This window comes from Falco peregrinus, chromosome 5 (assembly GCF_023634155.1).
Source record: "Falco peregrinus isolate bFalPer1 chromosome 5, bFalPer1.pri, whole genome shotgun sequence".
Classification (NCBI taxonomy): domain Eukaryota; kingdom Metazoa; phylum Chordata; class Aves; order Falconiformes; family Falconidae; genus Falco; species Falco peregrinus.
In genome coordinates this window covers 89743837-89884651 of record NC_073725.1, presented here as the reverse complement: position 1 = coordinate 89884651, position 140815 = coordinate 89743837, and the positions used below count along the sequence as shown (strand labels likewise).

Below are 140815 nucleotides of genomic sequence, written 5' to 3'. Positions count from 1 at the left end.
GGCAGCCCCGGGCCCTTGCTCAGCCCCTGCACAGCTCAGGCTGTTGGGGCTCAGTGGCTTCCCAGGAGGGAAAGGACAGAGGTGCCCATCCCTGTGGGAAAGGGCATCGCTCGTCTTGGGAGACAGGGACTTCAGCCTGTGCTCCTCTCTTTACAAAGCTCTTACCCTCTCCCACCCTCCCTGAGTGCTGGCAGGTGCTGCTGGAATTGTGTATTTTAAATATATTTCTTTATTTAAGAAATAATGATCCAAGATCAGCAGATAATCTCTGTCCCATCCCTGCCCACTGCAGTGCTGCCATGTGATATTACTGTATTTAGTCACAGCACTGTTATGAGAGCAATACAGTCATTAAGCTCTAATTTCTAAAACAAAGATAAAATTACGTGATTAAGATCTAATTTAAGTCTAACTACCAGCACCATGAATCACTTCAGCACACAGTTTAATGGATGTCTTTTGAAGCCATCATGCATTTTGTTTCCTTCTGTGGCCAGTGATTTCCCTGCAGGGACTGGGTTTGCTCAGGCTGATGTTTGCTTTTGCTGTTTCTGCTTCAGCTGGGGACCACTAAAAATGTTTACATGTGAGAGAGGAGCTCAAAAATCCATTTCTAACCAGACAGAAAATTTCACTTGACAAGCATGTTCAGATGTGTGTCTCTGTAGAAATAAGTGGAGCAGGGAGGGCTCCTCACGCCAGCCCCAGCCCCCAGCCCCAGTCTGGGAGCATCATTTCAGCAATGCCATGTGCTTTGGTGCAATTAGCACGAACCGCGGCACGCTGGATGGCTCTGTGCCGAGGTGCCTTGTGGCCAGAGCTGTGCTAAGTGCCATTAAAATGCTCCTTGTTAGGAAAAAAAAGCAAACAAGAAACCCTCCCTCACAGCTCTCGGACTGTTGACTCTAAGGGACAGCGCTATAATAATTTTGATGGAGAGCATTGTAATTTTCCTCTTTCCCAGCAAAACATCACCTGTTGATGTCCCAGCGCTGCCTCTGCCAGATCAACACAAGCATTTTAATGCCATCACTCTTGTGGCTGCAGCCTGCCAAGGCAAAGATGCTGCCAAGAGCTGCCTCCCCTGGAACAAGCACCGCGGTGGCAAGCCGGCAGCCCTGCACCTGCTGGACTTGCCACACCATCACCGCCCCAGCTCGGCTGCAGCGTGCTGTCAGGCCATGCGCGGGCACGGGCTCTGCCAGCGGCACGGTGCCATTCCCCCTCTGCATCGGGCACACCAGCCTGGCCCCGATGAGCCCATCCTGGGATCCCTGCCTGCTCCCGCTGCCCTGGCAGGGCCAGATGGCATGTTCCCCATGGGCTCTGCACACCTGCGCACTCTGCTTCCATCCCAAAATGCAGCACCTACAAAATACTCCTTGTTTTTTAGAGCCATCCCTGCATTTAGGGAGCTCAGCAGGGCAGACAGCAGAGCTGTGTGGCTCCTGGCAGAGGCAGCAGTGCAGCTTGTCCCCGAGCAATGGCAGGAGCTGAAAGCCCCTCCATCTCTCACCAATTTCCCTGCCAAGACCTGAAGACCTGCCTGCACCGTGGCAAGTGGGTCTGACCCCACATGTGGGCAGCCCCCATCCATCCTGGGGGTGCCAGGCTCCCAGCCCAGCCCACAGGCAGGCGGCAATCCTGCTGTGAGCCAAGGCAGCTACAGCAGATTCCTCTGCACTGCATTGACCCTGGAGGATTAGGAGCAAGAAAATCTTATTTTGACATGAATCCAAGGAAGCCCAGTGGGGAAGGCCCCGCAGAAGTGCACGTCTGCATTATTAATGCAATAGCCACCCCAGCTGCTCACCCCAGCTCAGCCACGAAGCAGCCAGAGGGATCATCCTGCCTGCAGCCCCGCAGCCCCACAGGAGCAGCTGCAGGCACGACAGCGTGGCTCCAGGGCAGTTCTGTCTCTCTGACCAGCCAAGCACGGCAAAAACTGTCCCCAGAGGCCCCTGCAGTGACCATCACCATCCGGGGCAAGACGCACTGCCACTGCCGGCCAAGGCGGCCGCTGCCACCCTGCCCGTGGTGCTCCTGGCACTGCAGAGGTGAGCAGCACAGCCCTGCCACACCAACCACTCAGCGGGTTAATGGCACGCACAGGAAAGTTTAAGATGAAGACAACCCCGGTATTTGCCTTGGGGAGCTCACACGTGTGAGGTGGATAGAAAAGGGTGTTGCAGGGAAATGAGACAAAGAAAACTTCTAGCCCTCTTCAGGTTTGTTTTGTTGCCTTTTCGTAGCAGAAGAATGCCTTGTTTTCCCTGCAATGACACGTTAAGTGAACGTGTGTCCTCCTGGGGATAGATTCAGCTGCAACAGGTATCTAACAAACTGCTAAATGGGAAAGAAGATTTCCATCGTGAATCACATACTGTGAAATGAGGTAGTTCTCAAAATTGCACCCCCAGATAATTGTTAGTGGATACAAACAAGGAGCAGTAAGTCAGGGTAATGTTCCCCAGCTGACTTGGGCAGCCAGAGAAGATAAATGAATTGAAATTCAGGACTGCTCCTGGTTTACACCATCAGAGAGATTAACTTTCTTAAAATGCTAGTTTCAACACAGTGGAGTGCAAAACTGGGTCATCTTTTAAGAACTGGACAAATGCACCCGTTTGGCTTTGTGAAATACAAAACGGAGGCAAGACAAGCCAGGGAGGGCAGGCAGGCACACGGTGCCCACCGAGCTGCCGCGGGGAGCTCGGTGCTGGCAGCTCCGGCCGGAGCCAAGCAGCCACAATGGGCCTCCAGGCTGGCTCTGCCTCCTCTTGGCCCTGGGGCCGTCATGGGGTGCTCGGTGCCCCCACGACTGGTGTCTGGCAGGGAGCTTTGCCGGCATCGAGCCCAGGCACTCACACGCATTTCCAGCCACCACAGTTGTGGTGCGGATGGTTACCATCACCCGGAGCAGAGCAGCTCATGCTGCGATGATGATTATTTATAATGAGGAAACTCCAAGGAGCAAGCGGGATTAGTCTGTTCCCCAGTCAGCTGGCACAGTGTGCCTGTGCTTTCAGGAGCAATTAGCAGCGCTGGGTGCTCGCTTGAAGCAGTTTCAAAGGGGCCTAATTTTTGGAGAGCACTCTCCAGAGAAATGGATTCAGGACATGCAAGCAGAGCCTTGGGAACTGGAGGCGATGGGGCAGAGTCCGTGTGGGTGTGAGGACCACACCACTGCGATTCCCAGGTGCTAGCAGGGTGCCAGAGATGCTGTGCAGAATGACATTGCCTCCTATTGCCAATAAAGCTGATCCAAAACAGTGTGAGACACCTTTCCCAGCCTCCTGCCACCTCCCCCTGGCCAGCTCTGTCCCTGTCTGTTGTCACTCAGCTTTGCCAGAGAACCAGAGCCCCCACACAGTGACTCATTCACTGGAATTAGTGAAACCAGCAGTCAGAGCAATATGAACTGCAAGCGGTGAAATAAGGGGGGACAGATTGCCAATGCTCAGGATGCACATTACTGAGCCTATGATTAAGACATTTCATGCCTCCAAATAACAGCAGTGTGTGCACCACCGGCCACCTCTCGGCAGCAGAAGCACTGCCAGCTGCCCTGGGTTGGCCAGGCTGCCCCTGAAGCAGCGATCACCCTGCGCTGTAAAGAGATGAACTGCAGAAGTGATGGAAGACATGGGGCTGCATTTTACTGGCTGCACAGCGCACCTGCACTTCAGGCTCTGCAGAATGAGCCCATAGCATGGCCCTGGGCAGGAGATGTCATTGTCTTTTGGTGGAAATCTCACTTTTCCAGTGGTTGCCCTGGCTAAACCATCTGCAAAGAGAGCCGAAGCATCAGCCCTGTGCCAGCGGTCACACCGGGCTCAGATGAGTCCCATTGCTTCTCCTCCTGTAGATGGTGTGAGAGCCGGGGCAGGTCCTGCCATCTGCATGCTCCTCTCCAGCTGTGCCTGGATGCTGCTCGTGGGCACAAACAAACAGCTAATGCACATCACCTGCACCCAGCCCCACCAGCCCCCAGAGCAGTCCCTGTCCGAGAGGGAAATTAGATTGGATGAGAAGATTTGTTCATGACAGATCTGTGCTGGCTGTTCCTCGTCTCCTTGTTTACTCCTAGGTGCTCACAAGTGGTTTCCTTATTTGTCAGCTTGGCTGCAGTTCCTGGAAGCACCATACGACTGCCAGCAGAGCAGTCGGTCCCTGACACTGCAGCTCTGCCCTCACTGCTTGTTAGCAGCAGGCTCCCCTCGCCCCCCTCACCTGGAAGCAAGGGCACAGACATGGCCCTTAATGAGCTTCTGGCTGCTCCAGCTACTCGCTTAAATTAATTTGGAACAGCCTGCTTGAAAACATGTGGTTTAGCTGCATAGGTCAGGCCAGACTGGCCTTTTCCAGTCTCCTCAGGCTCTTACCTCATTGCAGGGCTGATGTGTGAGTGCGTGTGAGTGGTGCTGCACTGCGTGTGACAAGCATCGGTGGTGTTGGCTCCTCTGGCTGCAGGCAACTGGTTTTAGGTGGTTACAGAAAGCATGAGGGGGTTTACACCTGGCTAAGCCAGGAGGAGGCAGACCAGCACGGGATTGAAGAGGGGAAAGGAAGGGAAGAGCATCTGTCACTGGAGGCACAGGGCAGAGGATGCTGTGGGACAGCAGCAGGACTGTGCCGGCACGGGCACCCAGCACTCCCAGCACCCAACCCTGCCAGCTCTGGCAGGACATGGCTCACCTCCATGCCAGGACAGGGGCTGCGGGGGAAAAACTTCAAAAGGGGAAGAAAATGTTGTTTCCAGTTAATATTCCCATGTGGATCTTGTTCTCCTCATTATTCTGGTCATTACTGAAGCAACAGCCGCTCGTCACTTGTGGTTCAGCAGCTGAGGGAAGGGCTGAGTGCAAGAGGCTAATTCATTTTCTTTTAGTGCTTCTCATCCGTGGCAGCCCCTGGCTGCTCTCACCACTGGTAACCAACTGGAGGCATTTCAGATACTTCTAATGTATGACAGCAACTGGGAAACAGAAATTACCCTCTCTGAAATAATTCCAGAGACAGATTTCTGTTGGCACTTTGCAATAGATACACAGAAGAGATGGGGGCTGCATGGACTAGTTTGCCTTTCCTGAGCAATTTGTTAGCCCCACCATCTGGTTAAGACCTTGTTTCTTTCCCCCAGATAAATGTACCTCATCAGTAGGAATGGCATCTGCAGACACGTGGAAAAGCAGAGGAGATGGCGAGGGGCTCTCCCACCCTGCCATTCAGCGCGGCACACCAGCCCACTGGGGTCTTCTGCTGTGTGGGGCTTTGTCAAAGCCAGGCTCCAGCCTCGCCGCTGTTCCCGCTGCGCCGGGGGAGTGTGGCAGCCCCACGCAGCCCTGCAGAAAGGACTGACGGCTCCCTGCCCACCCTGGCCTGCCCCCACCTCGGACCTGCCTCCGGCTGCTGGGCAGGGTCCTGCCCCAGAGCCCCAGCCCTGCAACAGGGCAGCGGCTGAATGGGGCGGTGGGGCTCAGTCCCCTCCTGCCCTGGCTCGGCTGCCCAGCCAGATCCTGGGCTCCATCAGTGAGAAGCCACCAATATCATGTCACGTGCTGGGCCCCTGCCGAGATCCAGAGCAGGAGACAAATGGTCTGCTTAGGATGCACTGCCTCCACTCCGCCTGCTCAGCCCAAATGAAATTAAAATATTGACAGAAACAATTTCCAAGGGGAAATTGGAAAAGTCAGCAGCAGTGCTGAAGCCGTGCGGCTCCTGCAGGGCACCCAGCCGCCACCAGCCTGGCTGGCCATCATCTTCCTGGGGAGCGTGGGTCAGGCAGCACCCTCCAGCTGCTGCAGCCGAGGTGCCCAGGCACTGGGTGGCGAGTCGCCCTGTCCATGACATGCCACCCATGCCTCAGGAGTGTGTCACCCCAGACAGAGCAGCCCCAGCACTCCGTGCTGCTTTGTTGCACCTTATTTAAGTCAGCCCATGGAAACAGGAGCTGGGCTGTTACTCACAGCACTCCTGAGCACCACTCCAGGCTCCCTGTGCCGTCCTGCGTGAGCCCTGGAGATCTGCAGCACTGTTGGCCTGGATGGGGTCAGCTGCACCGCTGGGGGAATGCACAGAGCACCCCAAACACAGCACTCTGAGCACAGCCTTCCTCTCCTGCCAGTGGTGCAGGTCCTGATAGTGGAGCCGCAGCAGCAGCACCGTGCCCGTGGCAGCCTGCCAGCTGCGATGCAGGACAGGAGCTGCCAGGAGTACACAGGCTGGCACCTCCAGCGAAGTCCCCGCTGCTCGGTGAGCTGCCCCATAAGGCTGCTCGGCACTCCATGGCAGCTCTTGGGGGCCCTGGGTGGGCTCCAACCTGCCTGCATGCAGATCTGAAACAACAGACCTGCAGGAGATCAAGCCGGCTGCAATAAAATTTTCATTAATGGTGTGTTTGAAAGCTGTTGTACGATTTTAGAGAAGAAAGGCAATCAGTCATGGCTTACTAATGCACCCTAATGGGGTTCTTTGCACGCAAAGGACTCGTGGGCTCCATAACATTTACTGAGGGCTCAGCAACTCCAGTGGAGCATGCATGGGGCAGCACAGCCACGGCACAGCACGGCACAGCCACAGCCACGGCATGGCACGGCCCTGCCGTCTCAGCCCTCCCAGCAAGCACGTCTGTGCCGGCCAGCCCTGGCCCCTTGGGACACAGGGAGGGAGACAGGAGGGACACAGGAGGGACAGCTGTCAGCAGTGCATGTGTGTGTGTCCCTGCTGCTCTCCTGCCCTCGGCTGCTTCCTCCCCCCCAGCGCTCTAGCCCAGGCTGTGATTTGTACCTGTCCATGGGCATGACTAGCGTGGCTGTGCCATCGCTGGATTTAAAGAAAACAAAAGCGGTATTCAAAGAGCAGCAACAAAGGACTTTAGCAGGCTCCATGTTCTCACAAGCGGGGAGCCAGCAGGTCCCTAGAACACCTTCAGCGCTTACCATGGGGGTAACCATGCCTCTGCCCCTGTGCAGCTGCGGCAGCCAGCAGGGCGAACAGCCATGGGCATGGAGCTGAGCAGTCCTCCAGCACCCAGCACAGCGGGCGGCAGGCTGCATGTCCCCAGACTGCCTGAGAACTGCCAGGGGAGGAACCAAGTCCAGAGAGCAGATGCCGGGACTGGGGCAGGAGCCGGCTGCCCCCCAGCCATGGTGCCTCCCGGGCCAAGACCAGCAGCACCAGCAGCTGCTCAGAGCTCAGCAGCACCAGCGGCTTCCATGGGGAGAGGAGCTGATGTGACAGCACGGCAGCTGCGGGCACAAGGTTCTGCCCAGGGCTCTGGGTGCTGGAGACAAGAGCATCCTGGCAGAGCGCAGCTTCCAGCCAGGTGCTAAGTCAGCTGGGGACCCCTCCCTGCACCCTGAAACAGCACTGGAGTGGTGAGGAGGGATGAGATGAGCTGCATAAATCTGTCTGCTGCTAGAGTTCTGATAAAAGGTAATATGGTGGTTAATTAAATCCATCCATAATCAGATGGATTTGCGTCTTAGTCTGGGCACAGTTTCTGCTGTGTTTGCTACCCTCAGGATCATCTTCACATAATGGTTTGGGAAAATAAAGCAAACGACATTTTTCTGCAAACGTGCATTTTCCCCGGAGAGCTGGTGCGTCATTCATGGAGGGCAGCACACACACTCCCATGCAAGCCAGCCAATTTACTGCCCCAGAGCTGCATGAATGTTAGAATCACAGAATCATTTCAGTTGGAAAAGACCTTCAAGATCAAGTCAAACCCTTAACCCAGCACTGCCAAGGCCACCACTAACCATGTCCCTAAGCGCCACACCTGTGTGTTGTTTGAACACCTCAGGGACAGTGACTCCAGCACCCCCTGGGCAGCCTGTTCCAGGGCTGCACAACCCTTGCGGGGAAGGAAGGTTTGGGAATATCCCATCTCAACCTCCCCTGGCACAACTTGAGGCTGTTTCCTCTTGTCCTGTCACCTGTGATCTGGGAGAAGAGACCGACCCCCCCTCGCTGCAACCCCCGCTCAGGCAGCTGTAGGGAGTGATCAGGCCCCCTTGAGCCCCCTTTCTCCAGGCTGAACACCCCAGCTCCCCCCGCCGCTCCTCACAGGGCTGGTGCCCCAGCCCCTTCCCCAGCCCCGTGCCCGTCCCTGGGGTGCTCCAGCCCCGCGGTGTCTGTCTGGGAGCGGGGGGCCCAGCACCGAACCCGGGGTCCCCGCTGCGGCCGCACCAGTGCCCAGCACAGGGGGACGGGCACTGCCCTGGGCCTGCTGGCCACACGGTTTGGGACACGAGCCAGGGTGCTGTCGGCCACCTGGGCACACTGCCGGCCCATGCCCAGCCGGCCGTCAGCCAGCCCCCCCAGGCAGCTCCCCAGCCGTGCTGCCCCCAGCCTGTCGCGCTGCGTGGGGCTGGTGTGACCCGTGTGCAGGACCCGGCAGCGAGCCCTGGTGACCCTCACCCAGCTGCCCTCAGCCCAGCCTGCCCAGAGCCCTCTGCAGAGCCTTCCTGCCCTCTGGCAGATCAACGCTCCCCCTCCGACTTGGTGTCACCTGCAAACGTACTGAGGGTGCGCTCAGTCCCCTTGTCCAGATCGTCGGTAAAGACATTACCCAGGGCCGGCCCCAGCACGGAGCCCTGGGGACACCCCCTGTGCCCGGCGCCAGCGGGACGTGACTCCGTTCCCCACCGCGCTCTGGGCTCGGCTGCCCAGCCAGCCTTTACCCCAGTGTAGAGGACGCCCGTCCCAGCCACGAGCAGCCGGCTTCTCCAGGAGAGTGTTGTGGGAGATGGTGTCAAAGACTACTAAAATCTAGGTAGGCAACATCCACAGCCTTTCCCTCATCCACTATGCTGGTCACCTTGTCATAGAAGGAGATCAGGTTCATCAGGCAGGACCTGCCTTTCATGAACCCGCGCTGGCTGGGCCAGAGATTACTCACATCTCTCCTCTGTTCACACTGCTACAGCACCGAGCAGCACCGTGCACCTGCACTCCTGCCACCCCGACCAGGACCAGGTCCCCAGGAAGACACCGTCAGCACCGCCCAGCCGCAAAACGGTGGCAACAGCAATATTGCCTCCTGGTTCTTCAGCCTCGTTTTCTAATCCACTTCCCACCACCTTTTTAACCCGGCACCGAGTGAAACACTGTCTGGAGCCAGGTATTTCTGTGCAACCACCAAACCCATAATCTCATCAGAGAATGAAATCAGGTTGATTTGACAAGACCTACTTCTTTTCAACCACACTGACAGACGTGAATTTATATTCCCAAGCTCTAATTCTCCCATTAATTGAATCTTGCATTAGTTTTTCCACCCATTTGCCCAGGATTAATGTCAGGCTAATTGGACGTAGCTGTCCAAGCCATCTCACTCACTCACTCATTTTGCTGTCTCCTGATACAATGCACTCTCCTCCCACCCGACACCATTTTCCAGCTCCTCAGGGTCAAGAGAGAAGCTCCAAGGTGAGCTGCTTCTGACTACCGTTTAAATCCATTTCTCTCCAATACATCCTTGTGCAGGTCTCTGGGCCAGGCTGCTGCAGGACCCTGCGGTAGCACCTGGCACTGGCACCGGCCCTGCACTGGCTGCACACCCAGCACCCACCCCTGCTGCTCATCCATCCCAGCCCCGCACAGCTCCAGGCGCAGGCTGCACATTTCCCTTCATTTTCACCATTTACTGCACAGGTTTCAGCTTCTGCAGGCTTGATTTTCCCTTTTCTCTCTGCAACCGTAAGATGATTCTTGTCTTTTATCAGTGATGGAAATCTCCTGGGTTTGTTTGAGATTGAAGAGGGAGGTCACTCTGCTGCCTGACTAACGCCAGCCTGTGGCCCTGTCTCCGACAAGAAGCAGAAGGGCAGCTGAGGCCAGAGCCTGGTGGAGGTCGTGGAGCTGCAGGATCTGCTCAGGCAGTGCCAGTGGTGCCAGTAACTCTTCAGGGTTCAGGATGGCTCCAAGAAGCTGCCCACAGGCAGGCTGGGGAGCTCAACATCCATGCGACATCTCCCCAGCATGCAGCAGAGCAGGAGGTGATGCTACCAGAGCCTGAAGCTGCTGGCTAGCACCCACAGCCACGGCTGATCAAGCATCCTCTGCAGAAATCCACGGCAGGGATGCCCTGTGCCAGGCGCCAGGCACAGCTGCTCTAGATGGAGCCACCTGCACAGGAAGGCCATGAGGGTGACAGCATCCCACACGGTGTGACTGGCAGGCATGGCACAGCCCAGCCTGCTGCCCTGGCACAGCGCAGCCCCAGAGGTCTGGCGCTTTGCTTGTGCCTTTCTTCCCCCTTAAAATCTTTCCCTTGAACATTTAATAGGCAATTTCCATAGTGCAGATTCATTTTTAAAGACAGTTTTAATGAAGGTGCTCCACTGCGCGTGTATCTTCGTGTGTCATCCGCCCAGGCTCACACCTTATAAATTACAACTACTTGTGGAAAAGCTAATTAAAGGTAATCATGAAAACCTCATTAGTCCTCATTTACATAAGATACACAGAGAAATTTCCTAACCTTTAATCCTGGCCGTCACAATCCATTTAGATATCTCCTGCACGCTTAATTCAAAGGCAGAAGCACAAATCCATCCCCTCTGCGCACGCTGTGCCCGGACCTCTGCTCTTGGCCACCGCGAGCCTGGGTGGAGATTGGCCCATCTGCTTCAAATGCACCTGAAATAGGTCTGAGCCAGCACATGCCGACACGCATGGCAGGGCGAGCACGTCCTGCATCACAGGTGAGCACGAGCACATCCTGCGTCCTGGGGAGAGCACATCTGCATCGCGATGTCAGCACGTCCTGCCTGCCCCAAGCGAATCCTTCCTGCCCTGCGCTGGAGGAGAGCAAGTTCCACACTGCCCAGGAACCAGCCCTGCCCTGGCCCCCCCTTGCCCCAAGAAATGCCCCTCACCCCATGCTCATGCTGGCACTGCTCGCTGACACTGGGTGCCAGCACCGCAGCCCCTACCGGCCCCACCTGGCACGGGGCTCTGCCCCCGACCCGACAGCAAGCGGCACTCACCGCACCACGGCAGCAGCAGCAATGCCAGAGAGAAGAAAGAAAAAAAATAACCCTGGGAAAACAAAGTTCTACTTCTCTGCACGGCTCTGCAATCTTCAGCACCAGCCTCCCCATCACCTTCATAACGTGCATTTGTGGCAGTGCTGGGGCTTGGCACAGCAGCCAGTGAAGGTGACGGTCACACTGCAAAGGTCCACATGATCCACCATGTGCCACTACAGCTTCCACCCCCCTCCCCAGCAGAGCCCCGGCCTCCCGCGCTCCCGGTACAGAAACACAGCTCAATTAGGACCTGTCGGGCCATAAAAATATTGGAGCATTAAATGTATTAGGTAAAACTCCTTCTGCTATTAAAGCAGATCACGTCCTGGAAATCTAAGCAGTAAGCTGTGCAATTTCACCCTGCGATAGGACTGGATTAAGTTCTTCCCACAAAAGCCTCTTATTGTACGAAAAAGACCATTAGCAACCTATGAAATCAATAGGAAGCACAGCCCTGGTGCTGTAAAACACCAGAATTAGCCACAGTGCTGGCAACAGCACCAATTAGGCTGGGGCCGCTTTCACAGACTCCCGAGGGAAAGAGCCTTGCTGCAGTCGGAGTTGTTGCAGTCCCGCTGCTGGCGGCCGGCCGGCAGGACCAAGCCTGGGGGGCTCTCCCCGGCGGGGGCACGGCAGCCAGCCGCACGGCCTCTCCACAGGAGCAGGGCAGGCAGGCAGTCGGAGGTGCCGGACACGTGGCCGGGTGGCGGGACGAGAGGTGGGAGCGAGCGTCCTTCTCCCGACAGTCTGCAGGGCAGTTCCACTTTTTCTGCGGCAAATCAGGCTGGAAGCTTTTACCCTCAGCGCCTCAGACTCCCACCTGCAAACTGCCACCCACACCCCCCAGCCCTCTGTTCCAGGAGCCACGCTGCTTTCCCCAGGAGCCCCAGGGCCACTGCAGAAGGACCTGCCGGCATTAGCCAGTGGCAAGTTGCAGCTGCACCCATGCCACCAGGCTACCGCTGGCCCTGCTGAGCGCTGATATAAGCACAGGAGCCACGTTACGTCCCTGCTGTTTTCTATTACCTTCCAAAGACTCTGGGTTTATTTTTCAGTGGCTCAGTCTTGGGCAGGTTTGGGTGAAATGCATCAAAGCAACACAGAATGTTGCAGACCTCATGAAAAAATATTTGCAAAATGGGATTTTCCTCAGTTTCTGCAAAGTAGGCTCATTTGCCAGCATGTCCAAAGTCAGCAAGCATGGAAACTGGTGTGGTGGAGACAGACATTATTCTGGTGAGCAGGTCCCGTCTTCCCTCTCATCCCCACAGCTCTGCAAATCCCTCACCTCCTAATCGTGAGCCCATGTGCCTGGGGAAGGCACCCAGGGGCTGGCTGTGACCATCCTTCAGCCGTGGTCACGGCAGTGCGGCCGGGCAGAGCCACACTGCAAGTGGCTGTGGCCCGGGGTGGGTGCTGGGATCCAGGGGGTGAGAGGGTGCCCCAAGAGGGGACTTTGCCCCAGCTGGACCCTGTAGCACCAGGGTGGCGGGAGGATCCCGGCTGGGATTGGGGCTGGCAGGGTCTCACAGCAGGGAGGGGAGTGGGACCAGGAGTGTCACCTCAGCTCAGAGCTGTCCCCAGCCACAAGCATCAGGGGGATGCACTGGCCCCCAGTCGAGCTGTGCATCCTCCAGGGCTGCCCAAGGACTCTCACGTCTCCTGGCAAACATGGCCCCACCAGCGCTGATAGGCACAGCAGCAGCATCTAGCAGGAGAGCAGGGGCGCGCTTGGGGACGTGTGCCCCTCAGCTGCAGACACCCCAGCCACCCCCAGGCAGCTGGTGGAGGGAGGACCCGACTGCCAGTGCCAGTCCCAGTGCTCCTGCCACGAACCACAGCCAAATGCATGAACAGCGGTGGAGACGACTGGACCGTCACATCGGATTAGTTCCTCTCCTCCTCCGACTGACATCTAAGATTATTTGTCATTAGGATTAAAAGACAAAGTAAGAGAAGAAACAGAATTGAAAATGGGCTTTTGGTAATTAAGAGCACTGCTTTCACTGATGTCATGGGACCAGCCACTGCTCGGGCTCGTCCCCACCAGTGCCCATGCACGGCTCCCTCTGTGTGACAGGGGCTGGCAGGAGGAGGAGATCCCTTGCTGATTGCGCTCAGAGCCTCCAGCTCTGGTGACAAGTATTTAAATATTAAACGATCCTTTAAAGTGAATGAGAGGCTCGAAGCTGAATCATCTCAGAAAATAATATGCTGCAAAGGAGGGAACAAGAGGACAATCACGCAAGCGGCTCTTCATGGGGGACACGTCTCGGAGCAGCCGGTGCAGCGACTCCGGCTCTTGAGAATGCACAAACCCACCGGGCTCTGCCGGCGTGTTTGCACAGCAGTAATTTAATAGAAACCAATCATGCAAAACAGACACAGTATGAGTTTGGGGATTCATTTCCATATATTACACTGTTCTTTATTGTATTCCCAGCCCCAGTCTGAACGTCAGTGGCAGTTGAAGAAAGCACCAGGCTGGAGAAAGAGCCAGTGCCTGAGCCAGCCCCGGCCCCAGCAAGCAGTGAGACACTCCTGCCCTCCGGCCTGGGGGGCCGCAATTCCCCAGAAGGTTCCGCGTGGGGCAGGCTGGGGGAGCGGGGCTGGGGGAGCGGGGCCGGGGGGAAGGGGCTGAGGTAAGGGGCAGGCAGTGCCTGGCCCCAGCTGGCTGCAGCTCCCCCAGCCCTCGCTCCCCAGCTGAGCCAGCATCTCCCACCACCCGGTGCCAGTGCTCATGGTGTCCTGCCGGGCAGAGCCATCCCTGGGGTCCCTGCCAGCATGAGCGAAGGCTCCAACAGCAGCCCCCGAACCCCTCCTGCCAGCTCGGGAGATGGATTTCAAGCTGAGGCCAACTGAAGGCTGAGAAACCCTCCTGTGACTCACCACTGGCACAGCCGCCCTGCGTGCCAGTGCCGCCTTCCAGCAGGGACATAACATCACACCGGCTTCACAACACCCTCTTGGCATTCACTCCCTCTTGCTCCCCACAGCTCATGGCCTTGCCTGGTGCTCTCTTCTTGCAGCATCCCTTGGGGCAACAGCCATTGCCCCCAGGGCCAGTATTTTGGGGTGAAGGCTAATGGAAAGGCTCTTCAGCCAGTACTGTGCTGGAAGCCCTTGGCACCGGGCAGCCTGGCAGGGACCAGGGTGGCCAGGAAAAGCTGGTTCTCACTAGCCCACAGGCACAGCAGCACGGGCCAGCCTGTGCCAGCGCAGCACGACACTGAGTTGTGCAGACCATCCTGTTGGTTTGCTCCAGGCACCCATCACCATGGTGCCAGGCCTAGGCAGCAGCACCTTGTCAACCTCCACCCCACAGTGCCTGCACTGCGCATGCCGGTGCAGAGCAGCAGGGCTAGGAGCTGCCCGAGCATCGTGCACCCCAAAAGCTCCTGTTGCTCGGGAAATGCCACTGCCCCACAGAGCAACCTTGCAGCTGCAGCAGGGAGAGGTCTCCCCGTGTGCGGGCAGCAGGCAGGACCTCACGCAACTCCTCCTCCCTGCCGCACCTCTGCTCAGCAGCCCTTTGCCACCCCGAGTAATTGCCGCTCGCGTCCCTAACGGGGCAGTCAAAGGGCCCGGTCGAAAGCTGTGATCTGACATAAAAAGCAGCCTGGGGAGTTTGATGTAATATTTATACAGTGCCTCATCTCAGCGTTTGATGTGGCGGCGCAGCAGACTGGCTCCTGCTGTGCAGGTAGGGGACAACCCACCCCCTGTCCCCATCCCCAAATCCCTGGGGAGCTGGTGCCCAGCCCAGCCCGGGCGCTGCAGTCCCCAGAGCACTGTTGGGTCCTGCCTGCACCCCTGCCCCTGCCCACACAGGGTCTGAAAACCAGACCGAGTGGCAGCTCACACTCCACGGCTCCCCTGGGAGTGCCGGCACTTTATGGAAACATGATCCAAAAATACTGTCACTTCAGGGAAATGGGGAATGTATCTGGAAGAAACTTTATAGGAGGAATTTCTAACAAGTTTAACATTTACCCAGTTTTGTATCTTCTTTAGCCCTTTGGGGAGAGCTTAATTTCCTATGAAATTCAGGTTGCAGGTGAGTTTGGCTGCTCAGCCAGCCAGGAGAGTGGCTCAAATAAGTGATCTCCCTCCAACTGACCAGGAGCACCAGCCCGCAGGAACACGTGAGCACTGGAGCCCTGACAGCCTGATAAATGTCACATTAATTTCAATTATAATATTTAAAACCTTGCAGAGTACACAAGGATCCATCCAACACCAGCACAGAAAGGAAAAAAAATTCCTAGCTGCTCCGGACAGGCCATCTTTGCTTTGCTGACAGTTCCCCAAATTTAATTATCCTTCCTTCACCAACTATTTATCGCCATTTCCCAGGAGATAAGGTTCTCTGGAGGATGTTTTTATTCCCAGGTGTTGTTTGGGCTGTTTCAGTGGTTCTAATTTAATTGCAATTTTCTGTCATCTGAATGCAGGATGGGGAGCTGCACGGGCAGCCAGGACCACAGGTACCCAGGCAGGTGGGAAACTGCTCCTCTGGAGCGGCCAGGGCTGGATTTCAGCCCAGGCTCCTGCTCCCTGCTGGGGATGTACCTGGGGGGCAGCAGCCACAGCGACACCCCCAGACACCCCCCAAGCCTCACAGTGAAAATATCTCCTGGGACACAGGCTGGGGGCTCCAGGCACTGCCCCTGCCAGCGGTCATCCAGCATCTGTCTGCCCTCAGAGGTGAGGGGAAGGGATGGGCCCCTGCCAGGCCTGTCTCAGCTGTACCTGTGATCCCTGTCGCTCACGCTCAGAGCCGGGATGCCAACCCCTGCGGCCGCTCTCCCCCCGGGCTGATGGAGGTCCCTGCTCCAGCCCGGGGTTGGTGCTCTGCTTTGCATCTCTGACATGGGAAATGTAGCGTGATGCGCAACATTACGATTGAGCTGACAGTCAGCAGATCCTGCAGCTCCAGCGTGGCTGTTCATGGGGGTTACAAGCCCACCAAGCAGACCTCCAGCAGCACAGCAGCGAGCAGCTTCAGGTACAACCGCACGTGACCATGCAGGATGTGGGCATCCCCAAAGCTGTCGCTGCTCTGCGGTGACACACCGCATGCCCCAAAGCTGGATGCACCAGGGACAGCGGGCACCTGATGCCGGTGCCCAGCCCCTTGGGCCAGCACTGATGCAGGCTCAGTGCCCCTGCCAGTGGCCAGGCTGCTGCTCACCCACCTGCCTGCAGCGGCTGCTCCTTTGCTCAGCGCCACCCTGCACCCATCTCCTGCCGTGGCACCAGCGGTGCCCGGCGTCCTGACATGCTGGCTGTGGTGAGGCTGCCAGGGCAGCAGCCTTGGAAGGGAATTTCTAACGACCCCTGCCAAGGGCAATTCGCAGACCCACAACAAACAGATGCAAATGCACAAGTGAGAAGGAAAAGTCCCTTGGATTCCCTTTAAAACATTCAGTAACAGCAAGTGAGAGCAATATATTATTTAAAGGCTCTTCCAAGGAAAGAAAATAATTTCAGCTTAGTTAGCTTTTTAGGACAGCCTAAGTAGAGAGCAGGGACAGCAGAGCTGCCAGCGGCAGTGCAGGCGGTGGGGCAGGGAGATGCACGGAGCCTGTGGCTGACAGGCAGGCTGGCACAAGGCACTGTGGGACTGCCAGGTTCCTGAACCCTGAGATGCTTTTGCTGAAGTCCCAGCCCCACTGAACGCAGTGTGGGGCAGCCCCCAGGCTGCCAGGTCTGGCCCAGCATGGGCACTGGTGGCTCTGGCCAGAGCAATCAGGGGACAAGGCACCCGGCTCCTTGCAAGGGTGCCAAGCGGTGTGAGAAACCAGCGGTGAGGGACGAGAGCAGGGCACAATGGGCACTGTGGTGCAGGGACACTCTGATGAATTAGGTGTCACTGGGTTTAATCCAGAGTCATTAGCCATGCTGAACACTCGCATATCATTTGTTAAACTAATGGATTGCTGGAGGTCATTCGGTAGTAAGAAAGGGAGAGAAGGGTTATTAGTTTTTATCAGACATTAATCGGCCAAAATCGATTACTTATTTGGCATTTGCAGTGTATTAGGGGTGTTTCCCCCTGCAGAAGCACCCTGGCAGGCAGGGCAGAAGGGGTGGCTGCAGCTCCATGGCAGGTACCACAGCATCGCCTGGGCACAGGCCGGCAACCTGAGCTGCAGCACGGCTCCATCCTGGGATGGACACTTGGGCAGATGCCACCATGAGTGGTTCCCATCCACACACTCCCCACCAGCTTGTCCCAAGCTGCAGGACTGGGGATCAATGAGGGGCACCCTGTACCCATACAGCCACCCCACGTGCCTGGGTGCTCCATGCCCACAATGGCGCCTGCACCCAGTGCTGCGTCTTGCCCCAGCCCAGGGCAGTGCTGCAGGCAGCAGCTCCAGCAGCTCCCCCACCTCCACCAGCGACACTCAATGTGGCAAGGAGCAGCAAAAATGATCTGGGAACCACTCAGGTGATACCACATTTATCTAACAAGCTTCCAAATGAAAACCAGCATTTGGACTTACTGCATTCTGGCTCAAAATTTGATTACATTTTTCTACAGCTGTAAATCTGCCTTCCTTTCTGCAACATTATTATTAAAGCCAGTATTGAATTGGTGGTGTGATACGTAAAATTTCAATCCTGGCTTTGACATTCCAGGAAGTTAAAAACCAATTACAATGTGCTTTGCCTCGGGACGGAATGAATCATTGAACACAGCCACTTCACCAAGAGAAATTAAAGGTTGAAGCAGCAACATGGGGAAGGTATTAAGCTAAAAATCAAAGGTCAATTAAAGTAAAACTGAGTATTTTATTTTTAATATTTTGCTTACATTTTCATTCCTTTCTGATGAACAAGGAGGCAAAATAAACCTGCACTTTTATTTATTTGCCAGGTAGTAAATCTGGGCTGAAGTTGGTTTCAGGAGGCCAAGAGGAAATGTTCAGGTGATAAAACTCCCAACCCAATAACCAGCATTAATCTCACCATAACAAAGCCAGCAGAGCAATGGGCCAGCATGCACACCCTCCCTGCACAAACAGCAGCTGCCACGTGGCAGCAAGGGTCCCACCTCACTGCTGCTGCTGTGACCACTGAGCCACCGTGGTCGCCCAAGCCATGAAGGGAGCAACGCACATAGGAGGTGCCCAGCACCTGGCGAACACATGCCCCGGTCACCGTCATCCCAAGCCCGTGAGGTCCTGCTTGGCCCCAGAGCTCAGCTGTGCCATGTCAGGACAGGCAGCACCAACTCCACAATGCATGGAAGGTCAAATTCAGCGCCGAGGTGTGCAAAGAGCTGTGTGTCCCACAGCCAGCATCTTTCGGACTGCAGAGCCCACCAGGATGTGCCAGGAGGGGACCACAGCAGGGCTTGGCAAAACCAGGTGGCGCGGCAACTTCTGCTGCTTTGGCTTTGCAGGGGGAGTGGGGGGCACCGCATGCACCCATAGCGGATGCCCCGCACTGTGTGTCCCCTACAGAAGGGAACAGCCAGGGCAAAAGGCAGAGTGTCACATCTCGTGTCACACCAAGCAGCATCACACCGCAACGACGTCACGCTGCATACTGGTAGTTCTGCTCTTGGCTCCAAGGGGCACCCACCTGGCCTTAAGCCCTGAAGCCCCTGCCCGCTCTCTTCCAAATAGGGGGCAGCAGCTCTCCATCCTCACACACCTCATACCAGTGAAACTACTCCCCCGCCCCCCAGAAAAGAGCAGAGCAAGGCCTTTTCCAGCAGCAGATCCGCCAGCTGCTGCCACCACTGTGTCCCAAGGCTGGCACCAGCCCCAGCTGCAGCTTTGCCAGTCCAGGGCAGACCCACCACAGGTACCCAGGCCGGTGGGTAACCAGCCGCGCTGCGCATCCCTGAGCGATGGAGCCAGCACTGCTGAGGGACCAGAGCTGCCATGGGCACCTCCTGGCAGCAATGAGACACACATGTGCACACACGCACACAGACACACACACACAATCCCCCCCCCCCCCCCCCCCCCCTCCAGCACAGTGTGCAGAGAGCACAAAGCGGGCAGCCCCTCTGCAGCCCCCCACAGGCAGGGACAGACCCCTGCAGGGCTACCACCCACCACGGCACCGACCCACCGGGCAGCACCCACGGCTCGGCCTCGCTGCACATGCATGTGCATGGCAGACCCTTCTGCCTGCCGCGGCAGCGCGCACTGTGACGAGCCCTGCTGTACGAATTGCTTCACACATAAATAAAGCAGATGTCTCCCGCGCTCCTTGGAGCGGAGAGCCCCGGAGAGATGATATCACAGCCCATAAACTCATCCAGCAGCGGGAGTGAATCGGCACCACCCTCCGCTCTTAACCAGGCACAAAATGAGCTCCGGTTCGATGGGCTGAAGTCTCCAAAGGCAGCGCAGGGGCAGGATAGATGCCAGCACAGCACAGGACCCCACAGTGGCAGATATTTACCGATGTCATTAGAGCAGCGAGCAGGGAGGCCGGTTATCTCCTGAGCTGTGGCAGAAGCTGTTGACCCCTCCTGTAAAACAAAAGATAAGTTGTACTTTCCGCTTTCTGCAGCAGTATGTCATTTGCAGATGCCTTTTACGCGTGGACTTTAATAGATAATCCATACCCTTGAAGCGGAGTATATCATCTGCTCGTTACCGATGATAAATCATTTGCAAAATATTAAAATGCTTAGAGACTGTCATATGGGCTTCATGAATTGCTTTGCAACACACACACTTCTGCCTATTAAAGGAGAAAACGTATTCATTGTGGACCCAGGCAGAGCTATCAAACTCCGCTTTATTTACAGTCTGGAGTACAAAGCTATCAGAGAGGCGCAGCGGTGGAGGGAGAACCACCTCCTGGCCCCGCCATTACCACCTTTCTAGATATTCTGACCCCAGCTACGGAAACTCATTAAGGTCGTTAGGAAACGCACCAGTTCTCCAGGGAGTTGGCTTCTTTTAGATTAAAAAAGGGAGCGAGAGCACACGTGAGTGCTAACTGCGTGGTTTATTCACATCTATACGAGTGTGCTAACCGCAGGGAAGGAGTAATCTAATATATTCTCAGACAATTTAAACTCATTTCAATAAAAAAAGAATTAGAAGAAAATGGCAGGGAGAGCAAATGTTACAGTATTGGTAACACCCCAAAGAACAAACCGACAGCACTGTGTGCCACAGAGACGGCACTTTCAGCCCCAGACGCGGGCTGGGAGTAATGGGATGTCCAGGGAGTGACACGGCCCCGGAGCAAGCGCTGCCAGTGCCAGGTGCCACCGTGCCGCCTGCTCCCAGGAAAGCACAGCCACAACAGCTCCCAGGGACCCTGCGCACCCAGGGACCCCAGCATGGCAACAACCCACAGGTCTATGAATCCACAACCAGCCTCAACCTGCAAATCTACCAGTGTTCATCAACAGAGAGCGGCCAAGGGGCCGGGAGAGCTGGAGCAAGGACAAGTGAAAGGGCTTGGAGGCTTCCCAGCATCAAAGCCCTCTGCTCACCACAGCACCCTCTGTCCCCTGCCATCCCTGCCTGCCCACTGGCCACCAGCTCCTTGTCATCCACAGCAACAGGACCAAGCTCCAGGCAGGGGCACACAGCCAGCAGCACACTAGGGACCCAGGTCCTGCGACATTTGGGGCCAGGACACCCCAGCCAGGCCGTCAGCCACCAAGGGAAGAGGCACAGGAGATGCGCAGGTTATACCCTCACCAACTCCAGCTGGCTTGGTAAATAACTACTTCATTCTAAATATTCCATAAGCCCAGGAACTGCAGTGCATTAAAAAATGATAAGGTCCTTGCTTCCCGAGCAGCCACTCCCCTGCGCCGGGGCCTGGAAGAGGTGTTTAAAATCAGATGTCAGCTAGGGCCGACAGAGGAATTTGTTGTGGTGCTGATTAATAGTTTGAGAAATATTCAATACCTTCAGGAAGGATCAATTTATCACAGTTTGGCTCAGACCGAGTGGAAACATACAGCCATGCACACCGCATTCGTTTATTAAGAAATTCAGGTCATTATGTCAGACATGCAGTTTCTTATTATTTTTTCACTGGATGAAACTAATGTGGAAAAAGGGCCATGCCGGTACCTTGATAAATTGCTCCAGCAGCCAATGATGTGCTTGTTTCCCCCATTTAAATGTCTCCAGAAAAGAGGCGGCAGGACGAGGAGGGATACAGCAAGCACTCCCAGATGGGTGGGAGCCTTGGAAAGGCACAGAGCGAGCGAGCAAACCCCTGGAGCTGCAAAATCATTTGTTCTGTGGCCGGTCTCTGCTCCCCAAGTTTGTGTTCCCGTACCACAGGGCAGACTCTGGGGAGCTGCTTGTCCCCCTGCTGCAGCTGGGCGTGGGTTGGTGGCAGTGCCAGCAGCCCTGGGGGCTTGCAGGAACTGAGCCCCCCACCTGGGCAGCCAGTGTCCCCAGGGGAGGTGGCACAGGGGGGACAAGCCCCACAGGGTGCTCGAGCTCCTGCACAGCCAGGGCAATGAAGCTCCGCCAGCTCCAAGGTGCCAGCCAGCCCTCCTTTGGGAAGGGCCTTGCACCAGGGCGTTACAGCCTTTGCAAACCAACATAGAGGTTTTGCAGGTGCAAAAACTGAGCTGCCAACCCCGCAGCCACGGCCACACAGCAAGCTTCCAAAGACCAAAGGCCAGCATGACAAGGAGCATATCTCATCAGCACAATGCTGCACTCAGGTGTTAATGAGAGACACCATCAGACAACCCAGTTATCCTTGTGCCCTTCTCTGCATATGACAAAAACCTGCACAGAAGTTTCCCCCGGCAGATGGAAAGAGCGATGTCACCAGTGACCCAACCCTGCAGCCCTCCAGCTGCCCCAGTTAACCATCAAATAAGAGCGGTGAGTGTCCACCAGACAGGTGAGGTTTCAGGAGCACTCTCAGGGCTTCCTATTGGCCTCAGAGCTTTCAATTAGGTACATATGTATTTATGAAATATTATGACAATTGAAAGCCTGTTAAGTGTTACAGTAAAAATCCCTATGTACAAAACGACTGGGGCATCAGCATGGCCTTAACTGCTAAATCCATTTGGTAATCAGGTTAGGCTGCCAGCGAGAGGCTGGTGTCAGCGGTTTTTATTAAAAGCTGGGTTTTGCTATAAGAGGTACTAGTTTTATGTTACCATAAATTGTCAACAGTTGGTCAGATCCCCACAGAGAAAGGATCGATACCCAGCAGAGGGAAAAAAGTGCTGAGAAAGGAAAAGCGATACTCTAATTAGAACAAAATTTAAGAGTCCAGGGGTATGGATGACAGTGCCTAATATGTTATAATTTATTGACAGCCTCCAAAGATTGGGTTTTGTTCTGGTTCTCAGAGGCAGCCAGGTGTTAATAAATATCCCAACAGACAGCAGCTGCCTGCAGGCAGTGAGCAGGCAGCTCCTCGCTCATCGATCCTCCGCACCCTCAGTGATCAGCACAGGCAGCAGCCGTCCTCGCATGACGGAGCTGCTGCCGGGTCAGGCTCTCCAGCCAAACCCAGTGGTTTTCTTGGCTCCCCTGGTTTGCACATTGGCTGCGGGGGTCTGCTGGTGCACCCCCCCCACTGGTAGCGGGCAAGCTGCAGCCCTGCAGGATGGGTGCCTTGCTGGCTCCAAGGCCAGGCTCCCGGGGCACGGGGACAAGGTGGAAAGCTGGGGTCCCCCCCGCGGCCAGTGCTCCCCAGGGTGTCAGAAATCTGCACCTCGTTTCACAGTAATCTAATCCTGGCTTAGCACAGTGGTAATCCCAGCTGAGGACCCGAACATCTGCGAGCCCCAGCTCTGTGCCCAGACGCAGCCTCCCCTGCTGACCCAGATTTAATAACCACTTGAGTCCTAACCTGCCCTCGCTTCATTTCACAGCACACAACGCACCTGCCATCGGACCCTCATAAACAAGGAGGCAATAAAATTTAATCACTCAAAGATCAAAGTTCTCAAGTGTTTTTCAATTGTCCTCTTGCCACCCTCCCAGCTAGGTTAAGGGAACTGCAGCGGGCTCTCTATTAAATAAAGTGGCCATAAAAGCCTGGCTGGATTGGAGAAATATTGGCAAATATAATAAACAAAAATATATTAACTCTAATTCCGTGAAGCCTTTGGCTATATTAATATCTCTTTAATGTAATCGCCTATAAATAAGTGATGACCCTATGATTCAATATGACATCTGTCATTCCCATTTCCATACAAGACATGAGGTAATTACTCTCTGGTATGCAATAAAAGGATGGGTCTCGTATGCCATGACCACCCGGTGCAGCCACCAGCTCCTCCACCCAGTGCCTGTGGGTGGCCCTGGGGCCGCAGTTCCAGCTCACCATTCCCAGCGGGATGGATGGAAAAGTGGCCAAAGCTGTGCATGCAGCTGCCTGGCATGGGCTGGCAGTGCCTGTGTCCCCACATGACCCAGCGACATGCTGGGCAAGGGGTAAAGCGTGGCTTTTGGTAAACAAGCCAACTTCAATATTTCCATAATTGCAGCTAGACGATGGGAGATCAGCAACAGCTGGTGATGCATCTGTGACTTGGGGACTGAGGGGGGATTCATGGGTGACCCTCACCTGCCCCAGGCAGTAAGCACTGGAGCAGGGGGCCCATGGCACGCACTGACCACCAGCACATCACTGCAAAGCTCACTGCTGCCTGAGCCACTGCCCCGCGCTGACGGCCCCCTGCCCGCCTCGCTGTGCCCTCCGGCTGCTGGGTGGGTGAGATGAAGCCCAGAGCCTGCGCCAAAACCAGACTCGGGCTTGGTGGGCACACCCAGGGGACAGCAGGCAGGCGGGGAGCAGTGTACATCCCATGTCCTGGGCTGGGAAACACACCAGCCAAGGAGAAGAGGCGACTCCCAGGCTGCAGCCAGGTCTAAGAGCCCCCCAGGAACCCCTGTGCCCCCAGAGGGGGGTGGGAGCAGTGACCCCCAGCGCCCTCCCTGCAGGCACAGGGCAGAGGCACTGCTTGGCCCCCCAGCCCTCTCTAGAAGCGGTCGGTGGGACCCCAACACCCCAGGGATGTGCAGCCAGGGACCTCCCGGGTCTGCAGCTCCTGGAGCTGGGCCGTGGTTCTAGCACTGGCTGCTGGAAGACCACAGCAATCACAGGTGCCAGCGCTGTAATTTAAGAAAGCCCAGTGCAATCAGAAGAAAGGCAGAACAGTCCCTTACAGGCATATTTTTCACTTTAGCTGGAGCTCTGCTACCAGGGGAGCGCAGCAGCTTGCAGCAAATGCAATGAAAGGTGAATACCCAGCCATCCCGCCCCGCAGAGCCGAGCGTTGCTCTAGCAGTATAGCAGAGGTGACAACCAAACAGCAGCAGCCAGCCACAACTCCACAGTACGAGTCCACGAGAGTCACGTCTCTGCAACCGCACGTGAGAGCCCCGCAGCCAAGGCTGGGAGCCCAGATGGCACAGTGCGCGTCAAACTGCCTTGCCCTAGCCATGCTCCCAGCCCACAGGACCTGCCTGGCCAGACCAAAGCAGCCCCAGCAGCAACACCAAGCCTCCAAGCCCACTTCTCCAGCGGGAGCACTGCTGTTATGTATTTGGGCAGGTATGTGATGCTGCATCTCAAAGAGTTGGAAGACAGAATTATGCACAGAGGACGACGGAGAAGGAGAGAAGAGAGGGGGATAAAACCTTAAGAATAAAAAAGTTGCATTGAAAGTTAAGTTTGTGAAACATGAGCATCAGCCCCTAACTACACCGATCTGACGGCTCACTCAAGCAGGAAGATCAGAGTCCAAGGTGGAAATGCCCCCAGGCAGCTCCAACCACAATTCCATTTCTCCCCCCTGTTCTTCAACCAAGATGACACACTGGACTGCTAAAGCGTTTCACACCCTATCCGCCCTCCAGACTGGAGCCCAGGCAGCCCAGCAGCCATGGGGATGGTTGCCCAGCCATGCCTGGCACAGCTGCAGCAGCCCACCCAGCTGAGGGTGTCACCCACAGATGACTCAGCCACCCATGCAGACCAAAAGGTCCTCCCTTCCGCAGCTGGAGTAATGGCCTGTCCTCCTCCCACCTCGCTCCATCCGTCGCTCCATCCCTCCTGCCAGGCTGAGAGGAGGCGGCAGCAGGAGCAGTCCATCTGCATTCCTGCCCAGTGGCCCATGCTCTCCTCCATGGCTGGAGAGCCACCGCTGCACACTCTGCTAAATGAAACACAGTATTTAATTAGGACAGAGCTAGAGGAGCACACAGTTAAACACTCTGCTACTATCACTCTTGCACAGTTTAAGCCTCAGTTCAATAAAGAGCCATTAAAAGAGGCTAATATTGAACCATACCTCAAGCAGCAGAGCCACACGCTGCATCACTACAGCAGCCAGGGGACTAGGAGTGGGCTGGAGCACAGCCAGCACCGGCACCGCACGAGAGGGGACGTGGGGATGCTCCCCCCAGTGAGGGGAGCGCAGCCTCGGTGGCCCCAGAACACGTGGCCAACACAGATGGGAAGCCATGGTCAGACACCCACAGACAGAAAAGACCCAGGCAGCCACAGCCTTCAAGCAGAGGCTTGAGCTTTCCGCAGGGGCAGGAATAGGGAAGCCAAGCCCAGACACGAGGCATAGCCGGGTGGACAGGGGAGACCCCACCTCTGCCTGGCCCCAAACCCCAGAGGAACCAGATCACACCCCCCTGACCATGAGGCTCATGGACTAAACTCACCAACACAAAGGCTCTGCCCATGTCCTGCACCCCTCTTGGGTTGTACTGGCAGCAGGGAGCCCGGCTGAGCACCAGCAGGACCCAGGCTCTTGGTCTGTGGAGAGAGAAGCATCAGGGACAACACGGAGGGCAAGGCAGGAGCCTGTCTCCCCCTCCCCCAGCACACAGGGTGGGGTGGGGTGGGGGTGTTTGCCCAAGGAGAGCAGAGAGGAGCCCTGTTCAGGATGCAGAGTTACCAAGCCCTTGCCCCCCTCCCGTGCCTGTGTGGAGGGGTCAGAGTGGCAGGACCCTGTCCCCAGGGTACACTTCCCTTCTGCAGGGGCGTGTGTCCCATGCCAGGCGGCACACAGCAGCAGCAGCCAGCATGCACGCCAGGACCTGCAGCTTTGATGCTGCTCAACTCCAAGAGGCTGATACAAACCCAAATGAAGAAAAAAAAGGGGGTCCCTGAGCAAGCCCCACGGGGTATGTGGCACCCGGGAGCGCACAGCCCGGTGCCCAGCAGTGGGAGCAGGCAGGGCAGCATGTCCTGCGAGCAGGGGAGGGAACACGGCGAGGCTGGAGCAGCGGGGTGTGCTGCCGCTGCTGTGGACCTGGAAAAACGCTCACTCAGGCAGGATGCCTAGTAATAAATTTATTGTATTTTATTACATATTCCCCTTTTTGCACTTAAATCCAATTCCTCATATTCAAACTCTTCTTTCTGAAAGAAAATGATTTTTAACATAAAAATATAAATTCTGCATATTAAAAGTGCATACACCTTGAATAATAAAACATACAAATAAATAATAAAAGGCATTGACACAGTCTCATGCACTTGTTCTCAAATAATTTAAAATTTATGGTACAATGTTCAATCCCAAGTAAAGACAGCCTGCTTTCCAGATTACTGTACAGTTCAAAAACATTAAAATACAGAAGAGAATATCAAAGGTGTGGGCAAGCCCCACGTCCCAGTATCAGTGTACAGTGATGTGACATGCAGTTTTTAGAACTGTAGATATTCCAGTGTAAAATCTGACATTGTGTCCAGAAGAGAAACTGCATTTGCAACAGGACTTAAAATTCAATTTTAACCAATGGTGAGGCACAGTTGGTGAGCAAATCTGTACAAATTAATACTTGGAAGGCCACAAGAAAATAATCTAGCCACTTGTAGCCTGTATTCCCTTGTGTCACCCTACCCAAGGCAATGTAGCACCTAAAAATTGTTTCTTATTGCACTGCACAAATGCCATACAAACCTAACACTACCTTTCTTGCAGCGCGTTTGTGCTGCAGGGCCTAGAGTGAAACAGAATTTGTGTTTATACTTAGTTTTAATCTGTGTCTTTTAAAAAACACTATTTGCAGATAAATTGAGTGCTATCGCCTTTAAAAAAATAGAAGACTCCCTAAACCTTTAGACCTAATATAGATAACATACAAGTCTTCAGGTACTTTTATTTTACAAAATAAAGCTCCTAATAGGAAATGCTTTACGGTGCTTTTGTTAAGAAAACCATATAGTACTTTCATCTCACCACAGATTAAAACTAAATTTCAGTTCCCTCCGCAGACAACATTAGATACCGCCAAATTATTTTGGATTAGTAGGCAAATGACAGAGATACCAAAAGAAAAAAAAGATAATGGCAATAAAATTATTTGGAATGTCATTTCCAAACCCTCTCCGTGCCAGCTAACTGAGGGGGACAGGCATAAAGCCCACAGCAGGAGCAGGGCCAGGAACCTGCCTGACACCCAGCCGCTGCTCAGAGCGGTGCCCTGCGAAGAGGAGGGTGCTGTGAGGCAGTGTCCCGCAGGGGCACAGCCAGGCAGCCCAGGAGGAACCCCAGGACCTACACTTCTTGCCACCCAAAAGTGCGGCTCACGAGACCTTGCCCCCATCAGCTGCCCGCTCTGCCCCACGGGCTACGACCCCAGCTGGCCCCGCGCTGGGCACACAGCCACCCCGGCGGGATCTGCAGTCGAACAGGAGCATAGCTCAAACACCACCACTGTTTTGGGGTGCAAATCAGAAGTACAGCCACCACCATGGGCAGCTGAGGCCCAGCACAGCTCTTCCTGGGAAGGCAGGCAGAAGCCCCATTATCAGTATGGGCAGCACACTGACAACTGGAAACCGCTCCCTTAGCACGGAAATTCAACAAAAACTCCTTTTTTTTTTTTTTTTTTTTTTGAGTGCTTGTACAGCTACAGGTGACTGCCTCTTCTCACAACGTAGAACATGTCATTAAAGTTACATGGAAAATGGCAGGCTAAGTACAAAACACTGATCAGGTTTTCCCTGTCAAAAAAAAAGAAAAAACAATACAATACAGAAAACCAGTTTGTTCTCATTTCAACATTTCAGATCCCTTTGACATTATGCTACACTCCAGCCTTGTCAGTAATGCAGAATTCTGCAAAGAAAAGAATCAAAGATGTGCAAACAAAGCAGGAACCCAGGGACATGCTCCTATGTGCTGACACGCAGCTGCACCAAGAAACAGAAGTACAGACTCAAAGCAGTGCTCCGGAGTCTACCTAGCAGCTTCTGATACGGAAAGCACGGTCTATGGTTTGTATTAGATGCTTGCATAGTTAGTAAGTGCATGCATTTGGGTACAGCAAGAGAACTGCCATGCAAAACTGCCTTTATTACTGAGGAAAAAAAGAGTTGATCATACTCAAGTTTCAGCTTTGGAAAGCAAACAACCCTGCAGCTAAGACTGATGAGGGCACTTACAGTAGAATAAGTGTACTGTAATTAAGCTGCTAGTTTTCTATCCTAAGCATCTTTTTTTTTTTATTATTTAGCCATATTTGATAAGTTTGAAAGGGTTAACAATTTATACACCCAAAGTGAGACACTTACAAGTTACAGAGAACTGCAGGCACCAAATTGTCTATCAAATGTGATTAATACAAATAAAAGGTGCCTCTTTAATACACGTCGTTGAAAATGTGCTTATAATTTGTATACTACTAAACACTATCCAAAAGACACAGCCCAAAAAGTGTAGAAAAAAAAATTCTTTAGGTGACTCCAGCAGGAATCTAGCACTGGAATGAAGGCGCTGCTTTCCTGCACCCAGAGGGCTGATTCCAGGAACAGAAGCAAGTGTCAGACTGGGGATGGGGTGTGAAATATGAGTTACACGTGGCCGATGCAGGTGAGTTCAACTCAAAGTTGATTTGAAACATCGTAAAACCCTTCTCCTGCTTTCCCCTGGGGCTCGCTTTGCTGTTTGGGAACAGGGACCGTGCTGGACCTTCCCCTTTCCAGGCATTTCTCACCAGCGTGAGGCTGCCCTGTACACCTCTGCTTCCAGGGGATCAGCAGTGGGGTCCCAGACCCCAGCGCCCCCAAGCCAGGACAGCTCACCCCATAGGCAGCCACACCACAGGCACACACGCCATGGCTGTGTGCGACTGAGCAAAGCAGACCTGGACAGAAGCCACTCTTGTCCCAGTCCCATGCCCATCCACAAGACCTCCAGGCCCCACATGCCACCACCCAGGGGCAGGCGGAGATCCCTGGCCAGTGGTGACCTTTGGAAGATGGCAGAACCCACCTCCTCCACAGGCACAAGTGCTTCTGAAGCCAAATATGAATTTTAAGGAAAGAGGTGACCACATATAACCGGCTGCTTCAGAACAGCCTCAAAGCCTTCACTGCCCTAAGGATCAATGCACAAACCCAAGGTGGCACTGGCATCTAGGACTTGGAAGACCCCTCTCTGGAGTGTTCCCTAGTACTGTGCCACATCCTTACATCTGGACAACACGATACACACAGACAGGAATTCTTATGCATGAAAGGGCTAAGAAATAAGTCTGCTTTAAAGCAAGGAGAGAAGACTGATGCTGCTTTTCCCCAGGTCACTTTAAGTAGGGCCTGCAATAACCTATGTTCAGTTTTAGAAAGATTTACTTTACATCAATGATGGAGCCAGGACTTTAACAGCAATGAGGCTTGGTTTTATACTCACAACGAACATTGTTGTTTCCTGGACCCACACCCTTCAACCCTCTCCTGCAAAACAAAGTTCACGTACTACTGGAAATTTGTGACAAGAAAAAGCAGAGATGCAGAGGGGCAGCAAACGGCTGCCTTCCAAACTACACAGTTACAGAATCAACACTGCCACAGAAGAGGGACTGCACTTTCCAGGTCCTACACAGACATACTTTCCACATTTTGCATGGTGCGTGCCCTATATACAACACAAACTACAGCGCACTCTTGTAAGTCAAAACAATTTGCTTGAGGACACCCTAAGTCAAGCCCTCCTGAGCCAGAAAACACACCACATGCTGGCAGCCCACCAAAGAGGGCCAACATCTCATCTGCTCCAACGCAAACATACTATCAGTATGGCCTCTTCTGTCCACCCCGTGCTCACTTGCAGAGTAAGAAGCCTGTCCACCAGAGCTGCTGTTTTCAGAGGGACAGGTACAAAATTCCACCAGGAATTATGGGGAATACACAGAAAAAGAGCTACATTGCATATCATGGGATTGCAGAGGTTCAACTGCTTTTAACATCAGCTGCTGGAACACCAGGACCTCCCATTCCCATTTTGTCCAAATGGGAGCTCTAATGACCATTCTCATGCCCCAAACGCAAACATATTGAACAGGCGATCAGCTAAAACACCAGTTTGGACAGCGCTTCAGATTTCCTTCAGTCCAGGCATGCAATAGAAGAGCAAAACTACTTCAAAAACCATACACCAGCTTCCAGTTTAAACTTCTTCAGTGAACGATGGCATGAAAAGAAAATGTCATTTGATAAAAATAACCTTTCACAAATGTCCCATGGTAAAATGCACAGAAAACTAGGTTCTGTCTATTAAAAGATACCAAACCAAGTTAGCACTAGCTACCAGAATTACATTCTTGCTAGAAGAGTTGTTACAAGAGAAGAGCCAACACAGTGCAAGACCTTAATACAGATAAAACCTTAAACAAATACTTCAACATCAGCATTTCAGGGAGTAATTTAAGTACTACAATGTGAAGCAAGTCTTATCTGCTCTGCTGGATATAACACAAAAATAATCCAAGAATAATCCAAGTCATACACTTAAGAAGCAAGTAATGCAATCTTTGCTTCTTGTTGCTGCAATAAATGAGACTGAAACAATACCCGGGAGAAGAAATACATCAAGGTGGTGGTCATGTTCAGGTTTAAAAACATAGTCCAGGGCACAGAGTCCAGCATATTGTTAAAACATGCAGGCTACTGGCATTGCTGCTGGGTTGCGTGAAGGCAAGTACTGCAGAACATCACTGGGACAGAGCGAGGGTTATACTGCAGGTGGGCTCACTGTCACACTGACCAGAGCTCTGTGGTACCCCCAGCTCAGCTCCACACACGCTGCCTTTTCTCCACGGTATCAGCTACCACCAGAACACTTCTCTCCAAAGCTTGCTGCAGATGTGTGGCGAGCAGAGTATAAAAAGTGATCACGGAGCCTAATGTGCCTGGCAGACCTGGAGGCAAGGTTTCTGGCAGGGTCACCAGCACATCAGCTCAAGACAGGAGGTGGAACAGACTAGCTCAGAGTCACTACTTCTCTGGGGGCTGTTTGTTACGTTGACAGAAAAGATGTACAAACATGTCTGTCCACAAGCTAAGCCTGGAGAAGCTTTGCCACACAAGACTGTATGACAGGCAAAGACCTCAATTCAGAAGACAAGCGTACCCAGCACACTGCCCAGCTGCTGCCCGTTGTGACCTACAACAGATCGCTGCTGTACATAAAGGATATGCAGCACATTAATAAAACCTCATGAAATTTAAAAAAAAATTACACCACATGTGTATAAAAGGACTTCAGGAATCCAACTTTTAAGAGGAATCTTAAAGAACTTGAGGAATCTCCCCTGTAAGAAGAGCATGTAAACAAAGACATCACTAGATGTAGTGTTTTAACCCTGATAGAGACTGTCATCCAAACAAGAATGGGGATCATTTCGCCAAGAGACATGTGGTAGCCAGAGCCGCCAGGGAAGGTGACAAGCATGCCAAAGGGAGGAACGCAGCAGTGCTCTGGAGAATGTGAAAACTCTGCAGTATTTTGGTACAGCCCCTCCAACCCACACGAAGAGGCTTGTTCAAAGCATGCTCAGAGAAGGCAGAGAAGACATGACAACACTTGGCTTATCTAAGCATTACTCCTATAAATAACAGATGCTATATTCACACCACTACGATTAAGCATCTGAGCACATTAGGAAATGCTTCTTCTCAGGAGTGTGAGCAGGGGTCCGAACAGCATCACTGCCATTCAGGTGCATGAAGACAGCTCTCCTACGGCACTGCAACCATCTCCTGCCTAGCACTTTCACAGGTACAAGCTGGCAACCAGCTGATGCTTAGGGATTTCTTCTGTTGTTTAGTGTAGTGTTTCAGAAGGGAGAAAGTAATTAAAGAGGATAGGGTAGAGGTCGCCTTAGGTATGGACAGAGTAAAACTCTTTGTAGACATAGCAACAAAATACATAGGTTACATTTCATGGGGAAAAAATAAAGCAAACTTTCTGCTGCTGGAATGCAAAAATGAAATCTTTTACACAGACACACATACACATGGACACACAGGTACTTTTCTGTCCATCCACTAATGCTAGTCCCTCCTATACTGGCTGAGTATATACCTGAGAAACAACATTAGTGTTGAAATATTGCCCTTTAGAAAGCTTGAAAAATGGAGGGGCGCAGGGAGAGGGAGTTGAGAGAAAGCATAAAGAAGCGGCAGTCTCTCCTTTCCAGTTTCCTTCGCATCCTCCACAGCTCAGAACAAGGCCATACACCAACATGGACACAGCCTGCTCGGAACAAGACCAAAGGAATATCAGTTCACAGCTCTACAAAGCACACTAGTGTCAGTACAACTGGGTTTCAGACTTCAAACCCTGAATCTGAAGAAAGTTGTTGCATTTTCTATAAAGAGACTCCTGTACAAGTGCTATGGGACTGCTGCATTCACGTTCAACAACGACTCCAGCTAGACTACTTGCATCAGTGCTGGCTGCCTGTGGCTATTTGGTTTGATGGCAGAATCAAAAGGCGCTTTAACAACTTGCAGTTAACTTCTCCTCAAAACATACATTAGGCACATGAACAAAAAAAACAAGAGCTCAGAATAAATTAGCTTCTCAGCAGAAGAAAAGACACCTGGATTGCAGCATTTCACTGAGGTTCCAGAGAAGGCCGTACAGACACCTGCATGCTGGAAGGTAATTTTTTCAGCGGCTTGTCAGCAGATTGCTTGCCACTGGAAGGAGGAGACTGGACTCCGGGATCTAGCTGGGAAGACTTGGACTTGCGACTGGATAGCAGAGAATGTTTGTTGGGTGTGGCATCTTTTGGGACAAGTTTTTCTTTTGCAGTAACATTGGCATTGGTTTGAGAGGCTGGTGGGACAACGCTTTTCTCCAATTTGTCTTCCAGCACATTTTTACTGCCTGACTTGGAACTGCCACTCCCTGTCTTCTTTGAGAGCATTGTTGTCTTTCCCAAGTCTGCTGACCTTCGGGTCTCCTTCTGCCTTAAGGCAGACTTAAAGAAAGACAATCCTTTCTCTTCAGACTTGCTGTCCCTCTTCAAACCAGAACGCACACCAACATTTGGAGACCGCAGGTTGGCCATGGAGGAACTCCGCACATGCTTGCTGTCTACTGCCCTGCTGTCACTCCTAGAGTGGCTTATCCGCGGGGAGCTCGTTCTCGAACTGCTGGTAACACTTGTTTTATCTGAACCCAGACTTATCTTTGAGCCCTCCCTGCTGAGGCTTCGGTCTGAAGTCCGGCTCTTCCCAGCAGAAGAGCCCTTAGTCAATGAGCCTGACGGGGTTTTCTTGACAGCTGTGGAGGACGGAGAACCACCTGACTTTTGCTTCTGTTGAGCTGATGGGACAGCCACCTCAAGAGGCTTCGTGCTGTGATCCCTCCTAGCCTGAGTGGGAGCAGGAGATCCATGTCGCCCACTGGCCCTAGAGGAGTCTGTCTTACTTCTAGATCGGGAAACTTTCTGGGAACTCTTTTGTGGAGGAGAAGAGTGAGAGACTTTGGCCTCTTGGGTAGATAAGACTGTCCTTCCCTTCCTCAAACTTTTTTCTGGCTCAGAAACTCCCTTGGAGCTGTGAACCTTCTTAGGGGTGCCATCTGCCTTCTCTGCAGCCAGCCCTGTCCCAGCAGGGGCTTTCACCTCTTTGACTGGAGAGCTGTCCACAGAATCACTCTGATCAACAAAGGCGATTTGATTGTTGTTATCAAAAGGGTCCAAAGCAGGGTGATTCCTGTCTAGCTGCACAGAGCTTTTACCATACCCATCTGAAAGATCTGAGCTAGATGTCCTTACAGACTCTTCCCTGAATGCCCCTTCCATGACAGCCAAAGGAGCTCTGCGAGCCGTCCTGTGCTCTCGCCGACTGCCATCACAGGGCTCCAAGTAGCTACTAGAGAGATTCCTCAGGCTGCCAAAGCAAGAAGTGGAAACTTTATCATCAGCAGCCTCCCCGATCTTCTCCAGGGTGGAAGCAGATGTATGTACAGGGGAATCTCCAGAGAAGCGTGATGGAGAGTTGGAGCGCAACTGCAGTTTTGCAGAGAGTGACCATGAGGGCCTGACACCATTTTCACTCACTGCCAGTGGGCTGGTAACAGAAGATCTAGATGACAAGCTCTGACGCTGCACACTTCTTACAAATGGCCGAGTTGAAAATCCTCCTACAGAGAAAGAAAGCAACATCCTCAGGGTGAAAGCCAAGCCAAGCCTGCAGCTGGTTTATCCCATCCATCCACAGAAGCCATTTCCCTCAGTCAGACAGCCCACCTACACCACACTGTAGGCCTACACCTCTTCATGCCTGCTGCAGACACAGCTTCTTGCGTGAAAGCTGAGTAAGAGATTCAACAAATGCTATTTGCTAGTGTTCCCCCAGAAGTAACTTGCTGAAGCCTGTAACTGAAAAATCTAGATTTTCTTCTCATCCCTGAGCAGCAGGAGACCAAACAGGTTCTGCACCTTGGAAGTCCTTGAAACGAGCAGTGAGTTCACCACCTATGATTGTGCTCCCAGAAATACATTGTTCTGTATTAACATACCATCCTGTAAAAGGCAAAGTAGGATTTCCTACCTGTTTAGATAAATGTATTTGTGTTAAAAAACACAAAGTACAATAAGCATTTTAGACATGCTAGGTCTGACGGTTATCACAATGCTGCTGCAGGGACATCTATACCCGCTTCAAAATGCTCAGTGACCTGCAAAGCTCCACATTTTCAGAAGTTATAAGGCACTAGGTGAAGGAGCCAGGCAAAGCTAGGAACTGACCGGTTATGGGCACTCACTTCTCTCCTCCCTGGAAGCAGTCTACAGCACAGCAGCAGACAATTAGCACCTATGCTAAGCTGCAGCAGTATGTCAGCCTCCCTGCAAAGGTGCTGCAGTGAAACCCAGAAAAAACGTAAGTACAAGAGTTCTTGAGAGGTTTCATTGACTGTATTTCCTTGCTTTAAAAGGCTCTTGCCCTGCTCTTCTCCATCCTTCCACACCAGAGAAAAGGTCACCTGTGCCAGAACCCATCTGCTCCTACCGACACAGCGCCTGCCTCCTCCAACTGCTAGAGTAACTGCCCCTTGTCACTACATATTTTACAGCTGGTTTAGTAGGGATCTTGTAACCAAAAGACTAATGGACCAGTATCCCACACACACTACAGTGTTGATACACACCATCATCTTCACTCCTTTCCCCAGTCAGCTCTACCGATTCCGAGAGCGAAGCTAGAGACGTGCGCCGTGATGATGCTGCCGAGGCAATGCTGGGCTGCTTGCTACCAGGAAGACGGCTAACCCAGTGCTCGCAGAGCGAGGAGCTTGTGGAGCCTGCAAGAATCAAACACAGACATCAGGCCAGTGGCATGCAGCTGTGGAACATGTGAAACCTTGGAAGGCCACTGAGAGTCAGGCACGTACTGCACTGCACTGGCTTCAATAGACACTTAAGAGCCCGGAGCCAGCATCCAGATACTGCCGAGACAGTAAGCCTTTACTCTTACAAAATAGTTTTGGTCATAAGTGGAAGACAGAACTACACTTGTCCCAGTATGCTGGGAATCAACAGTATCAGCACAAGAGCACGCAGGCAGAGGGCAGCCCTTGAGCTGCTGCAAAAGCACAGTGCAAGTCCTTTCCTTTAATTCTTCCCTTTCCCAAGGCAAGGCATCAAGCCTGCATCTGCCTCCAGCTTACTCTGGGTTCAACCGACACATTCAGCTGCTGGCTGCCTATCCATCAGCACTGCTCCAGGGAATGAGCTAGTCACACTTTTATGTCACAGCTTTGACGAGGGCTGCTCTGAGCAGAATTACTCATGGGGGTGGAGGGGGGTTCCCCCATTGCCACAGCCTCTTTGCCACAACTAGCCTTAAACAGAAGAAGTGGGAGCTTCCCATGGCCTCTGATACACAGCAGCAGACTCAGACAGGCCTCACCAAGCTCTGGGACAAAAAGTGGGGGCTTAAGCAGAGCTGGGCAGAAAATTCCTCAGGACAAACTATCCATGAGAGAGAAAACCACAACCACCCCTTGACAATTCCAGCAGGGCTTACCTGCAACAGAGCTGTTAGCAGACCATGACGGGATTGCTGTGCGTCTCTGGTAGAAAAGAATATAAGCTGTCTGCTTGCAGACTTCGTTTTCAGAAAGTTGCTGAACATCACTGTCATCAAAGCAGTACCACTGGCCATCAACCGAGTTTTTACAATATGCTGAGAGAAAATATATTGCTGTTAGACTTTCCTAACTCCTGCTGCTCTCGGATTTGCTGTATGATAACTTAAACATGACCTTATCTGCTATGATGGACTTGGAGGATGATGAAAGGAACAGATATATTCACACAACACATTGTTTTCCAGTCTGACTGGCAAGATGGGGGCCTGAGGCCACCAAAATACAATGAACGGCTCGCATCTCAGGATTTTCTTTGTCCAACATTACTGCTAAGAACAGAACACAGAATGGGTGGCTCCATTCACCTCACATTCTGTTCCTTGTGGCAGTCTGCCTCCATTGGTGAATCTCCTCCTGACTGAGCCCACCCAAGACAACACAGTCCAGAAATGCACATCAGAGGGCAAAACCAGACACACACGTTTTTCTGGCTGCTGTGTGAAGTCATACAAGCAGATTCCAAGAACCACAAAGCAACTCCGTATCTGGCTGCTCTGGAAGCTGCTGGAACAATCAAAGAGGAGTTCATAAATTGACTCTGCACAGAGGCAATGTGCAAATGCTTCCTACATGTACCAGCCTCTTGCAACTACAGAAGTTCTGTGTTGAGTGGCCAGGAGCATTTCTGAAACATGAAAGGCCAGTTACATTACTCTGAAGGGGAAAAAAATAGCAGAGAAAGAAATGTACAGTAAGACATCTGGGGTCAACAGGCATTGTTCCATTCCTCAAAGTCACAAAAGCTACCCCTCCAGTATTACACAGCTAGCTCCTGTTAGTTGGGTTAGGTCCTTTTGTCAAGAAAGATGAGGTTACAGACACTCAATAGAAAAATATCCCTGTTTTCTTTCTGAAAGGATCCAAAATACGTAAATATTGCAGGCTACTTGCCTGTATAGTGTCCCCCTTGCATGGTGCCATGATGATTGCAAACCGCATACAGGTCATAGATATAGTCCTCGGGATCCCTTCCAAGACCGTAAGGCCTCCTCCAGGGTGACCAGTGAGATGGCAGACTCCAGCTGCTCTGACTGCGTTTAACAACATGAGGAGTCATGTCCAAGCCACTCAGGGGGAATTTAACCATGTTTTGAAGTTTCATCCTTCGGTCTCCTTCCTGTGTAAACCAAGAACAGCATAAGCTGCAGTGGCAGCAAGACCACCATGCCTGGGGAAAACGAAAACCCACAGAAGAATGCACAGGACAGAACAGCTGCTTTGGAAGAAGTGGTCTAGTCAGGTCACTCCCTGGCTGAGAAGCAGTCCTCCAGAAACACTGCAGACATCCTTACCTGTCTAAACCTTTTGAGATGTATGATGAGAACATCAGGTAAGGTCCAGAGGCTTAGTGTGATGCTACCCTGCTGCAGCTGCTTGCAGTGCGGGCATCGCCATGCATCATCTGGGGCAAGCTACAAGGAAAAGGCATGAGTGGTATTAGTTTTCCTGTTCCAAGGCAGCTTTGACTACACCACTGTTCCTCTGCTGGCCCAGGCCCTGCATTCCATCTGTCTCCAGCATTTATCAAGCTCATTGAAAATGCAAGGTTCGCACTGACACTTTTCAAAATAGTGACAAGCATGTAGACACGTGCACCTCATGCAGGAGGCACTTCTCACTGCAAGACAGAATTCAGCTAGTGCTGTTTGTGCAGAGAAGCTATTCTGACCTTATAAATTCCAATCCCTTTGAAGTGGGAGAGAAGAAAAAACAGGCAAGAAGTAGGCAGGCTTGGCAGCCTGAATAAAAGTACTCTCACAAGAAAACCAGCAACAAAGAAAGAATCAGAACAGGAAGACGACAGACGTACTTTGAATTTCATCTCTGACACCTTACTGTCCTCTGAAAACCCTCTCCCTCCCTATGTCCCAATGGCACAGACTTACAAACTGCAAAGGTTTTCATTGCCCACCAAGGACAACATGTCTTTTCAAAGACACAAACACAACATGCTTCCCTCCAAAGCCCAGTGCTCAGAAATCTCAGAAGTTAGAGAGCTTTAAGCTGTCAAGCAATTTCGAACAATTTTTCCCTCACCTCTGAAAGAAGCTACAAGAGAGATTCCAAAATTATTAAAGCTCAAAGGTCCACAGTCCAACTCTAGGACTATCCCATTTTACAGCAGATTAGAGACCTCTGGCAAAGAAATGCAGATTGCTTGCAAGTTCCAGGCAAGGGCCAGATCAGACCCATCTCTAGTCTGCCTTGTGGCACACTATTGTTCCTGTCACTTCGACCTCCTCACACCATGAGCAGATCTAGAGGAAGAGAGCAGCCACGCTTCTGGAGAACTGAGCTCAGCAGTCTCTGCACTGCTGCTTGGGGGGGCCCACTCAGTGGGTCTTGAGCCCACCCCACCCCTGCTCAGCCTTGGAAACATAGACCTGCTCCAAGATACATCAGTAAATTCCCATGAAGAAGCCACATTGTTCTAACCCTTTATAATGGATGCCAGAAAAAAAGACATCACTATTTCACAGGGAGGAAACTGCAGAATAGAGGAGTGCGCTCTCATATCGACAGCTGGGGGGCAAAAAAACCAAAAGCAGTACCTCTCAAAACTTTCTCCTCACTGCAGAGAAACTCTGTTAGCAGGACTGGTAACTAGCATTGTGTTACAAATTTATTGTCCTGTAACAACACATCAGTGTTTGCAGAAAACAGCTACACTGCTGGGTATGGGAGTTCATGCAGCACATGGACCAGCCAGACCTTCCAGTTCCTGGCTGCTGTATAGTCTTATCCCCACCTGTTCCTCTTTGGTGTACAGTTGGAAACACTGAGATAAAGTGCAAGTCTGAGGTTGATGATGAAGCTCTCTCTGCTGGCGAACGCTTTCAGAGTCTGGAATATACTCCTCTTCTGTATTCACAAACAAGCTGCATCAGGGAGACAACACATTTACCAGCACATCCACCCGCTCCCCATGCTGCCGAGGGGCTTTTCTGAACATACAATCAACAGGTCTTTCCTGGATTTGTCCCATTACATGTGAGCAAGAGCTGACTGGCAAGAGATCCTTGACAGGGCAGCACAGCTAACAGAGGTGTAAACAGCTTCAGTGGGCACCCACTCCAGTTTACCTCAGGCAGAAAAAGCTACTCACTGCCCACAAACTTTCTCACACAAATATGATTTGTGGAGGAAGGAGCCACAGGCAAGATACCTGCTCCATAATGCAAAACCCAGGATAGAGAGAAAAGGATTCCCGACACTGAGCAAGTCTAGGGTACCCAGCCCCAGCCTGCCCCTGCGCACAGAGGCCAGGGCAGGGCACAGGGTGGGGTTTCTGATGGGTCTCACATTTGCCAAAGGGTGCACAATTCACACACGCAAGCCACAAGCATCACTCCTGATGGTGAACACACTCGAAGGCTTTCCACTTTATACTTACTAATCTTTAGTTTCTTTGTCCCATTCTACCACTAACTTCACATGAGCAGTTCCCCCCTGTCCACATGACTTCAATGCCCTAGAGAGAGGAGCAGACAGAAGTTAGACCATCTTTCTATCTGAAGCCTACGTTGTCTTTTACATGGATACAGCTTCTCTCCACTAGCCCTTCATCCTTCCTCTGTTCCCACACAGCTCAAGCGTGCAAAGGAGTAAAAGGAATTCATACAGCAAAGAGCATGGCAATATTGGCAAACTGCATTTATTAAGTACATTAGTTCTGTAATTAAACCTACACTTATTTACAGAACAGACATCTACAAAGATTTCTAAAGAATAACAGTCACGCAAAAAAGAGGGGGAGGAGTAATGAAGTAATACTTTCATTCTGTTCTCCATTTCCAAGAAGGACATACTCCAGATGGCATGACACACAACTGAGCAATCCTCACACAGCTTCTTGAGGACAGTCGTTTCCCTGCTCCTTAGGCCCGTAAAGTCCATTCCACACACCCACACCAAGACTGTCCCTTTCTGTATGGCTACACACAGAGGTCCCAGCTGACAAACTTCTCTCTACTCCTGGGAAGGATGACCAGCTCACCTTTCCACTGTTGGATGGCAGAGGGGTCGCTCCTCCTGAGGTAGCAAGTACGTTATGCCCACAACACTGACCACTCGCAAACTGAAGGGGCAAACCTGTGACAGAGAGTAGAAGCCATGTCAACAATTCAAACCAACTTACCTGTGTGCAAACCTGCTCTCAGTACCAGTCAAAACATACTTTATCATAGAATGTGTGTTTTACATGAGAAAGCAAATGCACAAGGTCTCAAATATGCCTACAAGCAGCAGCTAAGAGAGGTGTGAGGTACAGCAACTGAGGCTTTGTACCCAACAAGTCTTCTATGGTGACACCCCTCTTCACCCCTCTGCTCTCAGAGGGAGATCTCATCAGAAACACACAGTCACTAAGCAAATGTTTCATCTTTGCTTTTAGGTAAACACCACCAAACCGTGGATTTCCAGTGCAGCACTAACCTCTCAAGTATTTACTGGAAGCAAGGAAATGAAGCATGCGATTTCTACACCTGACCAGTCTAATCTTAATTGTACCTTTCAGCAAGTAGACAAAAGCACCAAGGACGTAGAATACCAGACTTGGACATTATTGCACAAAGAAATATTGGGAAGCCATCAGTTCAGTATGTGCAGCATGTTTATCACTCCAAGTAACTGGCTTCCCCTTTAGCTCACATCCCACAAAGCTGGAAGTCTCAGAACAGACAAACCATTTGCCTCACCTGCATGCAAGCTGCAGGCCGCAGGAAATACTGCATCTTCTCCAGAATTTCCTTCTGCAGAATATCCCAAGCAATTGTTTTTTCCAAATGCAACACAAAGGGCAAGCCAAACCTACAGGAAGGAGAAGCATTGGAAAGAGCAATTAAAAGATTACTCTGTTCATAAATATGATCCTGACTCTGACAGTGTCACCCTCCTCACATGGCACCTATGGAGCTTGGCATGCTTTGGATGAAACTCCCCAGAAACAAGGCATTTAGTCTCCAGAGGAGAGATGCTTCAAGGAAATGTTGTTACTGCTGCCCATGCGGAGGGTTCTTGTTAAGGGGCTGCATCCCTGGTCTGTCCTTAAGCAGCTTGCTTCAGGCTCCAAAGCTTTGTGACCTCTGGTATAACTTTTTGTGAAACAAACTTCAGCAGCTGCGACAGGTCTCAGTGTGGCTGGTACAAATGCCTTTGCCACTTCCCACCCTCCCTGTTTGCACTCCAAGTAAAAATTTCCACATGTCACAGGATCTGGTCAGGCATGCTTGCTGCTCTCTGAAACCAGAGAGCTCCATAGAGCTGGTATGTCCTTCCAACTGGTCTGCATCCACCACTTTCTAGTAACACTTAACTAGTTGAAGTTCACTGAAATTAGGAATATTTTGCTGCATTCATTAATGTTTCTTGATCAATGTGTTCTTTAGCACCTAATACAAGCTAGGAATGCAAGCTGTTGCTCCTTCACTTCGTGTTTTCACTACACTGAGTAAAACCCAGGTCAATTAAGGAAGCAGCCAGAAAAGTAACTCTGACTGTGAAGTAGCCAGTCACCTTTTGCTCTGCTGTCCAGTGCACGCTCTGTTACACACCAGCAAGACAATCTTGTCATTCGTTGCTGGTTTAGTAGAGGACTGTTCCAGTTTTTCAGACTTCACGGTTCCTTGAGAGTAAGATATTGTTCGGGAGTGCTCAGTGCCACATTTCAAGTTATTCAGGTTATTGTTCACATGTATTCCTGAAAAATTAGGAGAAAGGAAACATTTTGTTATGTCATTTGCTTTGAGTGCCCTGATGCCCCCTCAAGAAACCCTCCTTCGGCTGCAGAGGAGCAGGTCACTATGGAATCAGGACCATTTTTATGACTCATATGAAGGCTTCAAAGAGCAATTACTTTTCATAGTGACTATTTCTTTACAGAAAGAAATTATATGCAAGTGCTCACCTAACTGATTTTTCACAGCAATTTGTACAAGCACTCACAGCTTTGTATGCCTGCCAGAAAAGCTAAAGTGACAGAAACCCAACTTGTTACTTCCAATAATAAAATTTGCGTTTGATGATGCTCCATCTACCCAGGATGCAATTATTCCCTTTCACTGAGAAGGAGACGCAGAGAAGCTGAGGGTTCTGAGCTTTGAAAGAGAAAGTGTTTGTTCATTCCTGAGACTGTTTATTCATCACTGGCAATCTGATTTTAAATAACACAATTTTGTTGCTTCACCAGTCCCCAGCAGGTCTTTAAATTAAGCCCGACAACAGATTTCACATTAAGCTAGCCTGGCCTGCAGAATCAGCCCTGAGAAGAGGAAGAAAGGAATGTACATCACTTCTTTATAACCTGCTGGCTGACAACACCATTAAGTCTGCTAAAACGTGTCTGGACAAAGTCAGAGTTGAAATCAATACACCAGAACATCAACTACTTGTGGGACTTTTACTCTCAAGTATACCCTTTCCCAAAACAAGCCTCCCTCACCTAGTCTCCTGAGGTGGGCATTAAGCAGAGTTATCGACTTACCTCTCTGACTGAGGATACCCTCAGGCCTAAATATCTCTGGGGTCTCAAAGGCAAAAATGCAATCGCTTTCATGAATGGTGTCCAGGTCATCAGTATCACAGAAGGAACGATGAAAACCATCATAGTACATCTCCGTCAGCACGATCTAGAGTCAGCAGAAGCAACCCAGAATCCATTAAACCACCTGTGCTTCGTCCAGCTGAGCTGCCCTGCCTCTCAACAGGGGTTTTCCTGCTAAGGGTTTAGCATTCCTCAAAACATCCTGGAATTGGCCAGGAGCAAGGAAGAGGGAAAAGGACTGCCATAAAAGAGAAGCTGGGGTAAAGGCAGCACATGGAGAGGTTTTGGTGGGATCTGACAGCTTTCCTGAAGCTCTTCCTACAGAGGAACTCCCCATAGGCGCCAAGTTTCCTTGCTGCCAGCATGCACAAATCACTGTGTGATCAGGCAGAAGGTCTGCACACGCCACTGATAAGCTATCCCAACATCCCTAGGTTTCAAAAAGCCAATGCACAGGGAAAACATGATCTTTTTGGTTCCCCCATTCAGTCATGGGCAGCAAATTTCAATTCCTACATATTCAGCATAGAACAAAAGCCTCCGTGCTCCCTCCGGCTGAAGGGAGGGCACACGGGTGATGAGACAAGCCCCATTACCTGCTCTGTGGGTATCTTCGTTTCTGAGGAGACAGCTTCCCGCAGCCTGGCCACCGTTCCAGAGATGGGCACTGCCACTCCGATGCGCATGCAGTGAGAGCACTTGCCCTGGTACACCACGGTGACGTAGAGCGGCCTGCAGACAGCACAGGAGGCACTGCTGGGGCTGGCCTCAGCACTTCTGGGCAGCACCTCACCCAGGGCCAGCCCAGCCTGGGTGCATCCAGCCTGCCCATAAGCTACAGGGCCCTCCAGGCAGTCTGGATCCACCTCACACTGGAGTTATGCTCGGCCGCAGCCAGACAGGTATGTTTGATTTCCAAAGACTCCTTTCCTACTACATTGACTGGTGATACTTACTTCTGCAAGCAGAATGTTGTCTCAAAAAAGCCCCACAAAGTTAAAAATGAAACTGTTTATGACAAAGCAATCATAATTTTCCAACAAGGATCTAGTAATGCAGCTTAGGACAGTGCAAGGCAACACCTTAACACACTCAGAGAGCTGCTGCTGGGAACAGCTGCTCCACATTGCCTCTCACCACTCAGCCCTGCCTCCAACAGCAGCCAGCAGCACTATCTTGGGACGAGTGGGGCAGCTAGCCAACCAGGGACATCTTCCCGGGAAAGCCCACTCAGTCTCCATTCTGTCATGGAGCAGGGACTTCTGCACCAAATGTGACAGTTACAACTACTATGGCCTTTCATTACTTTGTTCCATTCCCTCTTGAACCCATACAAGTTTTCTGCCTCCAAAATATCAGGTGAAGGAGTTGCTTACGCATACAATGGGTAGTTTTGCTGTGCATCTTTATCTTCGCTCTCAACTTTTTATCTGGATTTTTTTTTTTCCTCCCTGGAGCTTTTTTCTTTATTGGCAACAGCTGTCTTTCAATAAAGCAAAACATTTTGCAGGAAAGCTTTTAACTTCACTTTTTGAAATTGGAGTAATCAGTGAGACTGTTCTAAAGAAAGTAAAAAAAAAAAAGAAAGTGTTTCATCCTTTTCCCCTTTTCAATTTAATGCTATAAATTAAGTCAAAAGCAAAATATTTTGGTTACCTGAATCAAAGATATTTTTTCCAAAAAAAATTAATTCTATAGGAAGTTAAAGGTGGGGGTGGAGGGCCATTCTGAATCAAGTAAAAGGCTCAATCTACCTGCAAAGGAAAAAATTAAATCCCCATATGGTCCTATCTATCTTTTTTAAAGACTTACCAGAGAAATTTTGCTGACATCTCTCTTCCTTCTGTAGCAAATTAAATAACACTATATGCATGGGAAACAGCGAACATTTAGTTCAAGACAGCTACATACCGTGTATGGGGCAAAGGAATCGGCAGAGAGATGCAGAGAAAAGGGTCAAAGGTGTTACTCTGCTTCTGGCAATGAGGGCACGTCAGAGAGGACCTAGTACAAATATCAATAATAGGGCAGCGTTATACCTCATTTCATCAGGAACGGATACATCAAATCACAAACAACAGCCTCTGCATGTCAATCTGACTGCCCCTTTCCACTCTTCTTTCTCCATACAAAGCAGCTCTGCACAGAGGCTGTATAGACATAGCTGCTGCAAATGGTGGGCTCCTAATTTCTAGATCCTTTTAAAGTAATTAGTCTCAAAGTTCATTACAGGGCATACCAGGAAAAGATTTCACTCCAGTCACTGAATATGACTTTTAATAAACATCACTACAAAATTAATAATTCACCAAAAGTAGCTCCAACATGAAAGGCCTGGAAGGGTATTGTCTTTGAAGAAAAGTGACAGGAACGAGATGGCAACAGTCAGCACTGCAGGTGCACAGATCTCTTACTCGGAAGAGGAAAAACTCCAGACAATACTTCTCTCACATTTAGAATTAACCTGCGACCTTACACTGGCTTCACATTTTATACCAGGCTTAAGGTTTCTCCTTTGCAAAGGAAGCTTTGGCAAATACTGTGGAGAAAGCCCAGCAATTAAAATTCTTATAGCAGCACAGATACAAGCCATCGAGGAACACTGGAAACTAGGTTGTCTTCTTGTGTTAGTTCTGAAATTAGAAAGCTCACTTCCTGAGAAGCATGGGAAAACTCATGGGAAAACCCTGAAGGGGCAGTGAAAGATTCAGCTCAGAATTCCCAAGCACCAGATAACAGGAACTCTGCATGATGCCTGGGATCTGTAACTCCCCAGCAGCCTCCAGGCACCTCCAGATCTTGCCACAGGCTCTTGCCTCTCAGCAGCCAGGGTAAAGCCTTGCAGAACTGCGCTGTCCTTAGCATTTACTCCACTGAGCACTGGCTTGCTTTCAGGATGCATCAGGGCAGATGAAGAAGTGGTACATACTGTAGATTTTCACAGACTATACCAAAGCTGAAGTAGTGCAATTCTTTTACTCCTCTGGAGCAAGATCTTAGTTCAGATTTCATTTAGCAGGAATTCAGAAACAGCTGTTAACACAATGACACCAGTCTCAACTGTACTGGGAGCTAGTGTTAGGGCAGAATTATAAGGGAGTCACCAATGCATGCAATAATGCCTCAGAATTTATGAAATATCATACCTGTACTGGGCTTGAAAGAGTTCCTGCACAAAAGTACTACTGATTGGAAAGGCTGGTCCCTCGAGCAGCACATCATCTTCCAACGGTGGCTAAAAGAGAAGAATAAACCCTAGAAGCACACCCAGGCGTGCAGATGCACCATACCAAATAGCTCCAGTACCCCTAGTCAAATCTGGGCCCTCCTTGCCCAAAACCACCAGAAAAACGTCACAAGATCTTTAAATAACAAGTGTGCTCTGCTCACACCTGTGGTTATGCAGGAATGTGAAGTAGCTGGGGCAGTCCAAAGAAAGGCATGGATCTCACACCAGACGATATGCCTGGCAGCCCTTCCCCTATAATGCCTCCCAGCTCTTGCAGAGTGGTTTGTGACCATTCACAAGTGATTGTACTGGGGAGCAGTCCTGGTTTCAGCTGGGATCAAGTTAATTTTCTTCCTAGTAGCTGGTACAGTGTTGTGGGTTGCATTTAGTATGAGAATAATGTTGACAACACACTGATGTTTTAGTTGTTGCTGGGTAGTGCTTACCCTAAGCCAAGGACTTTTCTGTTTCCCATGCTCTGCCAGTGACGAGGTGCACAAGAAGCCGGGAGGGAGCATAGCCAGGACAGCCGACCTGAACTAGCCAAAGGGATACTCCATACCATAGAACATCATACTGAGCATAGAAACTGGGGGGAGTTGGCCAGGGGCCACCGATCATTGCTCAGAGAGTGGCTGGGCATCACTCAGCAGGCAGTAAGCAACTGTATTGTGCATCACTTGTTCTTCTTGGGTTTTATTCCTCTCTCTTTGTTGTCTCCCTTTTCATTATTATTATTATTATTATTATTATTTCAGTTATTAAACTGTTTTTATATCAACCCACAGGTTTTACCTTCTTTCTGATTCTCCTCCCCATCCTACCAGGGCAGGGGGTGAGCGAGCAGCTGCGTGGTGCTTAGTTGCCAGCTGGGGTTACACCACAACAGGAACACTTGCCACAGATTAGTGAAATGGCTAGTTACATTCACAGGGCCAGAAATAAGCAGCATTTTAATCCAAGCTTTCTTTCAATCTGAATTACTGGGAGTTGAGAAGCCAACAGGGAGAACCTATTTAAAATGAAAGACTGTATGCAAAGCTACAGCTACTCTCCCATGTTGGCTCGCAGCAAAATCCTTTACCTTGAGTTGAGGCATGCCACTGTAATTCACTGCATTGTTCAGATCTTCGTGGACTCTGTCTAGAAGCCAAAGCAGGAATTCCTGTGCATCGTGCTGGGCATTCCCACGGTACTGCATAGCGTTCTTGGACACAATGTTCTGTGGAGAGACAGAGATGGTGTATAGCAAAAGCAAAAGAACAAGCTCTTCCTAAAAAGGGGCAGTGGCATGGGCAGAGACCAGGCTGCACCTGAAGGGCAAGAGCCATGCGGGAAAGCTGCAGCAGACCAGCTGCCCCAAGGAGCACCAAGAGGGCCCAGGCAGGCTGCACACGCGCACAGTGCCAGAGCTCCTCCATTCCTCTAATCAGACTTTACAACAGATTTGAGAAATGAGGTTGGGCTGCTCGCTTTATCCCTCTAGAAAATGGGGTCACCAGAAGAGGTGGGGGTGGTGATGAAAAAGACAGGAAAGGACTGATAAACATATACTCTCTATCCGCTACAATCTGTCCACCTGCCTCAAGGCAGCAAAATAAGGGAAAACAGAAATAATCTGCTCTCATTACATATGTGCAAGCCCTTCTGACAACAGATTTACTGTCCTCACCTGCACAGGCACCAGCACCCTCCTGTGTAAAATATGTAAGCACAGTTCTAAACAAATGAGTGGTCCACACTGAACACTCACCTCTGCACCACACAGCTGGGAGCCCAGCACACCCCTGCTCAGTGCTCAATGTAACATGAGCAGCTTGGGATGCTGCTGTGAGCCAATTTATTGGGGATAAAAATCTGAAGTAGTCTGTAGGGACTCAAAGATTAAAGGGGACCAAACAGCCTTCCCCACTCCTAGTTCCCATTAAGCAAAACAAGATCCATTGGCAGGAAAAAGTAACAAAACATGGTCCGAAAAATGATCTTAAGCCTCTTCAGGTATCAGCCTGATACTGAGAACCCTCCCTCAGCAGAAAGCCTAGTGAATTATTAGTGTTGCACCATATGAAATTTAATACTAACCCATGAAAATACAGTGAACTTACTTGCAGATCTGGTGTGATACCTAAACACCCAACACGCACCCAGCAGGTATCAGGACAAGATGGCAATGATCTAGAGAAACCTAGTTTAGCTGTGCTAGAAACCCACCACCCAAGACACACCCTTGTCATTTACCAGCTGACACTGCGTGGCTCAACCACAGATGGTCTCATAACCAGAGCTCTCCTTCGCATCGCTAAACATCCTTCAGCTGAATACCGTGGCACAGGGTCCCACTCCCACCAACTTTATTACAATTCCTGGCATTATACTTCTCCCATTAGATTTACGAGACACTAGTTTCTTGATCAGACCACAACGCATTATTTTTAAGAAAGCTTCATGCTGACCCATCTTAAGGCGCTCACAAGGCAGCTCCTCGCTGTTAGATAGCAGCAGGGCCCAGCAGCAGGTCTCGAGCTGCTCTGCAGACCCAGGCCCTGCCTCAAGCTGGGGTGTTGGGGCTGGTCACCCTTCCAGCCCCATGACACCATGACTGGAGTTTGTGGTCCCAGCTAACAGTCAGCCATTGCTTACAGGATTTAGTGGCTCACCTAGAATTAGGAAAAATTAATGTTCCAAAATATCCAAAAAATCTGTAGCAAGGAGAGAAGGCTGGTATTCACAGAACTTGTGTTCAGCTGAACGCACCCAGACAATAGTGGAGGGAAGAATTTAAGATGTGAATGTGGAGACTTCCTTTGCAAATGTTACCTTTATTCAAAAAATTACACTGAAAATTAAATTTAGCCCTTAAATTACTGTCAGGTTCCAAACTGAAAATCAGTCGCTGAAGTGTGAAGCAGAGATTTTAGTCCAGTCTTAAGTGGTTATCTCGCTACACCTTTTCCTCTACAATTGCTGTCCATGCCTTCACAGTAACACACTTGCCTTCTAACAGCCACGTTCATCCTTCCCATCCCCCTCCTGCACTCAGCTCAGCACACCAAGGTGACAATGTCTAGTACCACCATGGAGGGAGGAGGGCTCCAAAGGCAGTGCAGGTTGCAGCAAGACCAAGCTCATTCTCAGCAGCAAGTTGACCAAAGAGGGCCAAGAGAAAGAGAAGTGCTGAAACACACACCCCCCACCCCCAGCAGTCTACGGTCCTATCTGCACTAGGATGAAAAGGTATGATATCATCAGGCCAGCATTAATGCTTTTCAGCTAGCATGTTAAGAGGCAGCTGCCTTATCTGGTCTAGTGTTTTCGTCAAGTTAGCCAACAGGGTTACTACTAAGTCCTAATGTAGACAGAGTTGAAGATAAAAGGGTCTTTAGTATTACTAGGAGGAAGCGGATCTGGTATTTCAACTAAAAAAGGGGGCGGGTGGGGGTGTGCGTGTCTGTATGGAAACAGACATAAGTACTTCAGGACTTCCAGGAATCCACGTTAGTATTTCTTATCGCCTCTCTCCGAGTGTCACCAGCACATCACTCCCGCCTAGACCCTCACTGACTTCTATTGACATGCATTCCTGGTGATATGTCATCCTACAGCAAGCTGCACAAGCCCACAATGCCCCACTGCAGAGCGATCCCCAGGGATTCAGAGCAACCACATGCCTTGGGCTGTATATGTGTCATTCCTCATCTCAGAATCATCTCCATGATAACTGTTCTGGTTTCCTCAACACTCTTGCAGCCTGAGTGGACCAAGGATAAAGAGCTGCCTGTGGAAACAGATCACAAGATGTTGGAAGTGATTCAGGAAGCACTACAAAATATCAGATGCAATTCCCTCACAAGAGGCTCCGCTACAAAAACACTCCAGCAATAGCAGCGTGTTCCCAACGTTACTCATGCTTCCTGCCATCGCTGCTACAAGTGGGTTTGTTATTCCTTAAACCTCTGCATCTGCTGCTCTGTGAAATGTTATGTGCCTTCCTCCCGACACACTCTGAGATGCTGGGGCAGCAAAGCAATACGAGACAGGCAAGGTGTAAAGGAGGAGCAACACATGGTGCAGAACAATTAGTAAAGAAGCACAATTACATCCAAATGAGAGATAAAGGTACAGAGTCAAACAATTCAACAATTTGAGAAAAATACCAGGAACTCCTCCTAAAGGGCAGCCCCCACTCAACTAGATGGCTCGGCAATCAAATACAGCCCCACATGCTTCCCTGTCTCCAAAGGCAGCCCTCTGGCTCTGGCTGAGGGCAGTGTGGTGTACGAACAGGTGGCAGGGTCCCTGCAAGCCCTGTGCCACAGACGGGGGACTGCAACCTCTCAGCAAGGCAGACCAGCAGTTCCTGAAGAGCTCCAATAACAATTGATGAGCAAAAGGACAAAGAGAGCAGGTATCTCATCATGAAGTACAGTCCACCCTGAACCTCTTTATTTATTTCCTGAGACTGGCGTTCCAGCTTGTCAGGGGCAGAGCTACCACCCAGGGGACGTGGGGCTGCTGCCCTGGCTGTGGAGCATGTGCCAGGCTCCCCACAGCCCACAGGGCTAAGGTAGCTCAACTTGGTCTGTAACACGGCAGCCCAGGTGACATCTACGCAGCACAGGCAGCAACCTCAGTTTAGACCAGGCCACAACTGCAACACCCCTTCCCCAAGATACCTGCTCATGCTGCAGAAAGATTACTTTACACAAAGACAGGTACAAGTCAAAACAACCTCAAACTTTCTCTCCTCTTTCGCTTATCAAAAGAAAACAACACCTCATTTTGCTGATCCTGCTTACGCTGAACCCACTGCAGTAATGCAACAGCCATCACAACTGGCTGCAGATACAGAGTTAAACAGCAATGGGTTTAAAAAACACATTAAACCCACCACATTTACCAACCCCCCATAGCCTTTAATCCCCTGCCCCTAATCTGGCTCTGTTGTAAGAATAGGTGGCACATCTGAACAGACTTCATCCATCACCAGAAGGTATTAAGAATGAGTCAGGAACAATTCTGGTGCAGCTGTTTCAGATGTGAGACACCCGAGTACAGACCCTGAAGCTCCCTCCCAACAACATTCCATGATTGTACAGCCATGCACCTCAAGCCCCTTTCCTCATCTCAGCCCCTAAGAGTCTGGCACAAAAAGGAATGAATCTTCCCTTTCCCCAGATGTGCGAGCACCAGCACTCAGGCACCCTGAATGGAAGTGGCACCATCAGAAGAGATAAGAGGGGAGAAATCATAATTTCATATTGATTGCATACACTTATCTAACCCCCTAATGCAGGCACCCTATAACCAAACAGGTCCCTGTCCATCTATAAAGCAGATTTACAGCAAAGACGCATTATCATTTTTATCAGCCCACTGAAAGTTTAATAATCATTCATCTACTGCTCTAAATAGATGCAATAAATAAATCCAAACATAGCTGAACTACTGGCATCTCCTTTGGTGCTGTTATTGTTCCAGATGACAAAGACAACTAGAGGAAAAATGTCAGTCTATTTTCCAGTGTGCCTTTTGTAGGAAGCAGCTGTGGAAAGGTTTTTGTACATGAGCGGAGGAAGCCAGCTCATTAGAGACCTGACACAATGCCACATGTGAGCAGGAAAGAAAGGCTATTCTTTATCTTTCATTGAACATCATCAGGTTACGCTCAGATTATTTTTTATTTTCTTTTATAAACCCACAGATGTAATTCTGTGTTTGGGCAACTTCTACAGCAGACATCTCATGAAGAGCATTCATCTACATTACTCCCTCTGCTCACACACAAAACCAGCAATTTCTGCTCTCTGAAGCGACATGTTCTTTCCTGGGAAAAGCAGTACTTGGGGAAACAGCACAGTTCAGACCTTCTGTTCTTCCCTAGGCCAGGGACCAAGCCAAGGCCAGCAGCGACCCTTCGCCCAGCTGAAAGTGCCAGTAGGGACCATTACGCTCTTTCCTGGCCAGGGCCCTGCCACCAGCTGTTGCCAACAGACCCCCACAGCTTCCAGCACTCAGGACATGCCTGCTCAGCTGCTGCAGCCTGTGAACAACAACAAAACAAAACAAAAAAAAAAAGGCACGAAAACCAGGGAGACTCAGTGCAACAAGCCTCTCCCCCTGCCACAGAGGCTTACAGTGATGGCAGCTGCCTTGCAGCAACAAAGCGCTGGCACAGCAGGGGGCCCGGCAACCCACCCACTGCCAGGAGCAGGGATCTGGTGGCAGAAAGCATCCGCAGCATTTCAGCATTTCCCTGGGTGCGTGGGGCCCTGCATCGCTACAGAGACACAGCTGGGCTCACAGGCCCCCGAGCTCAGTACCAGCCCTGGGGCTCACTTTTCTGCCTCCTGCCCAGCACCAAGGACAAGGTGCTGGTCCAGCCCAGGACAGAAGAGATGTCCACTGGCTGAGCTTTACCACAGCTCACTAAACAGAGGAAAAATGGAGTTTTGAAGACAGCAGGTCTGCCAAAGCAGCCAGGGCAGGATAAAACAGCCTGTGGGGTATCCCCAAGATGCTGGGGGCTCTGAAGGCAGCACCCCACAGGAGAGCACGGCAGCTCTGTGGGCAGCCAGCCATCCTCAAGGCTGGTGCAGAACAGCCCCCTGCACGGCCAGGCCCTTGCCAGCCGCAGAGGGGGAAATAAGCATAGCCACTTATTATTACACTTCCAAAAAGTAAAAACAAAAGGAGCACAGCAGAGCGCAGCATGCCAGGACCAGAGGGGATTCTCCACCACATTTAACAAGCCCAAACAAGAAGCATAACCCCACCAACCCCTGCCTCACACCTGTCTCATGCTAGCAGCTACTCCCACCCTTCCAGGCTGAAGCCTTAATTAATACTGATTAACCACCTTTCTTCAACACATAAAGAGAAAGCGAAATTTGTCAAGACAACACCTTGCAGGGGTGCTGTGCGCACATGCAGTACTCCCTCCTCTGCTCTGGCAGAGCTGCCAGCAGCTCCCCAAGACAGCAGAGCACAGAGGGAGCAGGCAGAGGGCTCACAGCCAGCGCCCCTCAGCCACCTCTCCCATGTGGGAAAGGGACCAGGACACAGAGATGGGTTGTTGAGTGCTGCATTCCCAAATAGGCACACGCCTTCCCAGGCTCTTCACAGGAACACAGTCACACTGGCTGGAAGGCACCACTGGGAGTTGGTGCTGACTGCTGGGAGAATTCATCCTTATAAATAGCAGAAATCCGATTTTGTTCTACAAAAAGACCTTATTTTCTTGCTATGCTAGCAGACTGATCAGTGGGATTCAAAAGAGCAAGGGATTAAAGAGCAGGGGAATATCATAAGTATGAAGCAGTTCAGTAAAGGAGAGTCAAGAAAAGCTGTTGTAAGGGACAGACTCGAGGGCTGGGCTCGGGAGCCTCAGGAGCTCGCGCTCCAGCTGCACACCCATACCTCTCCTGCTCTCTCCCGGTTTTGCCTCAGGACCCAAGTCAGAGCATGGGCCCCTGAGACAGGGATCTGATCACTACTGCTCAGACGAGCCTCCCTGTGCACTTCAAGGATGCTGCAAAACGAACATTAATTCCACTGACTCAATGACATGCAAAAGAGTTCATTAAAACAGTGCTCTGCAGCAGTCATGCGTTCAAATGGAAGCACAAAATGTGTTTACTCTCAATCAAGTGTGGCCATTTATAAATGCTGGTGTGTAAAGTGGGGCACAGAGCAACGCTCAGATCCAATTAAGCTGCCTAAGAACAAGCATTCCCTCACCCCTTCCATGCATTGCCAGACATGACACGGTTTTCATACTTTCACCATTTGTAATTCTGTGGGAGCAGTGCAGAAATAAGGACCTTGGAGCTCAGAAGACAGAGAACATGTTTTAGCAACAATGCACAATTGCGCTTCCAGCCCCACAGAGGGTCCATCCAGCCATCAGTCCCCAGAGCTGCCTCGCAGCGGGGCAGAGCTGCTCTGCCTTGGGGTCTCTTCCCCTGCCTCCCCCTCGCCCTTCCCTCTGCTCACCTCCTGGACTTCTGGAGGTAAGCAGCCACACCACTTCTGCTTCCCCCCACCAGCAGAATCCCCTCAGCAAACCAGCATCTGACCTCCAGACTGCAGCTCGGCACTCTGCTCCCCCGGCCTTCTGGTGTACTGACTCAGATGCAAGTTTTAAGTATAACCCAGAAATCCGCAGAAAAGCCTTTGGATTTGTCATGTAGATCAGACTACTATGTTAAGGCAACCAGGATCTTGCTGCAGCAAACCCTTTACTGTGGGGTTGGGGGGGGCAGGGTGGCCGTGGTGACACAGTAAAGAAATTGTAAGGAAACATACGCAAAGAAAAAAGCAAAAGTAAAAAAAAACAAAACACACACACACAATAATGTACTTGCATCTTATTGATCATTAACACTAAAAAAAAAACTAATGTGGAAAGACTGCCAAAGACCTTTGTGATCTCAGTGAAGATAGAAGCATGCTCCAGTGTCATAATAATGATGTAGAAATCTGTAACTTGTTTTTTGTTTCAAGTAAAGTGTGTCAGTTCCAAATCCCAGAGCAGCTCTAGGACAAGTCTCCCCATTGCAATGCCAAACCTGGGAACACCTGGACTGAACTGGAACACGCACTTCAAGATCCCATGCTACTCAGCCCCACTCAAAGCCCTTTTAGATGAACACAGGAACCGAAACACCATGAACCAAGAGACCAGGGACCAGGAGGGAAGAGTGAAGGGTCCTTCATGTCCCATTCTGCCGTATCTTTGCATAAAGAGAGGATGGCCTGCTACCCACAGAAATAGTCCAGGAATAAGCAGTTGACACTGTCCAGAATAAAAAAAAAAAAGTGATAGCTGTGCTAGGCAGAGAGCAATATAATTAAATATGATCCAGGGGATCCCACTTCATATATAACTGGTCCCATTAGCAAAGGACAAGGGCTCTAGCAAGTGCAAGAGCTCATGGCTAACAGCTCCAGGTACAGGACTGAAGGCTTCCAATGTCTGAACTGCACCAAGCAGTCCCTTGCTGACAACGACTGTCATTTCATCTGCAACAGAAGGTAAAGGTACTGAGCGTGTCAACACTTTGCAGTTCCTTCATAATTCAGAGAAGTTATTTATTAATTCACAAAGAAGTGACCAACACAGTTGACAGACTGCTTGCCCCAGGTGTGGTATTTACACCAAGTGCATTTCCAAAACACAAGTATCTTGAAACTGTAAGAGTTACACACAGCTAGGATGAAATCTTATACTAAGCACAGGTTTAAAAATAAATAAACAAAAATGGAAGCAGCACTATTAAGCTTGCACAATAATCCCTGCTCTACTAACAGGGATTCTTTCTGGGTTCAGATCTAATTCTTGATAAGCCAACTCAAACAAGTTATCTTGATTTTGCCGTACACACTGCAGGTCATACAAATAAGGCAGTCTTCATCTTGTAGGACAAAAAAATGCAATCAGCACAGTTCTAGCATACAAAGGGTCTTGTTAAACATCAACATGTTTCAGTGTGCAACTGGCTTAGCTACCAAGAAAGCCTCAAAACAGAAAACAGCCTCATCATCCACAGGAGGCCAGAACTCCAAGGAAGGCAAAGGTAGAGGATTTGGGTAAGTACATACAATTTTTCAAGCCCAGTTAGTTTAAACAAAAATTCTTCTCACTTAAGACCCTCATCACCACCTCTGAGCGTTGCAGACAGATCCCCCATTACAAAAGGCGCTCTGTCCTCACTATCTGACACTTCCAGGAACTTTGCAGGCAGAATGGGACAGCTCCCTGGAAAAAAACAAGCCCGAAGCACAGCTACTGCCTATACAATAGATGTTTGTCACCATTGTCACACCATCACAAAGGGGAAAGAGGAAGCACAAGCTGCAATATTGGCCCTCATTATGAAAGCAGCAGCTTTGTTTAGGCAGGAACATAAAAACCACTGAGCAATCGGAAGAAAAAGATCGGTAAAACAAACTGCAGATGAGCACAGGACCAACAGGAAAGCCATCCAAAGCAGAGATAAAAAACAAACATCCAACACCTCTGCCACGGTGCTCCCGTACCTTCTCCCTGGGAAGGGCTGCCCGGGCTCTCTCCTGCTCCCAGCCCCAGAGCTGCTACGCAAGGAACCAAATCCCTCTGCTTCCATGTCCCAGCCATTCCTTTCCTGACCTTTTCCTATTGCTACAGCCTTCTGCACCTCCTGCTCCCCAGCCGCCTCCTGCTGCTCCTCCAGCCCCTGCGAAGATGTGCCTCCCCACTGCCATCACCTCCTGCCAGCTCAGCCGCAGCAAGCAAAGCATGCGTCCCTGGGCAGCAAGCACCTCCATGACAGGAACAGCAGAAGATACACACAGCTTTACCTACAACTCCCACCGCATTCCAGTCACAGACAGCAAGCACTCCCGAAGTCTTCCTTGGTGCCCTATCCCCAGCAGATCCTTGTCCCAAGGATAAGCCATCACAAACAGTTTGGAGAACACTCCATACAGATCCACGCTGCAGACTGGGAAGAAAAAAAATCCTTAAAAATTTTTTTTCTCGTGGCAGAAAGAAGTGCCAGGTTTAAAATGCAGAAACTGGCAGAGTTCCTTGTGCTTCAAGCAGATCTGACCAGAGATGATGTGCTAGCCACTGCCTGGGTGAACACCTCACCTCCCCTCACCATGCACTGGCTGTCTTGCAAGGCTCTCTCTCAGCCCTGCAAAAGACAAACCATTTTATACAAACTGCTTGTTTTAATTGCATTTGCCTTGTTTTTAACAGCAAGACTATATGATTCATGAACTGTGAGATGGGTTATTTCTTGAAGACTAACCTAAAAAGAGAGAAAATTCTATCAAGAAAAAACAACTAAGGGTAAATGCATCTTGAAACTCGCTCCCTCAAAGGCCTCTGTCCACAAGGACTCAGAGAGACAATCTCCTAGAAAAGAATTTCCTCTGCCCCAAGAAAAAAAGCCTACAAATATAAGAACGAACAAGAAGATAAGTATTATACTTTATCCCAAAACATGCTTAGTGCCTGCAGATAAGTATTTAGGAATTGGGAATTGCCTTTGCCCAGCTATATTCAGTGCCAGAAGAGGGGAAAAAAGCAAAAAAACCAGCACACATGGATTTCTAAGCATGCTGGTTAAACAGCTTTTTGACTACCAAATAAATATTACTGTCAATAGCTGTTACTGTTGGAGTAAAAGCGCAAAATGACTCTCCTGAAAACACTTTTCACCATTAAAAACAATTACAGCCATTCAGATCTAGAACGTTACACCCTCTATCCAAAACAAGCCTGAGGGGTTGCTTTTCTTGTTTTGGGGAGAAGCAGTAGTTTCCAGAGTGAAAACGCCAACTTTCACTTTTCTCAAATCTACGCCTGTTGTTTACATCTTTAAATTAACTGTGCTGCAAATCTGCTGCTGAAAAAAATTTAATTAAGAACACTGAATTTAATAACAGGTTCAGGCTACTTAACTGTCTTTAGAGGCGTTAATTTACCATTCTAAGTAATTGACCCCTGTAAGGAAGCAGCCGAGGACTTGATGTAATGGCAAAGTCCTTCCAAGTAAGATGTAGGCTGTTGGCATTGTTTAGCACTGAACAGGAGCTACTGGGACAAGATCCCCCACAGCAAGATGCTTTATAAAACCCTCCAGGGGACCTAGCGGGCAGAAGATTGATGGGCTCCAGCTACATCAGCAACAAGTAGAGGAGCGTTCACTTACCATTAATGATGCCTGCAAATAAGCAAAGAAAGTTCCGCTATAAAAAAAAAAAACAACAACCCTTGCAATATGGCCTTAATTTAATCTACAGACCCATTTCTCTTCCTCCTGTCACTCTTATCTGAACACCTCTACCACAGGCCTGCATCAACAACATATCTTGGCCAGAAAGTGGTCTGCTTTCCCCTTTGATTTTATCAGTTACACTGGCAAAAGATAATTCTGCTTTCCAACCTTTTATTCCTGCTATTACTCAGGAGAAATCCACAATTTTTTCTCCTGCCAGAACAACTCTAGTGCAGCAATGGACTATGATAAAGGTGAGGGCCCTGCAGTGCCACCAGGACTGGGTGCACCAAAACAGCATCCGAAGCACTCCTCCATCAATAAACACTCCTGAAAACACCTGCTGCACATGGTCCCTACCCAACACCTGTGTGGCCACCTGTGCCAGGCACCCTCAAGAGAGGACAGGCACCCTCACTCCAAAGGCAAACAGCTAGGCTCCCCAGGGAACACCCCTACACGGCTGTGGGTAAGGGTGGACGCAACCACCTGGAAACACAGGAGAAGCAAAGTGAGGGGGTGCCGGCCCTGTGTCAGTCCAAACACCTCAGCATAACAAAGACCACTGACACCTCAGAGGAGCTTTTCAGACATCCCACCATCCAACAGACACCAAGGGAGTGCAGACCAGAGAGACAGTACCCACTGCCCTACCTGCTCCTGCACCTCATCTGAACAGAGGGCAGAGAGCCCAGGAACGTGCAAACTACATTTCTGCCGTACTTTCATGCATCTATGCATTCCCTCTCCAACTCACTCTGCAAGAAAACTCCCCTAAAGCAAAGGTCTTTAAGTTAATGGTTTGGAAGCCACCTCCTACCCTCTCATTCTTTCACACAGCCAAACAGTTTTATATGCCAGGGAACTGCTGTCACAACAAAACCTCACAATATTCTTACTGTTTCAAGAAGCAAGGCAGGCCTGGAAAGCTTTTAAAACAGTTGTGTCTTACTTCATCCAAAAGCATTGCAGGGCATCTTTAAACCGTAGGTGCAAAGGCCATGCCCTCTGCTACAGCAATTCCTGGGGCAAGCGCAATGCCCACAGTGGTGCAGAGCACTACACAGCGGGGCAGGGCAGGAGCCAGCACTGTTGGATCAAACCGTGGTGCGAGGGCCCCAGCGGGGAGAATGCCACGGTATTAAACACAAGTTAGTACAAGCAGGAGGTTATGACCTTGTACTCCTGAAGTGCGTTCCCCAAATCAGCCCAAACTCCCAAGTGCTTCGGGAGACGGTGGGGCACAGCTCCCAACAGCCTCCTCCTCCTCCTCCTCCCATGCACGCTTATGGCTCCAGCGCCGCAACAACAATTAGTTGCAACTTTTCTAACGGCAGCAAGACAAAGCTATGAAACAGCAAAATGGACGCTTTCACCAGTAAAAAGCAGCAGAGCCATCAGCCAGCTTTCAACACCTTCAGTAAGGCAGGCAGCGGTGGCACCTCAACTGCAGGCACTCAACTGCAGGCGCTTGCCCACCACGGCTGACAACGGGAGCACACTGTCCCTTGGCCACACGCCGCCACCGCCTGGGGTCTGCCTCTCCAGAAGGACAGCAGCAAGCCCGAGCAGCTCTCCAGAGCCCCTGGCACGCAGCTGGCAAGGCCAGAGGGCTTTTGACATGGTACAAGCGCCAGGACCGCGACGAGGCCCTGCCACGCCCTGAGGAGCGGAGCCACTGGGCGGCCTGTGGCGTGACACCTCTGCACTGGTGTCACCGCCGGCGTGGGCCGGGCAGCCGCTCCCACCAGCCCCAAGTGCTGCAGGCAGGCCAGGGGCACCGTTGGGCCATAGCGGGCCCAGGCCGAGGCAGGCAGGCGCCCAAGGGCCACCACCGAGCAGACGAGGCCTAGCAGGTGCGGCCGCCTCACGCTCGGCCTTCCCACCTCGAAGGGGCGAGGCAGCTGCCCCCTCCGGCCGACGGCCCCGCTCACCTTGAAGTCGCGGCTGTGCTGCGGGGTGTACTCCAGCGTCCAGAGCGCCCGCACCAGCTGCGCCAGCTGCTCGGTGACCTCGCCGGGTGCAGGCGGCGGGCCGTCGGCAGCGGGGCTGGGGGCGGCAGGGGGTGGCCCGCCGCGGAACTGCTCCAGCGCCAGGAACTCGGCGAAGAGCTCGGTGTTGCTGAGGCACTGCAGGATGGCGTTCATGAAGCAGGTGTTGCCGTGGTTGCGCAGCCCCGCCACGCCAGGCACGGCCTCGGGGCCGCCGGCGGGCCGCGGCGGGGGCTCGGGGCTGCGAGGCGGGCCCGGCGGGAAGCAGCTGCCCAGGCCGCCGGCCGCCTGCGGCGGGGGCAGGCGCGGGGCGTGCGGGCCGCGGGGCTCGGGCTCGCTGCTGTAGTGCGAGAGGGTGGAGAGGGTCTTCAGCACGCGGCTCATGAACCCCCCGAGCGACCGCCCGGACGGGGACGAGGCGGCGGCCGGGGCCGAGCCGGCGCCGCCGCCCGCCGCCCGGCCGCGGAAGAGCCGCTTGCTGAAGGAGCGCTTCTCCTTGGCGCTGCCGGCCGGCCCGGGGCCGCTCACCCGCGACATGGCTGCGCGGCGCAGCGCACATCCCCGCCCGGCCGCTCAGCCCGCCGGCCGCCGCATCCCGCCCGCCGGGCCGCAGCCGCCGCGGCTCGCCGCCTCACGGCGCCGCCATGCAGCGGGCGGGGCGGAGCGCGCCGGCACGTGACCGCGCCGCCACCTTAGCGACGGGCAGGCGCCGACGCAGCGCCGCCATCTTTGCTGCTGGCACGGCCGGCCGGGGCGGCACCGCCCCACCCCGCCGGCACCGCCCCGTCCCCGCCGGGACGGGAGCGGGCTGGCGCCACGCCGCGCCGTGCCGCCCACCGGCGGGCCCGTGGGGCTCTCGCTGGCGCTCGCTGCGACACCCTGCCCGCTCCTGCCGGCCCCGGCGGCCGCCGTGGGGCGGCGCTGCGCGGCCACCGAGCGGGGGGCGGGGCGGGCCGGGGCGGGGCGGGCCGGGGGGTAGGGGCCGGGGCGGCCGCCCGCCGTCCCCATCGGCAGCGGGAGCGCGGCATGGCCCCGCCGGGACCGGAGGGCGGCCGAGGTGAGGCGAGGCGCCGTGCCTCGCAGGACGCTATTGCCCCCGGGACGCGCCGCTGTGGGGCTGAGAGCCTGCCGGTGCGGGGGGGGCCGGGCTCACGGCTCGGTACCGGGGGAGAGCGGGGCCCCCCCCAGTGCGGGGGCGGCTCCGGCGGCGGGAGGGCGCCGGGCCCCCCGGCCCCGGCCGTGCTCAGGGCCCGCGCTGTGTCTCCCCACAGCTACCGCCGGTGCCATGGCCCCCGGGAAGAAGATCACGGCGCGGATCAAGCGGACGCTGCCGGTGAGGGGCCCGCAGGCGCCGACGCTGAGCGAGCTGATGCGGTGGTACTGCCTCAACACCAACACGCACGGCTGCCGCCGCATCGTTGTGTCCCGGGGCCGCCTGCGCCGCTTCATCTGGATCCTGCTGACCCTCAGCGCCGTCGGGCTGATCCTCTGGCAGTGCGCCGAGCTCCTCATGAATTACTACAGCGCCTCGGTCTCCGTCACCGTCCAGTTCCAGAAGCTGCCCTTCCCCGCCGTCACCATCTGCAACATCAACCCCTACAAGTAAGGCACGGGGGGCGCTGGCGGGAGGCCGGCCCGGACACCCCCCCGCGGCGAGCCCGGCACCGCGCTGGCAGCCCCGCGCCGCCCCCGCTGCTCCGCCAGCCCTTCCCAGCCGCGGGGTCTCCCTCGGCGGCGCCCCGGGTAGCGCCCACCTCTGTGCTGTGCCCGGCACACCGGGTTACCGTGGCGCCCCTCGGCTGTTGCCTGCTGAGCGAGGCTCAGTCGCTTCAGCTTGCCGCTCCAGACAATGCCCGGGCAGCTCCGTGGTTCTCTCCAAATTCCCTTCTTCCCGGGACCAAAGTCCCAGGATTGCAGACAACGGTGTCTGCCAAAGAATGGGAAGGGAACATCCGTCGCCTCTCTGTTGCCTCCTTCTTTCCTTATAGGATGCTTTGACGTTATCAGTCAACAGTACTTTTTCTCCTGCCAAATTACACTTTACATCGATATCTGTTCTGCTGCCAGCTACCCACCCTGGTCCCAGCAGGTGATCCAGCTCTCCAGTGCCTCTTGGCATAGGTGCAGAAGTTTTATTTCCACGTGCTCTGCCTCCTCGGGTTTGCTAACACAGCCTCCAAGGGGCTTGGGAATCTGTGAGGACTTTCTCTGTATTCGCCCTGCTTTGCTTCCTATGGTCCACTCTGAGAACTCTCCCTGGGCATAGCTATGGTAGTATGTGGTAGTAAGAGGTCGATGCGAGCCCGTGACAAAGATTTCTGTCCTGAGCAATGAGATTCGCAGCACAGCGGCCAAAACGCTGCAGCGAGGTGGTGGGGTGAGATGGGACGTCACTTTCTACCATGTTGTCTCCAATGCAGGTACAGTTCCATGAAAGACTATTTATCTGAATTGGACAAAGAGACAAAAAAAGCTTTGGAGACTTTCTACGGATTTTCAGAGGGCAAGTCCAAGGTGCGCCGGTCAGTGGGTGAGTGGAACAGCACAGGGAGTGACTTCTTCAAACAGATCCCTCTGCTGAAGTTTGAGGACTTCTCTAGGACAGCAACTGACCTTCGCAGTGGCCACAAGAGGAAAATAGAGGGCAGTGTCTTTCACAAGGATTCGTCCATAGTGAACTCTGGGGATTCAAATGATATCATCGGCTTTCAGCTGGTGAGTGTCACTCTTCCTTGGCCAGCAAGTTCCTTGTGGGGCAACAAAGGGGTGTTCTGGGTTGGTATCCCTCCAGCCAGTTTTACTGCTTGCTTAGGTGGCTTTATTCCATCTGCTCTTTCCCCCGTGCAACCATGGCTGCCTGTGGATTCGTCCCCGGCACCGTGGAGGAGAAACACCTTCCTGAAGTCTGCCCAAAGAGACTCGGTGCCTCCCGTGAGCTTTGCTTTGGGCCTGAAATACTTGATCATCTTAGCCCTGCATGAAGGGTCTTTGATGCCCCTTTGTGCCACTGTAACTTCATACCTGGTTATTACTGCGGAAGAGAAACAGTATCACACGTGCCTTGTAGAATACAAAATTTCATTTCATCTGAAACACTTTTTCCCCTTTGTAATTATCAGTGCGATGCAAACAACAGCAGTGAGTGTGCACTTTATACATTCAGTTCTGGTGTTAATGCTATCCAAGAATGGTACAAGCTGCATTACATGAACATCATGGCACAGATTCCCCTGGAGACTAAAGAAAAATTGAGCTATTCTGCTGATGACCTGCTACTGACATGTTTCTTTGATGGCCTATCTTGTGACAAAAGGTCAGTGCCTGCCAGCTTAACAGGTTATTTCCAAGATATGTAATATATAGGAACTGAATATTTGGTATTTGCAGCAGAATATTTGGTAATTCCAGCAGGAACCATTTCCATATTTAAATGAAGGCAAACATTCGCGTCTTTATGAACTTTGATTGATTATGCTCTTTAATTTCGTTTGTCTTCGTGTTCTGCTGTCCACGTTTCAGTTAAACCTTTTTTTTTTTTTTTTTTTGGCAGAATCAAATCTACCTGCTTACTGTGGCAGTACAGTTCTTGTGTGTCCGGGTAGCAGGGGAGTCATCCCTTCATACTAGGGGTAGCAGCAGAGTTCTCCCATGCAGTTGTGAGGATAAGATGGCACATGTACACGGGTTTAGCGGTTTTCCCACTGCCATGCACAAAGCAGGCTGTGCTGTAACTCATTACTGAAGGCATTTTGTGTCTGTAATCACACAAATGCAGAACGTCTTTTCTTGGAATGAGGACATTTGCTCGAGTGGGAGGGGGTATTCACAGGAAAGACAGGACTCTGCTTGAATCACAAGGGTGTGTCCTCAGCCTCCCCAGCGTGACAGTGGCTCTGACATCTTTTCTAAAAAAATGAAGATTTGTGTTCCTTTAGGCACTTGGCTGTCAAATGAGAGGACTTTGTCGTGTTCCCCCACCACCTTCCTGCTAGTTCTGTAAATCTGCTTCCCCCAACCTCTCAGCCCCCATTCCCACATGAAAACCTCCTAAACTTTTAATTTCCTCAGGCTATTAAACCAGATCATATTTCCATGTAGTTTAAAGATATTAAAAGATCCACACTTTCAGCAAAATAAATTGCTTGGGGGTGGGGGGGCCGGGAAGAAAGGAAACGCCTAGTCCTGCTATGTCTCTGCCAAAACAACATCCCCCAGCCTGCCGATTTTCTCGCTGCAGAGGGCAATGTAACAGTATTTGCTTCTTTCAGGCACTTCACTCGTTTCCATCATCCCCTGCATGGCAATTGCTATACCTTCAACAGCGGAGAAAACGGGACGATCCTCAGCACCTCCACGGGAGGCAGCGAGTACGGTAAGGGAACTGAGTTTACAGAGGAACTATTCGATAACAAGCGGTTCAGCGAACTGGATCCTACTGGAGAGTGATTGATGTGTTGGCTCTAGATTTGCAAGCTGATTGGGGAAATGCTTGTTTGAACTAGTGCAAACTATTGCCAGAGAATACAAAGATAATATCATTGCATCACTAATGTTTTCCATCTGAAATGACTGCTTCTCAGTTATATAACTTTTAGAGTAAGTGTCCCCGTAGAACGTGGTTGAAATTATTTGTTTGCTGTACTTGGGACCGCAGAGGGACGTTACTTGCTGTGAGTGTCTCAGTGTAGCTCTGCAAAGGCTTTGCTTGATTGTTATAGTTCTACTTAAGTGCAGGTAACATTAAATAAACTGTGCTGTTCTCCCAAACCAGAAAAATTGGCTCTGGCTTCCGGTGTAACTCTGCTCCTACCTTGTCTCTGTTCTTCAGGATTGCAGGTTGTTCTGTATATAGACGAAGCAGACTACAACCCCTTCCTGGTGACATCCACAGGAGCCAAGATCATTGTCCATGACCAAAATGAATATCCCTTCATTGAAGACATTGGCACAGAAATTGAGACCGCAGCGGCCACCTCCATAGGAATGCACTTTGTGAGTGACAGCAATCTTGTTTCCAGGTGCTCAGCACCATTTCCTTGAAACAGATGTAAATATCAACCAATATGATGTTTGAAGATATGATGTTTGAACGTAGCCAGCAGCTGGAAGGCATCTAATACCTCACACCTGGGCAGTGAAGTGCCCCAAGGAAAATCCTGTGATAGCACTGTGGAAAAGCAGGTCTTTATAAACCAGACAGCTATTGGGATTTTGTTTGTTCTCTCCTTCCTCCAGCCCCTTGGCTTCCAGGGGATTTTTGTTTGTTTGTTTCACAGCAAAATCCACAACCACAGAAATGTGTTGTTAAGTGCCTCGTTTTTCTTTAGCAATAAGCAGAGAGTTTGCATCCCACACAGGTTACATACAGGGCACGGGGGAAGAGAATGAGCTCGAGCTGTGGGTAACACCTGTTAGGGTCAGGTCTGTAGAGACAACTGCAGCACAGCCCTTTTAACTGTTTTGGGGGCGTAAGTCTCATTTTGCTGAGTTTCTGCTATCCCAGCTGTAAAAAAACCTCGTGGGCAGTGACTGCCTTTGCCAGCTTAGCGAAGCATCTTGCTGTTGCTGTCAGCCAGGGCAGGGAGGGCTTCAGCTCCAAATTTACCCAATTAGTGTAGCACAGACAAGGCATTTGACCCAAGGGGCTTCTTTCTGTGGTGGAGAAATGAAAGCGGTGCCATCTGGCAAGCCAGACTTTCCCCTTTCATCTGGATAGGCTGTTAAGTGAGCATTTTAGTTCTGCCTTTTCTTCACTGATGGTTGAGTCAAATGCATCAGCCACCCTGCTTATCTGTCCTGGCTGGGTGTGCCAGATCTAGATAGTTCATGCATTAGAAAAGACATTAAAAACAGGGCTGATGGTTTTTAAAATGTGCAAATAGTTAACTATCTTCCAGCTGTCTGGAAAACTGTGGCAGCAACTGCTTGGACTAAGCGGCTGTGATAAATGTTACCTAACAAACAAAAAGTGAATAGGAGGTATTGAAACCAGAAGGATGTAAAGGAGGCAAAGTCTCGCAAGACTGTTCTTTATAACTCTTACACCGCACAGGAGAAAGTCACTGCAGGCAGAGTCTCAATATTTAATGTATTGTTTTCCTGGCACAGTAGATTTGGACTGTTGCATGTAATATAAAAAAACAAGATGACCATATCTCGGTGGCTATGTTTAAAAGATTTGGCATGAGGAAGTGATCTGATTACACCATAATGTAACAGCCGACGTAGAAGCTGGACATGATTTCTGGACTCAAAACAAAAGCTGATGATCACTGTACTGCCAGTGAAGGGATACTCCAGAGAGCCTGCCAAGGGGGGTCGTGGTTGTCAGGACAGGGCTGCAGCACCCAGGTGCTGGATCAGTCCTTGTACCCGCATGCAAGTACATGAAGGAGGACACAGCAGACGTGTGCCACACACACCGCTGCTCGCTACAGGCTTGAGGGTGGCAGTCACAGTTTCCCAATTCGAACGTCAGTGTGTAGGTTATCGCTCACGTATTTCTGCTGTGTACTAGGACTTCTCCCCCCGCCTCCAAAAATATTCCAAGATGTTTGGAATGCAAACAAGGCATTGCTTGGTAGGAGTTTCAGTGCTTTAGTTAAATATTTAGTTTGGAAATTATTTCAGTACCTGAATGAACAAGTAAGCTTTTGTAGGAGTATAAGCCATGACAAAAAAATTCTATACAAAGGATCCATCATCTGCTGAAAGATACAGCAGCAAACTGAGGCAGGTGTCCTGGCATTAGACTGTCGGCGGAAGCTAAAAGCATATTAAAAGCTGGTTTCATTCAGTTTTCAGAAGTCATCCATCTCTGATATTGAAATCCCATATTTCTGTGTTGCCTCCAAAGAGAGATCTGAGCATCCTCCTAAAAGACCTGACTTGCCCCATACATGCCCATAGCCTTCTATTGCTGCAGACGAAAATGGTAATGCTCACTATCAGGCTTGACCCAGTAACCTGTAGATCTATAGTCAGTGCCTTAAAGGTAAGCAGGCATTTCTCAGGTTCCTACTAAATTGATCCTTTGTAGGTATCAGCCCCTAATTTTAAACTCTGTAGATGACATTTCTTGTGGTTTCAGGCCACTTTCTTTGTTATGAAGTGGATAATTACTGCAGAAAGATAGTAAGAGTTTAGGGCTGAGTGGGTAAGGCAGCCTGCAGGAAGCAGATGATGTAGCCTGAATCAGGTCTTGTGCATTTGAGGTCCCAGCCCTGGTTTCAGCAGACCTTGCAGGCACAAGCACTTGACATTTCAGAGCTCTTTTCTCTGGGCAGAGACTGCAGAACAGGAAAAGGTGTTAGCATTCATCATAGAAGAAAGGTCAAAGCAGTACCTGTAAAAAGTCCTGAAGGAGATAACAAGCATCTGATATAAAGTGATTTTAGAGGGGTGCCATTGAGTGCTAGTGGAGCCTCAAGTGCTGTTTTACCCATAGAACAGGAGCAGCCAATGCAACAGCAGCTCAGGAAGGTGTGGGTCTTCGTCAGAGCAAAGCAAAAAAAAACAACCAACAAACAAACAAAAAAACCAACCCCCTTTCCAACAAAATGCAAATATATATCCAGGATAAATGATGCATAACCTCTAGGACTTTACAATGAGAGAAAACATATATAAATTACTCTGCTTTGAAAAATTGTCAGCATTATGATTATACCATCTTGGCATTCCTGCAGAGGTTTTCAACAAAGACAGCAGGTAATCCAGCCAAAGCAGTGTTTTAGGAAATAGGTATTACCAAAAAAACCCACCTTGTTTTGGCAAGTGGTTGACAAATCATTTGAGATGGCAAAAGGTAAACATGCTCTTCAAACCCACCCCATCACTTACAGTTTCAGAATTGTGATGAACTGCCACTAAATCCTTTGGTTTCTTTGTGAATTCCAAAACCCAAGGTTTGTTCTTTTCTGGTTCTCAGACTCGGTCTCGCAAGCTGAGCAAACCCTACAGTGACTGCACAGAGACTGGTGCTGACATACCAGTAGAAAACCTCTATAACAAGAGCTACTCACTCCAGGTAAATCTGTTATATATATTTTTTTACCAGTCGCTTGAAAACTACCTTCATATAAACCTTTATAATATTCCTGTAGTTCAAGATCTGAGATTGTGACTAGTCCAGGCATAGGGTCACTGCTTTTAACCACTGATGTAAAATATCACAGCACTTTTCAAAATCCAAGTTTTATTCTTAAGTGGTTGATGTTTGAAGTTCCCTTAGGCGCCCTGTTAGATAAAGGGAGAACATCAGCTCATTAGGCAATTTTCAAGCAATGTGAGACTGGAAAATATTGGCCAAGTAAATGTTGCAGCTTAGTAACCCTTGAAGCCAGAAATTGTGACCTTTAGGACTCCAAGAATAACAGATACCATCTAATCAGTATCCAGATAGCAGGATGTTTGTTTACAGAGTAAGTTTCCACTAATTTTGCATGGTTTCTGTAATTGCGTCCTCTTGGAGAGTGTCAGTTGTTCTGGCACTCTCCACTTGAAGAATTGTAATTATATTAGCTGCTGCCTACTGCAAAGCCTGTGGCTAGGCTGGGTTTTTATTTTATGGGGTATTATACCTGAAATCTGCTGTGATGTATTGCCAGGTAGGATCACACAGACATTATCTCAGGTTTTTAATAACACTACTTCACCGAAACTCAGTGCTCAGGAAGGCTGGGACTGGGACCAACAGGCTTGATGACTGGGATTTCAAAAAGAGAAGTTCAGTTCCTGCTTGTTCCAGCTGATTAAGTGTTTTAGCGCAAAACACTGACTCTATCACGCTATAAATCCTTACAACTTCAGGTCTCCAAATATGCACTAACACAATTTGGTCGAAGCTGTGAACATTTTCACCAGTGAGTCACTTCCCACACCTAGTTGTTGATTCATGGACCGCATGCCGTGGTAGACAGAAAACCTCCTCCTTGGCTGTGGAAAGAGCAATAGCAACACTGAAGCTTTTGGTGTCTATAAGAGAAGTGGGGGCATTCACAGAAACCACCTCTGGGAGGAGGTTATATTCTTATTTCTTGCACTAGAGCCTAAATCCTCCACAGCACTTTCTGCCTGTATTTGTATTCACTAACAACAGAGCGTGAAGGCCCAGAGAAACAGGGTTCCCATCTTACCGCTACTATCATAAACAGAGGATCTTTTTAGGTGCATATGAGCCTGGACCTTGGTGCTGCAGAAGCACAGCAGACTGTGCTTCTCACCAACTCCTGGTTTATCTCCCCCAGATCTGCCTGCACTCCTGCTTTCAGAAGGCCATGGTGGACTCGTGTGGCTGTGCCCAGTATGCGCAGCCCTTACCTGCTGGGGCAGAGTACTGCAACTACAAGAAAAACCCCAACTGGAGTAAGTATTCAAACACCTCTCGCACTGCACGTGCCTCAACTACCCGATGTGAGCCACATCCGTCCACAGCACGATCCCTGGCCAGCACAGCTCTGCCTGCACCCAGCACCTCCCCAGCCACGCAGTGCTCTGGGAAGAGGCAAATCTGCCTTAGCCCACTTAAGACCCCATACTGCAGAGCCTTAAACTGCCTCTCTTATTTAGATTGACTTGTTTCTGACGGTTGTCCTTATTGCTTGTCATCTGTGCACACCACAGAAGCGTCAATGGAAGACTTGACCGGGTGAGGCAATTGTTTGTGCCTACAGCAAGTGACAACCACTTCTCAGAGTATTTTGCAATATTTATAGTGTAAATCTTTTTATTCCTACCACATAGGTGATGGCCACAAAGGCTACCTACACCCCAGAAGCTCCACCGCAGCACAGGTAGCAAAAGATCATTGCTTTTCTTTCCAGCTTCCCATACACATGTCCTTTCTTGCAGTGTACTGCTACTACAGGCTGCACGAAAAGTTTGTGAAGGAGCAGCTGGGCTGCCAGCAAATCTGCAAAGATGCCTGCAGGTAAGTCCTGCCCACAACCAGAGATAAAATGCTGTGTGTGCATGGGAGTTCAAGCTCACAATTGACAGCCTGTCTCTCTCTCCAGCTTCAAGGAATGGGCGCTCACCACCAGCATCGCCCAGTGGCCATCCACCGTGTCAGAGGTCAGTTCCTAATTACACTCCGCTGTGACAGCAGCATGGCATAACAAGGCATTAAATAAACCCGGCAGTTCAGCGCAGAAGCAGTGGGGCCCTGGGGTATTCATTAGCACTTCGATGATGCTCCTCCCAAAAGCTGGGTTTGTAACATCCAGGTTAGGGCTTCCCCTCCAGGAGCTCACCATTAAACTAAAATTTGGCGTGTGGGATGGGAGATCACCTCGGAGACAGGTGGCCCATCACATGCATTCAGTTCTGGCACCCACACTGGTCCAAGGAGCTATGGAGCGTGAGCGCCATTTCTGAAGGATTTCTACACAAGCACACACAGCTATAGCAGTATTTTCTGTCATGTTTTCCAGGACTGGATGCTTCGAGTTCTCTCTTGGGACAAAGGGCAAAAAATCAACAAGAAACTGAACAAGTAAGTTTCCATGTATGTGTTTCTAGCTTGCACCTCAAGCTCAGATATAATCTCAGCAGCCCTAATGATGGCAATTGAGGAAAAAGCTCCCTTAGAGCGGCCCAGCCCTACTGGTCCAACTGGTTATTTGCATAGTTTTTCAGTATGTTTCATGTTATTGTTTTACTAAACCCTCAGCTTGCCTTCTGTTTCTCTTCTCAGGACGGACCTTGCAAACCTCATGGTGTTTTACAAAGACCTGAATGAGAGATTCATTTCAGAGAATCCTGCCAACACAGTAAGCGAGCGCAGCATGTCCCTGCTCAGCCCCAGGAAGACGTGGCTCTTCCTCCCAGACAGGCTGGAAGTTTTTGTCTGGCCAGAGAAGTGGTCCCATCCAGGCAGGGGCAGGAAACTGTTCTTGGACAGTGCAACCCAGGGCGCCCAGTCCTGCCCTTTTACCTGGGGCTGCTTTTCTAACTGTCCAGCCCCAAACCCTGCACCGGGGCAGCCTGAGGGCTGCCCGAAGTAACTGCAGCAGCAGAGGATAACACAGGCAGCAGAGGAAGGACCTGCTGCATTTAGTAGTGCTCAGGAAAGCCTGGGTGCCCTAGCTTGGCACAGCCTCCCTGCATGCCATAACCGTGCCGTGGATGTGTGCCTGGCGCCCACAGGAGCCAATAACCTTGTGCTCTCTTCTCTTCCAGCTTGTCATTCTTCTTTCCAACTTCGGAGGCCAGCTGGGCCTTTGGATGAGCTGCTCAGTTGTTTGTGTCATTGAGATCGTCGAGGTTTTCTTCATTGATTCGCTTTCCATCGTCATGCGGCGCCAATGGCAAAAGGCAAAGAAATGGTGGAACGACCGCAAACGGGACCGGTCAGGGAAGGCTCCACAGGCCAGTGATCTGGAGAGGCAGGGCCACGACAACCCCGTCTGCATGGATGAGGACCTGCCCACCTTCAACACCGCCCTCCGCCTGCCGTTGCCACAGGATAACCCCTTGCCCAGGACTCCCCCCCCCAATTACAGCACTTTGCGGCTAGAGACTGCCTTCACAGAGCAGCTGCCCGATACGCTGGAGGCTGGGCAACACTGACGCCTATTTATCCACCCATCCAGGTGCCAAAATAAGAGGTGGGTGCTGGATCCACGTGTCCAGGGGTGAAAGGCATGCATCCAAATGAGCACTGAAGGGCTGTCGGGTCAGACCCTTATTCAGGGATTGAACTTGCAGTCAAAGCTTCTCTGAGCAAAGCTCAGACACAAAAGCCAAGGGCTCAGAGACATTAGGAATTTCAAGCAGCATCAATTCTCAAGTTAATCACTGCAGGACGTGGCTGGAGCAGGATGTGGCACTGAGCTGGGATGTCTTGCCAGACAGAGGCATGCATTAGCAACCAACTGCACACACCCCATTATATGCGGGCAGGAATTACTCCACAGCGGAAGATTGATGCCACATGGAGTATTTATGCTAATTGCTCTCTGCTGTGTGGCTTGACTTGTGGGAAAAACCCAGGGCTTTCAGGAATGTAGCATGACATTTGTAGGAAGGGGTATGACAGAGGTCTGGGAAGAGCACAAAATGGATAAAAGGAAAGCTCTTAAGCTGAATTTTGATTAGGAACCTGATTCTAGAGGTGGCCTGAAGAGCTCCTTGTTCTGAGATGGAAAGATAGGATAGCCATAGGTGTGCTTGTAGAGCAAGTTATTACACAGAACTTAAGTCATCCCAAAAGAATCACCTGAAAAGGGCATGAAATCTAATTCAGATCACAATGATGAACTGCATACTCTGCAAGCTTATTTCATTTAACATCACTTAACCGGGCCATTAAACACCACCTCAGAGGAGCTCGTTAAACAGCATGTGGCCTTGGCCACACGTGACTTCCCAGAAACCCTCAAAGGGAGCTGGCTGCTCTTCCTGCTCAACCCCAGGCAAGGAATTCCCTCCTGCAGCCCCCTGGCTCACCACCCCGGCTGCCTGCCCCGGTGAGGGGACGGAGCCACTCGGAGCTGCCCAGGGCTCTGCATGCAGCCCTGAAAGGAGGCGGCCAGAGGATACATCTGCCCCACTGGTGCGTCACCCACATTTCATATGCTCCCTCCATTCGATGGTACTGCATTAACACCTGCATTTTACCTCCTGTGCTACTTCCATCGCTCCAGATCCTCCCAGTGCTGTGGGCAAGCTGGAGGCTGCTGCCTGCACCTGCCAGGGGCTTGTGGAGAGACCTGGGCACCCAGGTGAGGTGGCAGCACCCTCCCCCTGGCTCCCAGCCCTGCACCTGACTCCTACCATTGCCAATTTTTGGCTGCCTAGAGCACGCTGTATAGATGTTGAGGATGAATATAGCCTACACTGGGTTGGCTGCTTAGGGTTCTATAGAGCAAGAGTGATTCAGGGCCTGTGTGTGTTTGTGTGTGTCAAAGTTTTTCTTTTCCTTTCGCTTTATAAGCTTATTTTATTTAGGACAGTGAGAATCCAGAAAGGTTCTTTAATGTGCAATAAAACATATTTTAACTGAATTATTTAAATAGCTGATAAACGGAAAAAAATAAAGATATATTTTTGAATAACTGCTTTGGTTTGGGTTTTTTTGGTGGGTTTTTTTTTGTAAATCAGGGATAGGCGAGTTACTTCCTTGCAGGCATCCTAAGAGATTATGAGACTTGCCTGTGCCTGCCCTGGGGCTGCCAGGTGCTGAGCTCCTCTGCAGAGGTCCGGTGTGTTGCAGGCTGCTGCTAGACCTGGCTGTGGAGTAGGGTGGGGGTGCAAGCGTTTCAGAAAGCAGCATTAGCCAGCAAGGTGACTGAAGGTGCTGGAACCTCAGGTGTCCCCAGGCAGTTCCACTCCTGGACAGTCCCTGGGAGACTGCAGGAGAAGAGAACGGGGTTTGCTCTGCCTCAGAGCCCTTTCTCTAACACGGAGAAAGGTGCCCAGTGCAAACCATTCCTTGTCCCCATCACCTCTCGAACACAGCAGCAAATAACATTGCTTGTTCCACTGGACTTGCCCCATTTGCAGCAAAACGGACCCAGAGAAAAACAGCTGCTAGTGCAAGCCAGGGCCACCTCCCCGTTTGCACTGCAGGCATGAGCTGTCGCGAGAACAGCGGTGGTAGAAACAGCAGCAAACTTCAGAGCCAGAGAACGTCTTACAAGAACCTCCTTCCTTGCCCATTTGTTGGTCCTTTATCCAGGAGCTGGTTTGGCTCAGTGACACCTGCCTAAGGCCCTTCAGAGGCAGAGCTGCTGGGGTCCGTTCTGCTTCCACCCCCTCAGAAGCACAGCCCCGATGTACATTGCAGGAGCAGGGACACCCCCCTGGGTGATGTTCGTTGCTTTTTCCCAAGCAAGCAAGCACTGCCAAGCGGGACATAACCACGATTCTTCTGTTCCTCATCTGTACCTGCGTGTGCAGTGGTGCTTGACAGAGTGCAGCTCTCCGGGGGACTGCAAGGTTCGCTCCCTGCTGCTTGCGGGCGGTGCCAAGGGGGGCTGTAGGGTTGCAGCTCGCTGCTGAGCCTGCTCACACAGGGCTTCCTCTTCCTCTCAGGCTGCTCAGGTGATTCTGCCCAGCTCCCAGCAACCCTCTAGCACCAACAGCTGGATTCAATCCTGCAATCACCTCCTGGACAGGGAGAAAACTGCCCACAGCTGCTGCCCAGAGCATCATGCTGCACTCGGCTGCCACAGTCAGAGAAAGGGCTGGGGGCTGGTGCAGCCCAGGACCAGCCGAGGGGACATGGCTTCAGAGGGCAGCTGTGTCCCCAGCGCTCCTCAGCAGCCACGCTTCCCACCACAGCAGCAGCCAGAAGCTGTGTCGTGCAGATGCCGCAGGCTGGTTCCTGAGTCTTGCTTTGGGTGCCGGAGGATTTGCCACACAGACAAAGCCTTCCAGTAATGCATTTGCTAGAGCAAAGCCAGACCTTGGTGAGGGCTATAAAGCAGATGATGCTTCAAACAGTGGTTATTTTAGAAAGCCTTGTATTTTTAAAGGCTTCACAGGGCAAAACAAAGGCTTTCTAAAATAAAAAGTTTTGAAATAAACTAAGTGGTGACAATCCTGCAAGAAAGCCATAGTACTGATGGGTCAAACTTCATGCCCGGCAACTGCAGTTCTAATAAGGAAAATATCACCTGGTTGAGAGCAAGGCTGCCCAAGTGCCCGCAAGGCCCCTCTGGTCAGTAACCCAGGGCGCGTGTCCTAACAGGCGCTTTTTGGCAGGAACATTCGCTTTAAACTCTGGAAAAGCACAGGTTTATGTAGGTGCTTTTTGCATTTCCTTCTCGGGGAAGGCGCAGCACCTTTTTTGTTTGTATGAATAATCCTCAGGAGGCAGAAAGCCATGGAGTAGCTACAGAAATGGATTACTTCATCGTGGATTAAACACGGAACTCTACTGAACTCTTGACTCATCTTAAACACAGAAAACTACCTGGAATAGTATGAGAATCAGGTCTGACACATGCTAAATATCATGAGCTCAAAGTGTCTGAGAAACTCAGCTTGGCGTTTATGGGAACACCAGGCAGCAAAATGTGTGGTTTGGCAGTACCCCCTCGGCCAACCCCTCCAGCTGGTGCTCCGAGGGTCAGGTGGGAAGCCTGCTCTCTTCCCATGGGGACAGCGTTCCCAGGAGACCCATGGGAGCCCGACCAGCCCCAGGCAGAGCAGAGGCAGGCAGCCCCCCACTCACCCCCCAGCCCTGGGATAGACCTGCCTCTCCCTACCAGACCTGGCCGTGGCCACACGTGCAGCCTCTCAGGTGGGGATGACGATGCCCCCAGCCCCACAAACCCACAGCTTTGGCTTCATGGCACTGCAGGGTACCCAAAAACATGGTGAAGGTGCAGGCAGCATCGCAGGCACTGTGCTGCCTCTGCACCAGGGCGAAAGCCAGGCTAGGGAGGGGTGTTGAAACAAACCTGCAGCAGGCAGGTGCCAGTGACTCACTGGGAAAGGTGCATGCCAGGACCAGCCCTTTGGAGGAGAGGAGGTGCAGCGGGAGAACCTCGCTCAGCTCTTCTGCAGCTCCCAGCAGTAGCCACTGCCAGGACAGGAAAAGTGTGGGGTGATGGAGGAGCTGCCGAGCAGGGGGAGGCTGCTGAGAAGGAGGAAAATCCAGCTGCACAGAGAAGGTGCCTCTCCCAGTGGGTGATGCCCAGACAGAAATGGGGTTTGCAAACACAGGGAGCCTGCCAGTCCTTCTCCGTCCTGCTGGGAACGGGCACCTCTGTGCATCGTGGCATGGAGTCTGCTGGCCATGCCCAGCACCAGCTTTGCTTCACTTAATACACAATTACCCCATAACAGCCTTTGGAGCATGGACCAAATTTGGGGTTTTTTTTCCAAAAAATCTGTCCAGCCCACCCTAAGGCAAACAGCTCAGCTGTTTTGCCTGTGAGCATCTGATTTCTGTGGTTTCTGCCCTGACCCACTGCCACCCCCCAGGGGAGCACTGCAAAGGCTGCACAGGTTGTCCTGCCCCTTCAAGCAGTTTGGAGACTTGTTTGTCCAAGCTTTGGTGGAAGCACAGAGCACACACCAGTCCTGCTGCTGGCCTCGCCTGCTGGTGGCTTTCCCAGTGCTCCCAGCTGCTTTGGCACACGGGTGCACACACCTGCTGTGAAAATCGTGAAGAGAGGGGCAGCTCTGCAAACTCCGGTTGCAGTAGTGGGACTTGCTGCTTAAGTACTTTTGAGAATGAAAACTGCTGGGCAAAGGCTTTTCCTGGGTGGAAAGCAAGACTCTCACCCTGACTCTGCTTGTTTCACTGCTTGGCATGAACAGGCAGCACAAAAGTGACTCAAGGACAGGGAGGCCAAACACAGGGAGGATTTGTGGTTTCCCTGTCAGACAGAATTTCACCTCCTAATCCAGAAAAAAATGGGAGCATCAAACCTCCCAGTCAACTGGGATGAAAAACCTGTCCAGGATGTGACAATGAACAATAAGTCCACATCTGAGACCCAGCCCGACACCATCCCAACCCCAGCAGGCCAGGGCAGCCCCATGGGGACAGCAGCCCTGGGGATGGCAGCCAGGAGGGTGACTCCAGCCACCCTCGGCGCGAAGGGATGGCTGCCCAAAGCTGCTCCCAGCAGATGCAGCAGGGCAGCACCCACGGGGTTAAAGGCTGCCCAGCCCCTGCCCGGGCAGGATGACTTTGCAGTGGTCCACAAACAGGTTTGGGAGTTAAATGCCTCATTAATGTAAATGGGGCTGAGCTGGGAAAAGGCATCTCCAGCACATGCCTATGGAAAACCATTCCAGGCTCGCAGCCTCCCTTGTGCCCTGCAATAAGGCGCAGCTCTGGGGCAGCAGGGGCAGGACTGGAGACTGTGGATGTCTTAATTTTACCCTTTTACCTTCAGGGCAGGGTGAGCCAGCTCTGTAACTATCCAGAGACTTCTCCTGAGACACCCATGAAGGAGCTCGCAGGGCTACGGCAGCTCTGCTGCTGCTGTGCTCTCCCGTCAGACCTCCCGGGAAACACCCAAGTGAGGGGCTCTGCCTTGCGAGAGCCCACCCGTGCCTCCCACTCACCCGAAGCCCCATGGGCCAGGAAATCGGTGCTAGCCCACCAGCAGCAGCCGCAGCTGCCACCAGACCCCATGGCCCACCAGTGACACACTAAAGCACCAGGCGTTCTCGACACGCAGCGGGGTCTTCCCTCTGCTTGGAGCTGTGGGCAGAGCCTCCGCGCAGCACTGCTCCTGGGGCTCAAACCGGCTCGGGGGGCTGCGGCGGCCGGGTGTGTGATACAGAAGGTGCCAGCAGGTGGGTACTTTATTGTACAAAATCGATGCCTTGGCTTGGAAATCCCACTGCCCATCCGGGGTGACACCACAGCGGTGAGCACCACGTGGCTGGAGCTGGGGCAGTGCCCCACAGCAGATGCCAGGTCTGAGCCATCCCCACCAGCCCAGTCTGTGCCTTTGCAGAAGCGTTTTCAAGCAGCCTCAGCCCCAGGAGGGCTGCCAGGAGCCAGAGCATCCCCAGCACAGGCCCAAGCCATGGCAGTGCCCGAGTGGTTTCAGGCAAGCGTGAGTCAGAGGCAGACCCACAACTGCAGAAGCTGCCCTCTGCAGTGACATGCCATGGCACAGCTCCGGCACTAATCCTGACGCCAGCATCTCCCTGTGAACTGGATGGACCGGGAGGTGCGGAGTCATCGCCAGTTCCCCACGCCTCTGCCGGCACATGTGGGTAATACTGTCAGCAGGGCTGGGCAAGTGGCACTGGTCGCGGCTGATGAACCCTGGGAAGAGTGAGAGTCAGGGTGAGTGTGACCGATGGCTGAGGAGGGGAAGGAGAGAAGAAATCCCAGGCCAGGCTGGGCAATCCTGTTCAAGAAACCAGACTTCCCTGTGTGCAGGGGGAACCTGGAGCTGCCACTATGGTTGTGGGGCAGCGCTGGTCCTGGCGGTCCCCACTGCTTGCCATGTCTCCTGGTACCCCACACCGTGCCAGCAACTCAGTGCCACGCTGCTCCAAGGGCAGCACCAGCACCAGCCCTCTCCTCTGCCAGACACCCACGAGCGCCCACCCAGCTCTGCCCACTCGCCCGCCCGACCCCACCAGCCCCACACCAGGATGTGCCGGTCACTCGCCAGGCAGGGGCTGCCAGGTGCGCGGCTGTGCTGGCCGGCCCGCGGCCGCACCATCGCTCCCAAAATGAGCACTGCTCTGCAGCTCTCAGCACCGCATGCACAGGGGGTTCGATGCTTTCTGAAACAACAGCACAATTACCCAGCCGCATTGCTCCAGAGCAGCTTTTCCCTTGGGAATGATGCTTTCTGGCAGCAAAGGCAACCCGATCCCTTGGAGTTTTGTATGAAATCTCTTTCCCCATCTGTCCCCCTTCTTCCAAAATGCAAAGGCTCTTCTCCCACATCCCAATCATCCCAATCATCCCCTCATTCTACTCCAAAGCACATGAGAGGGCACTCCATTCATCCCACTGATCCTTCTGCAGTACAGTGGGGGCTCAGGGTGCCCCAGCCCCGGAGACTGGGGGGCGGTGGGGGTGGTGGGCAGGGGCTCTGCCGGCGGCCCCCGCTGCTCAGGGCGGAATGCCGTGCGGCGGGTTCCTGCAGCAGCCGGCCATGGCCACGCTGCACCCAGGCTCTTCCCTTCGGCCAAGGCAGGAGCAGCCGCGGGCTTGGGGCGCTGACCCCGGCAGCCATGCCTGCTCCCCAGCCCGGTTGCAACACAGCCTGAGGTATAAACAGGGAAACACACCCACCCTCGAGGCCGCAGACAATGTGTTCCTGGTGTTTTGTCCTCTCTTGTATCATCACCCATGCTCTGGCACGTTCCTGTAACACTCCTGCACTGCCTCATCTTTCCCTGTCTTATGCTCCTGCCTCAGTTTCCCTTCCAGAGGGAGCTGGGTGGGAGCCACATCCCTGCGCTGCTGGACATGCAGGCAGGCTGCCAGCCCTGAACAGCTTCCCATGCATGCTCCCCCCAGCACCATGCCCCACGCCACCCCTGATGTCATTTTCATCCTAGCAGCCTTGCCATCAGGTGCTGTTCCCAAAAGCAGCAGGACATGAAGCACAAGAGGGGACACTCACCAGCAAAGCCTCTGCCAGGCCAAGTGACACAAACCAGTGTCATCCCCAACCTGCCTGCCTCCTCCCCACCTGAGAGCAAACTCCAGGCAGCTGAAGAAGCCCATGAAGAAGCTATGGGATCACTCGTCTCCTTCCACTCATGCATTTTGTACAAATATGTTTCTAGAGATGGAAAAACGGGTGCGTTCACTAGATTTATTCACCTGCAGTTTAAAACATGCCGCAGTCCCAGTGGAGCTGTGATCACCATGAAGTGTGGCTAGGTGCAGGTGCTGGCCAGAGCCACGGTGAATCATGTTTGTTTTCACGGCAGCTTTTGCTGTGGTACCTTCCTCCCTTGGGTTTTAAGACCTTCTCACCCAAGTTTACATAATGAATCCTGAGAGGTACAAACTGTTCCCCTGGATAATCACAAAGGGTAATCATCCCCACTCTTGTTCTTGTTATAAAAAGTCATCGTCACAAAATATTTCACATTTCTGCTGGAACGTGGGAGAGGACCATAAAGCACGGGTACATGGGGATCTTTACAGTGCTCCATCCCAGCTGGCGCTGCGCTGGCTCTCCCTGCCCTGTGCCAGGACAGCGTGGCATCCCTGGGGTGGGAGCCCACCCGCAACTACTGCATCTTTAGACACTGGAGTCATGACACGCTGGTCATTTTTTCCAGTAAACTTCTACAGCAGAAAAGGCAAATGAGCACAACTAATTCCCCATCACGCCAATTAGTTACAGCACAAGTCTGGGGAAACCCCCACCTGTGACGAACTGCTGCCTGCTCAGTTTCACCCACCCAGAGGAGTACAGCCTTGGTGGGGTGAGTCGAGATTTAATTATCAAGGTTATTAACGCTCAGGGTGAAGGGAGCTGTGGCATGAGCCGGGTTTTGCCCTATCCCTCCCGTTCCGGAGCTGAGAGCTTGGCTCGCGGGATGGCATGGAGCGGTGGGACCCATGTCCGTGGCACAGACTGAGCCCCCCAGCGCACAGCCGGGCTGTGGCCACCGGCTGACCATGCTGTGCCAGGCGTGCAGGAGCCGGGCCGGGGGGGGGGTGGGGGGGGGTGGGGGGTGGGGGGCCGCTTCCCTCCCCTTTTCTGCTGCTTGTAAAACAAAACCAGTCTCGGGTTTACTGCCTGATCTTTGTAACGCAAACAGAGGTCAGTTAAAAAGGTTTTATACGCAGCAGTTACCGGTGTAGGTTGGCTGGTGAGATGCTCACTATCATTTGACTGTGATTTTACTGGTCACAACTACATTACTCTATTTTGTTTAGTGACAGCGTGTCTCTGGAAGCGTACCCGATAAACCGAGCAATTAAAGTGCTGAATGAGCCTACTTGCACCCTGTGTGGGAATGGGTGATGGATGCCCTGCTTCCCTCTGCAGCGTGGAGCTGGAGCAGCACCCCCCCCCCCCCGCTGGGGCTGCAGCCCCACCACAAAGGCACGGTGAGCGATGGGCAGCGGTGTGCTCCTCCCGCGCCTGCCTGCACACCCCGGAGCCGTCCGACGGGAAGCCAGGCTGCAGACGTGACTAATATTTAGCACGTACATCTCGCAGCTCCTGCTAAATGGCAATTAATTAGCAGGTGCGGGTGCACTGGCGGTGCCTATCGTCAGCCATGGGCAGGGTGGCCGGCCACGCTGTGTCGGCACCTAGGCTGGGAGAGGGAGTCCCCAGGAGGGGATGCCGGCAGAGGCCAAGCAGGTAATGCAGGGCAGCAAAGTCATGGCACTGCTCCCAATTTTGGAGCCCAAAGGGCCTTTCCAGATCCTCATGGATTCCCTGAGCACCAGGGAGTGACCTCAGCTCTGAGGGCTGCCACCACAGCTGTGCCAGGCTGGGGCCCCCACCGGGACCCCCCCTGCCTTGCTGAAGGGTGCAATTTGGCCAAAAGCAATGCGGATTTACACAGAACCAGCTATGAACAAGTCGTGTGTGTTTCCCAATGACCTGATCCGAGCGCTGCCGGCAGGGTTGTGATTTTGGGGTAGTTTCCCTCCTGCAGAGCTGTCCTCTGGGCTCTGCACTGGGCTCTGGCACCGCTCTTCTTCATCTCTACATACACGCCTAAAAACTATCCCAGAAACCTTTGTCTCCACCCCAGTCACCACTGAAACATTTTCCCTTTACCAGATACATTCAGGACCAGTTGATATTTTCGAAACGCCACAGACTAGACCAAGGGTGCCGTCTTGGGCGCTGATTCGCCCCGTGTATCCAGTTCCTCAGCTGTATTTAGCTGCTGTCAGCGGTGCATCATGCCAGCACAATGCCCCAGCTTGGGACACAATGCCTGGGGTGCAGAAGAGCTTTCCACAGTGTTTTTCAGCTGTATTTTTAGCAGGCGGTTTTTGCTTATGAAATAAACTTTCTCATGAAGCGAGTGAGAGAGACAACAGAAAATCAAGCCAAATTCAAGGTCATTTGGCTTCACAGCTGATGTTTCAAACCACTGAACAAATGCAGCTTGCTCTATTTCCAGTGTTAGAGCTGCCAGTGCTGGCAACAGACATTGTTCTCTGGGGAAATAAGCAGCGATAGAAGGGCAATTATTTTGACAGGACAGAGGTTAGAAACTGGGTAAGTCCTGGTACTCACCATCAAACCTGTTCGTTCTAGCTTCACTTGGAAATACTGTTTAAACACAGTCCTGCATTCCACTTCTGACATAATGGTAGGAGGTACACTTGTGCAATTTAAAAATAAAAATCCCTTTTGTTCCCAAACCACAGAACACAGGGACATTTGGGAAAGTCTAACCGAGTCCTGATTGAACAAGAACCTGTGATTACTTTTCCTAGCAAGAGGCAATCATTACCTTTCACTATGTTTTGCTGCTCTGCAGTGATTTACAGGGCCAAGGAGGTTTATACACATTTACTGTTCTGTTGTGAAGACTTAATGTCTCCACGATCACTCAAGATGTTCAGGGTTTTACCTCTGAACTGGGTTTGTATAGCAGCGTTGGGTGCAGGGATCCCACCTCACTGCATGCAATCTGCCGGCCCCAGTGTAGGCAAATAAGGAAAATAACGGGGGGGGGGGGGGGGGGGGGAGGGGTACGTGTCTCTCCAAACCCCCAGAGGGATTAATTAAGCGATCAACAGGAATCAGTGTGCAAGACACCTAAGATTGAGATTAAGTCATAAAATCCCAAGTGCACACTGGACACTGTGAAAATGGCACATAAGCGGGCTGGGAGGGCTCGTGGGGGCACCTGACCCCGGCCGCCCGTGTTCCACCCTCAGGTCAAACAGAAAAGCTCCTTCGTCTTAATTTCATTGTCATTTTGTGGAAGCAGAGCTCGTTTCTCTGGGCAAAGGATCCTCACCCTTGGGCCTGCCGGTGCCACAGCTCGGCCCTTTCTGTTGAAGCATCAACACCTCCGGCAGCCGGCAAGGTGAGGGGCACAGAGCACTCCCGGGAGAGCCGCCCCGCATCAGTCTTGACAGTAAACACAGCTGCCTGCGGAGGCTTTTTTGAGAAAAGAGTATATATATTATAAGATCTTATGCTTCTTTTTAAAAAAATAAATAAGACCTTTAAAAAAAGGATTATAAGGTCTTTTACAGAAAGGACTCTGAGCCTGTGGCGGAGCACCCGTGTGGTTCACCCGCAGTTATTCCAGCTGCCCCAAAGGCCGGTGTGAGCAAAGCCGAAGTGGCGCAGTGATGGCCCAGCACCGGCACGGGTGGTGTCCCGGCACCTGCTGGCACCGGGGCGGTGGTGGCCCAGCACCGGCACGGGTGGTGGCCCGGCACCGGCGCAGGTGATGTCCCGGCACCGGCGCGGGTGGTGGCCCGGCACGGGCGGTGGCCCAGCACTGGCACGGTGATGTCCTGGCACCCGAGACGCCACCAACCGGGCGGGAGCCACCCTGGCGGCGGCTGCCACGCAGGGGTCAGGGCAGCGCCCCCCGGCCCCGGCCCGCCGCCCCGGCTCCCCCCCGCCTGCCAAGCGCCCCCCGCATCCCACCATGCCCTAGGCCGGCCGCCCCGACAGGATTTTCCTTCTTTTTGGTAAAGCCCGGGGGCGGGTGCCCATCTGGGAGCCGCGGGACGGGCACAACTTCCCGGGCAGCTCCCCCATCACGGCGGGTCGGTGCCCGCCCCCCGCGCTGCCCGTGCCCGTGGGTGCCGGCGGGGCTGGGGCAGCAGCAGCAGAAGCGGCTGCCGGTCCCTGCGGGGGGCGTCGGGGAAAACTACAGCGAGGTTTGCAGGCGGCTCCCGGGGAGGGGGCGGAGGGCGGCGGGGCGGGCGGGGCAGGAACGGGGGGCGGGCCCGCGGCGGGCGGGGGCAGGTACGGGGGCGGGCGGGGGCCGCGGGCGCTGCCGGCGGGGAGCGGGGCCGGAGCGGCGGGGCGGCAGGTACGGGGGGCCGGGGGGTCGGGGGTGGGGGGGCCGCGGGGGGCTGGACACGCGTGGGGCAGCTGCGTCGTGCGGAGGGGACGCGGGTTTAAGGCGTAATGTTGCCTCCAGAGGGCGAGGAATGGGGGGAGCCCTCCGCTGTGCTTTCGGGGGTACGGAATAGAAACGGTGGGTTCGTGCGCAGGGGCAGGCGCGGAGCCCCCCACCTTCGGCTGCTCGTGCAGCAGCGCTGCGGTGTCCGTGCCAGCTGTGCCAGCGCAGCCAGCTGTGCGCTGCTGCCGCCCCCTCCGTTCACACGGGGCTTTCCCGAATCTCGCCGGTGTGGGAGCAAACCGCAGCTTCCCAGGATGTCACTGCCGTCTCCCTCTGCAGTGGGACATGTGCCACCCACCCCGGGCTGCTGCCCCGCGGGGAGGGCAGGGGATGGTTCCTCTCCGGGACACCGGCCTTGCTGCAGAATAATCTGGGGCTGGGGAGGGAGCTGCTGGGGGGATCGCGCCTCTTACATTCCAGGATTCACGTCGTGCATTGCACAAGCAGCAGAGTTGGCTCTCAGCAATGTGACCTTACTGGCACGTGAGGAGCAAGGCTTGTCATCGTGCTAGGAGACAGGGACATCACGGGAAACGCAGCGTTAGGCTGGCAGGGGAAGTATCATAGAATCACGGAATGGTTTAGATTGGAAGGGACCTTAAAGACCTAGTTCCAAGCCCCTGCCACGGGCAGGGACACCTTCCACCAGACCAGGTAGCTCCAAGCCCCAACCAGCCTGGCCTTGGACACCGCCAGGGATGGGGCATCCTGTGGATGGGCAACTGTGCCAGTGCCTCACCACCAAGAAGGGGCAGAGTGTCTAACGTACGGTACAGGGAGTCAGGCAAATGCTATCTAAACTTCCAGACTGTAAATACTCTTCAAGTGCTGTGCACATGCCCGTGGGACCAGAGGCCCGCAAATGCCTGCACAGATTGGGGCAGCCGTGGGTGCCTGAGCTGGCAGCCACGTGCAGCAGATGCTTTCCTCACACACAACAGCGAGGCAAAGCATCTGCTGGGTACTCTGTGACCTTGGGTTCAGAAAGGGCTTTCATTGCTCACTGCCACATTCCTGCTCCACTTTACAACTGCCAGCCTGTAAACTTGTGATGTAATAGAAAAAAATTCCTCTAATTTGCAAAAATACCACTGGATAGCATAGATGTCTCCTCTAGGAAAACAAGGTCTTTTCATCAGGCTCTGGAGAAGACGGCAGATGAGCAGCTGGTGATCAAAGAGGAATGGCTGGTTTGTGCCCCAGCAAAGTACTGAATAATTGCAGTATCAGTCCTCGTGGTGTCGGAGTGGTTTTGCAGCCGAGGTACCACCCTGGAGCTTCCAGGAGTGTGCTGAGTTTTGCTTATGTCTTTAAGTGGCAATTGCCCTAGGAAAATCCCAGAGGAGACTCAACGCAGTCAACACAATCATTTCGTAACGTGGGAGTCTGATCTCACCTGTAAGGTGGAGGAGTTTCACCTGGGATGGTGCTGGGATGATGCAGGGCTGGACTCAGGGCTGCTGGGGGAAGGTGAGGACACCTCCTTCCCAGCACAAAGCAAACCACATTAGAGCCGGGAGCAGGTTGCTTTTAGGATGGCTTTGGTCATCGCAGGTATGGGGGTGCTGCTGGGAGAGGGGCACGTGGCACCCTGTGCTCCACAGGGTCAACTCCTGACGGGCATTTCAGGTGGTGGCAGAGTGCTGGGAAGGGGCAGCCCAGAGCACAGCAGGGCAGAGGTGCTGAGGGCAGCAGTGGGGCTGCCCCACCGGCAAAGGAGACAGTGAGAGACATTATCTGCACGATAGAGACCAGTCCTGCAAACAGAGCAGTGTGACAATCAAAGTGCAAGGGAGAAGGAGTTGGGGAGACTAATGGATGCGTGTTCCCCTTCCCTGACCGGGGCCTTGGAAGTGAAGCAGCCATACGAGAAATAGAACCAGTGAGTGGCAGCTGAGAGCAGCCGCGTGTCCGGGCCCTGAGCTTCACACGCTGTGTGTGTGAATAACTAATAATAAATAACGAATAACAGGGGTTTGAGGGCGGCTGTGGGGCCGGTGTTTGTAACCCTGCGTGCCACTTGCCTGCAGGAGCCAGGCCAAGTGTCCATCAAGGGGGACAGCCCTGATGTCCCCCTCGGCTCCTGTCCCCTTGCAGCCTCCATTGCCTGTCTCCGGGGTGGGGGTGGGGGGTTGGGTTTGGGAAGAGGCGACGGTTATCTGTGTGCTGACAGAGGGTGGGTCTTGTTGCCCCTCATTTGTCACTTCTCTGTTCCGTTCCAGGTGCAGCCCACTGATGGAGGAAAGCAGGACAGGCTCCAGGCTGGCACCAAGACCGGTACCAAACCCCCTCCAAACAGCTACAGCATCCGAGCACTGAGACTGTGCCCAGGGCAGGACCCCCCGCCCTGTCACAGGGGCTTTGGCTTCCCATCAGGCAAGGCACCTCGTGCAGAGCGGCTTTTACCAGTGAGAAAGAAACACAAAGTCTTTCTAGAAACATTCTGGAAATAAAGGTAAGAAGAAAACTATTAAGGTGAGAAAAAAGATTGGAAAAAAAGAAGTATGGTCAAGCTTAGCTTTCGCTTAATGCCGTTTCTTTTATTGAATGACCTGTTTAGAAACACAGCTCATGCCTAAAGGAAGAGGAAACCTGAGTCCTTCACTCTGCTGCCATGTTAAGATGTGCCGTGAAAAACCTGTGACTGTCTGCTTGGCTGTGTGGCCAGCACACCTTGTTAACTTGGATTTTTAATGTTGGGATCCATGTGTTTTCATGGTGGGGCACAGACACTGCAGGCATCCTGCCTGAGGATGCTCTTCCAGCTGACCCTATCCCCGTCCCTGTCCCCGTCCCCATCCCTGTGCTCCGACTGGCAGGTGCCCTGTGGGATGGAGCAGCACTTGCAAAGAACAGATCCCATAGCTTTGACAGCAGGGAAAAAAAGTCTGAATCAATTTAAAACATATCCAAAAACTAGTTTAATCTTATTTTCCACAGTGTGGCCTGAATCTAACTCAAAAATGTGAAAATGATGCCCTTCAGCACAGTGTTTTTACGGTGGGTGAACTGAAGAGATAAAGTGAGATAGAAGGCACTTCAATCTTTGCTTAAAACTGATTTGGAGCTGGTGTTCCTTGCCTAGCACAGTGCCTTCCCCTTGCTATCGCTAGCCAGCATACCGTGACTTTGCAAAGAGCACTCTCAGGTTCGATGGCTAAATGGAAATAAATTCAAGGTGGAGAACAAGTGTGTATCGATGACTTCTGCAAAGCCGTGAACAAAGATAAAGCAGCATCAAAATTAGCTGTTCAGTATCTTTAGCTTTACTATGTTATGAAAGTAGAGCTTTTACTCCGTGTGTGCTCCTCGGGCCACAAGTATGTGTCTCAACATTGCCATCAGGAAAAAAAAAGAATTCAGCCTCAGGAAACAATATAAAAAGAAATAATAACTTTGCCCAGCAAAGTTGGGTTGATGAGCAACCCACAAAGGTCTGTATGACACCCTGGGGTCCCTGGATGGCAGAAGCCCACGCTCGGTGCCTGGCCAGCACGGTCCATAAGGAGCAGAGCAAACAGAGGCTGCAGGGCATGCGGCCGGTCAGGTCCAGCCGGGCTGGGTTTTGCCTAGTGCGGTGTAGGTGTGTTTTAAATTTTAGTCTGATCTAAACCTTTTATTGGATTTCTTAAAAGGCAGAAAATATTTACTAGTTTGCCTTGCTAGTCTCTCTGGATTTAAATGTGTTTTGATGGTACCGTTTTATAAAGCAGAGACCAATCCTGAGGCCGTGCCTTGGGACGGTTTGTCCTCACACACGGCAGCAGAGGGCTCAGGCAGAACGGCCATGCGTGTTTCACGTTGTCCCTTCAGCCACGGGTAACTGAGTTAAAGTTGTTGCTCCTATTTTCATTATATTCCTGCCCAAAAGCCAGCGAGCATCTGATGCAATGTAAGCTCCTTCTGTGCATAAATCCTTCTGCAGGCAGCTGTGGGTGGGAACCTCTGTGGCACGAGTCCACGGAGGATGAGCTGCTGATGCGCTGGTGGGCTGCAGGTCTCGGGGGTGCGGGAGGTCCAAGTGTTCTTTGGAGAACAGAATGCTTTCACATGAGGGTAGAGCCTGCCCTCAAATCTCAGAGAAAGTAGCTAGAGCTTCTTCTTTCCAAGGCACTCTCCTGTCAAGACCTCGTGGTGTCAGGCTATGTCTAGCATCACATGTGACAGGGTATGCAACGAAAATATAACCTCTCTTTGCATCATGGAGTGAGACACCATAAAATCTATTAGGTTTATATTTTTATCAAGCTCTGTATATGCTACTCAGGAGATGTCGCAGATCTGGCCAAAAAATCGATAATCCGTAGTACCCTTTTTTTTTTTTTTCCCCCTGGAAAAGTAAGGACAGGGATTGTCCCACTCCCCGGGATGCCTGTACGTACCCTTCAGCTTCCTGGGGTAGTCTGTCTGTGAGTAACTGCATTAATCTAGTTTCTGTGTTGCTGAGTACTGATCATTATTGAAATATTGCTGTATTATTTCAGCACTCTTTCTTCTGGGGTGCCGAGTTATATGCAGCATTAATATTTAATTCTGTTCTCCTACAGTTTAAATCTGAAAAATGTTCTAAGCAGCTGACTGTGGTTTGTTTTGAAATCCTGCCTCAGGATATTAAGATTTAGTAACACAAATTCTCACCTTAAACTAGTAGCACAAAACATTCTGTTTACTCACAATATGAATGTAAAATATGCAGCATCCCTCACATGAGCAGTGGAAGCATACCGATAGTATCTGAAAAACAAAGGAATTTGGTGGAAAAAACCAATCTGTTGTCCTTCCTGTGGCAGGCAGCGGCACTGAGCAGCATTCCTGGTCCTGGGAAAGGTGCTGCTGGGTCCTGGTCCTCTTCTCCTGCCCCCTCTGACAGCCTGGTGCACTGTAATGCTTTTAAGAAGAGTTGTCTTAAGTCCTGCGTTTAGTAAACGCTGCTAGCCTGAATTCTACCTGAAACCAGCTCATGAGTGTACTGCTTGGTCCATCTAGCGTTGGCAGAGGTTTCGGTCGATGCTGCAGACATACCAGTTTGCACACAAAATACCGACTTCTGAAAAAGTTACCTGGGTCCTGACTGCAACCTGTGCGGGGCCGGGGACCAGCGCTTGGTAAGTCACGTGGGCACAGCTGCGTCCAGCAGGTCCAAGTCACTTCACTCTCCTGGGGCCAGAAGGGAGATGACAAAAACCTTCACCACTGTTGGAACAGCAAAGCATAAACCTCCCTCCGGTACCCTCTCAGGAGGCGAGGGGCCGTGTCGCTGCCACAGCGTGACCCTGCAGGACATCTGCTCCAGATTTCTCCTGGGTTGTAAAACTACAGTCATGCCATCATGTAACTATTCTGCTTCTGCTTTGCTGACAGGTGTGCCTGGCGTAGTGCAAACCCTGCCTCTCAGCACAGCTGGTTTGGTGTCTTTTCTCCCACTTGCAGGGCGCAGCATGAACCTGAGGAGGTACTTCATCCGGGCGCTGCACCGCCTGCAGAAGGGGCCTGGCTACACCTACAAGGAGCTGCTGGTCTGGTACTGCGACAACACCAACACCCACGGCCCGAAGCGCATCATCAAAGAGGGGCCGAAGAAGAAATTAATCTGGTTCTTCCTAACTTTGCTCTTTGCATCTCTGGTCTTCTGGCAGTGGGGTATCCTCATCAACACCTACCTCTCCTATAACGTCACTTCGTCTCTCTCTATTGGCTTTAAGACCATGAAGTTCCCAGCAGTCACGGTCTGCAATGCCAACCCTTTCAAGTAAGTTTTTCCTTGCTTAATTTACTCCAGCGTGCTTTAACACCCTCGGTTATACCGCCAGTGTAAGGTACTGTGACCTGCTCCTGTCTCAGGCAGCGCACTAGGAGCATCAATGGACTCACTAAGTGGCACTAAAAACTGAAGAGAGGAGACTGATATGAGGCGCGGGGAGGGTTCCTGTGCCTGCGAGTTTGTCTGCGTTTCCTTACTGTATCAGTTGATCTAATGATGGTTATTGCCTCCCTGCAAACTTTCCCTGGCTCAGGGAAAACTCGAAGTTCAACTCGCTTGTTACAACAAAAATCAGTCTCTCGATCTTTCCCCACAATTCCTTTCTTTCTCCTTCCTCGCCATGAACATACCTCTTATCGCTTACACTCTGGCCATAAAGAGCTGGTTAAACAGTAGTATCAGCTGGGAGCTGCAGTGATATAACTCGATCGTAATTTCAAAGGAGTAACTGATTTTTGTTAGGGTTGTTTTAAATTTACGTCCGTGCAATGATGTAGCCCAAGGCAAGATGCTCTCAACCAACACAGGAATTACTTTGGGATTGTTTTTTCTCTCTGCTTGCTAGAGATGTTTTGTGTAAACTAGTGAATTACTAAAATACAACCAGTTTGGTTCTGTGCTGGCAGGTTCACCACTGCTGCGCTCCCTCTTTATCCTCCTGCTGGTTTTCTTCCTGGTTGCAGGCTGCTGGGATGCCCATGTCCCAGCCGGCCGTGCTCTGCATGGAGGCTACCACTGTCCTCCAGTAAATCTTCAGGTCCCCAGGAATGTCTAAGACAACGGTGCAGCAGATGAGCTCAGATGAGTTGCTACACACCCCCATGACCTTGACACCACCTGGTAACTGCTCCTTGTCCTGCAGATACTCAGAGGTGAAGCATCTGCTGAAAGAGCTGGACAGGCTCATCGAAGTGGCTCTGGAGAGGATCCTGCAGCCCACGCCAGGGAACAGCAGTGAGAACACCTCCTTGCCACTCGACCTGGGGCTCTGGCACCAGATACCCCTGGTCCTCATTGATGAGCACAACAAAGACAACCCCATCATCCTGGACATCTTTGAGACCAGCCAGACCTCTGCGGGCAACCAGACCTCTGTGGGCAACCAGACCTCTGCAGGTGACCAGATCTCTGCAGACAACCAGACCTCTGCAGATGACCAAACTTCTGTGGGTAACCAAACTGCTGCTCCACCTGCCCTGGCCAATACAACGTCAGAAGAGAAGAAGTACAAGCTGGCAGTGAAGCTGGTGAGAGGGGTCCCACAGGAGGCAGCTGGGAAGGGGCAAGGGGTGGGCAGCGTGGTGCGCAGTGGCAGGGATGCAGCATGGAGATGGGTGTCCCTTCCCCACCAGCTGCCCAGGGCCACTCAGCCTCGGGGCTCTGGTCTGGCTGAGCCGGGGCTGGGGGCTGCCTGTACTGGCAGCACCCTCGTGCAGGGCACACAGGGCCCGTGGGCAGTTTGCAAGTTAATGGTGTGTTGTTTCAATACCACAGAGCTGTTTGCTTGGTTTTCGGAGGAAGGCAGCACAGAGATATTTTAAGATTTTTTTAATTTTCAGAGAGGGGGTCTGATGCCCTGCAGGAATACACAGCCACACACCCAGCTGAAGCTGCTGGATTTCTGCATGTGGGGCCTGCAGCAGGATCATACTCTAAATAAACTTCCCTATATGAAAGAAAACCCAGCAAGGAGCTGTGTAAAGTCAGTCTGTGGTGAACTTTAGGTAGCTGCGTAACAACAGTAAGATGAGCAGGTTCTTCATGGAAGAAAGCTCTGACAGCGTGCAGCCTAGCACTGCATCAGAGGTACGGAGCGGATCCTGCCAGCAGGCCCGGCAGCCCTTGGGGAGGGGGTGCTGGTAACGCTGGTCGGCAATGGGCAGTAACCAAGCTGTGCGCTGTGTCGGTCGGCGCGGTCTGCCAGCAGCGCCGAGGGCCATGCTGCATGTCCCCCGTGGTGCCCCCGCGCAGCCCTGCTGCAGGCTGAGCCCAGGGCAGAGCAGGGCAGAGGTGCTCCACGCGCTCCCCACCGCCTTCACCTCTCCCTCGGGTCTGGCACCTAAAATGCCGGGGAGAAGCTGCAGCTGCCGCCCCTGCTGCGGTCCTCAGCCCAGAGGCACGTGGGGGTCTCGTGACCCCCCACCCTCTGCTCTGACAAAGGCTTCATGGACCCTGCCTGACCAGACCTTGGAAGCTGGGGCAACTCCAGCCTTAAAAATTGGCCAAAAAGTGATGTTTTCTGTAAGCTTGTGGAGGTAACACGGGGACTGATGGAGGATCTGCCCAGCTGGGAATCTCCTTGGGGCAGGACCCGCCTGTGAACGCTTGCGGTGGGGCAGCCGGCTCCCTCTGGCCGTACCTCTCATTTCCCCAGGAGCAGCAGGCAGGGCTGGCATCATGCCTGGTGCGCGCAGGGAGAGAGGACACGCCGTACGTCCCCCCTGCCGTCCCCACCGCGGGATGGGCTCAGACCTGCCTGCTGTGTGTCCCCAGTGCAGCCATCAGGGCTCCAACAACTGCACCTACAGGAACTTCACCAGCGCGGCGCAGGCGGTGACCGAGTGGTACATCCTGCAGTCCACCAGCATCCTCTCCAAAGTCCCGCTGCAAGAGAGAATCAGGATGGGCTACCAGGCAGAAGACATGATCCTGGCATGTCTCTATGGGGCTGAACCCTGCAACTACAAGTAGGTGCACACCGAGCTCCCTGCCCTTTTCTGTCACATCGGGAAAGGTACAGGATGCTAAAGGAGCCTCTTTCTTTTTCTAAGGTATTTATCAATTCATAAAGAGATTTCTCTGGTCCTTAACTTTAACAACATTTCCCAGAGGGTTTCTGTATGTGATTCTAGCTGAAATGGGTTATTTTGGGATAGTGCTGGCCTGAGTTTTAGTTTTGGATGGTCTGTTTTGCTCATGATGTATCAAGACTAACAGCATCTGTGGGACCATCCCAGGGTATTTAGTGATAACCAGCTGCCAGCCCAGGTGCTGAGTCAGCGTACCCCCTGCACAGCGGTGCAGCCCTCAGTTACATCCCCCTCTTTTTACACAAGGCTCTTGAAATGGGTTTTAGCCATTGTTGTTTCTTACAGAGACAAAATTTATATATCCCGTTCTGAGAAACATGAGTGCACAGCAGCACCCCAGGCTGCAAGGAGGCAGCAAAGAGGGCAACAGAGAATTGTCATCAAAGAATGAGATATAACACCAGCCAACATAGCTCAGATCAAGCAATTATTTCTCTCTTCTGTGTGACAGACTATTCCCTTCCATTCCAACAGAGCGTTATCCCCAGTGGCTGTGTCTCGGTACACACCAGTACCTTGCTTTGCTATTTTTTCAAAGGCAGATTGATTGCAGTTATATCAGCTGAAATTTCTATACAGGCATTCAACAGACAAAGCAATTTAAAGTGAATCCCAGACGTAGCTGCCAAGCTCTGGTCTCACCAGATGCGTTATGTTATAGCCCTTTAGTCTTCCGTGAGAGTCACAGGTTTTTGTGCATGATTCTTCCAGGAATTTCACCCAAATCTATCACCCAGACCATGGTAACTGCTACATCTTTAACTGGGGCATGGACGAAGAGGCTTTGAATTCTTCCAACCCCGGAGCTGAGTTTGGTAAGAGCAGCTTTGCTGAGGAGGAAGGAGCTAAAGGAGCAGAAGTGCTGGGAGCTATTCTGTCTCTCAGTGGCCATTTCTGTTATACACAACAGCTGGATGATTTCTTTGTCTCTGGAGCACTGCAGCATGGAGTCGTGGTTTTCCAGAAGGGGATAAGCCCCCAGAAGGGGACTGTGCCACATAGAAACAAGGAATGTGACTACAGATGTTAAACCTAGCAAAAGTGCAACATCTGGAGAGTCAAAATTGTGGAGGCCATGTCTGAGTGCTCGCTCAAATTTTCCCACTCGGTGCCCTCGCGATCCCATGTATTGAGGCATGCGTAAGGCTGCCATGGACCCGACCCTTCCCCACAGAACAGAGGTTTCTGTGCACAGCAAGAAGAAAATAGATTCTGGGTTGTTGGTTTTTTTTTTTTCCCAAAGACTCACATTTTGATGCAATTCCTGTTCTGAGTGTTTTGTCTGGTGTCCCAGGGCTGAAGTTAATTCTGGACATCAGCCAGCAAGACTACATCCCCTACCTGTCATCCGCTGCCGGGGCCAGGCTCATGCTGCACCAGCAGAAGAGCTTCCCCTTCCTTAAGGATCAGGGCATCTATGCAATGGCCGGGACGGAAACCTCCATCGGCGTGTTAGTGGTATGTGTGGCATTCCTCTAGAGCAGATTGTCTGAGAATAATGTTATCTGATGGGACTGCAACCAAGTTTGTTTTAAGTCTTGGCTGAACTGGCTCAAACCAAAAGAGTCAGGGTATATGCTAGCTGTGGGCTGGAACAGTTTATGGAGACTTTTATGTAACTGTCCTGGCAAAAAGTACTTTATTGAAGCCAAAATATTGAGCTCAGATCATTGTTGTCTCTTCCTTTAGCGTGTCAGAAGGTGCCTCGCTAAAACGTGCTGCTTTTGGACACCCTCATCTACCTCGATCCGCCCTGGGGAATGGGCTGCACCTCCTTCAGCTCTGCTGCCTACGATCCTTTGATTTTTTTCAAAGAGAGCAGGGAATGAAGGAATTACAGAGTCTCTAGAAAATTGGCACCAGGGACCTGGGGAGCAGCGATAACTACTGAAGTTTGCTCTTTTGGTTTTCTTTCAGGATGAACTGGAACGGATGGGCTATCCCTACAGTGACTGCACCATGAATGGGTCTGATGTCCCTGTGAAAAATCTCTACAGCCAATATAATACCTCCTATTCCATACAGGTAAAACACACTTTTAAATCAAACACGACTATTTAGGAAAAATCATCAAAGCCATTAAAATATTTGACTAGCATGCAGGATTACTGGAGGATCAGCAATGATAAAGTAGAAAGCATAACCTAAACATGGGAACCTTCTTTTCTGGTAATAAATCCGCACTCTAGACCCAGGTTTGGAAACGATCCCAGTGGACCCAGTGGAAATAACTGTATGGCAGGAGCAAGTCCTAACGATGCAGGTATTGAAACTTGCATTAAAAGATAAGGACCGTTGCTCTGGCAGGCAGCACAGTGTAGTGTAATCTTCAGTTTGTCATTCTCACAGCAGAACAGTTTGTGTGGCAAGGAGAGGGCATCAGTAGTTATTGTTCCCTTGGCCAGGTGTGAATTTTGTCTCATTTTGAGAGGATGAAAATGGTCATTTCTGTAATTTCCTCAAAAGCCAAATGGCAGCAAACCCTCCCCCCCGGTCTCTGTGGTTACATGGGTGTGTGACCTACCAGCAAAGTCCTAATTTGCAGACAAAAAAGCAAATATTTTTACTTGCACATAATGAGCACAGTTTAATGCTGGTCCTTTCCTTGTACTGTGCCGTCTCAGAGCTCTGGTCCCCAAAGCGGAGGGTTCCCCTTCATCCTGAAAACCAGGCGAAGCAAGAGCAGGGTGCACCTGGGCTGCTGCAGGGTGCCGGAGCCGGGAGGCAGCCCCCTCCGCAGTGCTGGGGAGGGTGTCTGGAACAGGGTGAGGCTCCCAACAGTTTGGGTTAATGCCAGTGCTTTAGCATCATAGGAAACAGTGGGAAAAAGCATCTTCCAGTGTCCCATTGGGAGCGCAGAGCTCCCCGTCCTCTGCACCACGTTAGCCCGATGGCTTCCCACGTTAGCTGCAGGAGGCTGCGGAGCAGTTTTGCTCCTTTCAGGTTTCCTTTAAAAGAATAACTGTTCCTGCCGTGTCACTGGGCTGAGGGCAGCTGGGTGAGGGTCACCAGGGCTCGCTGCCGGGTCCTGCACACGGGTCACACCAGCCCCACGCAGCGCGACAGGCTGGGGGCAGCGCGGCTGGGGAGCTGCCTGGGGGGGCTGGCTGACGGCCGGCTGGGCATGGGCCGGCAGTGTGCCCAGGTGGCCAACAGCACCCTGGCTCGTGTCCCAAACCGTGTGGCCAGCAGGCCCAGGGCAGTGCCCGTCCCCCTGTGCTGGGCACTGGTGCGGCCGCAGCGGGGACCCCGGGTTCGGTGCTGGGCCCCCCGCTCCCAGACAGACACCGCGGGGCTGGAGCGCCCCAGGGACGGGCACGGGGCTGGGGAAGGGGCTGGGGCACCAGCCCTGTGAGGAGCGGCGGGGGGAGCTGGGGTGTTCAGCCTGGAGAAAGGGGGCTCAGGGGGCCTGACCGCTCCCTACAGCTGCCTGAGCGGGGGCTGTAGCAAGGGGGGAGTGGGGTCTCTTCTCCCAGATCACAAGGAACAGCCTCAGGTTGCACCACGGGAGGTTGAGATGGGATATTGGGAAAAATTCCTTCCCCGCAAGGGTTGTGCAGCCCTGGAACAGGCTGCCCAGGGGGTGCTGGAGTCACTGTCCCTGGGGTGTTCAAACAACACACAGGTGTGGCGCTTAGGGACATGGTTAGTGGTGGCCTTGGCAGCGCTGGGTTAAGGCTTGGACTCAGTGGTCTTAAAGGTCTTTTCCGACCTAAATGATTCTATTCTATGATTAAGGCAATTAGTTTCTTTTTCAGCTGTGAGGTATCTTTGGTTTTGCCCTACAATTTCCATGCTTGGCTGAAATCTTTTAATTATAGGCAGACCAACCAGCAAGGGGTAGACTCTAGTCATTGCCCATGTCCACAGGCGAGCTTCCCTAAACTCAAGGGGTTCTGAGCAATGGCCATAGCAGCGTGTGACACTGTAACCGGGACAGCAAAGCTGCTCCATCCGCAGGCGCCGTCTTGCAGCATGAATGGACACTGTGGCTCTGGGAAGCTTATGCTGAGGCGTTAATGTGATGCTTTTCATGAGCTGGGCTGGCTCCTGCTGCTGGGGGTGTGCTGGGAGGATAAAAGCTGCCTGGGGAACTGTTGTGTTCTGGGTTTTAGCCAGGGCATTGCTCTAATGTGCAAAGCAAAGCTCCTATTTTGTGTACACAAGTAGTACTTACCCCAACAGGAGAGGAATATACAGGAGGGATTCCTGTCCTGAACCCTCCAACTCTTTCTCTTTAAGGGGATTTCTCTTTAAGGGAAATAAGTCACTTTTCCACTGAAAATGCCTGCTTGTTTTGTATAGGCAATGAAGACAGACCTTTGCTTTAAAATTGTGATGAGAAAGTTGAGTGTTTGTAAACCTTGAATCTGTAGAAAAATATAGTGTAAACATTAAGCACCAGTTAATTTGTAACAAGCTATAGCATCAGGGAGAAGTATTGCTGGAGGGCGAGATCTGGCTGTAAGGAGAACATCAAAACCATTTTGGGGGTTATTTACAAATGCTTGGACAAGTAGGAGACCTTTGGTCTAGCAGGCATTTTTTATATTTCTGCCTTTATATAATTATAACAATAGGACCACTTTATCCTGCTTTTTAAGATGCTTTTATAACGTTTAAGCAAATACTTGAAATGATTGCATTATTACTTAAAAGCTGCTAAATGCTGGCTGGGGTTCTATGTCCACGTAATCCAGAGACCTCTTCAGAGACCTCTTGGCAAAATCCAGCTTTTCCATCACTCCCTGATTGCAGTGAACTCTGTAAGCATTTCGTATCACACAGAAATTCTCTGGCTGTTCTACCTAGCTGGAGCTGTTAAATTTAATCATCTTTTCATAGACTTTGTTATTGCTTTGTGCACTGTTTCATCCAGAATCCCACTCCAATCTCGGGTGATTAACTTCATGCCTCACTGAGCTAATGGCAGCGCTGCAGCCTGGCTCGCACACTGCCGAAGCTGCAGCTGCAATCCCTTCAAGGAGAGAAGCAGATGCACAGATAAGATAATTCAGATTTCTAAAACCTGCTCTCTGTGTTGAAGCATTTTTAGAGTCGGGCTTTAAAGTGGAAACCAGCCCTTTGTCAGTATATCATATAAAGCCTGGAGACAACAACAGTGTCTATGGGTGTAACACAACATTTTTATTCCTTTTTGGAAACTCGGTATTACTTCCATGAAGCCCTAAAATAGTTCAGAAATGAGCAGTTTCTTGTGCGACTGGGAGCAGGCACTGAGTTTCCTTCTGCTCCTGCGAGGTGACTTACCCTCAGCAGCTCCCACTGGGACGTCCCTTGAAATCTCCAGGAGTGGCAGGAAAAATGCATCACAAAGAAAACCGGGACCGAAGTGCAAAGCTCTGTACATGGCAGCTGATCTGCCAGCCTCGCCTCACTGTTGTAAAGCCAGCGTGACTTGTGCCGGGCTTCCAGAGCCTGCTGTGTCGCCTGGTGATGCTCGGTGCACGTGGGAGGGATGGGCTCCGGCTGTACTTCTCCCTCCGTGGCTTCAGCTTCCTCTGTGTCCAGCCACAAAATCATCTGTTCCATGCAAAAGAGAGAAAATACCTTGGGACCCAGCAATTCTCGTAGCCAGCGCAGCCTCCAGCAGCACAGAGGCAGGCAGGGGGCTTCAGCCCGCATCTAAGCAGCTCCCTCTTCCCTTTTCCAGGCTTGCCTGCGTTCTTGTTTCCAAAATCACATGATTGAAATCTGTGGATGTGGTCACTATATGTTTCCTTTACCTGAAGGGGTAAAGTATTGCAATAATGAAGATAACCCAGGTTGGGGTAAGAACATGAACAAAACTAACTGCACAGCCTTCCCAGGGTCCTAGTGTGCTGGAGGGGTGGGAGCGGACGCGAGTTTTATTGCTGTTGTAAATGCAACAGGTAAAGGCTTTTGCCTGTGTAACGTGGCCCCGTGGCCATTCGGGTCCATGCATGGGGGTGGGGGGCCCAGTGCTCCCCAGGGCGGGCAAGGGCCGGTGGCATGGTTCCGTGTGGGCAGCTCCAGCAGGCAGTCACCTTCCCAACCCTGCAGCTGGCCAGGGCTGTGCCAAAAATACTGACATTGGGCAAGCTGACTGTATAGAGCCTGTCTGCAGAAAATTAAAATCTATTTTTAATTTATTATTAAATTGTCTGATCGCTTTGCCCAAGTTTCCCAAGGAAAGGAAGGTTAGAGGGGAAGACAGCAAACCTGCGCAGCAGGCTCATACCTAAATATTTCTTTTATTAAATGAAATTATTATAATCTAGTAAGTGGGGTCCTTATCTAAACAGATGCTTTGGTTTTTTGTTTTCACCAAACAGCATATTGCTATTCATCACTGAGATCAAGTATAAGGCACAGACAGATTTGTATTGACTCTTGTAAGGAAACGTGCAAGTAAGTACCAAAGCCATTTCTGGCAGCTGTAAAAGGTGGAGGGGATCCTGCGTTTCGTCTGCCGTAACTCTGACCTTTCTAAAATGGGGCTGGTTTTCTGGATGAGAGCTGAAGTTCCAGTGACTTCAGAGAAGGGGAAACTTCTGTGCTAACACTCTCCTTTCCTCCCGCCAGCGACACGCAGTATAAGATGACCATCTCCATGGCAGACTGGCCGTCTGAGGCTTCAGAGGTAACACCGGTTTCTTGCTTTGAAACATACATTAATAATTACCTGTTCTTAGCCACATGAATCACTCAGTATTTTCAGAGCTAATGCCCAGGTCACAAGCGCCTCTTTGCTAAATTACATGTTTTCAGCATACAGACAGGCAGCAGCACCTGTGCAGAGGCCCCCCCCCTCCCCGCCCCAGCAGCTCATCCTCCCCAGGGGTCCTGCACTGAGGATGCGGAGAGAAGCTGAGCACCCACCTTCCAGGCCGAGCACCTGCATGGTGTGGGTGCGCTTCCTACGAGAGGGCAGGAGCCCCGACCTTCACTGTGTTCCAGAACCTGCCTGGTTCAGGTCTGTGGCAGGCTGCCGACAGCCGAGCAGGCGCTGTCTCCTCTCCCAGGCTCCTGGTGCTTGCCTCTGCCTTGCTCAGAGCACGTCACACCAGGGACTTGGGGACTCACCATTAAAGCCAAATGGACCTGCAGCCCCACCGGGCACTCGACATCACCCATCGATGCAAAGTCAGATCAGGTCAAGGCAGCGTGGGGAGATGCCGTAACCCCCCAGCATGGAGTGCGAGCAGGGTGGGCGGCACTGGCTGAACGTGTTACTCAGCATTTTCCCATGCTTTTAATTTTATAGAGCTGGATCAAACCAGGACCGCTCAGGATTCTGCAACTCCCTTGGGCTCCTGCCCCAGCAGGTGCCCAGAGAGGATGCTTCTGCTTGGTTCTGAATAAATTTTGTTTTCCTAGGACTGGATTTTCCATATTCTGTCTTATGAAAGGGATATGTCAACAAATGTGACTCTGGACAGGTAAGTGAAGGAACAACCACTTTATCTTCTCTATTGAGCCTGTTAACATTAGATTAACATGAACCTTGGCAATGGGCCAGAGCACACATATGCTGATGCAAAGGGAGAAAAAGATTTGGCGCATGTTTGCCCGCAAGGTACATAAAGCAAATCTGAAATGCACTTCATGCATATCCTCTACTCTCCATAGTGACAAACTCAGACAAACTCAAATGTGCAGCTAAATTAAAATCAGCATTGACAGCAGCACCTGTAATCAGTCACACGTAGGAGCCTGGAAGCTCTGAAGCTGTGAACTGCCAGGGTCCAGCTCCTGTATCATAACATTCATCCCTTCATACTTACATCTTTGAACCTGCCAAGAGCAGCAGCAGTAGAAGGGATGCGCCAAAATTAGGGTAACTGGTGAGTTTCCCTTTGAGAACCTAAACCCTGAATTAGAGGGAGGGGAGTTTCTCCCCAATGGAAAAAAAAAAAATTTAGAGAAGCAGGAAACAGTTCCACAGATTCTGGCTGATCCATACACATTAAGCCCCCTGTGACGTGGTCGGTCATGGTGCAGCCACTCTGTCAACGCACACGGGGCCACGAGGTGCAGGGCACTGAGGAGGGGTGATGGCCCCTCTAGACCAACCAGAGCAGTTGGGAAGAACACGGCAAACAGCCCCAAAGAAGCTTCCAGGTGCCCAAGGGCTTCTTCAGGAGGAACTTTTTAATGTCTTCCATGTGCCAGAGAGATGTTTTGGTGGAGCCTCATGAGCGGCTCTGGTGGGGCTCTGCGCAGCCCTGCCTGCAGGCAGGTGGGGGGGTGGAGGTGCTGGGTGCCCGCAGCCCAGCTCTGTGCCGAGCTGCTCTTTGTATCCTACAGAAACGGCATCATCAAGCTGAACATTTACTTCCAGGAGTACAACTACCGCACCATCTCCGAGTCTGCTGCCACAACGGTGAGTGCCCATCCCTGCCCTTCCACCCAGGGCCGCAAGCGCCTGGAGAACAGATGCAGAAACAAGTGATGCTGGACACACAGGCAGGGCTCAGCTCCTCCTGGCCAGTGATGCCCCTCACCGGGATAGTCTGCGAGTCCCTGGGTGCTGCTGCAAGGAAGCGGACAAAGCCGCCTTCACCGGCTGGTTCACAGCCCCAGCTTTGCTCTTCCCCTCCACCTCCTGTCCCCATTGCCAGTGCAGGGCAGGTCACCGATAAGCAGCCCCAGCGAGTGCAGCCCTGGCTGGGCAGCAGCCACCGGGCAAGGGACTCGGCAGGCAGGTCCCGGGGGCAGGAGTGGTGGGGACATCACCCAGCTATCGGTGGGGGCTGATCAGGGACCGGGGTTTGCCGCCTCGGCTCACTCTGCTCTCTTCCCCACAGATCGTTTGGCTGCTGTCAAGCCTGGGAGGCCAGTTTGGGTTCTGGATGGGGGGCTCGGTGCTGTGCCTCATCGAGTTCGGGGAGATCATCATCGACTCGCTGTGGATCACCGTTATTAACGTGATCAGCTGGTGCAAAGGCCTGAAGCAGAAGCGGGCGCAGGCGCGGTACCCGGACAAACCCCCGACGGTGTCAGAGCTGGTGGAGGCTCACACCAACCTGGGCTTCCAGCCCGAGGACACAGGTACCCTCCCCAGGGATGAGGCGCTGCCCCCCGAGCCTGGCACCCCCCCGCCCAACTACGACTCGCTGCGCGTGCAGCCCCTCGACGTCCTTGGGCCCGACAGCGACACAGAGACCGAGTGAGCCGCGCACCCCGTTACCTCCCGAGGGCTGCCGATGGCAGGCTGCTGCCGCCACGCATCATTTATCACTCGCTGAGCAATCTTTTACTCTCTACCAAAATTAGGAAGGAATTAAAAAGCCCTGGCTGTCCTCCCCTCCCTGACTGTTCACTGTGAAGAAGCTCTGCCTAATAAACCCTGTAATAAACCTCATGGAGTCGGTGTCGTGCTCTGGCTTTAGCATGTAGAGCTTGTATACATCAGCGTTGCTATAGAATCATTAAGTCAGTGTTTCTTTTTAACGCATGGGTGGGAAGTGCTTCCTAGTGAGAAGAGCAGGTGGAGGCAGCTGCGAGGGCTGCAGCTGGAGTCTGAGGCAGGGCTGCAGCAGCAGGGAGGGCGGCGGTGCTGGGGAGAGACCGGGATGTCCTGGCAGCAGATGCTGAGACATGGCACAGCATGTGCCACAGCTGCACTGCGCCGTGGGTCGGACCCTCGGGTTGGGACCCAAGCTACTTTTGACATCTGAGGTCGCGGTATTTCCAACCCTAAACAACTACAGTGGAAACAGCGAGAAAGAAAACTGTCCCTTAGCTTTGGGAGGCCACGGGTGCCCTGTTTGCTGCTCAGGATTTAACACTTGCGCCGCAGATGAGCACAGCTGTTAATGTGTGTCCAAGATAAATACTCCGGCCACCATAAAGACTGAGGTGTGGGAAGGAAGTGCCAGGCTGTCTAACAGTACCACTCTTGGAAATAAATAAAAAGTTGCCTTTAAAGTTTCCTGTTGGCAGCGGGTGCAGTTCAGCGCTGGCAAGAGGCTGATGGCAGTGGCTTGCAAGAAGGGGAGGTGCTGGGCTCGCCCTGATGAGAAGGCAGCCAGGGGGCTTGGTGGTCCCCGCAGGGCTGGGCTGAGCTGGGCAGAGCTCACCTGACCTCCAGCTGGTCCCAGCCCCCGCTTTCCCAGGAGCCCATCACAAGCCCCCAGGACCTGCCTTACTGAAGTACTTTTGCAAAACTTCAAGAGGAAACACGATCGTGTGGTTAAATCATGCGACCGGGAACACGATGTTCTGGGCACGGCGCCTGGTGCCAACGCGGGGTGGCAGGGGCAGCCGCAGCGGTGAGGAGGGTCCATGCTCCCTCACCTGAAGCTCCCCAAGCACCAGGTGCTCTGGCACAGAGCTGCTGGGGGGGAGTGTGCTGAGGGTCTCTCCATCCCCCTTCAGCAGCGGTGGATGTGGTCGCTCTAGTTGCTGACCACCAGCGCCAACAGGACCGAGGAACACGGGGATGATCTGCCAGGTGAGATGCCGCCGGCACAGCCGATGCTGCCCCACACGGGGGAAATTGTCTTCAAAATTCATTGAAAAAGTCAAACCCTTAATTACTGGCATATAGCTGGTCTAACACTGCTGCAGTACAGTTACAAGAAATTAATGCATGGAATATTTGCAGTCTTAAGAAGACTTGATTCATGAATATTTTAAATTTTATGATGAGTTCCAGAAGTAACGGCGAGTTAAAAGTTTTGATTTTTCTATTACTTCTGATACCTGAATTTTTACAGACTTTTTCCGATTTTTCTTGGTGATCATAACAACAAGAAGCTTAACCACTTTTTTTAAATTAAATTCATGTTTTTTGATAACGAAACAGCTTTGGAAATCACATTCTCAGCCTGTTTGGGTTTTTTGCTGATGTGAAAGAGGGGTGAGTATCAGGGGAGTTCGGTGTATAACCATGATGTGCACCTTCACATCCTCCTGGGTTTCAGCCCAGTGACTGGAGTCCCAGAACCTGTCACTCCACGTGTGCAGGATGATGCTCAAAAATGAGTAAATTAACAAATCCTACAGAGCCAGTCATTAGAAGCAGTTCAGAAACCATGCAAAGGTTTCACTGTTGCTTCTTGGTCAGTGCTTCAGCAACCCGCTGGCTGAGGTTTTTGATTCTGACAGTGCCCAGAAACCGATGCAACGGGAAGAGCCTGCAACCAGGTGCAGAACAGCCCTTCCCTGGGATCACCCTCCTGGCAGGCCATGGTTCATGGACCTCCTGAGCTGGAGGCTGTTTTAGTTGTCACTGCTTGAAAATCAGGAGATTATGAGAAAATGAGGAGGTTATTTAGAAGCTGATGCTATGCCACTCGGCAGAGCACTCTCATTTGCAGAACATGCTGCTCATTCCAACTAATGCTTTACAGGCTTTTTTTTAGCATCTGAATGATTCCTCTACAAGTTTTGTCTCAGAAACAACGTATGATCATCTTTCGTACATTAAGCAAACAACAGCTACACTACACTAGGAGAAGAGAGAGCCGACACTGTCATCCTTCAGCACCAGATTCCTTATGAGTTGGAACAACTAAACAAGGACTGAGCACACAGACCTCATCCCTCACCTTCCTGGGCTGGTGAGACCATACTCACCTCTGATCTTGGCTGGGATGAGGAGTGGAAAAACAGGGGCAATTTACAGACATCTGCAGCCTGAGAATACCTAAATTAAAAGATATAAGGAACAAAAATCCACATATAAGGAGCACAATCTTATGAAGTTCACATGCTGCCCCCAGCCCCTTATCCATCAGCTGGTTCTCATTTAGAAGAGCAAACGACCGAAAGCCCAGGAACACGCTGCTCTGCAAGAAAATCATCTAACCCTGGGTATGGTGTGAGCTCCACAAGCACATAAAACCAACCGGAGCAGTGACAGGGCAGACAAAAGGTGGTTAAGGATGCTTGTAAAGACAGAGGAATCCAGCTCTTACAAGTTGTCCTAGACTTTTCCTGCCTGAGACCTCACTTCCCTTCTCCCTAAAGGGGTGCTTCTCTCCCAAGCACCACAAACCCACAGGACAGCCTCCTTCACCAGAAAAAGAGAGCTCTTGTAAATTGACAGCACTCCACCCACATCCCAGCTGAGCTGGAAACAAGGACCTGACACCCTCCCCTCCTGATTCAGCATTCAGCATACGCACACAAGCCAATACTTGACAAAGACCTCCAAAGAATTTTGCAATAGTAAAAAACCACCACTCCCTCCAAAAGACACAATAGAATTTGCTTAAAACACTAGGAAACCTGAGAACAAGAACCTGGGCATCTATTCTCACGTTCTCACCAACAGACAACACTGTCAACCACACTACCAGTAAGTCCCATTGTGTGGGAATCCAAATAGCTGTTCAAACATGAAGATACACTCCGAAAGGCAGCACCTGGGCTGCTGCCATCCCCGGGCTGGCAGCAGGTCTCAGGCTGTAGAGCTGGCAGGGGAGGCTACACCTTCCAGCCCCTTTTCACCCTAGCTGGGTGCTGGCCTGGGGCCACTTCCCTGTGAAATGCAACAGCAGCAGGCAACGAACAGCCTCAAAAATCCTCAACTTTGACTGACAAGGCAGGAGAAGGATGGGAAAGGCACAAACAGTGAGATTCACCTGTCCTGCACCAGGGGCAAAGGAACAGCGTGTTCTTTGGCAGGACATGGACAGTTTACTATTCCAGTTACTGCTGGTTTATAGAGGGTGTCTGACAACTAATAAAAGTGGAAAGTGCCTCAGGTACTTGACTTCGGCTCTCTTGGCACTCTCCCCTAAATGGACTGATTGCAGATAAGCCTATGTGCACAAAGTGGGGTTTTTTTCTTGCTGCAGCAGCAGCGCAGCCACTGGAAGAGTCAGCTGAGCAATGCACAGGCCCAGACGCAGAGCTGGACCCAGAGCCCTCCAGGGGAAAGGCTTCATGAATCACAGCCGAACAAGACACCTGAGAAGTCTCAACACAAAACAGCAGCAAATTTCCAATTCATTTGGGGATTTCTCTAATAGACTTTTCATACTCTGAAACAAAAGAGAAAACATCTAACTGAAAATCTTACCAAGAAAAAAAAAAGTCACCCAGAAAACACATTTTACTTCCTTACTCTGAAAATTTTTTTGGGCAACAAAATTCAGAAAAACCAAAACCTGTTTATAAAACACCTCTGCTCTCCTCAACCCCTCCCCCAAACTGCAGTTTTGGCAGTAAAACATCACCAAAGTCCAGCTGATAACAGCAAAGAAATCCAACTTCACTCAAAAACCCATACCACTGGTAAAATATCCTTTATCGGCACGTTACATGTGTGCTACAAAACACAGAAAAGATGTTGGTGTAACAAAACCAGACATGGGCTGCCCAGAAGAGCGGCAGCTCCAGCAGCTAAGCACACAGTTACCCAGCGACGAACACATCAGGCTAATGAGTCCCAAAAGGACAGCCGCAAATGCAGCATGACAGGGACAAAAAATGACACCTGTACAAAAGACAGAGGCTGTCACGGGAAAAAAAACCAAACCCAAAAACCAGCCAAAAAGCAAAGAGAGCAGAAAGATCTGTGGACCAGGCTAAATGCTGGTTAGAGGCAGCCTGAACCAAGTTAAGGAAGAGACAAAGACGCGGACACCAGGAGAAGAATTATTCCTCCAAGGCATCTGACGGTAAAAAGGAGAAAACTGTGGAAGTAGGTACAGATAAGGGGAAGAAAGATGTTTTGCCACCTCTGAAACAGAAGAGTTTGCATGAGGTTTTATCCAGCAGTCTCACACAACTGGCACTCCAGTTTTGAAACCCCATTGTTTTCTGTCCAGTTTCCTCCTAAGAAAGAATACTTAGTTGCTTTGTAAAAAATCTATATACAAAGCTTTAATAAATTTTACAAGAAAGCAACACTTTCATTAATTTCTTATAAACTTCATAGCAGCATTCAGTAGAATACATTAAACGCACAAGGAACAACCTACAAAACTGGTTTTATTCTCAGGGTTGAGCTTGATCATGCCTAATCTACTAACTAACGAGAAGGTCTTCTTGACTTTGTAAATAATGACAGTCTTGAGCAATGATGATTGCCTCCAGGTAGAAGAGCTTCCAATCAGTTGATCTTTGTTGCACCTACCCCATAATTTTAGATTCAGAATTGATTAAATTTTCCGAAAAAGCCAGTCATCTCACCGCTGTGAAGCATGTACTCTCCAGCAAACAGCAGAACATTTCTAGTCAGAAGCCAGCACTGCTCAGCCTACTCAAGGTCATCCAGATAGTTTTTGGTAAATTTGGCCATAGGACGTCCTTCCTTATTGCTAAGGATGGAAAAATGGAGCAAGCTTTTCCTAGACACAGACTGTTATTAAAAGTTACTCAAATAAGTTCCCCTGTTTCCCAGAAATATTTTCACTGTCCTTTCAAAGTTTATAGGGAAATAAAAAACTACCCAAAAAGTTCAGCCCTTGAACAGTGTCAGCAGCAGGGACATTACAGCTAACACTCCAGGCCCCTCATCGCAGCGATGCTGCTGGCCATTCTGCGGGGCATACTTTTTGCAGCTTGACGGTAGTCCTCTGGCTTTGCTTTCAACAGAGTTACAATATTTTGCAGTGTTCTTGATGGCTGAAGGCCAAGGGCATCCATCACATTTATTAGATAATCTGTAAGATTAAAGATAAACATGTATTTAAACAGGTAACAGACACTGTGCAAATAAATGAAAGTTATCCTTCGCTCTTCACGGCAGCTAGAATCCTGTCACCGGTAGCTCAAAACCACACAGCAGCGTGTTTGGAATCGAACTGTACTGACAGGTGTATATTTTTAGTATTTTTGTCTTCCTGTACACTAGATCAGACAACCGTCTGTTTTGTTCAGAGGACTCAGACACATTCTGCCACGTTTCAGTATCTGCACACAACACCCTCAGGGTGGTCAGTCACCAAGGTCACAGACAAAGGATCATAATCACATTTTCAAAGGCAAAGAGCTTGCAACAAAGCTGGGAAGTTCTGCAGAGGCAAGTGGCTGTCAAGCAGGAGGGAGTTCCAGCTCACTGATTCGAAGTCAGTTGGGAATTAAGGATGGCAGGGAGGAATGCCAAGCAACTAGCCTCTAATCTACTGGTTTGTTTTTAAGCAGTGCCAAAAAAAAAGTATTAAAAAAATCCAGGCTGAGTTCACTGGCATCCAAGCACACTTTCTGGTGAGCTGAGGAGACACCATCTACCCTTATTTTTTAGCTTGGCCATGGGGAAGGATCCACAATTTAGAGCAGGAAAAGAACTAACTGGTGTCTACAATAGCCGTAGTGGTCTCTTGGCAACACTTTCATCAGCTTTGGATAAGAAAAATCCATCTCCTTCATATCCTGCAGAAACGCCTTCCCCAACACCTCCCTCAGTCACTCTGAATGGCATGGGAGAAGGCAGAGATGAACATATGCCAACTACCTCCTATTCTGCTGCTGAAAATTGCTCCATATTAAAAGTAATTTTAGTCACCTCGCACCTTCAGAGCAGCAGGACAGTAAGTCAGCCATGGCAGGGGAGCTGATCCTAAAGATTTTGTGAAAAAGGATGCTGGTCAAGTGCTCCACAATTACTTAGAAGTCCCTTAGCTGATCTCCCCTACCTCAGTTATCAAGTGGATGGAAGAAATCAACCAGCTGTCCCCTTTGTAATCCACTGGTGCGCTCCCCAACAGGCTTGGCACATGGCGTGTACCCTCTGTGCAGCATATACTGGCAGAACATGGCACTCTGATGAGAAGGGAAAGAGCAGTGCCATGCTTGGAAAGATTACATATAGATCTTTCTTGCTAAGACTCACTTGCAAGGGAATCTTCTCAGCTGAAAAGGACTTTGACTTCCACAGTCAGAAACACTGAGCAGTGAAGAAGCAGGAGCACCTACTGGAACATCACCCCTCCCTCGAAGAGGGATCTGACAGAACGCTTTGCAAAAGAGAAGCTGTGAACCACTCCACCATGCTGGGCATCAGATCAACGTGCTCATGATTAAAGGAGAAACGCACACTGCAGTTTCTTCAAATCTAATGTAATGACAGAGCAGCCCACGTGTTATGGCAACAGTTCTTAGGGCGACGTGCGCATCGAGCTTACCGATGTCTGTGGCAAGCTGCTTTGTTGAATGCATGGTGAGCTCCGGTATTTGCAGGATGACTTCACAGTACGTTTGCATCGTAGCTCTGGCAATGGAGCCTAGCCAGTAGTCAGCCATGTTGTCCAGCTCAGGCAGTTCATCTCCTGGACAGAAAATTCTCGTTAGCTGTCAGCAGTCTCATTCAACTGCATTTGCTGGGTTTGTAACAAAATGTAATTCATAAATGGTTAACTTTTTTTTCAATGGGACATTAAGGTATTCAGGGTTTATCATCTGGTTTTGGAGTAAACAAAGCAGTTACATAGCCTCCCGGATACTATACAACATGGAAAGCTAGCTCACGACCCAAAACACTTTCCTCATTACTTCTCCAGGTAAGTAATTTCTGACAGGCTGACGGGCGATCAGACAGGGATCAGGGGCACTGCCTGGCACGTTCTATAGGATCATCTTCCAGGAGTAGTTTACAAACTACTGCAATGACAAGGACTCACAGGGGTTTTTTTCAAGCCCTGAAGGCATTCTGTGTTCATGACTGTTTTGAAAATTAATGAGCTATTGAACACGTAAATGCTTTAAGATGATAAGTAATAAGTAATAAGTAATGCAAAAACCTAAAGAGCGTATTCTCAGAAGGGTACAGGAAGACTATAAATACCAAGCTCTATGCTTCCTTGACTGTCAGTGGAAATAAACACCAAGAAGAGATTAACCACAGCAAACCACGGTGCGCTGCCAACCTGCTGGGAAGCGTTAGCTACTGTTTTTAACTGCAGCACAATTAATGGCACAACAGGTAAGGACAGCCACCTGAATAAAGAATGTTAGCCAAAACTCAGCTGGCTGCAAGAAATTAAGGAACAACATGCAGAAAGAACTCTTTCATGTGTTCTGTGGAAAACGTTTTGAAGAGGCACCTGGGCCATAGCTGTCCCAGACAGCAGCCACCCATAGCACCCACTGCAACTCCTTCAGAACTGGGGGTATAACCATTGTGGCTGGTATGTAATCACTAAGGACCCAAATGGAACTGGTAGTAGCGGTGGGACTCTACTAAATTTCAGCTGGTGTTAGTACAGGATGAAAAACAAATTTAAATTAAACAGTCAGCACTTCAGAATTGTGCCCCTACTGAGAAAGAACCTGACTATGGAGACTGGAACACGTGGTCCAACCCTTAAGAAAAGACCATTTCCAAAGATGCAAAACCTGTCCAAAACAAGACAGATAGAAGACTAATTTCTGACCATGGGCTCCTAAACTTTGTAACAGATTGGCATAGGTCAGCATGTCACACAGGGTGTAACAGTACTTCTTCCTGGATTTACAGTGAAAAAAAGGTAGAGGAAAAGGTTGTTTACAAGTAAACAGCATTACTATCATGCTTAGAGAACAAATAATCTATCCCTGAAGAAAGGAGCTCAGGGGCTACTCTTTTCCTAGCAACAAATTAAGGGGCTATGGTTCTCAGCAAGGCCATGGAGGACTGCGTATTTTACACCACAAGTGATTAGTGTAAAATTAAGTTTACAGGACATACTCTCCAGATTTCACTAGGGTCTGAAGCTGGAAAACTTCATACTAGATTAGTTCCAGGCCGCAGTTGTTTCACGAATCCCAGTTTAGAACCATCTGGGGATTAGAATACACTGTATGATCACTGATGCACAGTCATTTTCTTCAGTAGACGGGGACATTACATGAGGGGGTCAGCCAACCTAACAACTCATCACTTCTAAACATGGTCACAAGCCTCCTCTTTGCCTGTTCCTTGCTGTGCGCTCCTGCTGGCTCTGTTGCATAGCAGACCTCTTAGGAAGTTGATTTAAATCACTTTGACCCATTTTTGAGAGAAACTAGGCCAGAAAAAGTGAATATTTTTCTGTGGGATTAATGAATAGAAACAGCCATACTGTGGAACCAGCACAAAGGAGAGTGCGGGAGTGCAAAGCTGGAGCAAGATGCCCCTTAAGCGAGCTGTTTGAGAGCCCAAGCCACTCCATAAACTGCACTCCAATGGACACGCTGACAAGGAGCAGAAGTCACAAAAGCTAACTTAAGAAGTCTTTCAGGCTGGTTCAACAGTTCCCTTCAAAGTCTGGGAACTGACCCAGGTACCTCCTGCTCACTCCCTGCACCTAAGATACTTAATACTGCTCCAACTCAGAAACAGTAATACTTCAGACCCTGCACCCCAAACCACAGTTTCAATGAACGTTAAACTTAAATAGACCCAGCCTCTGGTTTGAACAAACCCCAAAGAGTTTTACTCACTCCTGGTATTACTAAGAGATTCTTGGAAGAAACAGCATGAGTAGTCAATAGGAAATGGATCTCAAACAGCTTTGTTACCGTAACACATCACAGCCATGTGTCAAAATGTGACAGCTTTCCCCCAGACACTCTCAAGTCTTTGGTTTTACCCTACCTTGTTCTGGGGGGTAAGGCAGTTTTCCAGCATGTAATGCCAGTTCCAATGCAGAATCCTCTTGAGCAACAAATGGCTCAAGGTGGAGAGGAAGCGACATAATATATTGCCCAATCTAGAATAAAAGCACAAAGAGCTGAGTCACTGAACAAATGTGAAGCAAGTACTTCACTAGAGAAAAGAGAGTCAACTACAGTAATCCACACCCGAAAGCAGAAAGCTGAGCTTGACAGCAACCCACATTAGCTCAGAAACAAATTAGCTCTTGCTCATCATTACACTTAGTACAAGAAATGATTTTTCACAAGGTCAGAGAACCAGTCATTGAAACAATCATGGTAAGAAAAACCTGCACAGAGAATTTGCTACAAAGCAAATCTTTGATCTCTGGAATGTTCCTGGCAATTTGTTTTCTAGAACAGAATCTAAGAGACTGAACCAAGCAAAACCACTGAAGAAGAAACACATATTCAAGTGACAATATAATAATGAACTACAGAAACATCTCTCTCCCAAAAAGGGACCACACTCCCAAATTCACACACACATAAGCTACGTAACTTCAGGCATACAACAAATACTACTTTGTTTATAAATTATTATCTGCGCTACAGAGACTAGTCCTAGGCACAGATACAGTTCAGAGTACCCTGCCTCCCCGTTATGAGGCATGCTTGTTACTAGCTTTTTCCTGAGCTCACATCACGTGCCTTTTCTTCTACACAGCATATGCCACATCAGTTTGTTTCTAAACTCTACTTTAGCTTTTTTAGTTTTCAATTTTACTGCACAATGCAGCAGTGTTATTTGAAGACTACCCAAGAGAAAGCCTTGGTTCAGTCTTGGCCCACCTATCACTCAACAGCAGGATAAAGGGTAGATCTGAAAAGATGTCAAAACCCAAATGCTTTGTATCTGAAATTTTATGAAGTTCCTCTTTGCCTTTGGACATGCAGAAAATCCCTTTGATTCCTTACAGCATCAAGTAACAACCATATACATCTCAGTTTTAACTTTCAGTTAAAGTGGCAGGTGAGCAGATACAGCCTCTTACCAACCATGCATGTCTTCCTTAGTGAACTGTGTTAATCAGAAAGCTACTTAGAATTCAGTAGAAACCTTCCCTTGAATTTTTACCTTATACACCGCCCGTGAGCTTTCTAAACATCATAAAAGCCTCTCAGATAGCTAAATTCAAACTACCCATAATAAAACTGTCCCACAAGTTGACTGACTATCCATTTCTATACATTTCTTTTTTTTTTCAGAAGCACAGTATAACAGTTTGTAGGCCATAAGCCAGAAGAAAATACAATAGCAAAAGCTTTTGGTTGCAGCCTGTCCTTGAAAAATCTGTTCCCTGTGTGATGCACAGAATGACAGTAACATAAAAAAACTTGCTTATCAAATTATACTTTGTATTCAGATAGTAATAGCCGCTAACATTAATATCTGAACTGCAAATTTGGCAGTGACTTGAAACGCCAACCAGGAGAATGGGAAAGCAATGTGAACACTGTTCAGCAGCACCGAACTGAGGAGTGCCTAGTCAGAAGGAATGAACAGCTCACTTTCCTTTTCCACTCAGACACCCCACTGCCAGAAAGGTTTCATTGTTATTCCATCAGAAAGAGAAACCAGGGAGTCACATGGGGATTAGAAGGGTAAAAGCTCAATCTGACTTCGTAGTATGATTAAATCACTCCAATACACATTGCAGGAACTCCTCTGCTACATGAGCTGCGTTATGAATATACATTCAGTATTCCCCAGCTGGCATTCCCCGCCCCATTGCAGGAGTTAACACTGTACACAGGGCAGTTCAGCAGAGAAGAACCATTCCTTGTGCTCCCAATGTTCTTTTGCTGTTCCAGACCTTGACAGGGATTTTATATAAAAGCTACAAAGAATGGCACAACTCATATGATAATGGCTGAACCAGCAAGAGCATCGATCACCATCCTATAAAATTTTAACTAATACTATGATTTTACAAGAAATTGGGGAAACTCAGAGATTGCCCCAGCACTGGGCTTTCAGTAACTATCCCTGCAAGCTCTTACATTGCTGATATATTCCAGAGGAGTCAAGCTGAAGTTTGGCAGGTCATCTGTCAGGGTCTCACCAATGCCACCAGAATTCCAGCTCTGTAAGACAAAAAGTGCAGAATGAATCTATGACTTTCTGGAGCATGAGGTCTATCGGTACTCTAGGAAGGGGTCACTCAGCAACATGAACTGTGACTACCCACAGACTTCCAGAAAGCAGAACACAGATGGTGCGGCAACTGCTTCCCTCGTCCTCCCTCAGGCCCAAAACATACACACCCTTTCCACACAGCTTCCTGTGGGAAATACATGCTCACACAGGTTAGAAAAGCAGCATCTCAAACACCAGAGCTTGCAAACACAGCTGCCTCTTGTGAATGCTGTGGATGAAAGGAGGTAAACTTTTCTACTGACTGTAGCTCATGGAAGAAACATGATACCAGAGGGAAACATCCTGAAAAGGAGAAAGGTAAGCAACATGGAGCGGTGCTCCACCCTAAGGTATCCCACAGGTAAACGTTGCAGTTCAGATCAGATCAAAGTACCTATTACTCACCTCCATCTTCGAGACAAGTAAAAGTTGTTGTTTGATGCGAAGAAAAACAGAATCAAAAGCCAAGTGGTGCGCCAGCTGGTTGAGGCGGCTTAAGGCAGATCGCGATGAAGACAACAGGTTGTGGTTACTTGTACCTTTTTCCTAACACACACACAGAGATGGAAAAATGTTTACATACAGAAGTCATGAAACTGACCACAGAGAAGCTGTGTTAACATTCTTAAAGAAGTCTTTATTAGGCAATCAAGAGCTTTCCTCTGCAATGGCACAGCTTGTTTCCTTATTCTAACCATTTATTCAAGACAGAAACTGCACACTACTCCCCGAAATGTGGAACAAAGAATAGCATCACATTCCAGCCATGCCAGGCACCAGTGTAGGCTAGATACTGAGACACTTGCAGAGATGGCAAACTGCCTTTTATGCAAAGGGGTCAATCAACCGATTCCCTGCATGGAATCAAGCAAAAGTTTTACATGAAGAGTACCTATGGAACTTGACTATTCAGCTAAGGTTTTAAAGTCAAACATAGAACACTGAAGGCAGAGCTGCCCAATTTGCAAGTAAATTAAGTGCAAAAGAAATCAAAACATTTTGAGGAAGTAAAAGACTCATAACCTTGACTTCACTGCTACATGTGACCAACGATGGCAAACATAACTTTGATAAACGAGAAGATAACTAGTCATTCTACACTGTTCACAGACACATGCATGAATGAACTTGCAGAATTATATTTTGGAATGGATATGGCAGCAGAGCATAAGTGGCAAAGAAAGTCTTGAGAAGCCAGTACGCGGGCTCCAGCATTTGAGGTGGCTCCAATACAACCTTCCCAATGCTTTCTGTGACAAATTCTCCCTCACCTGAACTGATAAGGGCACATTCACAAAACACAGCCAGATCTGGGGAGAGATAGAATGAGTCCAGACTCCCTCGGGTTGGACATTTCACCTCCCTACAGATCGGTGTCTCTGTGGAAGACCTGGAACACAGCCCATTAGAAGGCTGCAGCTCAGGATGAAAAGTAATCAGGCTGTAGGGGGAATCCAGCTCTCATCTACCAAATGCGGGCCCAACAGCGTCCTGTGATACAAGCAGGCTCTTCCAGGCACCAAAGCTACCTTTAGAGTGTAAAGCGTTTCCATAAGGCTGGCATACTCAGATGGATTCTCCTTCAAAAGATAATTATATTCCTGCCAGGGATTCTTTAAGGAGCTCTTCTTTTCTGCAGAACTGGTATCCTGAAAGCCAGAAAAACTACAAGGGCTGTAGGAGTCCGAGAGATACTTCCCAGCAGTTGAGAAAATCCTGAAAACAAGTACACAGAAGTCACCAGTAAAATCCTCTGAAATCAGCACTGTTGTTCTCATGTTGGTCCAACGACCAACACTACCTTTCACTACTTCAAAGAAGAGTATTTGTTGGTGGCAGACACTAGTTACAGCCAACTCTCACATCTACTGTGCAACTCAAAACCTGCAAAAATATTGAGCTGAAACAGAGAGGACTGCACTCTCAGAATGTCTAGCAAATGGAAGACGCCCAGTCTCTGGTGCACTGCAGGCCACTGGGTCCTATACAAAGCACAGGCACTCGAGTCAGACTAACGTACAAGAGGCTAAACAATGCGCTGCCTACAAGCAACAAATGATCCATGTGCTGCCTGGGCTTGACACTCCTCAGATTACAAGGAATTGATCAGTTAAGGCACATCGAGATTCACTTCAGCAAATGATTCATGCCGCATCTCACAAGGGGGGTGAGAATCTTGCCAGTTTGATCTGGTGGAAAAGACCCCAGTCTGGCAGTTCCTTTGATGGCCAGCTAGGTATCCAAGAAAAAGGATTTTTGTGACTGTCTCAGGCCACACAACCGAGTGGAAGTCTGTGACCCATCTCTGACATTTCAAAAGATGGGGAGGGGAAGTGGGGGAAATCACAGTGGCTCTGCTTTTCATCCTTGGTCTACACAAGGAAAGCACCTTGGAGGTTGTTTTCTTTCAACTTCATACCTATGCTGACAGCTCATGACTTAAGTTCAGCAATGCTTACCTGTTGGCCAGTTGCTGCTCAAAGTCTCCACACTGATGAAGGAGCTCACCACAAGTAGTAATTATCCTGGAAAAGGACAAGACAAAAACACGTTGTGAGATTTGAGGCAGGTAATGCCAGACACCCCCCTAGACAACCCACTGCAAACACATGTCAAATAATTATAAAATGCAGTAACCAAACAGGACACACATCTGTCAAAAGTTATTTTGGCTATTAACTCTGCATCCATTTGATGACATACTGCATCTTTGCCCAACAGCCTCATCCATATGCTACTTCTTGGTGTCATGGCTAAGGCCAGCTCAGTGTCACTGGGAAAAATTCTAAGAGCTGCTGATATTTCAAGTGATACGACATGCAGCCTTGCTCCAGACAGGGTGGGGAGCCTCACAGCACTTACTGTGCCAGCAGCAACCTGAAACCCAGTCACTAACACTAACGTTCACTGCATAGCACTGCAGCTATGTGAGCATAGGCCTGCATTCTGCACTAAGAACTTGTGTAAACTGACCCCAAGTAATTCCCTTTCAACTTTGATACAAAAATCAGTTCTGAGCCTGGCAAAAAATAACCAAAACAAACCCCTTTTACCGAACAGAGTTTTGGAACGCAGTCCAGTCCTCCTGGAAAAGGGAATCTGATAAAACATCATCCAGTTTACATTTCTTTCGTATAGACTGCAATGTATTTGTGAAGTCAGATGTATACCTGTAATAAGAAACAGAGGAGAGATCAGCACCAGCATAAGAGAATAGGCTGGAGAGCAAAATAACTGCATGGCCTGCACTTGCTCATTCAGTCCTCTACAAGGGCCAAGTAAGAACCAGAAATATTAAAAGGAGTTCAGAAGAGACACTGTTGTCCAGTCCAAACACATGAACGTGAAGAACTGATCAGCCACAGCCCAGTCAAGGCACATTAGAAGACAGAGAGAAACTCAGGGTAACAGATACTGTGCGGCTACTTCAGTTTGCTGCATATGGGTTACCAAGAACTCTCCACTCATATGAGAGGGTGTAAGGCATTTGTGTTACCACTACACTAATCACATTTCCTAGGAAAGACCAGAAAAAGTTTATAAGGCTACTGCTACTCCAACATCACTTGGCCCTTAGTCCAGGAACACAATGACAACAATCTCATGAATTTGTTTTCTCAGCTACTCCCCAGATGAGAACATGGATAAAAAGGAGAACATTTTGTTTTCCACACACCCCATTTTTTAAAAAAAAGAAAGCCCATAAGCTGGAGGCATGCACACTGCTATGTAATTGCCTATAAAGAAGGTGAGATCAGAGAAGTGTGCTTTCCTCTTCCCCACAGGGCAGCAAGGTAACAGCTTGATTTATACACTGTGAGCAGCTTTTTCAGTATCAGGAAAAAACACTGAAGTAATCAGTACTGGAATACTATCTAAGTTGGCTGTTAGTGATATTTTAAGACAAGAACTTACAGTGAACCTCACTCACTAGAGTATCTCACACTTACAGGCAGATCGTGAATGTGAGGTCACTTGCCCCACTGAGACCTACTTTCACCAGCCTAATTTGCCTTTGATTTATTCTGTTTTGGGAAACGTTTTCCCCTCCAAAAATATTTATTAAAAATGAAAATTCAGCCCAATCAGAATAGAAAACAGCTGAGAAAAGTCTTCAATTTAGCCACAAAAAGCCTGTATTTTTCCCCTAAGAAACAGTCACTGCCTGAATGAAGTGGTAGGAGGGGATATCAGATGATTCACATTACTATCATGGATACTTTCCGCTCTCAGCCATTTTTCATAAACTACAAAGTCCTTGGCCACAAACTGAATCCTTGCTACACCCTTGGAATAAATGCAGCAGTGTAACTAAAAGCACCTTACTTTGCAAAGAGAGCTTTCAGGGCCTTAAGGAGCCCACACACTCCCAGTCCATCAGTGAGTTTGATGCAGTTGTCGATGGCTCCAGAAGCCAGCATGAAGAGTTTGCTGACTGAATGGTTCAGTTCCTGGACACAGTCAATTACTTCCCAATGCTCCTAAAAAGCAACAGAATTGAGCTTGACACTTCTTTCAGAGTGTCCAGGCACTGAAGACATCTTGGGTAACATACCGTTCTCTCAGTATCCTCCAGTCTCGTGAAACACTGAAGGGAGAACACCGGTTGCTTCCACCCTCCTACAGTGACTGTTAATAAAAGTCAGGCTACCAAATCCCACATTTACCAGGTCTTCAAGGAAAAACAGTTATGCCAACAACAGAATTTTCTACAAAAAGGACTTTCCTCCCCCAGATTCTGTTCTTAATAAATTCTATTGAACCTGAAGGAGGGTCTTGGTTAATAGTAATATTTTGGTAAAGTCTTTCTCTAGCAGATCCACGCAGTGCCGGTTACTGCGTGAAGGAGAACAAAACAGTTACCTCCAACCTGACAGTGCTGCTGAAATTAACTTTATTTCTTAAACAAAATTTACTTAACATTAAAAAATATACTGCAAACAGGAAACGCTACCAAAAAATTAGGGTGGGAAAGACAGCAATAATTATGACGAAGACCCTTGTATTTACTAGAAGCTTCAAGCCCCTCCCTGCATAGTTGAACAAAGACTGCTACATTACCAAGGGCACTGCACTGATCTGAATGAGAAGGTTTTCTTCTTCCAGGTCTCCATACTCAAGTTGATAGGGCTTGTATGGACCATACACTGTTTCCACCAGTTCCATCACTTTTACCAGGTTCTGCTCCTCTACAAAGAATCAGATGTTTAGTCTATAAATAGACAAACATGCTACTAAAAACCTTGTTTCAAGCAATGTGCAGGAGCTCTTCAATTAGAGCATGCTGCCTACGCAGGCTTGGAATGTTACCCAACAACTTTAAGTTTCAACTGCACAGATTTTATTTTATTTTAATTTTAAAATGAGGTTATTATCTCTACCTGCTTCCTAAAACCAAGATGTTCTGCCTCAACAAATGTGTCAAGAAAATTATCACTCACTGCTCCAGAACAGCCTGGTGACAAAAATCTATTAATCACTCCAACCTACAGTAGAAGGAAAGTATTGAAATGATTTGAGAAGTGAAACACATTACTCCCACAACTTAAAACACAGGCAATCCTCATTTATCAGAAAGCCTGGTTCATACTTAAAATAATTAACACTAACTCAATTCACTCAGCATTGCTGAACATACTGCTTCATGGTGTTCAACAACCAGAGCTGAACATGAACCATGAACTTAGCATTTCAGTGCCTTCTGTTGAGCAGGGAGCTGCAAACCCAAACAAAAACCAGGTCCAAATGATTATTTCTTGCATCAGAAATGGACACCAGCTGTTACCGTGGTACTTTGCCAAACTCACACTAGCAGTAAACCATAATTACCTTGAGTCCTGGATACAAGAAAAAAACTTCTACGCCCTAAGGACAGACAAGCAATAGAGCAGGTTGTCCAAAGCCTCCATGCTCGGACGTTTTCAAGATCGCACTGGACAATACTCCAAGTAACACGGTCTGACCTCATAGCGGATGTTGCTTGGAGCAGAAAGTTGGACTAGATCATCACCCAAGGTCCCTTCCAACCTGAATTATCCTATGAATCATAACTGAACCCTCCCCTCACATACAAATATGTAGGAACTGGTTTGACTCTGCTCTGCTAAGTCACCTGACTTTTCCATTCTTGAGATATTTCTCTTCCCAAGCATCTTACCCCCCAGCAAAAGAGATGGAAATAAAGTTGTTTGGTTTTTTTTTTTTTAAACGCGCTCAGGTAACAGTTCAGCATCTGTCTTCCTATTCCATTATCTTCTAGAATTTGACATGATTTTCCAAGTCCTTTTTAATAATTTCCCATTACAAACCACAAATTAAGCTAAGCCAAGGACAGAAAATGACTGACGAGTACACAATCACAAAGACAACGAAACCAGACACAGTGACAGTCATACTCCCTGAAATTGCCCAGTAATCATAATTTACATGATCAAGTAAAAATCTGGGTTTAAATAGCTCAAGACAATGTTACAAGGAATCAAACACAGGAAACACAGCATTAGGAATGCTCCATTAGCTTATTTTAGGATTTTCCCATACCCCGTCTTTGAAGGGGCCCTGCCAGATTAGTAAAGAACTATAAATAGCCAACAGTTCAAGCCAGGCACAAACCTGTGTAAACACAGCACCTCACTGCTTTGTGGTTTGTGGGAATTATCCAAGTCATGACCAAAATGAGAAAACAAACATCACAGAATAAGGAAAGCATGGGTTAGACTTTGAATCAAACACCAAGGATGCTGCTAGGCAATAAACTACCAACGGTTCAGAGATTATATCTGGCCCTGCAGTTTCACTTAATTAAAACATAAGGCAGTAGCAACAGAAAAACTACAAAATAAAATTTAATCCCTCTTAGACAGAAGAAATAGTAATGCTTGTAAAAGGGTAAGTACTAAATACTATTTATCTTAGACAGCAAGCATGCTCAGAACAGGTCTGCTTCAGTAAAGTCATCCAGGATCGTACCATATCTTTGGTGTAAGATATATACATATATACACACACCAAGGTACAAATGCCACATACCTGGTCAACACTGTAGAAGAGGTAAGCCCTCCCTCCATGTAAAACTAAACAAAATCCAACCATAGAACTTTACAAAGGAGTTGACAGAACAGAATGACAATATTCAGGGCAAGAGCCTTACTCAGGTTTGGCAGCATTGCTGCTTCCAGCCCTTTCGCGAAGTGGATGGTGGCATCATAGAGCTCCAGCAGCTTATTCAGCTTGGGTTCTTGGCCTGTTCTCTCCATGGCAGTGTTGAGGCAGACAGGGATGGAAGGCACCAACGCTCCCAGAGTTTGAATCAACAATACAGTCACAATTTCATGGGGGTTCTTGAAAACCTGTAGCAGCAGAAAAACTACTAGCTAAAGCACATTATTTCAGAGAGCAGAGCAGCAGACAGCTTTCAGTGAGCCCCACAAGGTACAAACCACATGTCACTGTCTCATTAGGGACAATCACAGACTGTCCCACTCCAAACTGAGCAGGACCTGTCTGTCCAGGGGCTGATACCTTCTTCAGCCCTCCTGAACAAGTGCTGCTGCTTGGCTGGCAGCAGCAGCCTTCATGCAAGCGGCACCGCTTCCCAGGAGCAATCATGCCCACTGTAGTCTCCCTTATGCCCCGGCCACAGAGACCTGCGGCTCCTGAAACAGAGGGGAAAAAAGGCAGAACAGACAGGTTTGCAAATGCTGTCAGCAGAGAGGCAGGCTGCCATAACCAGGGAATAAATAGTTGGGAGAGAAAGCAGCAGCAGCCTGGCCTGGACTTTTTCACACTCAATTACCTATTGGTGAAAGACAGTAATACACAGATCAAGAAGATGACATTTTGTGCACTAACAGATCACAGAGTCCTCAGATGACATGAGCTCCCAAGCAAAAGGGAACAAAAGCAAATTTGAAAAACCTCACAAGGGGTAAAAAAACCAAAAGAGGTCTGCTAAGACTGCAAGAACCTCACCAACCTAGCACACGGGACAGCCTCATTACAAAAGTCTGAGTCAATACATATTTACCACTGAAACTGTACTTTGAATAAAGCAACCAAGAAATGAGAAGACAGGTATAGGTCAAAACCAGAATTCAGCAGAACACAGGCACTACAGTATTTTGAAAAACCACTTGGCATTTGAAGGGCATTTGAAAACAGAGCACTCAGTTTACACAGGTGTGTTGGGAAAAAACACATATCAGTAAAATATCAAGAAACAGTACTATATCATGAGCCAAATTACTAGTCAGATAGGCAGAAATCAGTACTGGAAAGGCTAGAACAACTGTAATCAGCTGAGAAGTTTTATTTACACGCACCACCCTCAATTCCACTAGCATAAAATGCATTACAGCCTTTTAGTGTGACTTTTCAGCTGTTCTCACTCATTTGCTTTGAGAACTGGGATCACCACAAAAAAAGGTCGAAGGGTTCTTCAGAAAGCAGAAGCAACACAAGAGATTGAGTGACACGAGCTTTGCCCCATGTGCCATTTGTCTCTCATAATCCCCAGTTCAAAGAACATCTGCCAAAATGTAAGCTGACATCTGACCTGTAATTCACATCGAACCATTAGGCAGAAAAAATACAATTCAAGAAAACATTGAGCTCCTTTGCAGTACAGGCCTAGCACTTGCACCAGCCTTCGTAACAGGAAGATAAGAATCTTTTACCCTTCATGGATGAAAAACTCTTCCAGCCTCAACAATGTAAACTCATTTCTTCATTTCACTACAGGACAATAACTTTGGATCCTACATTATTCTTGGCAGGAAAAGCAAGTACACAGACCCAAAAGATGATAGCAGAAGCCCTCAGATTTCTTGCACAGAGTGACATGAATCAGTCCAACATGACCTTGAGGGCTTCCTCCAGGCCAAGTGACAAAGTAATTCAGGCATTTCAAATGTCTTGCAACAGAACAAATTTGCAACACCAACAAATTAGTTTTAACTTAAGATACAGATGAAAGTGATAGAGCAGCTTTAATGTCAATAACATAGCAACCTTGCTGTTGGTAGAACACCAGAAATCAAATCTTCTCTGCAAGAGCTGGACAACAAGCAGAAAGTATGTTCCAACTCCTGTCTTGCATTAAGGCACAGCGTATAACTCAAAGAGTGAGCACCGATGAACTATTCTGTGGTTTATAAGACTTAAGAGCACACGCTCAATCTCATCCTCTCCCATAACTGCACCAATATTAAACAGCTACTGCACCTGTGTTGCCCACTGAAGTTGTGAGTGCCAGGTCCCAAGAAGTGTGTCATACAGTTCAGTCAACTGGCGATTTAAGCTTAAGTCACTTTGGCAGAGATCCTGCCACACTGCCACCAGCTGCACCTGCAGGAGTAATGAGAACCATTCTAAGAGGTGAACTGACAGCCCACAGATCTAGCTTTTGTTATTTCAAACCAAGAACTTCCCATGGAAAGCACCTTTGCTAAACTGCAATGCCCACCCTCGCTCCTCTCTCCAGATTTCAGCATAACATTTTGCTATAATTCAGCACCACTGAAGGAAAAGATTTTCAGCATGAAGCTAGAGGCTTCTTAGTTGATTCAAAGATTTAATTAACATTGGTATTTTACTCATAAAATGAGACTGTAACTGATACCCCCACATAATAGTTGAAATACTTGGCAAGCCCCAGCCTTGAACTTAATCCTCAAAAGTCACAGTCCTGAAAGAAATTTGAGGATCAGGTTATGGCTACAGAACTGTCTGGAATTCCAACTTTTAATCTTACCTGAAAAGAGTTTACAGAAGTCTGCAGCTGGCAAGTTGCAGCAATAAAGTTATTAATGACATAGCACATCCAAGCAAAGCAAACCAAAACTATAAGGCACAGAGAAATCAAGCAGAACCACATATCCTATGTCTACCATAGGAAGGCACACAAAGCGCTGAATGGAGAATTACTCTTGAAACATGGGGAGTAACCAAAGCTGTTAAGAGCCAGCTGAGAAGTCAAGAGAATGAAACATGGAAAAGAACACGTTCCATCCTCCTTCAAACAGGAAGGTACAATACGTGAAGTAGCAGCTCCCCCTGCAGCCCAAGACAAGCAAGAATGTAAATTTGCATTTTATTCCTCCATATTAAAATATCGAGATACTTACCTTGTGACATTTATAATAATAAGCAAGAAGCTGGGGCATCCGATCAATTTCAGTGAAGACTTTAACAAACGTTTTTGCCTGATCTAAACAAAACAAAGTAACAGGCAGTTAACAGTCAGTCTCAAAGCTCTCAGAGCTGACCAAGAGAACTCTTCTTCCAAGGAGTACGCGCAACAGCCTGTACAGAAAGACACAATTACACCTTTTGTTTGCTTGCCTACTCAAGTAAGAGCGGAACTGCCTAAAACACATGCTAAAACAAGAACAGGTAGCAGACATGAGGAATTAATTTAACTTAAGTTTAACTTCTTAATCAGCAAATGTATCTAGTATTACAGACAAAATCAAAGCATCTCCTAGAAGGAAATCATTATTTTCCCAGAAACAAGCCACTGCCTACAAAACTAGAACATATGTCACAAAGTCCTCAGCTTTGCTTTCACCACTGCTCAAACTGATACCTAAGCTAGCTGCCTTGAGACTGACTAATGGCACAGTTAGCTCTTACACAAAGCTTTGAAATCCAAGCTCCTCAAAAGCCTGTTGTGTACTGTAAGGCAGATGACTACAGTTCTGTCCACAAATATATCTGGGGTCAGAGAAATTAGTAATGAGACCTGGTTTTTCAAACAGGACCTGGAACACAGAGAAACTAGAACACTAAGTAACCTGAAGTACTCTTCATCTGTGGAGGTCACTGAATACAGGCAGTCTGGGGATATGTTTACAGACTTGTATTACAGTTGTAGGAGCTAGACTTCAGGAAAAAAAACCATGACTCCACAGAAAACAGAAAACCCTCTTCAACAGGAAAAAAAGCTTGTGTCTCCACACGCCCAGATCAGATTTTGGAAGAGAATGCAACAGTGCTTGAAGTGATTCCTTCTGAACAGTATGCCCAAATAAAGGACCTTATACCAGCAGACCTGCCACCAGCAGCTTTCTTGCACCCATATGTTTTCTTTGGTGGAGAAGAGAAAGAGGGTTATTTATATCCTCGTAGAGGATATAAATATTCAATTTACTTTCATCCTAAGCAGAGAAAATATTCCAGAACATCATCCTCTGTCTTGCCTTGAATTTCTCTGTAAAGGGCAATGCACTGCAACAGCAGAAAAAAGGCATGGGACCTACTGTGAAGGTGATGAGCACAGACCAAGAAAGACAGGAAGCTGTGCAGAGAAGGAAAGCCAGAAGAACAGGAGATAGAACAGCGAGATCTGCACAAGGGATTAAGCACATTTGTTAGAAGCACGGCACACAGAGTTTCCTCCCTCCTCCGTTCCCTCTGGCTGTCTGCAGCCATGCATTGCTATGCTTTGCCTTTACATAGACAAGAACTCCAGAGCGCTCTGCAGCAAAAGCACCACAGCCCAGATCCTCACTGGGACCTCTGGGTGCACACAGATGAAAGACAACAACCAGAACAAGTATTTCTCAGAAGTGCTGTGACAGTAGGAGAGGGAAGGAAGAACACAAAGAACAGTCCAAAAAGTCGAGTTTTCTAAAGAAGAGTTTATAAAACAGCCTTTACAAGGCAGTAAGGCTTCACAATGTTTCCAAACAAATCTTTTTTTTTGATTACAACACCAAGCTGTAACAGAAATGCCCGGCAGCACTGTGGTAACGCAAAACTAGAGGCCTTTTGCTTACTAGAATAGCACTTCCCACTTGGAGAGCATCTGTGGCATAACTTAACTATGACAAGCAGGGCAGCCCTGCCTCAGCATCTCCATTTCACCCATCTACATGGCCTAGAAGAGCAGCTCATATTCTCCTTAATTCCCACAGTGGCCACAGGTACACCAAACTGCAACAAAATTGAAGATGCACTGGATTGCAGGCATCTGCAGAGCACCTAACATTTCACAGCATCTGGCTCCTCCAGAAAAAGCACACAGCCCAGTGCTAGAAGCTTTCTGGACATCAACTGCCCACCAAAAACCATTTTACTTTTAAAAAGACAATAAACTCTGCAACGACAATAAATGAGTTACTGACCTACAGACTGGGAGTTAAAAGCAGCAACAATCTGAGGGCTAGCCATGGCCTCTAGTCGGTTCTTCAGGGCCTCAAGATGCACGCACTTCTCTGAGTAATCTGGTGTGTCCACAAGCATAGCCAGGCTGCTCTGCATACTTGTTAGTTTGGCCGAAATCACAGACACATCCTGTCACCAGGGAAAGGCAACCCCATTACCAAACATGACCTTAAAAAGCATTAATACCAGTTTCATAAAGACATTTTACAAACAGGTACATGTTTTAGAGTCACTTCAGAAACCTACATTTAAATGCAGTTTCCCTGGAAAGCTGAAGGCAGAAAGACCAATCACAAAGAATAATGTGGTATGTACCTGTGTTTTAAGAGTCTCTTCAATATCTGCACTTAATGTGCTCCATTTGTCTGCTTCCTGAAGAGACTCGGCAGCCAACTGCATTCTAGACTTCACTCGGTCAATCTCTACCAGGACCTGAAGAAAAAAAAATAATAATGTTACCCATTGAAAGAAAAGATGACTGCTGTACATACTTACATTAAGGAGTTATTTTTAGCTTGGGTTTAAAAAAATGTGTGAAAAGATCATGCTGTTACAAGGAGGAATGAGCTGGCTGAAAGAGCTAGAGATGTTAAATCAACTTCCAAAGTCAGACAACAAAAAGTTAGTTTCACTTCTGGATATGCACTTCCAATACCCACTTTGTCTGAAAAATGCTATGCATCCCAGCTAACAAAAGGCAGAAATCTTGGCAGAAACCAGTGTCCTCAGTCAGGTAACAGCAGCTCTGTCTGAACTGAAACAGGATCAGCTGTTCCTCAGGAAACGCAGACTGCACTGCTCTGTTATCACATCCACTTTTCTACTTTCAGTGTTAAAACAAGTGGTCTTGTCTATCTTAGAGTTCACAAGGTTGTTTAATATGAACAACTCTGGGAACTTTAGAATTTCACAAGTTGCAGATAAACACTATGGCAGACAAGAACCCACCTGCATTGACTGAGCTGTATCTTCTTCAAATTTCTTTATATCTTCTTTAACAAGGATCATTTGCTCCTTCAGGAATGTTGCCTCCTGTTTCAAGACCTCCACTTCCCGGAGGACTCTGGGCATGTTCTGGAGAGCCTGATGGCTTGTTTCTGCAGAAACACCAAGCAGCACAATGAGGAGGGCCCGAGAGCCCTCACAGGAAAAAGGTTTTTTTCCAATAGTCTTGTATGATCTTCAATACTTGGGGGGAAAAAACCCACAAACGAAGCAAAACAATCAGGAAAACTTGAGATGTATCTTTAAAGTTTAAATATGCACTCTTTCATAGAATCGTTTCGGTTGGAAAAGACCTTCAAGATCAAGTCCAACCCTTAACCCAGCGCTGCCAAGGCCACCACTAACCATGTCCCTAAGCGCCACACCTGCTTGTTGTTTGAACACCCCAGGGACGGTGACTCCAGCACCCCCTGGGCAGCCTGTTCCAGGGCTGCACAACCCTTGCGGGGAAGGAATTTCTCCCAATATCCCATCTCAACCTCCCCCGGCAGGAGCAGCGGCTCCTCAGCACCCGGGCAGCCTGCCAGGCCGCGGCGGCTCCAGGCGCGGGCGGGCAGCACCGCAGCGGCAGCGGGGAGCCCCAGGCCCCACACCGGGCCCAGCCCCGCACGTTTACCAGCCAGCACAGCCCCTCCCGCCCGCCCCACCTTCCACGGCGTTGTTGACCTCCTGGATGAAGAGCTGCAACTTCATCACCAGGGTGGCAGCGTGCGCGTCCACCTTGCCGGGGGCCTCCTGCTGCACGGCCCGGAAGGCCGCGTTCACCCAGCTCTTCACCTCAAAGTCATCCGACAGGAACCTGGAGAAATCCATGGCTGCCGTCTCGCCTCAGGGCCCGGGGGGCAGGCCGGCCGCGCCGCGCACCGGGAACCGCACCGCCGGGCCCCTCCCGGCCGCCGTACCGCGGGGCGGGCCCTGGCGGCGGTGGCGCGCCCTGGCGGTGGTGGCGCGCCCTGGCGGCGGTGGCGGGCCCGAGGCCGCGGCCTCCCCCGGCGGCACCGGCGCCGAGGCCGGGAACGCGAGGCTCGGCGGGACTGTGGAGGGGAACGCGCGGGCGGGCCCCATGAGGCAGCCCCGCACCGGGCCAAGCGCCGGGGCCGGAGTGGGGGGCGGCCCCCCGGGCCCGCTACGGCAGGGCGGCCCGGCAGAGAGCACCGGCAGGCGAGGGGCTGGGCAGGGCTGCGCCGCCAGCGCGCCTCCCGCCCAGAACTGCCCCGTAACCCTGCGTGCAGCGGGTGTGCGCACAAAGCTCAGGTCAAGCTGACCCAGCCTCGCAAGTCGTCTGAACTGAGGCATGGAAGGACTGCTGACCAGGGGAGCCAGCCCTCGGAGACAAAGAACAGATAACGGTAAGAACACCGTTATCTAAACTATGCAGAAAGGAGCCTCCAAGAGAGAAAGTTATGACCGCAAAAGGAGGCAAGCTGATAAGGTGTTGCAACCCACAGAAAATTAGTGAAAAGTAGGACAATGGTAACTGTAGTAGTGGGAGATCACCACCTCCAACTCATCTAGCGCCCCCGAGAGAGGGCAAACCCCCACTTGGGGGGCACCGTGTCACTGGTACAACACACAAAAGTGCTATTTTGGCATGCACACTTACTTGCATTAGACACAAGAAACCTGTAACCAGTCCTGTGTGTGAACAAAAATGAGTATGTGCTGTACTCTGAATATGCAAGTACTCTATGTAACGTGTACCCTCGAGTAACCTGGTGTGCGTGCTAGGAGGAAAGATCCCCCATGTATGCAGTGCTGCAAGAAACCACTGTTGGCTCTCTAAATTATCATTTGGTTTGGACAGTTTTCACTAACAGAAATGCAGCGTGTTTCACAAAGCCCCACAGCCAGCGAGGTCCAGAAGCAGCTCTGGGCTCCCGCAGTCACGGAAGGTGTTCAGCTCGCATGCAAGAGGCGGCTGTGTGTGGGGGGCACCCCCAGGCTGCCCCAGACATGCCCAGAGTGCTGCAGAGCCTGATGGAAAGAACAACCGGTGCAAGACAAGCTGTGGGGCCTGGGGATGGATAAGCTGGTGACACTCGGCGGTTTTTTCTCCCAGACTGGTCCCCAGGCATGCCTGCTATTTACTGCCTTCACTCTGTTTTGTACCTTTTCCTATAAACCACATCTACCAGATGAGCCTGGCTCTCACCATTCCTCACATTTCTGCCTGCCCATTGGCACACAGGCATCAGCAAAAACAGGGTCGGTAGGTTCCTGGAACAGACTGCCTCCAAGCAGTCTGCCACAAGGGCTGATGGTTGTTACAGATTCGCTTGCTTGCTTTCTTTTTTTTTTTTTTTTTAATTCAAAAAGAAAAAGTAATGGGGAAGAGAGAAAAGTGGCCCAGAAAGCAGAAAGAGGTGTATAGAACAAGCACCAAGCCTTCCAGGCAGCAGGGCTCTACAGCAGCCTCCTGCAAAGCAGGCTCAGCTACAGAGAAAGGCTGTGGCAGAAGCAGCCAGTTTACATTCCTCCTGCCAGACACCTGCTCAGAAACCAAAAGGAAGGAGATGGCAGATCCCAAGGAAGGGAGCTGTTAACGGAGTCCAGGCCGGCATTGCTGGCACACAGTCATCCCCCCCCCGGCACAGCTAAGGCAACATGGCAATGTCCAAGCCTGCTGAACTTCAGCTCCTGCCCCAGAGCTCTGCTTCTGGGAAGCCTGTCACCTCTCCCACCTCAGCGAAGGGCTGCACACCTTGCACGAATGCTAGTTTGTATCTCAGTCGGATGGGATCCTGTGAGAGAAAGGAACAGAGAGAGGCCTGTCACAGTTGCAGGTTCCTGGGCTCCTTCAGCCTCACCCCTCACAGCCTTGGTGCAGTGAGTGACCCTCTGAAAGGGGAGCGTAACACTTCAGCCACACAGAAGCTCTGCACAGAACAAGACCTGGATCTTTATAAGATACATAGGGAATGACTGGGAGACCTGTGCAAGCCACCCAAGGGCACACTTGGCAATCCAGGCCCAGCCAACCTTCTCAGTCTTCGGTGTCATCATTATTCACCAGTGCAACAGAACTGCCTCCTGTTGCTCATGGCTTGGGTGGCCTTGCGTTCCACCACCTGCAAACATCTGCACAGGTGTGTGTGCTCACAAACAGGCCATCCCTGCAGGTAGACTGAAGCAGAACTGTGCAGGCCCCTGCAATAACCTCCCATTCAATCCTTCAGATTATAGCTCTGGAAACCTGTTTCGTGGGAAAAATGTCTTCCCAGCACAGCCCAGACTGCTCTGTCTCTCCCCTGCACCTCCCCACTAACAATACTCTCCCCATCTTTCATACAAACACCCCACCCACTACAGTGACATTCCGAGTGCTCATCCAGCAGAGTCTGTCGCCACACACACCTTGTGCGGATTGGCGAGCAGCAGGACCTGAGATACCACCGCAGGGGGGAGAAGGGGGCTGAAGGCAGGCAGCTCAGAACCGGACGCTGGCTGTAACTTTATTTTCATGGTCTGAAAGAGAAAACAAAAGGAATAATTTCTGGTCCGTGCTGAAAAAGGGCTGGGAGTATTACCAAGCTACAGAGCTGGTTAAAGATATGTCAGCCAGATTTTGTCATTTGATGAAAAGCGTGCCTTTCCACAGCCCGCATCTAAAGGCAGATATTCCTAAATAAACATAAACAGGCAGAACAAGTCTCCCACCCAGAAGGCTAACGCAGCACGTCTGGAGCCCTGTCTAGTTGTTGCAAGACCAGGGATATACTCTGTGAAACAGGCACTGGCACCACCACACAACCAGGTTCACCGTTCAGAGAAAGTGAGCCATGCAATTTCCAATGAGCAAGGCAAATCCTAAGCAAGTAATGGTGAACCTTCTCCTCAGGACATTTCCGAGTAGTCCCACTCTCTGTTACTCGTCACAGGCTTCTCACCTTTGGGACTGCAGCCTGGAACACTATGTCCTTAACTGGTTGAGCTGATGTGCTCAGCATGGAAAGAACCAGCACCAGCACATCTGGTCGGCCAGGAGCCGGGTCTCTGGAGAAGTGGAGCATAGCTTTGAAACCATTCCTGTCATACACAGTAAGCGGACAGATGCTGCCTGCCGGAGACAAAAGGAGAATCAGAAACAACGCCTGGATTCCCCTCCCTTCTGAGGGCAGAACAGCAAAGACAGGATCAAGAACAGCAAAAGGGAAACACCCATACAAACTTTTACTTCCTTCAGCAAACTCACAGACCAAGCAGCATACAGCACCTGCCTGTGATCTACACTTCGCCTCTAAGGCGGAGAAAGGAATCTGAATGTCTAAATTGGAGATTTAGCAGCTTAGTAGGGAGGACAAGGACATTTCCATGGTACGATCCCTAGCACTTGCTCAAATTCTCAGATACATTAAGTCCTTTGTAGAACAGTCACTACTTTTCTCCAGCTGACCCACAAAGCATGAAGCTACTTTGGCTTGCTCCCCTGCAAAAATCACAGAAGAGTTCTAGCGAGCCTTAGGTAAGCAGAGCTGGGGCACAGAAGTCATTGCACTTACTCGGTGTAATTGAAATTAAAGGGACAAAAAGGTTTTCTAGAGAAGCATCATAAGAAGCTGGATGCAAAGAGGCAGCAGGCTTCAGCTCGTAGCCTAAACTGGAGAATGAAGTATCTGCCATTGAGCTATTTGGAAGATCTGGAAAGGGCAATTTCATTGGCGATAAATCCCTGGAAAGAAAAGCATGTAGAAAGCTTATATCAACTGGGGTGACTACACGGTATATACACCTTCTGCTGTGTCAATTTGTATTCCAAATCCCTTATCCCTTTTAGGTATAAAGAAAGCACAAGCTTACACTCTCTGAGTTCTTGAGAAATTGGAAAACTGTCCCTATCTTACATGGAAGAAGGTGCTGTTTGAGCATCCATTAAGGCAGACTTTGATTTTAGTTAAAAAGTGAAACAAAGTGAAACTTTGTTTCAGGGCTTTGGAAGTCTACTCTCCCTATGCACAGACTCTCAGGAGCTCTAGTCAATGAGATTAAAGTAAATTCCGTATCAAAGACAATGCAAGAAGCTGTGAATCTCCAGTAAAATTTCCTGGTTTGTATTATGGCAGACTGGATAAGTACATCGTAATGGTCACCCACTCTGAAGGTCTGTGGATAATTAATTTGGCTTATGAACTGTCAGGCTTCCGCTGAATGCCTGTGTCACAGCCAGAAGAAAGCTAGGGAAAGTAATTTTTGAGTCACAGGTTATTATAAAAAGAGCTGACTGTAAGGTTTTTGTTCCTTTTGCTCAAGATCACCTTGTTACCAAGCCACAGGATTTGTCTCTCAAAATTTCTGACCTTTGGAAGGTCCCAGTGTGCAATTACACAAAGTGCAATTAACAGAGGCATAACTGCTGCATAAGAGCCAATGGGTGGATGGGTAGCTTGCCATCACTAACCAGTTGTAGTTGAAAAGTTTCCCTAATCCTCATTGCTGTAAAACAGTATTCCTCATCTCCAAAGTCAGACTGCATTATGCAGTTTTCTTACAAAGATAATGTCTTGGTCCTGGATGGTAGAGAGTGCTGATCAACCAGGCCCTGAAATTCATTCTTCTCTGAACAGCTGTCTTCAGAGCTCTCCTGCAGTCCCCATGTTTGAACAGCACTTACGATTTCACCATATCCATTGTGTACAGCAGTCTGAAAAATAAGGCACTTCTGGTTCATGCTATACAACAACAGGAAAAATCAGACCTGTTGCATTGAAAAGAACCTTGTTTTTAATAACACTACTTTAAATAGAAATAAATATGAGTGATCTGGTTGCAGACTGCAACTGAGAAATCCATTGCAGAGCAGGAGGATTCCAGTTTCCCCTTCAGAATAGAGTGGTGTAAAAAAAGGTTGCCAGAGAAAGCCACATCAAGAATCACGTCTGATTTTTGTCCTTTGTACCTTATAGACTGAAGTGTCTGAGGACCACTCACCTCTGCTAAGCCAAAATCGGGCAGTGGTTCCTGTCCAACAGGAGAGTTGCTGAGACCTAAGAAAGGTGTCAAAATACCACAGGTCAATTACAGAAAACAAGAGTTTTCCACAGGTTCCTCCTTTGTTGTCTTAACAGCAGTTTGACTACAGTCTAACATCATTAAAGAAAACTACATTCTTGAAAACTTGATGAAAGAGTCTACCTTCTCTTAGGACCAACGTTAAAATCAAAGTTCTCCTATCTTTATTAAACACCACAAACCCTAGTAACAAGGACAGCACTGTACTGAATTGCATATACAAACCTAACGACTTAAACTCCTCATCAAGCAGACAAGTAGAGGTGCTGCCATGGTGGGAGGTAGCGGGTATGTTTGCAGAGTGGTCTGTAGGAGACTGGGATGTGGCCTCCAGTTCAGAGAAGTCAATCAGTGTGTAGCTCTTCATGCGTCTTGGGGTTGGCCGGCATGCTTTGGAAATAGCAGAAAGAGTTAAAGAGAAACTTTCTGAAAGGAACTGTATTTATGGGTACAGGCATGCCTGAAAGGACTCAGAAGCGAAGAACTTCAGGAACATTTTCTATCAACTACACATAGAAGAAAATGATGGTTACATAATGTTTTCCTGTGTTAGAGGATTTATTCTCCAAGAAGCACTTCCAAACTCCACTCCCACAGGACAGACGGAAGCAGAGCTGTTGTGGAATGCCGCGGGATGCTCTTTACCTGGTGCATCAGCAGAGCTGGTGGCTGAACCTCCTCCACCACCATTTTCATGGCTGGCTACAACCTGCCTGTAGTGTCCAAGCGCCTGGGTGAGCTTGTCATTGGCCTGCAGTATCTCAGCTGGAAAACAAGAGAAGAAACAAAATATTAATGTTTAACACGAGGGTCATTTCCACAGCACTCTCCAAAAGGCTCATGAGAAAGGGACATGCATCTAAGGACTTGCCTGGAGCAAAGCCTAGCGGGGCAATCTGCCCTAAGCTCCTGACTAGTTTTTCATTCCACTTTCTGAAAGGCAGCACTTTGCACACCCATATGCTGATTTCATGCCTCTCTCCCGTTTACCAAGATCACTTTGAAATCTGATCCTGTCTCTAAAGTACTTCTAGTTCCTGCCATCTCTTATGTACTTTGTTGTTCTCCGCAAGTTTTCCGAGTGTGCTTGAGTCTATAATCCAGCAATCCACAGTTGAAGAACCCTAACATGGATATGAAAGAAATGTTTGAGGCACAGCTGAGCTCTTACTGAGCTCTTGATGTTTAAGATGTCTGTTCAGCAAAACATCACTTCAGTCAGGTTTTCAAGGCATATGGACAAGACTGTGAAATGCAATCCCCTGGGAAGGGCTACATTTCATGACTGTGGAATTCAAAGATTCTGCTCATATGACCCTCCTTGGTATTATACTTACGAAATTAAAAAAATATCCCTTCTGTGTTTATAGACAGAGAGAACTTCGATCTCTGTGGAGAAAAGACCTCAAACCCCTTCAGTTCTTTGAACATCAGAACTCCAAAAACTCTGAAAACCAAGCTGGCTAGAAGAAACTGGATTCACTCTTTATCTTCGGGCTCCGAGTGCAAATTATTAATAGCTACCTTGGAGAGGAGTGGGAGGAGACTTATGCCGCTTCCCATTGGCATGCTTTAAAGGTGGAAGTGGAAAGCTTTGCAGCAGAGTAGCAAGTGCCTAAGCATTCCCCTTCTCAGAAGAAGGGCATACCCCACTTGTCAAATTGAAGGCAGACAAACTTAACTGCAGAGAAATCCAAAGACAGTGTTGGCTCTTACCTAGAGCCTCATCGTCATCAACTGTCTCACTGGCAAGGCGAAAGAGCAGCGGCCTGAGCTTCTCACAGCGTTGAAACAGAGTCTATGGAAGGAAATGTTTCGCATCATTGCTCAGGAGATCCCAGACACTCCCACACTTTTCTGTCTCTGTCATCACTTGTAAGTGATGCTACCTCTAGAAAAGGAAGATGCACTTTCTGCCCAGGTCCAGACAAAGGGTATCAATGCTGCATGTTGCTGCACTCTTAAAAATTCACAGTGGCCTGGAAGTACAGCCACTGGAACAAGGAGGCTTTGCTGGTATCTCCTCAGCAATCACATCCTCTCTATGCATACAGATGTAAAATAGATCAGTGTAAAAGTATTCAATTTAAAAGAAAAAGTATCCAGGCATGAACAGATTGATCACAGTACTCAGAAGAAAGTATTATGGCCATCCGTTGTAACTATGTCAGACAACACAAAGCCACTTACGGCTCTTCTTGGTGTTTTAGGAAGTGAGCAGGCGTGGAGGCAGCTACTTTTCCAGTCTGAAAGTAGGGTCTCTTCCATCTACAGCAGCAGCCCTCCCACCAGCAGCTAGCTCCAAACTCGGCCGTCACACATAGCCACAGGAGAAGTTCTTACCTACAAAAACTCAGTTGTCTGATTTTTTTTCATTTGAGGTGGTAGGCATCCTAGTAGAGTTTCAGGTCTTTGGAGGCTGTAAAGCTATTCTGACAGCCCTATTAGTGACACCAAACATTTCCTCAATTCACTGATACTCATGAGCAGCAGCAGACCAGTGAACTCTGGGCAGAAAAAGGGGAAATCACAGAAACCATAGCACAAGCTGAAGAGCCCACAGCTTTGAGCTTCTCTGGTCAGATCTCATCACACCCACCTAACCATGCCTGGGCTGAAGGGGATTCCTACGCGTTACACCACTGTTGGAGGAAGAACCACTTCCCCATAAGATATCCCAAGAAAAGCAGCTAACCTGGACAGAAACTCAAACTGGCACAGCAGGAGAGAGTTCTGTTCCAACTTCCATTACACTGATGGGAGGGACTGCTATTCGTCAAACATGTCAGAAACATTTTCTGCCATGGTAATGCTGTTTCCTGGGCAGAAGCTGAGTGCACCATCCTGGCCTTTGAATCCTGTTGCCCTGGGCCCTCCCAGGCATAGCCAGACAAAAGAAGGTCTTACGTAGGAAAAAGAGCATTTACTTGTAGGGTCTCCTGGTCAGATTGGGATAATTCTTGTCTCTTGTAGTTTTCCAGTAACTCGTCCATATATTTAATATTCTCAGAAACCTCACTGATGGTGGTCACTCTTCTGGACACCTTATCTGACTTTTCTTGTTCCTTTGATGAAAAATTAGATATAAGTAGATGATGATTTGGCTAATACAACCAGTGCCCATGCTTGGCTGGGGCACTCTGGATCACACTTGTTGAGTAGTTGCTTCCTATTAATATCTCGCTGCAGGTAGAAGAAGCACAAAGCAGTGCAGGTAAGGACACACCACAAAACAATTCCAGTATCAGTGCTGCACAGCACCTCCCTGCCAAGGGTGAGGACAGAATCCTCCTGCCCTTCTCAGGGCACCCTGGCCACTGTGCTGGTGCATACAGAATTCATTTAACGACAGGCATGAGTAAGACTTGAAAATTAGGAGTCGGGAGTTGGTGGCTTCTGCCGTGCAGAACACTCTCAAAATTAGTGCAGGGATTTCATTAAACGAGACCAAATCTCCTATTTATGCAGAGAAGTGGGGTGCTCTTTCAGATGGAAAATGAAAACAGACATGCCAGACATGCACACACATACTCCCTGCAGAAAAGAGACAGTTCTGTACAGAGGTGGCTTTTTTCTACCTGGGAACAGTTTGGTTTTGGAAACTTTCTATCACTTGTGTGGTACTACTGCCAGGATCCCACTAACATGGAAGTGTCCTGCCGTACAGGCTCCTGGATCTATACATTCCCTCTTCCTGGCAATGGCAAAGGAAACAAAACATCACAGTTCCACACTGTAACTTTGGAATAAGACATACTGAAAATAGTCCCTCCTCTGGGGCAGCATCATGATCAGGTACAGAGGCCCCCTGTCAGAAACTGAATTGCCAAGTCCCCTCCCACCTTCCCCATCTGCAAACACAGCTTCTGACCCAAGGAGCTCCCTACCTCTTTAATCATGCTCTTGATCAGACGGTTGGCAGCCTGCAGGTCTTCAGAGTGGCTACTTTTTAAAAGCCTTGCTAAGAGCTGTTGAGGGGAGAGCGTTGGGCACCAGTGAGCAGCAGTCTCCAGGCATTCTTACTACAGGCACACATCACATAAGACCAGATACTGAGAGACACCCACTGGCATAAAAGTTTCTATAATCCTGGAAGTATGTGGGCTCATGTCCCATAATCTAATGCAGATTACACTGCTGCCTCCTACAGCTACCTGCACACATTGGCTGTTTGGAAAGGAACTCTCTGGCCCTACAGAATTTCTGTAAGACCTGGAGAAATCCTCCCTTGGGAAAGTTCAATAGAAACTGATGTTTTCCTGAAAAAAACACCCCACTTTTTACTAAGCACAAATTTATGACAAAGCATCAAAGAATTCTCTAGCTGTTGTACAGCAAGAAGTATTAGCATTATTCTGAGGATACTCTGTCTGAAACAGCAAAAGCTCCCAAAATATGACTGAGCCTGTCTTCTCATCAGTACAAATCCAGGTTTACCTTGGATTTCTCTTCGTCTGTGTCAAAAATAGAATTCTGAGGTCTTGGAGAAGGGGGAGGTAAAATTCTGTCTTCTGGCAGTTTGGGGTCTTCTTTTACAATCCCTGGAATGGGTAAGAATATTTGTTCAGTGATGCCTGAGCTGTTAAAACACCAATGCTCAACAGAGGATTGGATTTTGCACCCATTTCATTCATCCCTCCCCATAACTTTACAGAGTGAGATGAGAAGCAAGGACTTGCCTTAGCAAAAACCCAGGCAAAAGACTTCCCTTTCTCCCTTGAATTAAGCACAGGCCAAATGAGATTTTCAGAGTAGAAAATAAAATTCAGATGTGCTGAGCTCTTCTGGGTGAACTGCTAAAATTCCGCCATAGTAAGAGTGCCGGGAGCACACCAGCGCTGACCTCCAAGCACATGGGATCGCCACAGTCCGGATAGCCATAAAACATTGGGCACCAAACACACGCAGCCGAGTGCCAAAGGAGCCCTTAACACCCACAGCGATTCCATGGGCATCTCCTCTCCTCCTGCCTCCCTAGCCAGCACTTAGAGCAGCAGCAACGGTGTAGGCATTGGATGGGCAGGGTCCCCAAGAGCTGCCTGGCAGGAGGGCACACAGCACCCCTGCACCCCTGCTCAGTACTTCACCAGTGCCAGTGCTGCAGCAACAGCCCAGCCTGCAGCAGCTGCTGTGCACAAGAAAGGCAGGGATGGCAAGGAAGCTTTCCACAGCAGGACTTGGGGGAAGGCTTGCAAAGCCATTTGATCCTCAAAGATGCAGGAAGCAAACCGGTGGGAAACATCTAAACAAACGCCCTAATTCCCCCAAATTTCCACAGAAAGTATTACGGTACTTCCCTAGTTAAACTCTGAAATTTATTACTTAGGATAACAAGATGGGATTGGACAAATTTCTAGATTACAATACCATTAAGGACTATTGAATATGATGCAATGGATGAAAAATCCAGCTCAGCATCTCTCTGAATGACCCCCCATAATTCTGGGAGAATATTCCAGGGTAAAGATCACTCTGAGTTTGCCCTGTACCTTTCCCCTGCGCAACAGTGGTCAGCACTGTGTGAACAGAGGCCACAAGGTTAGCCTGAGCTTTGACTCAATAAGGCTGTTCTCTGGTAAATCTCTTTAAACAGTGACACGCATCATTAAATACCCAAACAGCCTTCTAAGCATGGCCTTTGTTCTTTTACCCCTCACACACAACATTTTATAAAAAAAGCTTAGTCAGAAATTGAAAAGGACAGATATCTGTAGTCTGAAACCACGTGACTTGGAAGACTAAAAAGGAAACTGAAATAACAGAACTAAACCTTGTTTCTTCAGCATCTGATAAGCATCCCGGATTTTAACTTCCTGAGGAAACCAGACCGTCCAACTGAATATTACTTCTGTGACTCTTGACTTGACTTTTTCTGAAGACCAGGTTCCATAGTACTGAAAACAAACAAAAAATTAAAGACAAAAAGAGATTAAACCCAAGAATTAGTGCCAGATATGGCACATGGTTCTAGCCTCAAGTTTTCTGTGTGCAGAGACCAAGTGGCAAATGGATTCCTAACACTTTATTCACAGTGTTGCCAACTGTGTATTTTGTGGTATAGGAAATAGTGTGTATCGCTTTAAATACAAGGAATGCTATTAAGCATATGATAATTACATAAATAAAATGAAAGCATTTCAGAATTTCCCTGATCAGTTATTGAATCCAAAACCAAAACTATGCTCTTTTATTTTAGTGAAAACAGTTCTATGCTTGACTTTAAATACTTCCCTTAACCACCTGCAATGCAAATAGTGCCGCTGGCCTCAGCCAGACTCACACAAATGAAAACTGAACAAAACAAGAAAAAGTTACTCTCTTTTTTCAGCATCTGGATGTTTTCTTAGATTTTTCTCATTATTGCCTATAAGCATTCACTTTGGTGTATTATAAAAACATCGGGAAGAAGGGTAAAAGCCACACACAAACCTCTGCTAGGCATTTTAAACTCGTTCAATGATATCTGTTCTGTCAAAACAGCAAACAAAACTCTCTGTAGTGATACATTCTTTAAAGTTTGTTGTTTCACTGAAATACCTTTACCAAGCCCAGGACTGAGAGAAGAGGTTTTGCTGTTTGGTTAAACATTTCTCTGAAATCAGCTTTTTGCACCTCTGCCATTGAGATGATGTAATGGAAAACGAAGCCTGTACAAACGGTAAATGTGCACAGGACCCACTAAAAAGGGAAATTGATTACTGAGCTGCTGAGAAGAGCAGTGAAGAGAGTCCCAGGCCCGTTATTTGATGCAGAGAGGAGCATGGCAGGGAGATCACAGTGTCTCTGATAGAACAGGTCTCCATTTTTCATCACGAGAGGCACTGCCAGGGGACCCAATGCATCCACTCTGAACTCACAGCTCACTTAGCTTCTCAAACTAAACTTCTAATTTCTGATTGATGCTTCTCTTCTCAGGAGGCAGTGATTGCACTCAGAAGCAAAGTGCTCCACAGCAGGGAGCAGGAATATATCGAATATATTGAAGGAATATATTGTGAGCCAGGGAAGCAGAGCTGCAGGAAGGGACTTTGCAGCTTCCATGTTAGCTACAGCTGATCCCTCCCAGCCTCCCCCTGACTCAGGGCTGTCACTGCCCAGGGACTGGGAGCCCTCTGCCCAGCTTTCAGGAGACCTTCAGTGGGACCCCAAAGCAGCTGCATGAATGCATGACCGTCAGGCGATGGCAGAGCAAGTGCGGCACAAGGGCCACTGAAGGCCAGTCCCTGGCTGCTGCTACCTAAGCTGATGCTGCCCCACGAGCAGGACCCAAGCCCAGGCTAACTTCTGGCAGGAGGAAGCAAGGAGAGCAGCCCGAGCACAAAGAGTTTGAGGACAGAGCATAAGGAAACATGGGAGAGGCTCTAGGCAGCTCCTGGCAGCTCCGTCCTCTGCCACTTCCCCGATCGAAGTTCTGTAAATTCCTGAGAGGCAAAAGGGCCACAGGCTGAGTGGTCACAGAAACAACTTCAAGCTCCTCTAGAGTCCCTGACTGTCCCAGCAGAGCTGGGAGAAACCACAAGGAAATTCACAGAAAGAGCCCCTGCCTTACATTGTTTACAGGGGATTCACATCCACTCCTTATGCTTGGAGGCACAGAACAAATCCTGCTCTGCTTCTGTGTGAGATTAATTCTGTTTTCATATCCACTGCAAAATAAACAGTGTGTCCCACCTGCGATATCCAGTGTAACCATGACTACCTACCTTTGGGGAAAGCACTTTAATCAGCTCATTCAGAAATCTGAATTTTGCTATTTCATTGTGAAATCTTTCACCGCAGTTATTCACACAGGTCTCTAGCACCTGCAGAAAACAAAATGGTACCAAACAGAAACAGTGCACACAAGTCTTGGGGAATTTTTAAAAACTTTAACATTTTAAAAATTAAAAATTTTAAAAAATTAACACTAAATTTAAGAAATTTCTGGCACTGCACTCAGAAATGCAAGATACTGAGAAAGTTGGGCAGTAAGAACATGTACTTTTCTTTCATCCAACCTTCTTAAGCAGCATGTTTAAAGACTGTCTGCTCTATCCTACCCACCACTAGTAACTTTTGGACCACAGGTCAAACAGCACAAGCTGCAGACCACTGAAACACGTCAGCAGAGTGATCTGGGAAGGAACAACAGCCGTTACTCTTTCCGTTATACCCTGGCTTCTGTATTCCTTGTGCAACGGGAAGTTAAAAGGGAGAGACATCTAAGAGAAAAAGAAAGGGAGGGACATCTAAGAGAAAAAGAAAAGACAGACTGTCTCTATCCCTCAAACTCTATTTCCAAGCTACTGCTGCCTCTCTTTGCATGCAGATGAAAGCACTTACTGTGAGAGCATGAAGAGCTTCCATCTCCTGAGGTGACTGTATCTTATGTGCCAGCAGCCTCGGTGCAAGTGATGGGCTGGGGAGTAGCAGAAGCAAGTGCAAGTCAGACAACGCGCAAGCTCCCATGAAAAACAAATGCTGCTGATTATGCCCTGCAGAGAAGAGCAACTGCTGGATTCACAACCTGTACATGACAGGCACCCTTCCTTCAGCAGAGCACTGGCCTGGGACACACACACATGCACAAGGGGCGAGAGGTGAATCGAAGCAGCTTGTGTGACCCCAGTGCTGTCCTCCAGCTGTGTCCAGAGGCTGGGGACTCTCCCTGCGCCAGTGTCATGAGAGCAGGCTCTCTGGATTCGCAGGAGCTTTGATGCAAGCCCCAGCCAGCCTGCCTGTGCACACATGCTGCTGGGGCAGATGGGTGCCAGACTACAAGCTCTGAACACACAGGCGTCTGCTCTAAAGAGATGATCAGTAAGCTTTGACAGGTCATTTGCTTGATTATTTCCTGCTCCTTCCCATAAAGCCGAGACTGTCAGCTGGAAGGTG

General features: G+C 50.0%; 5 protein-coding genes across 7 annotated transcripts in view; 2 read left to right on the top strand and 3 right to left on the bottom strand.

The window, feature by feature from the left end:
- Positions 1–26327: 26327 nt before the first annotated feature.
- USP31 (ubiquitin specific peptidase 31) lies at positions 26328–60642 on the bottom strand. The gene is made up of 16 exons (XM_055805290.1): positions 59914–60642; positions 47299–47436; positions 46132–46220; positions 44897–44989; positions 43582–43717; positions 42926–43070; positions 41959–42142; positions 41142–41253; positions 40442–40536; positions 39839–39916; positions 39194–39323; positions 37737–37856; positions 37336–37561; positions 36321–36479; positions 35443–35595; positions 26328–34434 (listed from the first exon to the last, which is right to left on the bottom strand). The coding sequence occupies exons 1-16, from the start codon at positions 60505–60507 to the stop codon at positions 32897–32899; spliced, it is 3990 nt and encodes a 1329-aa protein (XP_055661265.1). The 5' UTR covers positions 60508–60642; the 3' UTR covers positions 26328–32896.
- Positions 60643–60929: 287 nt separating this feature from the next.
- Positions 60930–73019, top strand: SCNN1G (sodium channel epithelial 1 subunit gamma). Its single transcript, XM_055806621.1, has 13 exons — positions 60930–61027; positions 61242–61572; positions 62391–62685; positions 63090–63283; positions 64239–64342; positions 64799–64962; positions 67901–67999; positions 69219–69336; positions 69823–69901; positions 69987–70044; positions 70404–70465; positions 70667–70742; positions 71152–73019. Exons 1-13 carry the CDS (start codon positions 60997–60999, stop codon positions 71539–71541), a joined length of 2001 nt encoding a protein of 666 aa, XP_055662596.1. The 5' UTR covers positions 60930–60996; the 3' UTR covers positions 71542–73019.
- Positions 73020–83350: 10331 nt separating this feature from the next.
- On the top strand, positions 83351–101409 carry SCNN1B (sodium channel epithelial 1 subunit beta). The gene is made up of 14 exons (XM_055806798.1): positions 83351–83406; positions 85722–85954; positions 88930–89248; positions 90123–90507; positions 91754–91947; positions 92782–92885; positions 93365–93528; positions 93988–94095; positions 97745–97862; positions 98388–98463; positions 98638–98695; positions 99433–99494; positions 100363–100438; positions 100863–101409. Exons 3-14 carry the CDS (start codon positions 88938–88940, stop codon positions 101226–101228), a joined length of 2022 nt encoding a protein of 673 aa, XP_055662773.1. The 5' UTR covers positions 83351–83406; positions 85722–85954; positions 88930–88937; the 3' UTR covers positions 101229–101409.
- Positions 101410–105868: 4459 nt separating this feature from the next.
- COG7 (component of oligomeric golgi complex 7) lies at positions 105869–126846 on the bottom strand. Its single transcript, XM_005229042.4, has 17 exons — positions 126583–126846; positions 125879–126027; positions 125246–125362; positions 124891–125059; positions 122890–122972; positions 121988–122110; positions 119916–120114; positions 117827–117954; positions 117092–117246; positions 115819–115935; positions 115225–115290; positions 114295–114481; positions 113171–113311; positions 112630–112713; positions 110567–110681; positions 108138–108281; positions 105869–106676 (listed from the first exon to the last, which is right to left on the bottom strand). Exons 1-17 carry the CDS (start codon positions 126746–126748, stop codon positions 106510–106512), a joined length of 2310 nt encoding a protein of 769 aa, XP_005229099.2. The 5' UTR covers positions 126749–126846; the 3' UTR covers positions 105869–106509.
- Positions 126847–127970: 1124 nt separating this feature from the next.
- GGA2 (golgi associated, gamma adaptin ear containing, ARF binding protein 2) overlaps positions 127971–140815 on the bottom strand; it is a 14187-nt gene continuing 1342 nt past the window's right edge. Inside the window, exons 3-17 of one of the 3 annotated variants that reach the window (XM_005229150.4) lie at positions 140264–140339; positions 139645–139743; positions 137712–137835; positions 136379–136482; positions 135829–135909; positions 134869–135006; positions 133658–133739; positions 132587–132706; positions 132167–132331; positions 131861–131916; positions 131422–131573; positions 130435–130604; positions 129823–129992; positions 129290–129400; positions 127971–128676 (exon numbers count right to left, since the gene is read on the bottom strand). In XM_005229150.4, coding sequence (XP_005229207.2) covers positions 128566–128676; positions 129290–129400; positions 129823–129992; positions 130435–130604; positions 131422–131573; positions 131861–131916; positions 132167–132331; positions 132587–132706; positions 133658–133739; positions 134869–135006; positions 135829–135909; positions 136379–136482; positions 137712–137835; positions 139645–139743; positions 140264–140339 — 1759 coding nt within the window. In that variant the 3' untranslated portion in view covers positions 127971–128565. Of the gene's footprint in view, positions 128677–129289; positions 129401–129822; positions 129993–130434; positions 130605–131421; positions 131574–131860; positions 131917–132166; positions 132332–132586; positions 132707–133657; positions 133740–134868; positions 135007–135828; positions 135910–136378; positions 136483–137711; positions 137836–139644; positions 139744–140263; positions 140416–140815 lie in introns of all 3 variants that reach the window. The other 2 variants (XM_027780717.2, XM_027780726.2) reach the window with 2 other exon arrangements.

What these genes read in the sequence shown, in the direction of transcription:
- USP31 (XM_055805290.1), bottom strand. Translation starts at nt 60,507, where the DNA reads ATGTCGCGGGTGAGCGGCCCCGGGCCGGCCGGCAGCGCCAAGGAGAAG. An exon ending in CTCTTTCAAGCCCAGTACAG is followed by an intron (nt 44,990 to 46,131) that starts GTATGATATTTC and finishes TATTTGTACTAG; the next exon opens with GTCCTCTCTGACGTGCCCTC. An exon ending in GGAAAGGAGTGAAGATGATG is followed by an intron (nt 34,435 to 35,442) that starts GTGTGTATCAAC and finishes CTTTCTCTGTAG; the next exon opens with GAGGATTTTCAACTCGGCCA.
- COG7 (XM_005229042.4), bottom strand. Translation starts at nt 126,748, where the DNA reads ATGGATTTCTCCAGGTTCCTGTCGGATGACTTTGAGGTGAAGAGCTGG. An exon ending in GCGTTCCAAAACTCTGTTCG is followed by an intron (nt 115,291 to 115,818) that starts GTAAAAGGGGTT and finishes GTCCTTTTCCAG; the next exon opens with GATAATTACTACTTGTGGTG. An exon ending in TACTTGTCTCGAAGATGGAG is followed by an intron (nt 112,714 to 113,170) that starts GTGAGTAATAGG and finishes TTTGTCTTACAG; the next exon opens with AGCTGGAATTCTGGTGGCAT.
- SCNN1B (XM_055806798.1), top strand. Translation starts at nt 88,938, where the DNA reads ATGAACCTGAGGAGGTACTTCATCCGGGCGCTGCACCGCCTGCAGAAG. An exon ending in TGCAATGCCAACCCTTTCAA is followed by an intron (nt 89,249 to 90,122) that starts GTAAGTTTTTCC and finishes CTTGTCCTGCAG; the next exon opens with ATACTCAGAGGTGAAGCATC. An exon ending in TGAAGATAACCCAGGTTGGG is followed by an intron (nt 97,863 to 98,387) that starts GTAAGAACATGA and finishes TTCACCAAACAG; the next exon opens with CATATTGCTATTCATCACTG.
- SCNN1G (XM_055806621.1), top strand. Translation starts at nt 60,997, where the DNA reads ATGGCCCCGCCGGGACCGGAGGGCGGCCGAG. An exon ending in CAAGAAAAACCCCAACTGGA is followed by an intron (nt 69,337 to 69,822) that starts GTAAGTATTCAA and finishes CCTTTCTTGCAG; the next exon opens with TGTACTGCTACTACAGGCTG. An exon ending in GGCCATCCACCGTGTCAGAG is followed by an intron (nt 70,045 to 70,403) that starts GTCAGTTCCTAA and finishes CATGTTTTCCAG; the next exon opens with GACTGGATGCTTCGAGTTCT.